We start from the raw sequence: 144,179 nt of genomic DNA on the forward strand, positions 1-144,179 counted from the left end.
GGACAACGTCCCACCAGTCCTTGTTTTGGATTCTCATCCACAGACGTCTGGTTTTGGCCGCGGGGAGGGGCATTTGTACTGCGTGATCAACAAGCAGCACGGCAAAACGGTTAATATGCTCTAAATTATGACCAGAGACGAATTAATATTACGTCTGCTGTTTAAAACAAATAAAGACCCATAGAGGAGAATATTTATGCGCGAAAAGCGAGAAACTCTGTATAACTCTGTATATATGTCAAAACATCAGATCCGATTTGAAACTTGTGACATATAAACGCGCACATCAACCCGATTACTTTATTTATCAGTCATGTAAATATCTTGTTCGGATTCTTGTGGATTCTTGTTTATCTTGTGGATAAACTTCGCTTGTCTGAAGTTTAAAATCATTGGTTACCCGTAAGCCAATCACATGACGTTTGGTTATGGCATGTGTTATGCGCATGCTCAGCCGCATCTAACTTCCACTGTAAACACATGTATGATGCGAAAACAAAACCATCGAGTGAAATACCGGAGTGAACATGGCTGTGAACGACTTTTGCAGATTATGTGAAGTAAATCTACGCATCCACAGTACAATCAGCGTCTATGTCACGGCTCTCAGCCCGCCCTCTGTTCGTTGATTGGCCGGCTGTTTTCAGGCCGGAGGAAAACGGAAAGCTATTGCGCTGTCTCAGACTGAGTACAGAAGCGAAATGAAATTGAGCGGTAGTAATAAGTCTGACGTAGTCAGGCTAGTCCGACATGCACCTCTCGAAAAATACACGTCGCTTGGTAGCGTTGCATTTCCCCCGACTCATTTCCTGGTTCTCCTTCTCCATAAACAACATGAAATCAAGGAGAGGGTTAACTCTTCATGCTACAGATTTCCCACAGTGGTCAGAACGAACAGGGGAGACACTTCGTTTCTCTCAATATGACTCTAGAGTCGCTACTCTCTCCAAAGCTAATCGCCGTCACTCTCTCACTTCTCCCTCGCTCTACCACACAGTCCCCACACACACACACACACACACTTGCTGGCTCGACGCACACACCAGCACACAAGTATAAACATCAGGCCACTTACATACGGCGAAAGCTCTGCGTGGAGCCTCCACAGGAACATAAAGCAGTGAAGAAATAGACAGAGACAACCAAACTAAGCGAAAGAAAAGAAAGGACCTAAAGACAGAGCGAAGGGAGCCAGTGGAGCAAAAGAAAGAACACAAAAGTAAGAAAATGAGTGTTGCTCAGGGAGAAGACGAAATAACAGAGATTGAAGAGGAAACTTTAGTGGTCAAAAGTAATGCCTCCTCGGTAGCTTGAACATACTTAGGCTTTAAGCTAACAGATGTTGCACAGGCTAATGCACTATGCAAAACATGTCGAATGGTGGTAAGCCGCACAAAAGGCAATACAACAAACCTTATATTCGCATCTTAAGAACCACCACAAGCCATGAGTGTATGATACTACCCCCCCAAAAAGCCTGTTTCTTAACTCTAATACACCAGAGCTAGCCAAACAAGAACTAGCGAGTGCTTTTGCTAGTGGCTCAAAGCACGACAAGAACTCAAAGAGACATACCGAAATCACCAATTCTATAACGTACTGTAACGAGGTTCATTGTTATGGGAAGAAGGAGGCGGGAACTGGCGAAAATTCAAATATTTTAATAAATAAACCAATACAAAAACGACAGTATAAGCCAGCAGCCCCTCGCGGACGACTGCTGACCACACAAAACAGGAACAAAACAATAAAACTCAGGCCTATTCATCTCTTGCTCTTCACTGTCGTCGCTCCTCCTTTATGCTCCTCCGTGAGAGATACGAGACCGGTGCGTCGCACACGTGTCACTCATCAGTAATCACGCCACCGGCCTCGTGCCGCTCTCTCACGCCACCGGCCTCGTGCCGCTCACCACACGTACTATTTGGCCAAAGATATGATGCCATCCACACAGTGGAAAAGAAAGGCTTCAACAAGCTTCTGAATGTACTAGACAAATGGTCCCAAATCCCATCCCGCACCTGTTTCTCACAGGTAGCTATCCCACAACTGTATGAACAGTGCAGAAAGGCGGTGCTGGCAGAGTTTGGAGTCGGAAAGACTGAATATGTTTCATCCACGACCGACCTGTGGTCCAGCCGCACTACAGAACCGTACATAAGTCTCACTGTGCACTATATTACACCCGAGTACGAGCTCGTCAGCAAATGCCTTCAGACTTCCTACTTCCCTGAGGACCACACAGGCCAAAACATCTCCAAGTACTGTACTTACAAATGTTGAGGTACTTTTACTTTAATTTAGTCTTTTCTTTTCATGACACTTTTGTACTTTTTACTTCACTACATTCATTTGACTGCTTTAGTTACTTTTCAAATTTAGATTTTTGCACACAAAACACAAAACAGTTTATAAAATACAATGTTTTATTATAAATTTAACTACAACTCTTGTTCTCTCCAGACTGGACTATTGTAATGCTCTCTTGACCTTCCAGCATCAACTGTCAAACCTCTGATCCAAACACTAATAATACTATATCTTTACAATCAACATCACTCTTGTGTTTATGAAGAGAATGAGTCAGTGTTTCAATATGATCATCATGTTTTAGGTGTAATATATGATCCTGTCAATCAAACTGAACAGACTGCATTCAGTCACTTCTGCTGTCTGGACGTGATGCTTTCCATTTGAGACACAGAAACTTTTACATTCTTACACAATTACTGTCACAACGGATGATTCTTGATTTGTGATCATGTATTAGTTATGATTTTCAAAAGATTTTCATATATATTTACACCATTGTGTATAAATGTAATGGTTATGATTCTTGATTTTTTATTTTATGATATTTTTATATTCTAAACTTTTTAATCTCCTATAAATAATCAGTTTGTCTGCGCTGCTTCACTAAAGCAGAAGTGAAAGTGTTCCAGTCCAGATCATGTAACCAATCAGAGAGTGAGACTGAAAACTCCATTTGCATTGTCAGGGTGGAGTGATTGTGATCCTCTCAGAATAGAGCAGCTCTGTCTCCAGAGACCATGTTCAAACCCCAAGAGCTTTATTTGACATTTACTGCTACATCAACCTTCTGAAAAGCACCTGCATCTTCATCTGTTAGTTGAATGATGTTGTCAGACACAAAGTGAACTTGTTGAGAAGCTTTATTGAATGTTGCAGCAAACACAGCAGATTGAAAGATCACACACACACACACACACACACACACACACACACACACACACACACACACACACTCTTTCAGTATTGAGTTGTAAATCACTACAGCTGCAGCACTAGACTCATGTGAATCCTGCCTGACACAGGACACTCAGATACGGCTCATCTTCAGGAGAGAAACATCAGCACTCAGAGCTCTTGTGGAACGAGACCTCATGAGGAGCTCCATCATGTGTTACTCTGCAGACGTACAGCTCTCCCGCTTCCCAGCGTGCTTTGCTGAGGGTCAGGACGCTACTGCGGCTGTAGCGGCCGTCCTGCTGGCTCTCTGCGCTGGTCAGAACCCCCTCGGTGACCTCTGACCCGTCCAGTGTCTAGTGATGTGCGGATCGATACTAAAATATCGATATCTCCGATACCAGCTTTGTATGTTCTAGAATCGATTATCTTATCAATATCGATATTTCAGTAATTTGGAGCAAATATGTAGTTTATTGGAAATAGAAATACAGCGGAAAGTAACCACAATTACCCTCGTTTATCTGAATAATGCCAACTTAGTCGGAACTACTTGTTCTTCCGCCTTCCGCCTGCCAAGTCATGAGCGTAATATGGCACTGTACAACTGCAGTGCTGCAGCACGCTAGCCACTCAGTCCGCTCGCACATGTTGTTCAGTCACGCTGTCAGTCCGGCGGATTGGATATGGCTGAACGCAAGCGAAGTTATGTGTGGAGCTACTTCACTTCCATAAACTCAAACGATGCGGTTTGTGACACGTGTAACAAAACAGTGAGGTACTGTGGTAATACCACAAACCTAATCAAACATCTACATATAAATCACAAGACAGAATATGATGACGTCATGACGAGGCGGTCAGAGGAGGAGGAAAGGAGAGGTACAGGTGCTGCTAGGGCGAGACAGACATCGCTTTCAGAGTCCTTTGGTGCAGCAGGCAGGCACTATCCAGGTACAGACTAGGGAGAAAATGAGGCGATGTGGCTGTATTTTGGGGGCTTGGGTTTTAGTGACAATGATAAAACAACGGCAGTTCCCTGAATTCTTAAAACAAATTTGTTTTAGAACTTTGGTTATACATACAGTTTCTATTTTATAAAAAAATGCTGTGACTCAAATTGAAATGGCTAGTACAATACATAATTAGAGAAGTACCATAATAACTTCATAATTGTCAGAACCCACATTTTGAAATTTCTATTTAACCATCAGTCAAAACAAATGAGACGAAGAATAATACAACTGAGTATTATTCTACTGATACAATATTATCTGTCTTCTTACCTATCAAATACTTTTCCTGGCAAACGTACTGTAAAGTCCAATGCAGCCTTGTCAATGTAATTTAAATGATCTACTCTGCAGATAACCTTACCTAACTAAATCTGGGCCGGCTGAATTGATGTGCGATTATCTCAGGGACACATTTTACTAAAATAAAGTAATGAAATAAGTAATGAAATAATTAAATGACCAAAATGTCTGCAATAGTTCAGCTTGGAGTAAAATGTGTCCCTGAGATAATTTAGTTAGGTATGGTTATCTGCAGAGTAGATCATTTAAATTACATTGACAAGGCTGCATTGGACTTTACAGTACGTTTGCCAGGAAAAGTATTTGATAGGTAAGAAGACAGATAATATTGTATCAGTAGAATAATTCTCAGTTGTATTATTCTCCGTCTCATTTGTTTTGACTGATGGTTAAATAGAAATTTCAAAATGTGGGTTCTGACAATTATGAAGTTATTATGGTACTTCTCTAATTATGTATTGTACTAGCCATTTCAATTTGAGTCACAGCATTTTTTTTATAAAATAGAAACTGTATGTAAAGTACCATTTCCTTTCTACTTTGTGGAAGCTATTTTAAAAGTTTGGTTTCATAGATCAAGTAAGATCAAGCATTCAATGCAGTTTATCATTTAATTTGCCCTTTGTATTCTATATTATTTGTAGATAATTCCCCAAGAGCAGCAGAACTCACAAGATGTCTGGGTGAGATGATAGTAAAAGACCTCCAGCCCCTGTCTATAGTGGAGGACCAAGGGTTCCAGGGATTTGTGAGAGCTCTTGATCCAAAGTACAAACTCCCAGGAAGAAAAAAGCTCACAGAGACTCATCTTGTAAACATGTATGATGAGTGTAAAGGCAAAGTAAAGTCATCTTTGCAAGATGTTAATAGTGTCGTACTTACCACTGATATGTGGACTTCAGTGTCCACAGAGGCATATTTGACTGTAACATGTCATGTCATTGAAAACTGGCAAATGAGGGAATTTGTATTGGAAACCCATGTGTTCCATGGGCAGCATACAGCTGATAATATCAGCTTAGAGCTTAGGCAGATCACAGAAGAATGGGGCATAACTGAGAAAGTGGTTGCAGTTGTGACAGATAATGCTGCAAATATGGTTGCAGCATTACACAAGGCAGGATGGAGGCATCATCCTTGTTTTGCACATACACTAAATCTAGTTGTAAAGGACAGTCTCAAAAATGTCCCAGAAATGGTGAAGGTCCTGGAAAAATGCAGTGCGATTGTCTCCTTTTTTCACCACAGCAGTAAGGCCACAGAGAAGCTCAGGGATATTCAGAAACAGCTGGGAATAGCAGAACACAAGCTAATTCAGTCAGTAGAGACCCGCTGGAACTCTGTCTTTTACATGCTAGAGAGGCTCTATGAGCAAAATGAAGCTGTAACCACAGCCCTCTGCCTTTTAGGAAAAAAGGCACTGTGTTTAAACGTGGGAGAATTATCCTTCATAAAGCAAGCAGTTGACACACTCCAACCATTTGAAGAAGTAACCCGGGACATTTCAGCTGCAAAACATGTTTCAGTGTCCAAAGTGATTCCACTCGTGTCACTCATTCACAGGTCAGTGGCAGCTTGTGAACGTCAGGGCAGTCCACTTGCCACACAGCTGGCACAGCAGTGTCAGCGCAGATTTAGGGGTATTGAGAGCATTCACTGTCTAGCTGCCAGTACCTTTCTAGATGTTAGGTTTAAACATCTTGGATTTCGAGACAAAGACAATGTTGAGGTAATGAAAAAACGCCTCTGCGCTGAAATGCAGGAAGTTTGTCAGACAGTAGAGTCAGCTTTCACTTTAACTCCAAGCTCAATGCCTACTGCTAGCTCTACCTCAGTGCCTTCTACCTCAGGGTCTAATCAGGGTCCTGCACCATCTGGTCCAGCTGCGACCAAAGGAGGGATATGGACCGATTTTGACAAACAGGTTTTGTCAAGCCAACATCATCGGTCAGCTTCCACTGATGTACTCATTGAAGTACGTCGGTACTCAGAGGAAAAACTGATCCCCCGAGATAAGGATCCACTACTTTGGTGGCAAGAGCATGAACAAACCTTCCCAGCCCTGAGCAAACTTGCAGTCAGATACCTGGGAATCGTTGCTTCTTCTGTACCTGCAGAGAGAATCTTTTCAAAGGCAGGCGAGGTTGTGAGCAAAAAAAGGAGCAGACTTAAAGGAAAAACTGTTAATATGTTGTTGTTCCTAAACAAAAACCTGTGAATGAGAGAAATTTTGAGGGAAGGTTAAAAATCTTCAAGGGGACCGGATTAACATGTCACTAAACCAAAAAGTGTGAATGTTTATTGTTTTATGTTAAGATGTTCAAGCAGGCGTTTTAAGATATACATGCTCAGATGCTGTCAATAAATATGTAAGTTGGCTCTTTTTTTTGTATGATAATTCTTCATAAATAAACAAGAAGAACCCATAATATGTCTCGTATTCAGTATGAAGTGACACTTTTGAGTACACTACTTGTTACTTTAATTTCCCAAACAGTAATTTTTGGGCAAAGTATCGGTATCGGATCGGTATCGCCTTCATTTTACTTGGTATCGGATCGGATAGGAAACCAGTGGTATCGCACATCACTACCAGTGTCCAGCTCACCAGCGCCCCCTGTGGAGAGTAAGAGCTGAGCAGGCAGAGCAGTGCGGCTGAGTCTCCAGAGATCTGCAGAGAAGAGGGCGGCAGCAGAGACACTGAGGGCTTCACTGTGGGACCAGCTGCAGGAGACAAACACAACACATTCACACACACACTTTGGTTACAGTTACAGTTATAAGTAAAGTTTGCCACAATATCTAATAATCATTATTATTAATAAATGTTGTTCTTGTTTAGGACAATAAAAGATGAACTAAATATGAACTCAGTGTAGAAATAAATGAAGGAAAAACAAACCTGTAATAAACTGATTAAACTCATAGTGAGACACAGTGTGGAAATACATTTAGAAAGGAATAATGCAATTCTTATAACAATCGTTATATATCATTGTTTTAGATTAAATGATTATACAACAATATCAGTAACACTTTATTTAAAGCCTTTATAGATATTGCATTATAAAAAGTATTTTTAATGCATTAATTATATATTGTTTTACACATTATAATGCATGTATGATCTCATCATTAATTGAAACCAAGGTTTTAACACATTATAATATTATCTATTCATTGTTACACCTCCAAAAAATTATAATACACTAAAACTCATGACAAACAATCAATTTTAGACGTAACAAGGAATTTGCAAATATTATAAAACATTTTAACTTTAGTTACAGTAATTTATGAAAACATATATGACATTATAACATACGCTATTGATACCTTTATAATGCATTATACATAAAGGCTTTAAGTAAAGTGTCGCCACAGTATCTTATAGTCATTATTATTAATAAATGTTGTTGTTTTTTTTTCACTATAAAAAAACACTTTCTGAAATTAAAATTTTATTTTAAAATTGAATTATAATTTTTTTATTAGGTGATTAAATAGACAGACTTACCGATCACCAGTTTAGTTCCTCCACCGAATGTGAGCCACAGTGATACAATCTAATGAAACGCTCGTACAAAAACCTCTATTCCACTCGAGTGAACACACACTCCAGCAGAGAGAGAGAAACAACACTTCAACACACTGATATTAGAAGATCCTCAGCTCTTCTCAACACTCACTCATTCAGATTTGACTAAATGCTTTCTGATATAACACTGTTGAAAGAAATATATTTGATGAGCTGTGACCTCTGAGGTGACCTTTGACCTCTTTGATCATGGATGATGTTGTGGAGTTTCTCATAATGATGCTTCTGTTCTTCATATGCAGATCAATCATCATGATTCACAGAAAAACCTGCAGCTTCAGACTTCAGTGAAAATCTCTTTAAATAATCTGAGTTTATTGAATATTAGAGCCAAAGTCAATAGAAAGTGTCAACAATGAAAATATAAAAGGTATTTTGCATGTTCTACACAGTCAAGCATGTTTTCATATTCAAGGTCTGTTCTAAAAGTATCTGGACTGGTTATGAATCTCCACACAAGATCATGAAACGTGAACAAGCTCTAATATGTCTCCATCTTTAACAGCCTGTTTCTTCTCCATTTGATGATTTCAGACACACATGAGGCTTCATGATAGATGGAGTGACACCATGAACTCTGATTAGAGATTCACAATCAGTCCTGATACTTTCTGAACAGACTCATGATTCATGATCTTACTTTAGTGATGGCGGTTCATCTAGTGGAAGTGTAGCAGTGATGATGGTCACATGACTGAATATGGACACAGAGATGGACGTTCATCTGCACATCCTCAGTGTCTCAGGAGTCACAATAAAAATACAAAATAAAGTCATGATTCTGTAACTCTAGTGTATATTAGTTTGTTATCAGCACAAGCTGTTGTAAATCCTGCCCACTTCTTTGCATTGTCAGCACATGCTTCAGTGCTCTGAGAGTGTTTATAGTGCTGTGAGTTTAACACTTCATGACTGAGAGCAGAACACAATCTTCATCATCACACAAGACTAAACTACAGCAATGAACACAATCAACATCTTCATCTGGACCATTGCACTGTTTATTCAAGGTTTGTGTAATACAGTTTTTATAATGATTATTAATTATCTTAAAATGTGAAATATATAATAATCATTTTTGTTTGTGTTTTCTTTCAGAGTGTAGAGGACAGTATACTGTAACTCAGAGTCCATCAATACCAGCAGTTCAACCAGGAGAAGAAGTCAGAATAAACTGTAAAACCAGCAGTGATGTGCATGGTGGTAATTGGTTACACTGGTACTCACAGAAACCTGGAGAAGCTCCTAAACTTCTCATATATTATGCAACAACCCGTTATACTGGAACTCCATCTAGATTCAGTGGCAGTGGATCTGGCAGTGATTTTACTCTGACCATCAGTGGAGTCCAGACTGAAGATACAGGAGATTATTACTGTCAGAGTTTTCACTATCCAAATAGTAAAGATGTGTTCACACAGTGATAAAGAGTCGTACAAAAACCTCTGTCAGTCAGACGTCACAGTGACTGCACTGATACAGCTGAGAGAAACTGCAGCTGCTGATGGAGGATCACAAACTACACAAAATCAAACCTTTCACAGACTTTATTCTTTTATTATGATGTACTAAGTTAACATATAATCTTATATCACTGACTAAACTGGACTAAAATGTGGAGAAAATGTCAGTCGATCTCTTTAATTGCACTTCCATACTTCACCACTAGAGGGTCACATGTCTTTTTCATAACTGAGTTCAGACAAGACCACTCTTTCAAGTTACTTGGGTTTATTAAAGTGTCAAATAACGAATAAAAACCATCTCATCCGAGGAAATGGACTCTTGGACATGGATTATCGTGATAATAACTACCTAAAATAATAAACACATTTGGAGAAACTGTATTTGAAGAGTAGGCTAGTGTCACTTTTATGAAAAGTGCGGGACTTATGACCTGCAGCCATAATAGCCAGCCACGAGGGGGCTCACTTTGACTGAATGTCATGTCATCACTCTCATCACGAAACTCTACAGTTTCTCCAAACGTGTTTATTATTTTAGGTAGTTATTATCGTTATATTATAGTTATTATTATGAGATGTTTTTTATTCATTATTTGACACTATAAACCATGCTATAAACACACACTCGAGCTTTTATTTTGGCACTTCCGGTTAAATATTTAGTTTCACCCGAAACATTTAGATTCAACATTTAGATTTAGATTTAACATTTAGATTTAGATTTAGCATTTAGGTGTAACATTTATTATTTAGATTTAACTATTTAAAATATCTGTAAGTTGACAAATATTGTTGTAAATGTGGTAAAAAGTGACCGTCAAAAATTCATACCAGTTTTTTAAACATTGTTTGAAGCTAAATGTGACAAAATGTTGCTGTTATTTTCAGCGTGAGCCGCTTTACAAACGGCGCCCCATACTAACGTTACCTATTTAATTTAGTATTGATTATTTTCTTTGGTTGGTTTTATTAATTTATATCTGAGTTCTGATTTCTGTTCTGGTTCTTTTGTTTTATGGTTACTCAGCTATGTTGCTCTTATTTTTGTTTTATTTTATAATGCATGTTATATCTTTTTTTAATATATATATAATGCATGCTATATTGTTTAATGTTGTTCTTCTGTAAAGCACTTTGGGCTGTTCTAAATGTGCTACATGAATAAAATTGAACTTGAAATATGTATCAGAGTAATGTTTCATTCTTTCTTACCGTAACTTACTGCGCTGTTTTTGTCTTTGTCACCACGAAATGCCATTTCATTTCTGAATGTGATATTTCCTGTTCAGTTTTGGGGGCATAAATAAATAGGCTACATTTGCTTGTAAACTGAAGGATGTAGTTTACTTTGAATGACATTTTGATTAAAAACCATATTTAATTGCAACCCTACATGCATGGTCTCTGTCTGAAAGGAGTCATTTAAAAATTCAAGCACAGTACAAGCATGATAAACTATAGCATAGAATCTTGCTGTACATAAAGCAAGATTGATTTTATATTGTTTCTATGTTGATTCAATGCTAAATAAGTGATTTAATTATGGTTGAAATAATATTGATTTTATGACCATATTGATTGATTTTTCATCGTTGAAATAACATTATTTCAGGGTGCAAACCTGATGAAAAATCAATGTTAAATTTCAACATTGATTCAACGATCTTTTGGTTAATGCATTAACATTGATTCAATGTAGATTCAATGTTGGTCTGCTATCTGGGAAGCGTGTTGGAAGCGTTTCCAGGCAAAATAGAATAGGAAAAGATGTTTGTATGTCATTTTGACATGAAAACATATTAATAAATGACATTTTGATGTTTGAAAGTTTAAGTTTTTACATAAATGCAGATATAAATGTAATAAAAATATATGATCGATTTTCAAATATTGCACCTGTCAATACAGAACGAAATATTCTTATTCTGTAGCCTATTTTGCCTATTATTAGAGCGCAAGTTGCTGCAGCCGCGAGGACAGTCACTGCTGCATGCGTAAAGGAGTGATTGATTGTGATTGATTGTTCGCGGCACTGCAAAAAAATACTTCACTACACAATTATCTCGGGCAGACTAAAGTTTTGGCAGACTAAAGAATAATGACAGACTGTTGATCTTTGAATAAAAATATGTTTGGTTCTGGTTTGAAATTCATTATCTTTTATTATAGGCTACGCAGTCTAATATCATAGAAGCCCCACATCCCATCACCCCAGACCCATAGACCCATAGACAAATGCTATTCTAATAATATTTTGCTTTTTTCTTGTTTTACAGCTATATTGCAACACTTTGACTCCACCAACACACACACATATACACACACACACAAATCAAACCAACGGCACTTTTAAGAGCCACTCTCTCTCTCACTTGTCTCTTTCGATCTCTCTCTCTTTCTCTCTTTCTTCATTTTGTGTATTGTTTTTATATTGTTTGTATTTGTATGTGATGTCCCTCAATTCTGACATGAGGGTCTTTGATGATCCCAATGATGCCAGGATCAGCATGGCAGCATTAATTAGTGATGCTTATCTCCATGAGGCCAGGGTAAGGCTTGTCATGATAAGCAAATAGTGCCTAAGTCTGAAAATACTAATTGCTATTGCTTTTATAGATGTGATGTAAATGGTTAGTAAGACCCTTTTATGCAACTACTGAATAATGCTCAATTATAAGTGCTGCTGATATAAGTGCTCTGCAATATAGGCTGCCATGGCCATGGAAACTGCCTTTCCTAAAAAAAAAACGAGGAAAAGCAGGAAGAGATCCCTCACTAATCCACTGGTCACAGGCAGGCGTGAGAAACGTCGGGAAACACACTGCCCTGAATCAGGTTTGTTCTTTACTAAAACATGATTGCTGTATCTAAGAATAAAGATAATTCATTAAATAGTGTTTTGGTGGTTACACGTATTATATGAGAGTCAGATACCACTTTGACAAAATGGTGTTGCAATGTTTGTGCAAAATGTTCTCACTAATATATAAGATAGTTAAAGAGCATGCGACTGATATTCCTTACTTGTGTTGTGTATTAATCATTTATATAGTTTCCCTGCCTCCAGTCCTTATGGAATATTTTCATTTGGAAATGAATTGGTTTCATGTTATATTGATCAAAGGGTTAAGCAAAATGACTGTCTCTGCAGTTGCTTCTCAATCCAGAAGAAGGGATCCTGTGCATGAGGAAGGCCTTCAGATAGAAGATCAAGAGTTGGCAAGTCTTGGTGAGAATACTGAGTGTTACAGTAGTACAGTAGTGTAGTTACACTACACTACAGTTTTTCCAATTTCCACCATTTATTTAATCATAATTAAGCATTATGTTTTGTCTATGCTTCCACTACAGACTCACAGTATAACTGATATATACTTGTGATCATAATCATGAGTATAGACCTTTTAAGGACAAGTGAATGTATATTTTAGTTTTTTAGAAACAAGACTCTAAGAGTTAAGGGACACCATAACTGCAGTCCAGGCTCCGGAGGGAACAGACAGAATGGTTTCTGCTTGGGAACAAAGGCAGCTTCTCACAGATGTGAGAATGAAAACTGCTAGGCCTATGCTTTTGGATGCAAAGCTCTCAGCCGAGAGAGTATTCATCCAAAATTGTCACAGATGCTGTGCTGTAGAAGCTGTGATTAGGTGCCTGGACTGTGTACCACTGGACATGGAGTTCCTCTGTGCTACCTTTGACATGGAGGCCCACAAGAGAAATGTCTTCCATGACAGAGAGGCTGTGTTCCATGGATTTCTTGAGCCCATTCCCCCTACAACTGCTGTGGTGGTCAATGAAAATGGCCAGCCTCAGTTTTGTGAACAAAGTATGTTAAAATTAGCATTATATGAAATTGTCTCATACTTATAGTGTAATTGTCCAAATGTTGTTGTAGATAGTGCACATGTTTATATTTAACAGTGTTTCTAAATGGCTTAGACATTTTTTCTAAAATGCTAATCTTATTCTAAGCTTATTCTAAAAACTCTAAAGTGCAAGTGTGAAATTTAATAGCTGAATAACAAAAGTATGATTGGTTTTGACAGTTCTGTCCAGCATATCTTTGACCAGCTAAGTCAATTGCGTCTTAATATTTTTCAAAATGTGCTTAAGCATTTACATGTTGTTTCAACATAATGACAATTACAGGTGGAATAGTGGTGTGGCCAGTTTGGATTAATTGTTGGGTTTTAAAGCACTATTTTGAAAATGAGGGACTGAGGAGAAGCTGTAAATACACACTTCATAACTTCTTTCTGTTTTGCAGTATGTCAACTGCCTGTTCCTGCACCAAGGTCAATTTGTGAATGCACTCATGACCTCACAATCACTCCAGGGAAGCATATTTCTGTGGTCACCATCAATGGTATGTTGTTCTGAAAGCCCTCCTTTTTGTGCAAGTATTATTGTACTAGAACTTTACCACTGTGTGCAACGCAAAGCTTTTTATCACCATGTCATTTTCAGGCAATGCCCAAATGCCATGTCAAATAGCTAATATATCATATATTTGTATCTCTGTATAGAAGGCAATCTGTTGCAATTTGATTACTGAAATTATTTTAGTCTTGACTACAGTACAGTATATTCACTTGTTCACAGGACGATACAATGTCTGCTTGCCTCGGAAATCCTGTCCATCATGCTCTGCAGAATGGACTCCCGAGGTGAAGGACCTGCTTGTTTATCGGTACTGGCCAGCTAGCACCAGCTGCCAGACCCTATACAAGTTTGATGTCTTCACCTCGTTTGAACACATGAAGGTGACTGCACCAGCCATGTCCAGGCAGGCCTTCCTGAAAATGTTGGAGCACAGATCTGTTCAAGCTGGAAGGGTAAATCTGCCTGAATATCATTGAAACATATAACAAACAAAATTATATTACTGTATACCTAATATTTAATTGTGGGCATTGCTTCAAAAAATTCTAACCAATCATTTCTTAATATGCAGACAGGTAGTATCTGTGCTGATACATTTCAGCGGAGCTTTTTTGAGTTTACCTTCTGTGAATACAAAGAAGAGGATATGTGCCAGGTCCATCATTTTGAGTGTCCAGCATGTTCTCCAGACATGTTGGCTGTCTGCTCTGATGGGAACCGAAAGCATTACCGCTTCAGCAAGTCAAAAGGGTAGGTATAGGTATTTTTCAGAAGTTTATTTTAGACTTGTCTAACACAAATAGTAGCCCTTCGGCTTGTCTTTGAGTGATCATAACTTACATTTGAACAAATAGTAAATGTAGTACTTGTGATTTTTTTTATTACTGACGCATGTTATCTTATCATGGACAGGACTGAGGAGCCACCCATATATGAGGGCTTGTTCCTGGCCAAGGACGAGGAAGTTGCTACCTTTGTTGATCTTGTCAGAGGCAACATGAGAAGTGTATGAACATTTGATTTTTTTTATTTTTTTTTTATAATAGTTGTTTATACAGATATTTTAGTTTTGTGTTTTTATGTATCTTAAAATGTGTTATAAACTGACTTTATAGACAAATGACAGTGCTGTCTGCGGTATTGCCAAGTTCACCGCTGGCAGAGAGATGTCCAAAAAGTCTGGTGCTCAGATAGATGAGGAGGGCATTCAAGTTGCAGTTTGCAGGTGTGTGTGTGTGCGTGTGTGTGATCCTGGAGTCTGATATTTGAGTTTTAATGGCAATCCAAGTCTTTCACACGTTTGCTTGCTTGCAGAGTGGTATTTATCTATCCTTTGTAGTAGCCAAGTATTATATTTATTATATATTTTGTTATAGGCACTCAGTTGACAGAGATGTGTGCTTAAGCCAGGCCTTACTGGGTCAATTGTTTCTTAACCACTAGATTTTCTTCTGATTTATCAGACATGGGTTTCTTTTACGAGGACTGAACCATTACCATGGAGAAATATTTGCTTACCCGATGTTTCTTCAAAGAGAGATGTCAAAGAAGGCAAATGTTACCTTCTTCTGTATGGCTGTTACATGCAGGTAATCCTCATTGTCATATTGCAAATCCAACTCCATGATTAAAATGTCTTGTTTCTGAACTTTACAGTGATGTTAGTCATTTTAGATTTCTATTAAAAATGGATCTTTGTTACACTCACATGATGCTGCTCCTGCTGTTTAGGTACTGGCCCTACCTTAACAAAGTAGCAGAGGGTTTACCAGAGCTTCTGCCATTGACAGAAATGAGGCCATTCCTGAGCGTCATGCATGCCAAAGCCCATACAGCAAAATGCGAGGTACATGCAATAACTTTAAGTCTGGTATGGCTGTAGCTATAGGGAAATATTGGGTCGGATAATAGAACATGCTGTGTGTTATCTTTCACTAACTGCTTTTCAGCTGCTTTTTCAAATTTGTAGGACAGGGATTTAGTTTTTCCCCGCCAAATAGAAAGCTTGTGTCATGAGATGTTTTAGAGATAATTGTATGCATTAATGTATATATAACATTCAAGCAATCTTCAATGCAAAGGATTAGTTTTACATTTGTGCATGTTATGCCTGATTGGATGATGTTATATCAAAACTTCTGAAGTACTGCTACATAACACTTCTCACTCTGTGTTGCAGGTGAGATGGGGTGGCAGAAGCCAGGATGGAGCAGGAAACACAGTGGGAGAGGAAGTGGAGCAGGTATGGTATTATTGTCAGTATTTTAACTATGGCTACAAAGAGTCTTAATAGAAACCATAACACCAAAAGGCACTTATTTGTCATCTAAGTAAAACGCCTGGTGTGAGGGATAAAGTACATCCTTTATGTATGAGTTAAAATAAAGAACAGGCAGTTCAGTTGTTTTTAGCAATTCAAAATGCATGCATGCATAAGGGGTCCCAAATTCCTAGGATAATACAGTACACATGTTTTCTGTTAAACCACAGGTTTAAGATCTATGGTGTGTAGGTAATATTTTTATGTAATGGAGACCAAAATTTAATTGTATTATTTTCTTTATAGGTGAACAGCTTTCTCTCCAGGGCAGCACTTGTCACAAAATACATGACAAAGGCTGGTTGGTGTTACACTTACATTACACGCTCTGGTAGCCTAAATAAATAATAATAAATACTTAATAGTGTTTTTACAGGGAATTAAAAAAACAAAGTTTCTCTGTTCTGTTCTTATGAAAGTTATCATTGTATTACTTCAAGGTAATTACCAGTTCAACTAACTTTTAGTGATAGGGTTTAGGCATGTCTGTTGGGTTTCTCTTATTGCCTTTTGAATGTGAAATCTTACTTTTTGGCTTGTGGGTGCCTTATTGTTTTCATCAGGAAGAGTGAACATGCTAACGCGCCAGGCCATGGGTTGGAACAGAAGAAAGAGGGACAACCTTCATCAAGTGTTAGCCCACAGATATGTCAAAGTAAGGGTAAATTATAATTGAGATCCTAAGCACTGCCCCTTTCCCTCAATGCACCAACTACTCTGAAACTATTTGTTGATTAATTGATAATCATGTTACGGAAAAAAATATGCAACTATTTTGATAATCATGTTTTATTTAAGTAACTGAGGGGAGGGTAGTGCTTAGGATTGGTCAGTTATCTTCTAAAATTGTAACCTCACTGTTGTACAGACATTTTTCTCCTATTTACAAGTCTGCTTGCTAGTATACACAGATATTTAATGTGTTATTTAATGTTACACCTGTCCTGATGAATGTCTTGTACCGAAAGCTCAAGTAAAATTGGTGGTGTTTGCATTGTGGTGGTGCATAGAGCTTTTTTCTGACATTTTGTTATTTTTTCTATTTAAAAGATCACAGAGAGGGCAAAGGTGGAAGCTGCCAGCCTTAGCAACATCAAGAAGGAGCACAACCTTGATCAGGAGACAATACAGCAGTGGGTGTGTGATGTTAGACAATGGGCGGTCACAGGTAAAACATGTAAAGTACACTATGTATGTGTGTATATACACACCCACACACACACATCTGTTAATGACTGTACCTTTATACAAATAATAAAAGGTGGCTATATTTTGAAAATGTCACTAATTGTGTCTCTTGTCAATTGTTTTGTTTCACCTATTTAGAGAGAGTCTACACTCCAGGTTGTACTGAAGAGCTAAGGGCTGACATTGAGAACATCACTGTAACCCTTTTGCGCAAGAAGCAAGATCTGTATCGTCGGCATGGTTTGTTGTCAAATCAAGTTATTTAAACGAATAACACTTTTAAAAAACAATAATAATCTGGGATTATGACAGTTTTCTTTTCATTTCGATTTGCAGATAGCAACCAGGCAAGACAAAGAAAGAGAAAGAAAATGACAGAGTTGAAGAAGAAGCTTCGCGAAAAGGTCTTGCAATACAACACCGTAGTGGAAGGAGATCCGATTGACGAGGAGTTGGCTTGCAGTCTGACAGAGGGATACATCCTACCATGGGAGAGACATGAAGATGGTATGATATGTATGAATTGCTAGTTTAGCTTGTTGTTCTTTTAGTTGATTTCCATAGTATAAGCCTATGGCATCACTCTACATTGGCTTTACAAAATTTATTCCATTTTCCACATTTCCATATTTACCATTGTCCTTTTTGTTACTTGTCATGCAACAACACAGGAATGGGATGATACATTGAAATAAAAAATATCATGAATACCAAAATATGGAAATATTAATCACAGAGCATAAACATTGAATGGTGAGATCAACACCATGTTATTCTGCTGTAGTAATCACAAATAAAATGCTTGACCATCACAATTTCACAAGCTCTCAATTTGAATGGAGAATTATATAATTCAAATTATATTATTATGACTTTTATTCATATTTTGAAATTGTTTATATTCTACAGAACCAATGCTGTCGCAAAAAATATTTCTCAGAAATAACATAATTCTGTTATACTTATATAATATAATAATAAACATTCCTTGTCCACTATTCCGTTACTTTCCCCAACCAAAGGCAACACCTTCAGGTTGAAGAGATCTATCTTCGACCAGGTAATGCTGCTGAAACGCTTGGAGGAGGAGCAGAGCATCCTGGTAAAGGAGATGTCTCAGCACATCAAGTACCTTCTGAAGCAAGTGCAAGAAGTGGAGTCACTCAGAGGACAGACTTTGGAGCGCATCAAAACCAGCAGTATGTACAAGATCTTTAGATTTTAGTATCATGTATTTATTTATTTATAATATAGATAGATCCATCCATCCATCCATCCGCCCATCCATCCATCCGCCCATCCGCCCATCCATCCATCCGCCCATCCATCCATCCATCCGCCCATCCATCCATCCGCCCATCCATCCATCCATCCATCCGCCCATCCATCCATCCGCCCATCCATCCATCCATCCATCCGCCCATCCATCCATCCGCCCATCCATCCATCCGCCCATCCATCCGTCCGCCCATCCATCCATCCGCCCATCCATCCGCCCATCCATCCATCCGCCCATCCATCCATCCATCCGCCCATCCATCCATCCATCCATCCGCCCATCCATCCATCCGCCCATCCATCCATCCATCCATCCGCCCATCCATCCATCCATCCGCCCATCCATCCATCCGCCCATCCATCCATCCGCCCATCCATCCATCCATCCATCCATCCGCCCATCCATCCATCCGCCCAACCATCCATCCATCCGCCCATCCATCCATCCATCCATCCATCCGCCCATCCATCCGTCCATCCATCCATCCATCCATCCATCCGCCCATCCATCCATCCGCCCATCCATCCATCCATCCGCCCATCCATCCATCCATCCGCCCATCCATCCATCCGCCCATCCATCCATCCATCCGCCCATCCATCCATCCATCCATCCATCCATCCATTCGTCCATCCGCCCATCCATCCATCCGCCCATCCATCCATCCATCCGCCCATCCATCCGCCCATCCATCCATCCATCCATCCATCCATCCATCCATCCATCCGCCCATCCATCCATCCGCCCATCCATCCATCCATCCATCCATCCGCCCATCCATCCATCCGCCCATCCATCCATCCATCCGCCCATCCGCCCGCCCGCCCGCACTGAGCTGACCAGCTATTTGGCACCAGTGTGCACAATGTAAAAGTTGTAAATATAATGACTACAATGTAATGTTGAAGTTGCAAATTCAGCATTGTAAAATGCAAAAATAGTTACAAATGTCATGTTTTGTTTGATGTGTCATCTTTCTCTTTCTATTTTTTTTCCCACAATTCCTCTACAGGTTTCGGTGACCTGACAGAGGATGCTACACATGGGCTCAACAGTGTCCTCAATCGGAGGGGTCACTCACTTAGAAGTCAACACAAACAGGCTGTTAATGCATACAGCAGTATAGCCACTATGGAATGTGATTTCCTTTCCATACAGGAGGACATTGAGGAGTGGGATGACAATGGCTTCACCAGCCCCGAGTCTGAGGAAGAAGACACCTAAAGACCACTGCCAAACAACACAGAGGAACTGGAGATTTGTACAAAAAATCTTGTCTTGCCTTTGTTTTAAATAGCTGTACCAAAGTATCTACAGGAAAGTTTTTGTAGATTCTGTATGTATTTTTATTTAAAAAAATAGAAAAACATTGATTTATTTATCTCTTCTAACATTTGAGCTTGCTGATTTCAGACCAAAACTGCTTATTGCTGCTTTAAATAATTAATTGTCATCATCTTTGCATGGAAAAATCTAATGAAGATTCAATGGCAGTCTGTGTAATTTTAACAAGTATAATTCGAATGTACTTTGGTATTTCCATAATATAAGTGGATTTATATTTGTATGCAATATGCATATACTACCCATATTATTTTGTAGTTATTTGTAGTTATAGCATACTGAATACAGTCAAATAGCATTGAAACCATAAATGTTATTCTTTTATGTTTTCCATATGACATCATCTAAATGTACATACAGACAGACAGACAAATCCAAAGAATTTTCACTTACATCCTGTAAAACTGTATAAAGAAATGTCTTTGTAACTTGTGATGCATACATATGCACCACTGGTAACCACAGAGCAAGCAAAGCGTGCTCTGTGGGGGCCCCGCTGGGCATTACTGGTTGTAGCACCACCCCAGCAGAATACGTCCCTGGATTGAAGGTCCAGTGGCGCCGCAAACCTGCTCCATCTCTACCATCTCAGATAGGGGTGCCCCAAATTTAGTGAATCAGGCAGACTCCTGGCCTTCTTTCTTTTATTTTGTTTTTATTTTATATGCAAAGCACTTTGAAATGCAATAGTGTGAATATTGAAACTCCTTTATATGTAAAGCGTTTTAAATAACTAAATTTTTCTTGCTCTCATTTTGTGATTTTGTGCCACTGTAATAAACCCATTTGATGGAATTGTCTGTTGTGTGAACTTAATATGCTGCAGCAGGAAATGTTCAGTTTGCATTAGCAGTGACTTGATACAGACTTTTTTCACAGCTACACTGCATGATAAAGCTGTTGTTCTCTTGTACTTATATGGCACTTCTACTCCACTACATCTCAAAGGGAAATATTGTACTTTTTACTTCACTACATTTATCTGACAGCTTTAGTTACTTTACAAAGGTGGAGTTTTGCACACAAACAATATGAAGAGTATAAATTAGGTACTCAACAGTTTATACAAGAACAGTTAGTACATTAGTTGATCGACAGAACTTTAATTGCCAGCTATTTAGATAATTTTGGTTCCAGCTTCACAAATGTGAAGATTTTCATCTAGATTATTTTAATAGATATTTAAAAAAAAAAAAAATAGGTTTAGACTGACAAAACAAGCAGTGTGAAGGTGTTACTTTTGGGCTATGGGCTCTCGATAAATTTTTTTTTTTAAAAAATCAACAAATTCATCCATAATGAAATAATCATCTCATGCAGTCAGAGACAAAACTGTTCACCCACAACCAACTACAACAGTAAAATCCTGCTTTTACATTAACACATGAGGAATAATAATATCATGACAATAATATTACAATGTTTTTCTTTCTGCTTTGAATACTTTTACTTTCAATACTTTACATTTTCCTGATTATACTTTCATAATTTTACTTAAGTAACATTATCAGTGGTTATTTTGACTTTGACTTTTACGTGTAACAGAGTATTTGTCCAGCAAATTATTAGTACTTTTACTTAAGTAAATGATCTGAAAACGTCATCCACCACTGACATCATTTGAAAGTACTATTTGGACACCTAATAGGCCCTATGCACAGCTGCACTACTTCCTGAACTTCAGCCAGCTCCTTTGTTTCCTGTCTGCCATTATTGGACAAACTGATTACTCCAGGTGTGTCTGATTATTGTTGTTGGTCAGACACACCTGGATTAATCAGTTTGTCCAATAATGGCAGACAGGAAACAAAGGAGCTGGCTGAAGTTCAGGAAGTAGTGCAGCTGTGCATAGGGCCTATTGCATCTTTTAGATTAATGCTGATGCGCATAAGTTTATGACTCTAGCCAAAACACTCAAATAGTCTGTTTTTTGCTTGGCTGTGGTACATACATATGTGCAGTATTGTTACTAAATTTCAAAAAAATATATAAAAGTTGAGGTCGGGGCCTCAAAGTCCTCACTGAAACTATGCCTGAGCCAAGGCTGTGTCCATGAAAAGTTAAAATTTAAACTTTGTTGTAGGACTAAACCAAATATATGGTTGGAAAGGGCTCGACCTGGAGGGTAACATATGTCAGTCTGAAGGTTGTAAATGGCTCCTGCTTTGAAATATTGACCTCTGAACCTTGACCTTGGTGCATGTTTGAAAGCTTGTCATTCAGGAACAGAAAGGGCTACAGACATGAAACCAACTGTTATAAATAGCTATTGACTTCAGCTATATGACTATACCCATATGGGTAGAGCCACCAAGAGGTTTTGCTGTCAAAAATGGTCAAACTTGATTTTCACCTATTTAACAGTAAGGTATTTAAAATTGTATTACACAAATGTGATTCCCATCCCCTTTAACCCATCAGTGTATTCTTGCATCATTATTTACAAATCCCAATTTCAATATATTGAGACATATATTTTTACACTACAATTCCCTCTAGCCGCGCCATGCCACTTCATACTAATTAGTATCATATTTGTAGTTTTTTCTGTTTGCAAACGTTAGGCTGTGAATAGGGTTGTAAAAACATGTATGCACTGAATATATTAAATATCTAGTATAGCCGAACTAGTACTTACACTGTATCTAGGTGTTGTGTGATATGCAAAAGTAAAGATTTTGGTTTATTTTGGATATTTTCCGAGCTGGAAAACAAAACAAATCAGCGTCACAGTAGTTCTTCCGGTTTGCAAAATAGGGTTTTCATAGAAACACATATCATGATAATATCTTAATGTTTAACTGCAGCCGAAGCATATATTACACTGAATTTATGTGGTTTACTTTAAAAAAGCAAACCGGTGATTAAGGCGATTTTAGCAAGCAGGCCCATATACACGCGTTTCGGGATTATGTTCACACTCGGCTGGAGTTACATAACGTACCTCCCTAATTACACATCGGAAGTGTAATTTAGGAGCTTTAGGCATTTGTATATTGTTTAATTAGAATTTCAAAATGTTTGTTCGGTCGCTATGACTTAAATAAAATTGTTCCTGTGTGCTTAGTAATGTTATCAGTACTTTACACAATACTGCATTTTGTTAGTAAGGATTGAAGTGCTATGTAAATTACGTGGTCAATGATATGAACAGTGTGTGGTCAATGATATATGGACAGACCTGAAAAACACCCATAATAAATTAAAACATTTACAGTGCGTACTCACGTTGTTTGTAATAGGCTTAACTTACTAATATAAGGCTACAAATTACTCCTAAATGTGTAAATATGTGTAAGTATATAATTTCTCTTTTCCTTGTTGTTATACAGGTATACATTACCTTTATCAAAGTCTCAATAGGCTATTAACTTTGCTAATGTCCATATGTTAACTCTCCTTATGTGATTTATGTCCATATTAAATTCTGATTGTGGATTTACTGATTATCAAATAAAGTTTAACTGGAAGTTTTCAACCATCCCCTTGATAAAAACAGTCCATAACAAACTAGCTATGTCACAGATTGCCAAACTTCATAATAAAAGACAAATCTGAAAATGTCACATAGTACACCTCATTTATTTTGTTAGGTATAGTTCATGACAGTGAAGTGAATAACAGAAATGGCAAATGAACAACAAATGTAGTACCAAAAGCAGCACTTTATTTAAGATGATCTCAATTCCCTTATTTGAAGTGTGTGTGTGTGTGTGTGTGTGTAGTCCCATTTGTGAAATGCACATTTTCATTCCCATCAAAAAATAAAATAGTTATTTTACATTGTCAACACACAATCAGCTTCTAGATGAGTAACTGCTACATAGGGTTAGTCCAAAACTAACAAACTATGTCCCCAAATAAAGCACTCCAACTGTGTGTGTCATCAGTGGACTGAACATTTTGGTAGTTGTGAAAGGATCAGTTGTTGCCCATAGTTTAGCTTGTCTGAGTCAAAATACAATCAACTGTAACTTTTCCATGGTCTGTTGGCAACAAAACAATCCATATAGGGGTCCTTCAAGTTTAAGAAATGTTAAGTCTGTTGACTGTTGCACTTTATTGAATCCATACAGATAAAAGAGGCTGCAACAAGCTTGAATAAAAACCATGAAGAATATTAAAGTTCAAATTACATTACAAACTGTTTAGCTGATGTAACATGACAATGTTATGGAACAATACAAGTGGACAACAAAAAAATATGTAAAGAAAATACACTTAACAAGAACAAGGAAAAAATGCATGTTTGCAATGTATGTTGCATATTTGCAGGCTAGCTGCATGGGAATCAGGCTGGCTGCCAGGATGGAGGCCAGGTCTTTCCACTGAGAAAAACATAAATGAATAGAGGGAAGTTGAAGGAGAATTAGTTAGTATAATACACATTGAATTGATTGTCATGAATGTAACATTTACTGTTTTACAATACTTTGCAGAGTAGTGCAGAGCATCAAGAATCTGTTGTTCCAGAGTGGGGACGAGGTGAGCAGCTTAAAAGGTCAAAATGTTGTGGAAAAATAAAATAAATCCTCTGACTCACAAATAAATGTATCCATTCGCAGTGTACTAATCGTCAAACCCTGAAACCCTGATGTTTCCTCTGACTATACCATCAACATCTCCAATCACTGCATTCCTCTTCTAGAGACTTGCAGCAGAAACTCAAAAGTGAATAATAAATACTCAAGCATGCACATCATAATCTAAGTTAAGTCATTAAAAGTACTTTATAAATCCCCTTGGGAAAATTCAGATGGGTAATTTTGTGTAGCCTGACCTAAGTCAAAAGACAACAGCCCATGTACGTTGACCTGAAAAATGCTTGGAATAAAGACTAGCTAGTAGCTATATGCTGAATTATTGGAAAAATGTTATGTAAATAATGCATCCCTACTTTGTGGCCCTTCCATAGTTACATTTAAATAGTGAATTTCACTTTTGGTTTCATATGGCTGTGCTGTGGATACACTCACAATTGTAAACAGCATACAAAAACTGTTTGCATGATAATTTTTCTTTAATAATCTCTACCCAAGACAATGGCTTGTCAACAATCCCAACAAATGAAAACAGTACATTACACTACATTTATTCATTTAGCTGACGCTTTTATCCAAAGCGACTTACAATTGCTGTTTATGTCAAATGTCACACGCCTCTGGAGCAACTAGGGGTTAAGTGTCTTGCTCAGGGATGTACAGAGTACACTCTCTGCCAGTACAGAGAGATCCAGGCACAGAGAGATCCAAGAGCCCAATAATAAAATGCATGTAATCGTACATAACCAAAAGCTATTTAACATACCACACTGTGCAGGGCTGCCAGTCATAAAGATGTTCTGTCCTCCCCTGTGGCAGGAAGACAAAGACATTGTATTACTGTATGTTATTTAAATATTGTACTTTAATAACAAGGAGTGAAAATATATTAATTGTTGACATAGTTTATATACTGCATATTTAGAATAATAGTCATCAAATAAGATCCATGACTGACACTTCAAGCTAAAGGTATTTACAGGATGCCTACATATACAGCTCAATGTTGTGACTTAGACAACAGCATTTTGTCAAGGTAACATTAAGTAACTGCAAAACAAGTTATCAAACAGTTTTAGAATGTCATCCAGTGTTTTCTTTTGTATTTTGGTTTTTAGGGTGGAGGGGGGTGGGTCATGTTATCACTGTGAAGCTGCTTTCATACAATCTGTATTGTTAAAAAGCGCTATATAAAAAGGTGACTTTTCTTGACGTGGGTGTCTTTAGGGGTAATAATTGTTTTTTTTTGGGATAAATAATAAAAGCGATAAAACCATTGTTTTTATAATCACATATTTGTTGCTGCATTTTAAGTGAAATTGAACTTGGTTAAGGTTTTGAAATGAAACCAATAGCATTATTTAACTAATTGAGAGGAAACACTGTTATCCAGTTAGTCATTGTCCTACCTTTCTGTTCCTTGTCTTTATTATTTCACGGACTGGGAACATTTCAAGCCGATTGTGAGGGCAATCTGTAATTGTAAGGAATATATTATTTGCACCAATGTCCACAATATGTGTAGTATTTTTTGTGCAGGAATCAATTCACAATGCACACATTTATGCATTTTTTCCACTGTTTGTCATTAGCACATTTAGCTCCTCCTAGTGAGATTTGAGAACCACAGGAGTATCAAAGGCTGCATGGTACTATTCAAAATCTTTGTTTCTTTGCCATCCCTTCTTTATTTTGTGTCTCCTAATGGACTGTTTACATTTTACATCGCTTGCCACAGAGCAGATATATTTTACACTGGTATTCTTTACACTGGGACTTTAACTTTGCAGCTCTCTAATTACAGGGATGTGTAGACAACCATCAATTCAATTACTATTTATAGAAAAAATAATAAAATAATATAGCATCTAGGCATACAGTATAATTGCAATCCTGAATCAGATCCATAATAAATCTATACTTTTTAGAGGGTTTACAAAAATCACAATAACTTCATGGCGATTATGCGGGGGTAAAATGTCTGTACAATACATGCCGTGCATAGACTAAAACACACCTTTAATTTTTTGTGGTCTTTTACGTGGACCCTGCAGTGGTGGCTGCACAGCTGGGACCTGGTGTGCTGGTTCCTGGAAGGGTGGAGCCAGGTGTGGTGGTTCTCGGATGGATGGAGCCAGGTGTGGTGGTTCTCGGATGGATGGAGCCATGTGTGGTGGTGTGTGGCTGGAAAGAGCCAGGTGTGTTGGTTCCTGGATGGATGGAGCCAGGTGTGCTGGTTCCTGGATGGATGGAGCCAGGTGTGCTGGTTCCTGGATGGATGGAGCCAGGTGTGCTGGTTCTCGGATGGATGGAGCCAGGTGTGCTGGTTCCTGGATGGATGGAGCCAGGTGTGCTGGTTCTCGGATGGATGGAGCCAGGTGTGCTGGTTCCTGGATGGATGGAGCCAGGTGTGCTGGTTCTCGGATGGATGGAGCCAGGTGTGCTGGTTCCTGGATGGATGGAGCCAGGTGTGCTGGTTCCTGGATGGATGGAGCCAGGTGTGCTGGTTCTCGGATGGATGAAGCTAGGTGTGGTGGTGTGTGGCTGGAAAGACCCAGGTGTGCTGGTTCCTGGATGGATGGAGCCAGGTGTGCTGGTTCCTGGATGGATGGAGCCAGGTGTGCTGGTTCTCGGATGGATGGAGCTAGGTGTGGTGGTGTGTGGCTGGAAAGACCCAGGTGTGCTGGTTCCTGGATGGATGGAGCCAGGTGTGCTGGTTCCTGGATGGATGGAGCCAGGTGTGCTGGTTCCTGGATGGATGGAGCCAGGTGTGCTGGTTCCTGGATGGATGGAGACAGGTGTGCTGGTTCCTGGATGGATGGAGCCAGGTGTGCTGGTTCTCGGATGGATGGAGCCAGGTGTGCTGGTTCCTGGATGGATGGAGCCAGGTGTGCTGGTTCCTGGATGGATGGAGACAGGTGTGCTGGTTCCTGGATGGATGGAGACAGGTGTGCTGGTTCCTGGATGGATGGAGACAGGTGTGCTGGTTCTCGGATGGATGGAGCCAGGTGTGGTGGTGTGTGGCTGGAAAGACCCAGGTGTGCTGGTTTGTAGATGGATGGAGCAGGGTGCGGTGATGTGTGGTAGGAAGGAGACGGCTGTGGTGACGTGCAGACGGATGTAGTCTGGGTTGCTGGTGTGCCAATGGATGGAGCCTGGTTTTGTGATGCTGTGGCTGGTGTTTCCTGTTGTGGTGACTGGATATGGGTGGTAGGGGTTAAGTCACACGTCACCAAATGTAGGACAAAGTTCTCCTCTTCTTGAGGTAGTTGGTCTGGGTTGAGTCTTGTCCAACCTATAAATGGACATGGAGAACACACAAATATATTATATATAATATGCAAACGCCGGTGCTGACCGGTAGGATGCTACTGCCAGTGATGCATGCACTCGTCGGGAGAGTGGCATTAAGCAAAGTTGAATCTTCTGTAAAAACACTGAATACTGCTCTTATTAATACATGTGCAGAAAAAACATTAGTTCAAAAATCGGGGTTGACTTGCTTTATTTTTTAGTTCAGCCAGTAATGTTGGGAAACGTTATATGTTTTGTAAAAAAAAAACATACTCCACCCTGCTCTTATCAATATGCTATTAGTTAAATAGCATTAGATAGCTATTACCGATGTTGGGAGAAACTGTTTATTATTTTTTAAATATGCACATTGCTTCTCTGTATAGCATCACCTGGTCGGAGAGGCAGCAATGTGTAAAGTTTGGCTGATTGTTGACTCCTAATGTTAATTATTGTTGTTCCAGTAAAGTGGATTCATTTCTAAAATAAGCGGACTAAACAGGTTATCTGTCACTTTTTAGAAAGGGGCAGGGCGCGGGATAGTAAAAGTAATATAGTAACATGACGAGTAATGTAACTAGTAACTTTTAATTCCCTATAATAAGTAAAGTAATATTATAACTTTTACAGGAGGAGTAACAATTCCCTGAGTAACTTGCCCAACACCGGTTGTGGTCTCAGTGACTTTCATGCCGTTAGGTACTTTTTTGCACATCCAATCTCTATTCGCAGTGGCACAAGTAGTAGATTTACTTTGACTATGTTTTAAAAAAATACATTAACATTAACACAAGTTAGTCTTAAAGGGCAAAATTAGTAGGATTGTCTCTTGTAAACACATGATTCAAAGTTGGCCCATGCAGAGAGAGCGGCGATTGAGCGAGCTCCAAAAGAGAGTGAGCAGTGTTAGCAAGAACAAAGCAGTGAATCAGAGAAATAAAAGGTCTTCTGATTGTTTCATTTCGGTTACATTCTAACCCCCAATTTCCACCAGATGCGTAACGGCTGCGGAACGGCTCCGCTGCGTGACAGCTCCGTGTTCCGTCGTCCGTCAATACCCACCAGGTCCGTATTTGTTGCGGAACGGCTGCGGTCATGACTGACAGCTGAAGTCACAAGGACCCACGAGATCTCGCAAATTCACGTATGATCGCGCGATATAAGTGCTGAATTGCTGCGGAGCTCTCCGGCATCCGGCAAAAATAGAAGCTCTGCGTATCTGCTCCGGAGGGCTGCGGATCGCCGGAGTCGGAACGCAGCTGTACCGCATTCAGTGGAAATACACTCATTGACTTTAATGGAAACCTATTGACTCCGCCGCCGTGCCGGAGCCGTAACGCAGCCGGTGGAAATTGGGGGTAAAGCACAAATAAACATGACCCCACCTCCACAGAACGCTGTTGGAAAGAGCGACTTTGGCGGATTTTGTGTGAATACAGCCAAAGCCACCGTCAGCCTTTAATATATGTCTGCTATAAGTGTGTGTGTAGCTCAGACACACAGACCTGTATGATGGAGAGAGAACACAGAGGAAAGAGATGGAGACAGCAATGTAACCTGATTGCTACGTTACTATAGAGTCAGAGTCCTGGGCCCGTATTCTTAAAGATTCTAAGAATCCTCTCAGAAAACTCCTAATTTAGCTTAAAAACTTTTACATAGGAGTCTTAGCTTAAGAGTGATTCTGAGAGCAACTCTTGAGCAAGGAAAAAACAAAAGCTTTTATCTTAGTGAGGAGGCGGGGCTGACCCCGTTGCTATGTGTGACAAAATCTTTTGAAGACTGTGATTGGTTGGTTGTCCACAAAGGAAAACTATTTTTAAGTATTCACCTTATTCCGCCCCGCCCACTTTTACTTCTGTCCAGTACTTCCGTTGTAAACCAACTTCCGGTTTAGCGGACCCTCATTCAATTTCGAGGAGAACTGCAGAGAAGTCTCACTGATAAAATGTCACATAAGATAAGCTAATTTGTGCCAAATGTGCTATGTACGTGTGTACGTGTGTACCAACAGCACAGCAATGCACTGTTTCTCGGGGTAATTTTTAAACGACTTTTAGGTGTTTATATGACCCGTCTGCCTGTCTGATCGCAGCCCGGCCGATGTGTAGTGTTTAGCCTACATTAGCCACAAACATCTAATGTTGTAATGGTCTCACTACAGGACACATACACATGCTTGTTTCAAACATACCTTGTTTGAAAGCTATGGTCCTCTAGAATTCAGTCGCTGGATTTATTTTACAGCCATTACTTGTGTTAGAGATCAAACCATAAGAAATTGCAGCTAGCAGTTAGCTAAGCTAACGTTACCCTCTTGTTCATCTAGTTGAGGCTCTACTTTCTTTCTACACCAGTTTGTTTTTTTCTCATCTGTTGGCTATACACTGCAAATGTATCTGGTGATTAAGCAAACAAACTGTGGTGTAATAATGTTTCAAACTTTACATGTAGTAGTGTTTGTGCACATCTTCATAACTAAGTAATAGCTATTAGAAAGACAGCTATTAAATAATTTGATTGTGGCATTGTTTTAAAAGCTTCAAGTGAAATGTACTTTAGTACATTGCAGCAGTTGTTAATAACCATAGTCCAATGCATTTGGCTATAATATTATAGTCTATCTATCTACTAGACAGATAACAGATTGGACCAGGGCAAACAAAGCGCTAAGTAGCTAAACCAGGAAGTGAGATTACGCGGATGGCGCCACCCAGTGCTACTTCCGGAATAAGGTGAATAGGGTCTATTCTAAGCCTTCACATTGAAATTACATGCGTAATCTGGCGCTATAGCATTTATGTGCTGTAACGGAGATGTTAGCGTGTCTTTAATAAGATCGGTCACTAAACATGATCTCTGCATTATCTAATCTATAGCGTCTTATAGGCTAACTCACTGTCCATTGTCTGCAACACATTTCTTCTCCCTCTTCATCTTTCTGCCACTTTCGGCTGTAAACGCCCACATTTCTAAGAATTTTCCTAAAAAATTTTCACTAGGAGCTACTCTTTGCATTAAGATTTTTTATGAATACGGGCCCTGGCTTTTATTTTATGAGAAACCACAGGAAGTCCTGTTTCCCATTTGTGCTAGCTTCCCAGCTGAGTGTTTACAGCTACAGCTAGGCTACAGCCAGATCAGAATTTCTAGTCTTTGCTGTTTGGAAATGTACAGGACAACACCAACAATTGTACAACGGATAGTGAATACATGCATGCGTATGCATTTCAAGGTTAAATAAATGCAATCTCACCTTCAACCATCAATTTATAGATGGCATCCACATTATCAAGGCATTTCTTAGCGGATGTGCTAAGGTGGGCATGCATTGGCAGCATTAGTTTTGTTTTAGTATGGCACGTCCCTGTCACCACCTTAGCAGGATGGGCAATTAGCAGCAGGGGCTTCATGCCAAGGGCATACAACTTCTCAAGCTGGAACAGAGAGGTAGAGAGATCAATTAGATACACAAAACTGTAGTTTACAGCTGAATTTTACAGTTTACACTGGGGCGGCAGTGGCTCAGTGGTTCAGGTAGGTTGTCTACAAATCGGAAGATTGGTGGTTCAATCCCCGGTTTCACTGAATCAAGTGTCGAGGTGTCCATGAGCAAGACACCTAACCCCAGCTGCTCCCGATGAGCTGGATGGCGCCTTGCATGGCTGACACCGCCGTCGGTGCATGAATGTGTGAAGTTACATCAAAGCTAGAAAACATCTACAAACAATGATTATTACATAATTTTTGGATAGATAAATGTGAGGATTTGTATGAGTTTCAACTCCCTAGATATAATAGTAGGAAAAAACAGTAAACATGAATTATATTCTTATTAATAGTGTGGATGTGAGGCAATTTATTAAACTAGTCAATTTATTTGCTTATGTCAAAATAATAAAACACTTTTGGTGAATGAGATGATCGGAAAAATACATACCAGAATGGCAGCATCATCAAGAACGTGGGACTTATTTTTATTTTTTTTCATAGATGCCAACCACTCCTTCTGCTGACTTTTAAATTTTTCCAGCTTTTTTTGGAGTCTTACGTTTTGGGGTTGTGGATGGTTGCAAAATGAACAAATTTTAAGTCCACAATATATTTTTTCCCCGCAGTTTGGGCAGGTCTTTTTTTGTGACCCTCCAGCCATTTCTGAACAGAAATAGATGGAAGTGAGAGAGATAGATAGATTGAAAGAGTGATTAAAAGAGAGACAATAACAGAAAGAGAGAGATCGAAAGAGACAAGTGAGAAAGAGAGAGAGAGTGGCTCTTAAAAGTGCTGTTGGTTTGATTTGTGTGCGTGTGTGTATATGTGTGTGTTGGTGGAGTCAAAGTGTTGCAATATAGCTGTAAAACAAGAAAAAAGCAAAATATTATTAGAATAGCATTTGTAGTAAATGAGCATTTCTTAATTGTTAGGACAGAGTAATTGTACTTATTAATTGAATATGTATCAATCACAACCACTACGTACAATACAAATCAATCCTGTACAAATATCAGATTTGTACCACTTTCACTTGACACAAGTACCAACACAAATCTATTTTTATTTAGGCCTACAAATAATGGAAAAGGTGGTCTTCTTCTGTCCTGTTGCATAAAACGCTTCTCATAATATCCACTGCTCTCTCTTCTCAATGTCACAAATAACTAAAGTAACAATTATGATGATTTCAGTGTCTTCTAAAATGGCAAAGTCTTACAAAAGTATGGCACCAAAGTGTTACAGGATAATTATGTTAATGACAAGTTAATTATGCATAAATTATATCAGGTATGAACGGTCATTGACATTGAGTCGCACTGAGCAGTCAAATCCTCTGGAAAGACTCCAGGTCCACTTTTTTATTGTAGTCCATCCCTGATTGCGGTAATTCTCCTTAGTTACACTTCTGACATTTACTTTGCACTTTGAATAAAACTTTAACCACTGCAACAACACGTTGTTAATTGTTGTCCTCACAACACATGGACAAATACATGAGTTTAAACTGATTTTTGTTGTGGAAGTGCCACATTCCTACTGTGCCGGGGTCGGGACAGCTGTCATTTGGCTGGCTAGCTAACGTAACTACTTCGGCGGGTAGCCGTGTAAATGATAATGCAACACTAACAAATTCAACCTAAACTCCAGGGATGATTAAATCCAGCTACAACTAAAGAAATAACAGCAAAGGTTTTGCGTGCTTTTTGAGATACTTACTGTAGTCATGTGGCGGGAGAAATGAGTGGTAAAAGCGCAGTGATTATGGGTAAGAAGCGTGCGTAACGTGACGTATCGTTGCCGTGGTAACGACTGAAAGTCTTCTGATTCATAATAATAATTATTAATAATATTCGCTGCTATGACAGAAATAATACATTTGAAAAGAATAAAATATCGTAAATGGTTTAATAAAGTAAAGGGAACAATCTATTTAACACAGCCTCGGGCCATTCTTTAAAACTACTCCATCTACAAATGGATAGTTATAGCACAAACAATTTACTGTTATTTAGACAACAAAAATCGGAACTAATACACTACAATAAATTATAAAAGGAGGACGTTTCGTAAACTAGAAAACAACATTTACCGCTGCCCACTGTGTGACGTTGTTGAACCAGGGAATCCGTGTGTCCACCACGACAAATGAGCCTCATTGACTTTGTATGGGTGTTGTTTTCGTGGTGCCGACACGTAATTGTAACACATTATGTGCATATCGGGGTTAAGGGGTCGTGTTCATTTCACCTAATTCTGTGAGATCAGGTTGAAAAGAAATCAGGTGTATCAATCTGTGCATTAATTCTGTCTTAATTGCCTTCACATTATAAATACCTACTGTCTTACTGTAATTCATGTTAATCAAACAAAACTGCAAAGCTTATTCTATATTACATTCATACTGATCAGTTGTTACATTTACATTTCTGTACCCAATATAATTGCTACATTTATAATGAATACAATTACAAAATGGACTACCTGTTTTCTTATTGTTCCCATATAAATGAACTCACAATACATCTACGTACTCTACTTTTTATCTCACAACGAAGATTTCGACATACAATGCACACGAGAAACAACTGTAGACGTGACAAGTGGACTGGACTTCACCTACAGACCACCTCAAGAGACTCAGATGAACATCGCTGACATATCCAAAATGCCAAGTCGCCAATCAGTAAGTGAATAATATAAAGTTGTGATATAGTAATGTAGAAATAAAAAAATAAAGTTTATTAAATGATCCATTTAACTAATATATTATAAAGCTGTAGCCTTGATACAATAAATGTATTATAGTATGATTTTATTATTATTATTATTATGTAATGTTTATATACTAAAACTTTCAAACCCAGTTTCACAGACAGGGCTTATATTAAACCAGGATTATGCCTTAGTTTTGACATCAAATAGGACATTAAAATAGGTCAGTGCCATTGTTTTGTCTCAAGATGCACAGCAGTACGTTTTTAAAAAGGCACAATTATAAAAGCTACTTGAAACTCCTATTTGAACTAAAGCCTAATCCTGGCTTAGTTTTAACCCTATCTTTTAAACCAAACCATAATATTTAACCATCATAACTGTACTGCTTTAAATTGAAATAAAAATTGTAACAAATGTTTACATACATTTTACAGAATCTGCAAAATGTTTGTAAAGAGGCATAAAAAAACTACATGGTTTTAACTTACAGTAGCCTATGCCATGAATAAAGTATTTCACAAACGTTACTCCACAAAAAACAGTCTTTATTAAAATAATTGTATGTGTGTGTGTGTGTATATATATATATCAAAAACCATAACAGCTGTGGTTTATCCAAGTAAACACACATATATATAAACCACAGCTGTTATGGTTTCTGATAGTTGTGAATTACTTGTTTATCCTGAGGATTATTCTTCAGTAACACCTTATAGTTTTAAAATGTGGCACTCAAACACTACACAAACACACTGGTTATAGGTTGTTTGTGTTAAATACATTATTAACTATTTACTCTACTTTACAGGTTTTGAAACTCAACGCAACAATTTCGAGCCTCAACAAAACAAGCACCATGATGACCATCCGGGAGACAGAGAGCGAGGTCAAGTCCTGCAGGATAGCAGACCAAACAGGAATGATTCAGATAGATATGGTAAAAATTGGTACAACTTACGAATTTACAAACCTGTCAACCAGAACATTTAGTGGTAAAACGTACTTGACAACCACAAGAAACACAAAAATTACACAACAAAGCACAACAGTTTTATTGCCCACCACATCAGACACAGAAGATGTTGATACACAAACGAACACAATTACACAAACAATAGAGGGCAGCACAATTTCCATGAAAAAACTGTGTCCCAAGTGTCACAGCACACAATCAGACTTCAACACAAAGTTAAGTTTTCACAGGTACACCACCTGTAAGATACTAAGGAAACAGGAGAGTTACATTTCAAAATGTAATGGCACATTGATTTTCAAGCTTGAAGAGAATGAGATGTCATTGACAATCGCAAATTCTGTGCTGACTAGATTCATTAGAAAACAAAGCACACAATTCCTAGATGCACAGGACATTGAAGAATTTCTTTTAACATGTGGGCCTGTGACTGTGACATACACAGATGACAATCATGTCATAGAAATGAATAAATCAATCAACATAATTGAAGTCGCCTCAACACATGACATAGATGACGAACTTTGCACCGTCACAGATTTAGTGTCATTCTCTCCAACCTCAGAACCAAAAGTCCCAGGTGATAAAAGAAATTCTTCTCCTACACAACACTTGGAAGTAGAACCAAAACAAACAAAACCCCCCAAAGATCAGTAGACATGTCACCATGGTTAGGTGAACAATCCCTTTAAGGCACAATAAAGGGCATACACATTAAAGACATAACATACACAAACATACATTAATACATAGTCATGGTATTTTATTTTATTTCATTGTACAACCTGAATATTATTATTATTAATAGTTAAACTGTTTTGATTATACTCTGATACATTTATTGTAACTAACATGTGTTCTATAATTGTATGTTTTATAATTCAGTCTATGTTAATGTACAAACGTTTTTGTTCTATCACTTTAATTCTTACACTTTGATTTATCGTTTTATTATAACTTCTGTTCACTTAATATTTGATGACTTTTTTATTTCCAATTTTACCCTGGTAATGAATCTTTTTTTTCTTTCTTTCTTTTTTTTTTTTTTACACAATTGTTTAAACTAACACTTTGCTTTTCCATTTATTTGGATAACTTGATAATTAATGTGTTCCTTAATGTTATTTAATGTTCATAAATGATCTGGTTCTGAAGAACAAAAAAAAAAAAAAATTCAACAGCAATATTCAATGTCACAATATTTTCTTTAAACTCCTTCACAAACATGTTGTCCAAACACAATTTGTTTTACTTTCAACTGTTTACTACATTTTCTAAAAATAAATAAAAAACAAATCTCACGTTTAAGTAATGCCAAATATTTTAATAACCATTTTGCATTACAGTTAAAATGTGTATGTCAATGTTACTTTAAAAATGAAAAACAATAAACATCCTGACAAGTAGGGGGCAAAGTGCAACATACAACGTAAAAGACCACCATATCATTCAGAAAAATTAACCCAGGGACTGCGGCGCCCAATAACATGACGAAAAAACAAGAAATATTCACCTACGATACACCACACACGGACACAGATAGGCTACAGGTATTTATTCTTAACTAGTGACGATTTATGAACGATCCGTTTATTGCGACTGCACGTGACAAATGAACGAAAAACTCTGAAGGTAAAGTCATTTATGTTCCCTAGTATCTTTGGCAGAATTATAATGATGTTTTAATTCGGAATATGATCAGCATTGCGTAGGTAGATGTGTTGGGGGAATTTGGATGTTAAAAGTTTAATACACTTAAATAAACGAAATAACTCGAATAAAGATACGTTCGGTTCGTCAATAAAATTATACGAACTTCCCATCACTACAACACCGATAATACATTAAATACAATGATCTTCACCACTTACACAACAAATTAGCAAACAAATAGTTACAACGTTGTACAGCACGAAACCTGGTCTGAGCAAAATCCGCAGACGCATGTATCCACTGGGATCCCAAACAGTACAGTTCTTAACCCTTTCGCACGTACGATCACACCGGTGTGATCAGTCTAGGCTGGTCCCTAGAGCATACGATCACACCGGTGTGATCAGTCTAGGCTGGTCCCTGGAGCGTACGATCACACCGGTGTGATCAGTCTAGGCTGGTCCCTGGAGCGTACGATCACACCGGTGTGAACAGTCTAGGCTGGTCCCTGGAGCGTACGATCACACCGGTGTGATCAGTCTAGGCTGGTCCCTGGAGCGTATGATCACAGCGGTGTGATCAGTCTAGGCTGGTCCCTGGAGCGTACGATCACACCGGTGTGAACAGTCTAGGCTGGTCCCTGGAGCGTACGATCACACCGGTGTCATCAGTCTAGGCTGGTCCCTGGAGCGTATGATCACACCGGTGTGATCAGTCTAGGCTGGTCCCTGGAGCGTACGATCACACCGGTGTCATCAGTCTAGGCTGGTCCCTGGAGCGTACGATCACACCGGTGTCATCAGTCTAGGCTGGTCCCTGGAGCGTATGATCACACCGGTGTCATCAGTCTAGGCTGGTCCCTGGAGCGTACGATCACAGCGGTGTCATCAGTCTAGGCTGGTCCCTGGAGCGTACGATCACACCGGTGTGATCAGTCTAGGCTGGTCCCTGGAGCGTACGATCACACCGGTGTGATTAGAACGGTCAGTGCATCACATGATCAACTGCTAAATTCAAATGTACTTTAGCTCGTTGGCTGGTGCTGAGCCAGAGACAGGCGCGCTCAGAGCTGTCATATATCACAACTTTTCAGTGTTTTCAACCACATAATGTTTATTTTAGGTTTCAGACATATAAGTACTAAAAAAAACAATACATTTAAACTTTGTAAATTACACACTGATGTCAAAGGAAGAGGCAATAATAATCCTTTCCATTATAATTAGTTTTATTCATATCAGATACACATTGTGTAAGTAACTTTAAAGTTTACTCTATTCTTCTCCCAGTTCACCTGCCACTTACTTTTATGTATTTCGGGAGAAGTGGATGAATTCACGTGTTGTAAATACGAACTCGGTTACTAACGTAACCTCGGTTCTCTCTAGAAGAGGGAACGAGTACTGCGTAAGTATCTTACGCTAGGGGAAAATCCCTTTTCCGCGAGATATTGAAGGCAAACAATTATCCTTAACCCTCTGGGGACCAAAAACGCGCCCGCGCGTTTTGCTCGTTTTTTTTTTTAGCAATGAAAAATAAACACAAAATGCTCTGTTAATTTTGATCTTTCATTTTCGTGTAATACATCAATCGATCCTGTTCAGTTTCTATTTTTTTTCTGTATACTCACAATACAAATAAAGTGTTTTGCTTTTTGACAAATAAAGAAAAACTAACATGATGCTATTTCTGCCTTCTCTCTGTCAGTAAACTCCCATTTGAAACGCGTTCGAAAATTATCTATAACTCCGCGAAAATTCAGTCAAACAGGCAAACAGACCCACGGGCATAAAGCTTGAGATCGCAGCTTTTAAATGAAGTAATTTATATAAAAAACAAATATTATCAGCTTCTGTAATCTGTATAAAAAGAGAGCGACTCCAGTCGAGCTCATTAGGAGCCATTCAAAAGTAATTTGACCACGCCCCGGAGAGCGCGTGCTATTCAAACGCAAATTCTGAGAACCATTTCAGTCTGTGAAACGCCCCCACATCAGCTGTAAACAAAGAGGCATAATATAGCCTACCTTATGGAGAAAATTTTCCGTGCTGATATGAGGAGCAGATCCCGCTGAGGAGTGAGGTAGGCTAAGTTATCCTTTCTCAAGTGTTAATGTGGAATAACGTTATGGAATAACGTTGTAGGCTTATGTAAACAAAAAGATGAATCGCGTTTCTATAATATGAATCGCGCGTCTATTTGTAAAGAGTGTTTAGCCTAAATATGAATCGCGCGTCTGTGTGTGAAAGAATAAACTGCTTTTACAGTTACAGTTACTGCGTTACAGTCAGGCGAAGTATGAAAGACAACATTTTGTTGACTAGATTTGGGTACAGTTTTTACTGTAGAATATACTGTCACATCAAATAAGCTTTTCTGAATATATATAAAATACTATTTTGTCAAAAATAAAGTCATAGACTAAGATGTTCCAATGTTGGCTATATTCAAACTAATGAATAGGCCTACATATGATAAAATGTAGGCCTATAATCTTTTTTTTTTTTTTTTACAAAGAAAGAGTACTTTTTTGCAGAAATATTGCTGAAATTGTAATTATTGTTGTAATTGTAACCTTTTTAATAAAATAGCAAAACATATTTACAAGATAGATGTAAGCAAAATCTTAAATGGTCAATATAAGTCTTCTTCAAAATATATATTTTGTCTTTGCATTGTGGCTCAGTCAGTGTCACACCTGAATGAATGGCTAATTATGCAGAGTCATTATGCAGAGTGACTAAGGTGTAAACTACTCCTCCCCCTCGCATATTGGCTTTCCAAGCAAAACCTGTTTTACACCATTTAAATCAATGTATTTTTTTTTTGTGAACGATAAAGCAAGACTATTTTCACATAATTTTGAAGCTAGAACTGAAAGGGACAACATCCATTAGTCAAAAGTCTTGTGGGCACATATTTTGTATGAGTTTTGTGGTCTTATTTCAGCAACTTTCATTTTTATTTTTTTAAATAACCACGCATAAACATTATTCTCTTAAAAATACAAACATCTACATACATGTTGCTCGCATATTATGGTAGGCCTGTTTGTGCTATATAGAGTGAATTTACACCTTTGCCATTAACATGTTTATAAATAACTGAAAAAAGCACAAATGTCAGAGCATGTCAGAACATCTCAAGGGCCCCAAAAACAGCTTGGTCCCCAGAGGGTTAATTTGTATTATTGTAAAACGCGTTGCGGCAACATACAGACATAGGCAAGACAGCTCGCGTGCCTATTGGCTGTTCTGCGGCAACTGCAGCAGCCTATCGAGCGAGGCCTAGCGTGACGTCAGACCCAATGAGGGTGCTTCGCGCCCACTGCGTCACGTCCCGCCGAAACGGGCGTGGCTTAGGCCTATAAATACAGCTCGCAGGCAGCTGATATCTGGTTTTTCATCGCCGAAGCGAACCAGAGCGTGTGCATGCACGGCAAGATACGCAGTACTCGTTCCCTCTTCTAGAGAGAACCGAGGTTACGTTAGTAACCGAGTACGTTCTCTTACGAGAGGTCTCTCGTACTGCGTAAGTATCTTACGCTAGGGGACCCAATGTAAAACGCCGTGCGTGCTGGGATCTGACACCAAAGACCCAAGGGCGAAAGACCGGGGTTCATATAGTGCACAATCACCAAGGGAACTCACAGGGAGTCCGGGAAGAGGGAGGGGCGGAACCGCGCTCTTCCACATATAGCAGCGTCCCTCAGACGCAAATTACATAATACAGACAGGGCGGAGTACGGCCTGAACTGATGGAAAATTGTGGGTCTTATTCATTTGGCCATAAGCATTTTATGGTCGATCAGCGAACAGTGCTCAGCGAGCAGTGCTCAGCGGACACAGTATTCTGAACCGATAGCATCAGAACAGACAGTACTGGTTTATTTAGACCGACAACAGCCTGGCCTGTAAGGCGGGAACCTCTAGGTTATAAAACCTTATAAATGTAGACGGGGAGGCCCAGCCTGCCGTCATACATATATCTTGCAAGGCAATCCCACTTGACCAGGCCCACGATGAAGCCATGCTTCTCGTGGAGTACGCTCTGACTCCCAACGGGCACTGCATGCCCTTGGAAGTGTACGCCAGCGCAATGGCGTCAACTATCCATCTGGATAGGCTCTGTTTCGTCGCGGCTAGTCCCTTGGAACGTCCGCTGAACGAAACAAAGAGCTGCTCCGTCTGTCTGAAGACAGATGAGCGAGACACATAAGCTCTTAATGCCCTGACTGGGCAAAGGAAGCTCGCGTCTCTTTCCTTGTCAGAGACCGGTAGGGCTGACAGGGAAATGACCTGCGCCCTAAACGGTGTGTTGAGGGATTTTGGAACATAACCGTGCCTAGGTTTGAGTATAACTCTTGAGTCATTAGGCCCAAACTCCATGCACGTCGCGCTTACTGAGAGCGCGTGTAAGTCCCTTATGCGCTTCACTGAAGCGAGAGCCAGAAGAAACACTGTCTTGAAAGACAAGTGTTTAAGATCAATCATCTGTAAAGGCTCGAATGGGTCACCTTTCATGGCTTCCAGTACCGTAGAAAGGTCCCATACCAGGACTGAGGGAGGTCTGGGAGGATTCAGTCTCTTAGCTCCTCTAAGGAAGCGGATGACTAAATCGTTCCTTCCTATTAACTGACCAAGCGTTGTTTTTGAGAACACTGCTATGGCCGCCACATAAACTTTGAGCGTGGAAGGGGACCTGCCCTTGTCAAACAGCTCTTGTAGGAAGGAGAGAACCTCCGTCACCCCACAGTCTGGGGCTGTGCACCAGCTGGAGAACACTGACCATTTCGAGGAATAGAAACGTTGCGTAGACGGAGCTCTAGCCTGCGTGATCGTGTTTAACACTCCGCTTGGGAGGTCAGCGGGTACCCGTTGATGGCCCAAACATGAAGGGACCACAGCTCTGGGCGCGGATGCCAAATCGAGCCCTTGGCCTGAGAGAGGAGGTCCCTCCTCACTGGCACTGGGGCAGTGCTTGCTAGCTGCATCAGAACTGGGAACCAGGGTTGGTTTTTCCAGAACGGCGCTACGAGTAGCACTGAGCATCCTTCTTCCCTGATCCGTTCTATCACCTGAGGCAGGAGAGAGACGGGAGGAAAGGCATAGAGCGGGCGGCGGGGCCATACATGAGCCAGCGCGTCCCTGCTCTTGAAGAAAAATTCCAGACAGTGAGCGTTTTCTTGAGACGCAAACAGGTCTACTTCCGCTCTGCCGAATTTCTTCCACAGCAGCTGGACTGTCTGTGGGTATAGAGACCACTCGGCTGTCGGAACATTGTTCCTGGACAGTCTGTCCGGTCCTACGTTTAAGAGCCCTGGCACATGCGCTGCTCTCAGCGAGAGCGGGTTGCGCTGAGCCCACACCAGGAGGCGTTTTGTCAGCCTGTGCAGGTTTCGGGACCTGAGGCCGCCCTGGCGATTTATGTAGGACACCACAGACATGTTGTCCGAGCGGACCAGGACGTGGTGTCCTCGTATTTGGGGACAAAAACGCGTCAGCGCGTTGTCTACTGCCAGCATTTCGAGGCAGTTTATGTGTAGAAGCTTCTCCCGTTCTGACCATTGGCCGAAGAACGGTCTGCCCTCAAGCAGCGCTCCCCATCCCGAGGTGGATGCGTCCGTAGACACTACCTTCACACTCGAGGAAGTCCCCAGGCTTACACCTGATTGGTACCAGTCGTTTGCTTTCCAAGGTTTCAGAGCTGCGATGCATTTCTGATTGACCTTGAGACGAAGCAGACCGGAAGCCCACGCTCGGTGCGGCACTCGCGCTTTTTAGCCAGAACTGTAGCGGGCGCATGCGAAGCAAGCCCAGCTGAAGTACTGATGATGCTGAGGCCATGAGACCTAGCATCCTCTGAAATTTCTTGAGCGGGACAGATGCGCCGCAGCGGAAAGAGCTCGCTGCGCGCTGAACGTCTAGTACGCGCTGTGGTGACAGTCGCGCTATCATAGACAGCGAGTCCAGTTCTGTGCCCAGAAAAGATATTATCTGCCTGGGGGACAGAGAACTCTTCGCCCAATTGACTCTGAGACCCAGATTCTCGAGGTGATCGAGTAAAATGGTCCTGTGCTCTATGAGCACCGAGTGAGATTGAGCTAGAATCAGCCAATCGTCCAAGTAGTTCAATACTCAAGGGCGTCGGCGAGACTGTAGCGAATAGCCTCTTTCTATAATGTCTAGCACCCACTTCGAAACCCTGGGTAGCCTTGCCCATGCATCTGCACGAATGGCTAGGGGTTGAATGCGAAGCGCGCTCTGGTCGCTCAGCGACAGAGGGGCTTTGGTGTGCTGCAACATAAGCGTCGCGCTTATGACATTTGAGGCAGGGGGCGCGCTGATAACAGCAGGCAGATTGCCCGCGCTTGACTCCTCTGCGGTGGTCAACCGAGAGGGGGAGGGCTGGGCGAGTCCCGTAAGACCTGTCATGTCTATGTGTGAATGTGGGCGCGGGATAGCGGGCACATTTACAACACTGAGAGCATTGTCCGCCTGAGCAGAGCGAATGCACGTTGGTTTCGTTTTTACAGAAACCTTGAGACATGCAGAACATAGTGTTTGTGGGCACTGGGCAGTGGGCACATTTACCACGTTTAATGCGCAATCGATCTGGGTCGATTTCATGTGCGCGAGCCCTGTGTGACGGGCTGTGTTTGTGTGTAGGAATGAGCACTGGGCAGTGGCCATTTTGTCTACACTCATAACACCATCGGCCGTGGCCGGGACACCAGAAAATACACTCTATGGGATTTTTCTGGGTAGCCGTAAAAGCGGCGTTTGTGTGCAGGCAAGCGGGCTGTGTTGCCGACTTGTTTACTGCAGAATACACTGGAACAGTCGCATTTACTGGAACTGAACGAGCGAGAAGTTGCCATAGAAACAGAGAGCGTCAACATGCTGGCGTTTGTTTGCAGGCGTGCGTGTATTACAACAGGCTCGTCCACTGCAATATTGACATTTCCGTTCGCCTGAACTTCAGAGGGGAATGAGAAATGTGTGAGAAATGGAGATCGGTCCAGCCGCAGCTGGACTAGGAACACTCTTTTCTCCTTTCGCCAGTGACGCACGGAAACCATAGAAACGGTGTTTGGGTGCAGGCGAGCGGGTTGTACAACGCGCTCGTTGGCTACAAAATACACATCTGCAGTCGCCTTTTCAGGGAACTGACAGAGCGAGCATTGACGGCATAATTTTATCTGCCAGGTAGACCTGGGATTCGAACACGGGTCTCTCGCGCGAAAGCCTGAGAATCTGCCACTGGGCCACAGGGGAAGACACATAGGCACTCAGTTAGTGCGAGTATTATCAGAGAGCGTCAACATGCTGGCGTTTGTTTGCAGGCGTGCGTGTATTACAACAGGCTCGCTCACTGCAATATTGACATTTCCAGTCGCCTGAACTTCAGAGGGGAATGAGAAATGTGTGAGGAATGGAGGTCGGCCCGGCCGCAGCGGGACATAAAACACTCTTTTCTCCTTTCGCCAGTGACGCACGGGAACCATAGAAACGGTGTTTGGGTGCAGGCGAGCGGGTTGTACAACGCGCTCGTTGGCTGCAAAATGCACATCTGCAGTCGCCTTCAGGGAACTGACAGAGCGAAGCATTGGCGGCATAATTTATGGTTTATTCCTTCCTGCCGTCGAGCCGTTTACTCACTGAAATAACTATATCTGTCCCGAGAGCATCGGTTCCCGAGCTGACATTAATGACGACTGAGATCTTACAGTGTGACATGGCTTACAGCGAGGATCATGTTCGTAGCAACAATCGTAAAGGACTATTATAAATGGCACAGTGTGCGCCCGGCTTTAGTCTTGAGTTGTTGAGTTGTTGTATTATGTGGGGAACTGGTATGCATGTAAGAGGGAGAGAAAGTTGTTTTTGTACATGCAATGCTAGCAAAGAGACATGTGAGTTACCTGAATGTGATCTCTTGATTTACGTGACTATACAACAATGTCCACTAACTCTCATTAGAGTATTAGTAGACTGTATAGTATTAGTATAGTAAGTATTAGTTGTGATTGACGATCAGTTAAACTTCACAGAGCACATTTCTAGAACGGCCCGGTCCTGCAGATCTGCCTTATACAACATTAGGAGGATCAGGCCCTTCCTATCAGAGCTACACAACTCTTGTTCTCTCCAGACTGGACTATTGTAATGCTCTCTTGGCCTTCCAGCATCAACTGTCAAACCTCTGATCCAAACACTAATAACACTATATCATTACAATCAACATCACTCTTGTGTTTATGAAGAGAATGAGTCAGTGTTTCAATATGATCATCATGTTTTAGGTGTAATATATGATCCTGTCAATCAAACTGAACAGACTGCATTCAGTCACTTCTGCTGTCTGGACGTGATGCTTTCCATCTGAGCCTCAGAAACTTTTACATTCTTGATTTGTGATCATGATATCATATACAGTATATTTACACCATCACCTATAAATGTAATGATCATGTAACTATTAGTGTCAGAACGGCTGATTCTTGATCTTGATCTTTTTTATGATATTTTTATATAATAAAGTTTTTAATCTCCTATAAATATAATCATCAGTTTAACTAAAGCAGAAGTGAAAGTGTTCCAGTCCAGATCATGTAACCAATCAAAGAGTGAGACTGAAAACCCCATTTGCATTGTCAGGGTGGAGTGATTGTGATCCTCTCAGAATAGAGCAGCTCTGTCTCCAGAGACCATGTTCAAACCCCAAGAGCTTTATTTGACATTTACTGCTACATCAACCTTCTGAAAAGCACCTGCATCTTCATCTGTTAGTTGAATGATGTTGTCAGACACAAAGTGAACTTGTTGAGAAGCTTTATTGAATGTTGCAGCAAACACAGCAGATTGAAAGATCACACACACACACACACACACACACACACACACACACACACACACACACACACACACACACACACACACACACACACACACACACTCTTTCAGTATTGAGTTGTAAATCACTACAGCTGCAGCACTAGACTCATGTGAATCCTGCCTGACACAGGACACTCAGATACGGCTCATCTTCAGGAGAGAAACATCAGCACTCAGAGCTCTTGTGGAACGAGACCTCATGAGGAGCTCCATCATGTGTTACTCTGCAGACGTACAGCTTTCCCGCTTCCCAGCGTGCTTTGCTGTTATACAACTGTAGCAAGTTGTTCCAAACTTGTCTTTGTTCTGCTGTACTAGTCAATGGCTGGCAAGATCTGCTTGGTTACAAAAATATATAAAATATATATAAAATATCTATCTTTGTGTACAGCAGAACAAAGAAATGTATACAGGTTTGGAACAACTTGAGGTTGACTACATGAAGACAGAATTTTCATTTTTGGGTGAACAATCCCTTTAAGAGGCTGTTGTGTCGACCCTGATTTATTGCACTATTGAGGTGTTCAGTTTTATTTAGATTTTAGAAAATAAACATGACTTCTCATTTTACAAATTTACTTCTTATTTTCACCTGCATCTCTCAGGTGTCAAGGACTAGTGCATCTTTGAGCCTTAATTTAGTACAATAGTGGAGCGGCTAAGTGATATTATCATTCAGTTTATGATACAAGCGTGAAAATTGGCATGAGCAGTCTCCATGGGTCACTTGACAAGAAAATTGTCCGAGCCACTTGAAATTTCAAGATTTTTAATTTTTCAAGATGGCCGAAAAATTGCATTAGCAGTCTCTGATGGTCACTAGACAATAAGCCACCTACAGCTACTTGAAATGTCAAGATGGCCACCACCTTAGTGGAGCAATTAGGCTCATGGCAATTTTCATGCTTGCAATTTCAAGTAGCTGTAGGTGGCTTATTGTCAAGTGACCCACACCCAAAGAGACTGCTCATGCCAATTTGCATGCTTGTATCACCAAATAAACCACTATATCACTTAACTGCTCCACTAAGGTGTCAGCCATCTTGAAAAATGGCCACCATCTTGAAATTTCAAGTGGCTCGGACAATTTTCTTGTCGAGTGACCCATGGAGACTGCTCATGCCAATTTTCACGCTTGTATCATAAACTGAACGATTCTGCCAAACATAAGCACTTAGCCACTCCACTACAAGTAAAATACTAAAGTACTGTTAAAATCACTTTTACTCAAGTCGTATTGGTATTGGTAACTTGTTGTAATAGAGTAATTTATGCTGCAAGGTATCTGACTTTTTACTCAAGTATGGTTTTCAGGTACTCTTTCCACCTCTGAGTTTTACTAATGCCATTTTCCAGATGAGATTGCATTAAGTGATGCTGAAGACAGTGGGAGCGAATCTGATGACAGCAACACAGATCTCACCGCATCAGAGTTTGGAACTGTGGAGCCTATGGCTATTGACTCTACAACCACAGAGCAAGATCATGACATGGGAGACTTTGGTATGTTAACTCAATTCATAGTCACTGCTGATAAAATGTATTTTGAGTCCCTGCTCATGAGGTAGTACTTTTTCAAAGTTCAGGAACTTTCAGGGGTGGGACTTGTGCGCTGCACAAGCTGATTGGTTGTGTTCACGCCGTATTTTGGTTGAATGACTCCACGCAGCATTTTATTTATTTTTAACCTCCCTTTTTAAAAAATCTATTGCGGTTCGTGTCGTGGCTTCATGAAGTAAGAGTTGTCTGTCTGCAAATATGGAATTTAATAAAAAAAACTGGTGGACTGGCGACGAGTTTCAGGCTTTATTAAGGGTATTTGTGGAAGAGGAAACTTTCTGCGCGTTCGTCCCAGCCATCTCACGGTCAATGTCCGCAATAGCTGATTACATACAAATGTTATATCTAACGTTAGCATTACGAGCTTACTGAACACGCTTTATCAGTGCTCGTCTCTTTTCTGCCACAACTTTTATTATTAAGTCATTATGTTTACACATTGTCATCTATTGCAAGGCACTCCAAACCATGTTACAAATTTACTATAACAGGATTGAAATAGCGCTTTGAGGTTAGTAACAAACAACTATTTACAAGACTGTCACTATTTATGATTGATAGACGGGGTTCAGGCTTTTTTTTAAGCGTATTTGCGAAAGAGGACATTTTTGCGCGTTCGTCCCAGGCATCTCACAATAACTGATAACATACGTTGTCTAATTTTATACGCATACGAGCTTTCTGAACACGCTTTAGTATCAGTGCTCGTCTATTTTATTTTGTTAATTACCTCGTTAGTAAACCAATACATAACTGCAGCACAGTTTGAATCTCCTCCATACTTATTATAAATGTGGCGCTCAAAACTGATTACTGTCCGTCGCAGACTGGGAGGAGCAGTTGCGCGCAGTTTACCTTCCCGGTACTTTAGACCGCGGTGTAAACGCAGAAAGCAACCGGTCTGGGGCAAAAAAAGTTCCTGGGAAAAAAGTTCCTGGGACAAATTGTTCCGGGTAATTTCTGTGGAAACGCGGCTTTACAGAAGGTATACTTAACTAAGAACGTTTCGGGAAACTCGTATTATCCATAAGGTACAGTTTAAGGTGTAACTTAATAACGACGCAGCGTTAAGAAGGTTTCGGGAAACTCAGCCCAGTTCACTCGCCCGTGATTATCTATTTTCTACTATATTTACTTCTTATTTATTAAATCCAGATGAAACATTGATTAAAATTAAGATACAATTAATAAAAAAACGAAATTCACTTTAAAGAAAGGCTTTGTGCTTTCTGTTTGAGGTCTCTGTGAAATTTTTAAAGTCGTTTTAAGAGCAGTCATGTCCGTAATGGAGAACTGTCACGCCCGTAACATTGTTTTTTTTGTTTTTTTTTACATAAATGCGAACACGAAAAATAAAATAAAAATAATATTTTATGTTCTGTGGAGGCTGATCTTTATTCATCCGGTGGCTATATATCTTTTGGTTTGCACAGTGTAATTTATAGAAGAATTACTAAAACATATTTTGCCACCTAAAAGTTAAAGATTTTTTTGTGTCACGTCACGTCACGTGTATTTCCCTCATATTAAATATAAAATTTAATGTGTAGACTGATATTTTTCTAATGTCTTGACTCCTTTATTTTTCTAATGTCTTGACTCCAAAATATTGGTATTAAATGCATTTTCTGAGAATTTATATTTCAAGTTTTGACTGCAAATGTTACGTCTATAACACTGGAATCGCCCAATTTTAACGAATTTATCCTCAACTAGTTTTTGTGGTGTAGGTCTACGTATTTTATTATGTTAACTTAAATAATACTAATAGTAATTTAAAGATGTGGTAGCCCTACATCTTACACATCGTGGAAACAAAATAAGAATGGAACTAAAATATGGTAGTATCGCGCTACAGCGCACATTCTATCAGCAGCAGTTCTGGCGCCTCAGTCGCAATACTGTAAAACTCGACGTTCACATCACATGTTAATGCAGTGGTAGAGTTACACTCACAGGACACTGTGCACTTATTCGCAATCACAAAAGTTCATTATTTGCTCGTGCTTTAAAGCTTTGCCGGGTAAACATTTCATTGGCATTCTGTTCTGACATGATGCATTTTTTCTAAGCGCGAACTGAAGTGCGAACTTTTATATACATGAAAACAGCAACATTTCAAAGTACTGTAGCTTGTTTGGTGATATTTTTTTTTCCATTTAGCTCCATGTTGATCTCGCGTTATCAGCCCCCCTTCGATATCAGATGGGTCTGACCCAACAAAAATCCAGTTTGGCGCTGTTTGACAAAATTCACATTGTAATATCTCTATGGATCACACATAAGGAAATGCAGCAAAACTGTGAGGACAGTGAAACAATCATAACATTTAACGTAGCTATGTGATATATGGGTATCCAACACCTCTTATTGGGTTCCCACACACATCCCACACTTTTTCCAAAAATTGTTAACAACCACATGAGCAACATACTTACTTAGAATTGCATTGACTTTGAACTTATCCAGGACTCTCTTCCCATCTGGCACCTTTCCGTGTTTCCCAAATGCAGACCTGCAAACTCCTCAGACTAAAAAAGGTGACAGACTAACTTTTTTTTCTATACATGCCATGGGATTAATCAATGCATGCTGATGAATGATGTATAATAATAATTAATCTGCATACCCTAGTTTTGCACTGATGTAACAAGACTGACAGTGACACAATAAGACCTCATGTTAGCATCTTTTTACTCTTAAAAAATATTAAAAAACATGTATGTTCTTTAATGTTTGATTATAATTTTACTGTCTTCACATAGGGATGGGATTTGATAAGATTTTATCAATAATAATGCCACTGACGATTCTGATTAGGGACCGTTCGGTATTTATGGAAGGGGCCACCGGAGGAAAATAGGGGAGGGTCATGTCTTTTTATTCTTTGTTGAGGGGAGGGTCATTCAACTTTTTTTAGTCTAGGGGAAGGGTCACCCAACTTTTATATACATGAAAACAGCAACATTTCAAAGTGGCTTGTTTGGTGATATTTTGCAAAAGATGCTTTCCAACAGGTTTTATCGTAGTTTTTCATCCAATACAAATCAATGGAGTTGTTCTCGACTGAAAGGGAACTCACCAATAGTGAGTTTCATCTGAGGGATGGAACATCTGTAAATGATTATTCTGACTAAACCCAACTGACCTATACTTTTTTATACTATTTTCATATTTTTATATTTTTATTCTTATAATTTGTATTACTATATTTCTTGTTGTATTTGTATTTGTATATGTGCACTGGAAGCTTCAGTACCAAGAAAAATTCCTTGTGTGTGCAAGCACACTTGGCAATAAAGCTCTTTCTGATTCTAATTCTGATAATAGCAGAGATTTTTGCTGACAAAGGGCGCGACCCTGTTTCATCTGTTCACCTAAATAGGTCACCGTTGCTTTCCCAATCTCACATTTAGCAAGATTAAGTGTTAGGGATGCCTTATCTAGATGCTTAAACACAGTTTCTAATAACGATTCATGCTCAGACCAACTTTGTGAATAGACTATCAAATCGACCAACATAAGGATTGAGTTAGGAACATCAACAAGTACTAAATTGACCAAATCTTTGAAATGTAGCAGTGGCATTTCGCAAACCAAACGCCATAACGTTATATTGAAAAAAGCAATCTGGTATTACGAAAAGCCAGAGATGGGGGACTCGAGTCATATGACTTGACTCGAGTCAGACTTAAGTCGCAAATTTTAGGACTTGAGACTTGCTTGACAAATATTAATAAAAGACTTGACTTGACTTTGACTTGATATTCATGACTTGAGACTTGACTCGGACTTGAGGTAAATGACTCGAAATAACTTGTCTTTTTAAAAAGAAATATCTGTATTTGAACGCACCGCAATAATCACGTGACGCAGCAGGAACGCGCGCTGTGTGAACAAAAGCCGTAATAATGCAGTGTCGTAGTGATGACGCTGAAGCGCGGGATCGTTCGCCAGCTGTGAAACGGTACGTAATGCGCAAGTTTATGATCGAATCAGAGAAAGAAAAAAATTAAATAATGCACAAGCATGGCAAGCGAGAGAGATCGCAGCTCATAAGCAAACTTAAGACGCTGCTAAGACATTACATGTCTTTAGGGGTTGTGTGTGAACGCAATCTCTGATTCCGGGAAATCACTGGCACTGCCAGACTGGCCGTGTGAATGAACCTAAATCAAACGAAACCGGGTCAAATCTTGGTCACTTTATCCGAGTATTTTCTGGAATCTCTGTGTGAAAGGGGCTTTGGTCACACACCCTGACAAAGGCTCATTAGCCACAACGCATAGTTGTGCAAGTACTTGTCACCTGATTTTAAAATATTAAAGCCATGATGAAATAAAGGCTTTCTATATATTTTTAATAATATTAGAGTGCCTTGGATTAATGATTTTTTTAATGATCTGAATAATCCCTTACATACAAAAGCACAGAGAAAAAATATTTTCTTGAAAATGAAAATCGGGTTAAAATATGTTAAAATATGCCATATTCCAGTTTTTCTTACCTGCATGCATCCCTTTGTACTGTCTAGTTATATGCTACCAATATAGTCTGCTATCCCAGGGTTGACTTGAATGTTAAAAGAAATATAAAAAAAATGTAACTGTAATTTAATAATAATTAATAATGCATTGGTACAGTCTACCGTTCTCTGGGATTTGTTTTCATGATATCGAATGTAAAGAGTTTTATCTCTAAAAACTGTGTAGCTTATAACACTAGTATATAGGGCATAGAGTAAGTAAAAAGAAATCGCTAGTTAATACCACTAAAAGATTGTAAAAAGACACCGACACACAAAGAAAAAAAACATACAGACTTTCGAACCGAACCATGCATACACAAATACACAAAACAAAAATTCAAACTTGCAAGCACAACCATGCACACATGCAAACAAACAATACACTCTTCACTCATACACACGCACACACATTCACTCACAAATATTAATGAATCAATCACACTCTCTCTCTCTCTCTCTCTCTCTCTCTCTCTCTCTCTCTCTCTCTCTCTCTCACACACACACACACACACAGTCAAACACAACCATGGACATGCAAACAATACACTTTTCACACATACACATGCACACACATTCATTCACAAATATTAATAAATCACTCACTCACACAGATTAATAATGTACAATAGTCAATCCACCTGATTGACAGGTGTACGTTTTGTGTCAATTCAATTATTACTGTTTTTTTCTTGTTATTCTTTTGTTAAAAAGGAAAGATCTAACTTGTTGGGATGTGTTCATGTTCCATAAAGGGGATGCCAGTTTGAAGAATGCCATTTGGTGGCATAGGAACCATTATACTTGAATTGTGAATTGTTTAATACCTTTTAATGGTCTTATGCAATGTTTGAGGCATATTTATTTTTCATGCTTTAATGTTGGCCTAATTTCAGTTACATTTACATTTTAGGCTATGTAGTTTGAAATTGTATTTATTTTTCTTTTTTTTTTTTATCGTAGTAACCACTCAGCTGTATGTGGAAATGCATATTTAAAAAAAAATGTTGCAAATAAAACCATAGTCCACAGCTTATGTAGTTTTAACTTATTTTAATATATAAATTCAGTGAAATCATCAAACGTTTGTATGACTTGCCAGTGACTTGTGACCCAAGTTACGACTTGACTTGACTTGCTTGACATAAAGCAGTGACTTGACTTGACTTGACTTGCTTTTCACAAAATTGACTTGGACTTGCTTGAGACTTGAAGGTTAAGACTTGAGACTTGCTTGTGACTTGCACATGTGTGACTTACTCCCACCTCTCGTGAAATATTTGTATCCTTTAAGTAGGTCAAGTTTACTGGCTGTCTGATTCTGATTTCTGCACTAAGAGACACGGGTAACTCCAGGGAGTAACACTAGGACTGGCCAATCCTTTCTCCAACAAGTACTGAGTCTCCTGTTTCATTACAGCTCTTTTAACAGCATTAATCCTATAAGGGTGCTGTTTAATTGGCTGAGCATTACTTACTTGAATATAATGTTGAAGCACTTGTAAAATCTGTCTCACTCTTTTTCTCTAGGATCTCATATAGTCCAGAAAATCGTGCAGATAATGCAGATCCAAGAATGGGAAGTAAGTCCAATACTTGATCACCAACTGCAAAAGATCTATCCACAGCACGTTTGTCATAACGCACTTTTATTCCCCCCCTGAACTTTAGAGAAAGTTTTCTGCAGTCGTTCAAGGAACTTACTTGCATAATCTAGCACATTTGTTTCTTCATCATTCTCAATGCCTAACATCCTCTCTTTCAGAGCTTTCAGAGGCCGTCTCACCGTATGCCCGAAGACTAACTTTGATGGATTAAGCTTGAGAGATTCCTGCACAGTTTCTTGAATTTAAAATAAAAGCAATGAACCCCTTCATCCCACTCGTTTCCTGTCTTAATGCAATATTTCCAAAACATTGCTTTTAGGGTCTGGTGGAACCTTTCTAACATTCCCTGACTTAGGGGATGATAAGCGCTAGATATACGGTGTGTAATATTTAGCGACTTGAAAACTTGAGAGCACAATTTAGATAGAAAAATGGTGCCCTGATCAGTTTGTATAACTCAGAAGTATTCAATTAAAGTTCCAAGAAGTCCGGTCTCTACTTTAGAGGTCCGGACAATACTTTTTTGGAACAGTTATACATTTCCATCGAGGCAGCCGTGGTACTTTGTAAAAGAAAAAAGACCTAAACACTCAAAATGGTCATCAAAGATGAGAATCTTGTGCCCAGACGGCCAAAACAGCACTGAAAAAAAATAAATCTGAGTGGATGTAAATGTTAAGTAATTAAAATGTGTGATATCAACAATAAAATGTTAAGTTTGTATCTTTAAATTAATATATCTAGTTTTGAATTAATCTGCATTTGTTCAAAACACAAGACAATGTGCATTTTTTTCCTTTTACAAAATTAATCAAATAATCCCAGCCAAGCTTTTTAGGTACACACGCACAACAAACAATACCTTGTTTTATTTACTCAGTAAAAAAAAAAAAAAAAAAAAAAAGTCCCCTTCCTGTTTCATTGGTCTGGAAATTCATTCCAAATGAAGACGAAGACGAACACGCGGACTGAACTTAAGGTAAGAATAAAGTTAGCAAATTAACAGTTAATGTTACTTGGGTTGGTATATTCTTTACAGTTTCCGAATTGTTATACAAAAACGAGGCTTTAAATGTAATTTGAAGATTGTTGTACATGGATTTTCTAATAGGCCTACCATGTGGTTACGCTGGTAGGTTGCTTTACGTGTAACGGTAGGCCTAACGTTAATTGAAACTTTGCAAGTGGCGATAAAATAGTTTGTTTGCTAGTGTAATTTGAAGCTTACATTATAATGCAGCAATAAAATAAGGCATGTAAGTTAGTGTAAGCACATGGATTTTCAGAACATCCATGAATAATGTAGGGTAACGTCTTTATATATATATATATATATATATATATATTTTTTTTTTTTTATCTGGGTCTTATTTTATTCTTTAAAAAATATGTTTTTGTGTTTAAGTGACTGATGGGAACAACAATCTTTTAAATCGGTCCATTAGGCTATGCAAGACCGCTGCAGTCTGCAGAGGCGAAACAGTTAACTGTAGGCCTAAGTTACGTTAATGGGCAATTGCGTAGCTTTAATTTACATCCACAAAACCTGCTTATTTGCCACTGACATGCTCAGATTATTATTCAAAGTGTCTGACAACATTATGAAAAGGATCCCTACAGAAGTCAACCTGTTTGTTAAAGAGTAAGATCCTTTTTATTTAACCAGAATGCATACTCCATTTACCACTGAATTATGCGATCTGAAGAGCTGAAAGAGCGCCCAGAGTGTGCTCTGTCTGTTCTCTTCGTGGTTTGCATTAGGAGTAGGACGGTAGTTTTTACGGTCTATGGGTAGAGCGCTCATTAGAGGTTTACTATGGAATTATTCTTGTGCCAATAATAATGAATGTAACTTTTCAAGAAACTAATGAAAATCTAAATTTAAACTGAATAAAATATCTTTGAAACTGAAAAAGAATAAATCACAGGCAAATTTTTTGACTTCGTTTTTAATACACTGCATGGTTTGCTAACTATTTCAATCGCTGATCTGAACTTACAAATGCGCTTCCAGAGTTTTCATTTACGCTTCTGAAGTTTTATTTATGCTTCTGGAGTTTCGCTTCACTTCTGAAGTTTTCGTTTACGCTTCTGGAGTTTCGCTTACGCTCCCAGAGTTTTCGTTCGCCGTTCTGACACATTTCTCTCGTGGGGGCGGGGCTAGTGGCAGTGTGTTCTCATTGGCTACTGAGGTTTTGATAGACAGCTTCTTCACCTGGAAGTGAAGACGTCAGTGCTGTGTTTATGTGTGGATGTGAGCGTCTGTAAGCGCAGCTTTCTATTTCATTTTAGTGATATTAAGTTATGTTTTTTTTTTTTTTTTGATCTGTATTAACCTGCTGCTACTAGTTAGTCGACAGAAGCTTTTAGGAGCACAAGAGATCTATTCAGTCTATTCAGGTGTAATTGTAGGCCTACATTAAAGTACTGTATATAATACTTAAAATATTGTAGTGTCCAATGTTTTCTGAGAATATTTGTTTATTCCTGATGATTATTTTGCATGTTAGGCTCTGATTAGGTTCAGCTGTTACAATTTAAAGAGAATACTAGCAAACGTGTGTGATATATTCAGCCGTCAAGAAAGTTTCACTTTAACCAGGTAATCAAGGTTGGCAACCATGGCCATCACACTACTCATTGCTAGTGTAGCAGGAAGGGTTATGACCCCTCCTACTTGTTATGGTTTGGCCAATGGCCTGGCATCCGGTGCGTATAAGAGCATGGGTTACCGGTTCCTTAGTGTGCGTCACTATCTGGGGCCGTGACGTCACCCAGGCGCCCTGCTGCTTTTTGTTGGAGTGCAGTGTCAGGTGTTGCTCGTAAAAAGATCATTGAAGCTGCTTATTCACTGTCAGTGCTGTTTGCCAGTCTGTGTGCTTTCTGGAGAGTTTAGTATGGACATTTGAGACAGGTAAGGGAGGCATTTGTATGCGACTGTGTCTTGTAAATGAAGTTTTGCTTTGGCTGAGCGGGTAATCTGACTAATCTCTGTTTAACGTAGCGTAAGACCTATCTGCGCTTTCTGTCAACGAGTTTGTCGGAGACATTTGACTCCATCTACCGCATAGTTCGGGGATAGTAATCCCGGGACAGCATGTTTTGTGAGTATACTGCTCGAGCGTGAAGCCAAGGGAGAGGGAATCGCGGCGTAACACCTTTTTGTTTTGTTTTTAGGCACGCGATAAGGGCAGTAGCGGCGTCCTGCATGAGAATTATCTGCCCGTTGCTTCATGACATAAACTGCTGTTTGCTCAGCTCCTCATCGGCTGCTGTTCTGTTTTATCTGTTTTGTGTTTTGTTTTGTGTTCCGACTCGAGTGAACCGACTCGAGTGAACTGACTCGAGTAAACTGACACCACGGTCTCGAGTGCCTCGTCTGGAGTGAACTGTCTCGAGTGAACTGTCTCGAGTGAATCGTCTTGAGTGAACTGTTTTCAGTAAATTCTGTTCTCAGTGAATTTGTATGTTTATTTTGGTTTGATTATTGTATTAGTGAATTATCATTTTGTTCTTTTTTGCATATCACTGTTTGATGTCTTTTTCTTTTGTTTGTTGGCAGGGCCTGGGCACCCGGGGGCAGACGAGTGACCATTTAGGTGGTGACGTCCTCACTGTGTGTCGTGGTCTTCTCTGACATGAGTCGTTGAGTGTGTATTAGTGTGTGTGCACTGTGTATAGAGTAATTTCCATAAGGGTGATATCTCGAGACTGCCCCTGCGGGTAAGCCCAGGTTCCTCTGCTGCCAACGATAGAAGTAAACAACTGAGATGAGTGTGATTGCTGGTCAATGCCTCTTTTAACTATGAATGTTGCTTAAATAAAATACTTTTGTACGATTACTAATGTCTCTGACTCAATGGTGATTGGGACCTGTGCGTGCCTTAGCTTAGAGGTTATATTAAATTCTTGGGGTGAAATTCCCCAGGTGGCGTAGTCGGAAATTACAGCAATTTGAGTTGAACCACGCCCGCTCTGCCACACTAGCATGATATACATTTACACCATCAAATTTAATGATCACTTAAATAAGAGGAATTTAAACAATATGAAAATTACAGTCGTGGCCTGCTGTCAGATACAGACCTCAAAGGGCATTTCATTACAAATAATGTTCATCACACAAAGAATGTTCTTGTTGCCATTTTTTTTAAATGTATAATTGTATTTAGTTATTTCATTTAATTAACACTATCTTCTAACATTTAAAATTGTAAATATATTTTAACAATCATCAACTGTTTCAATTGTGACTTATACAACCAGTTAAATGAATGTAATTGAAAATATGAATTCAAATAAATGTTCATTCTTTATTGTCACTAAAGCATATACACAAGTATCAGAGTGAAGGTCTTGGATGCAATTATGTTGTGACAGGAAAGACCAGAATTCACAAAACATTAACTGCATACTATACATGTAATGCACAGTATTCTCATGATATACATTACTATACAAAATGCACAATTACAAATACAGAATACATTTTAAAAATTCATATACATTTTAAATGTTGCAATGATTCTTTGAGCAGTTCCTCAAGTAACAAAGCAGTGACTGGACACAAGCAGTACAAGGATAGTCCACCCAAAACATGAGGATTCTCTCATCATTTACTCCTTCATGCCATCCCAGATGTACATTTATGACTTTCTTATTCACATAAACATAGACAAAGATTTTTAAGGAAATAATCCATCTCTGTGAGTCCATAATACAAGTGGATTGTAACCCATGTACGTAAGACAGTTGGTTGGAAGTGATTTTTAATAGTTAAAACAGTTTACATTATTAGTATTTCTTTTATCTAGCCTATTGTTTGACTTCAGAAGGCATTGATTCATCCACTGAGGTCGCATGGATTACCGTCACGCTCACTGTGTGTGGTTTTTATAGGACTCGCAGAGATGGATTACTTTCCTTATAATCTTAATTTGTGTTTATCTGTAGAAAGAAAGTTAAATGCATCTGGGACAGCATGAGGGTAAAATAAGTGAGAATTTTATTTTTGGGTGAACTATCCCCTTAACATTCATATGCTGTTGGTATGCTAATCCAAGATCAGCATAGACTAATACATTTGTAATAAGGATCCACTGGAGGCAAGTTGAGAGATGAGAACCCATGTGCAGTTTATTATAACTAAAACAAAACATGAAACAAAAACATGGCGTGGCATGAAAACAAAAACCAAAGCATAAACATGAACTTTGCACAACAGCAGACTACAGGAAACAATACTTGACAAAGACACATGGCAAACATGAGGGCTTAAATACACATTCTAATGACAAAACAAGGGACACCTGTGAACAATGATCAGACAATTAACCTATGACAAGACATGGCAGGATCACATGACAAACAGGGAATCACATGACAGACATGGAAACAAGACATGACACAGAAACATGACCAGAACAAACCCAAAACGTGACAACATTCTTATTATGAAAGTGCAACGTCTTGTGTACTTGTGAACTGTGTTTGTTTTAATCTAGAGGAAATTGAAATATTTGCTAGTTTATATTAAAATAAAATAAATCAGGTGTCTGAAGATCAAGATCCCAGTCATTCAAAGCTGATGTGTCTGAACAAAGTAAGATTATTGTCTGACAGGGACAGTGGATCTCTGGTACTATCACTCCATCCTCTGTGTCAGCATCACAATTTAGTTTATGGAAAAGTTGCTCCACTCCCTGGAAAGTGAGTGAGGAAATGTATTTTAATCTAACAATACAAACTGCTTTGAACTCCCACATACAGTAACAAGTTGCAGACTTAAAATATTTATTCCAAACAAATTATATAAATGTTTTAAGGGATTTTACAGTACTAAATATTTACCTCGGAGTCATGCAGCATTTCTCATATGTAATACTGTTGTGTAACCAGTAGATGGCTGTATAGCCCTATATATAAACATATATCCATGGCTGTGTATTCCCCAGTTGCTGGATGTTTTCAGTCATAATAACTTGCATGTATTAAGTTTTTAATTTGGACATATATTTATTATTAAAGACTATTAAAGATTAAAAAATTTTCTCAGAAATGTTCATTTGAAGTGCAATTTTTTGCATTATTATTATTAGTCAAATATGGACACAGAAAAGGCATTTTGTTACTCATACTAGCTACATATAATAGTTTTATCAGTCATCTTTATCACAAAGTAATCAGAATAAATATTGCGACCAGGGCGATACTTCAAAATAATTGAGTGTTTACATATTATGAACAGAGGCGTGGTCTGTGGTCAAGTCGTGTCTCTCCTCTTTCAAAAACTCTGCATCGCAAATTAATCAGCAATTGAGAAATTAAGGTTTAAATAGCTTTATCGGCATGGTAAAAAAAAAAGGCTTTACATTGCCAAAGTTGAATCGGGCAGTGATTGACAGCGCTCTGGTCCAATGGCATCGGTCATTGACTGATACAGTACTTTTTGTAGTGTAGGCTACAGTACAGATACTGTACAGTACTCTAGCCCAATGTTGTTTGGGGTGGCTGGGGGGAAATATGATAATCGAAGACTGTAACCGAATGTAGATAAACACTGTAATGATTGGGCTAACAGTTAAATAAAGACAACACAGCTGTATAATGTTATGGGCTCTCACTGAGCTCTAAAATACCTCTCCACCAGCCAGTACTGTATAATAAATAGTATTAATAAAAAAATTAAATAAAAAACAGACTTACCACGAGTAGGCTAACGTTATCCAGTATCCTGATAGCGACGATGGCTAATGATAATGATATCATTCGTCTGTACTATTCCTTCTATAAGAAATCATCTCAACAATATAGTGTAGCAGCAAATAAATACAGATATAAACTTAATATCAAGCTGCGATTACAGACGCTCACATCCACACATAAACACACCACTGACGTCTTCACTCCCAGGTGAAGAAGCTGTCAATCAAAAACTCAGTAGCCAATGAGAACACACTAGCCCCGCCCCCACGAGAGATATGTGTCAGAACGGCGAACGAAAACTCTGGGAGCGCATTTGTAAGTTCAGATCAGCAATTGAAATATGAGAAATAGTTAGCAAAACATGCAGTGTATTAAAAACGAAGTCAAAAAATGTACCTGCGATTTATTCTTTTTCAGTTTCAAAGATATTTTATTCAGTTTCAATTTATATTTTCATTAGTTTCTTGAAAAGCTACGTTCATTATTATTGGCACAAAATTAATTCCATAGTTTACAGCTGTCAATCATCTTACGTGACCATAGTCCTGCCTTCATGACGCGGTTCCCTGTACACTTTCTCATCTGAGCTCCGAGGGAAAACAAACACAAAGAAACATTTCATATGAAACTGAAGACAATTAGCTGTCTGATCGGCAGATCAACTACCTGCAGTGTTTGTGGAGAGAAGAAAATGTGAAACTATTTTTAATTATAGTTATAGTTAAATGATTTGCTATGATTTGGGTTTCTTGCATTGGTCAGTTACTAACCATAACACTGTGTCCTTACCAGGTGATTCTCCTGACAAGTAGGCTACATTGGATAAAGGTATATAACTTTCAATATATTATATTTCACGAGTTCACATGTTAATGAAATCTGATGTAATATTATAATGCGTATTTGGCTTGCTGTCCGGGGGGAGGGCTCCGAGCTCGGAATTCGGCCCGACCCCAGAGTACTCCCCCCTATGAATGTATAGACCATGGTATCTATGAGTAGACCCAGCCGAAGTGAGGTGATGGGGTGGTGGTGGGATGCTGAGAAATTAGTCATGAGACAGGAGGTAAGGGAAGGCTTTATTTATACTGGCTTCTTCTTGTGCTGATTGGATGATTACCTGAACATGCTCCTCCCGAACTTTGTTACATAAAACTTCATTTAAATGATATAATAAATGTAGTGAGGAAACTGGGGGTAAAGTTATAATAACTCAGTTAGCTCATGGGCCAGACAAAAAGTTGTTTTCATTTCAAATGGCAAAGTTCCAGTTGTCCTGTTTGTTTTTTTGTTTGTTTTTTTGCATTTCACAGAACAAATTTATAGTCCTGTAAAAAACGTGACTTATTAACGTGTATGCACCATATGTTGCTGGCTGCTCAAAGTCTGCCATTGCATTAGTTCCCATTGCCATGGTAATCTATTTTTGTCTTTCCAGACATGAGGCCACCTAAATGTCATTCTTAGTGTATTACTAGGGTTATTTTTTCTAGTTGGTAATCTGTTTCTCTTTCCCTGTGTCTCTAATTCTTTTCTTTCAGTATCTCATGATGTCTCTCCATCTCTCTTGATCTCTTTCTCAGATCGAGGAGGAATTCCGGAGGATCACACTGAAGCCACTACAGTCCACATTCTTTGGGAAGTTGGACGAATACACGCCTAAATTGTTGAGACTCTACAGGAGGACGGGAGGAGCTGTTGGGAAGAAACTTGATGAGACACTTGAAATCATGAATAAGGCATGTACTTTTAAAATTGTAGCAGTTACTTTAATGTTGTAGCATTCCGATATCTGTACTTCGGAACACAAATTAAGATATTTTTGATCAAATCTGACAAGTTTCTGACCCTCCATAGTTTTTTAAGGTTTTTTAATAACTTTTAAGGTCCAGAAAGGCGGTCAAAACATCGTTAAAATAGTCCATGTGACTCCAGTGGCTCAACCTTAATGCCATGAAGCGGCGAGAATACTTTTTCTGCACACAAAAATAATGACATTATTCAACAATTGAATCTCTTCCATGTCAGTCTCCTATGCTGTTCACGTAGTAAACACAGCGTTGCCTTTCCGTGTTCTACTTCAAAACACCGGCTCAGTATTGGCCTCTGGTTGGCCAGCTCCTGCGTCAGCATCACATGCATGCATCATTGTGCTTACGTGAACAGCGTCGGCCAGTAGTAAGCCGGTGTTGAAGTGCAACTCTGTGTTTACTACATAAACAGTGTAGGAGACTGACACAGTAGAGACGAAATTGTTAAATAAAGTCGTTCTTTTTGTGTTTTTTTGCACACAAAACAAAATACTCGTCGCTTCATCACATTAATTGTGTTATCAGCATGCTCACGTTTTTTTTGTTTTTTTTTAAACATATTTCAGATGTGACAATGAACTTGTCCAAGCACCTGTCCCGAAGAGAGCCAAGGCTAACCAGCAGGCCTACCATCCATCCTGCTTATACAGGAGACACTGCCCAGAGGAGGGTGAAAACACAAGATACATGGAGGACAAAGACATTTCCATGTCCTGCACCTGTGACTGAATACAACAAACACATGGGGGGCGTTGATCTGTCTGATCAGCTGATACACAACACTGTGCTACACAACACAGCACAAAACCATGAAGTGGTACAGAAAGATTTTTCTACACTTCTTGGACATTGCTTCCACCAACTCTTTCATTGTGCACAAAGAGCTACATGGTAACTTGTCCCATAAAGAGTTTATGGAGCAACTTATAACAGAGCTCTGTGGTGTGTCACAGAAAACGACAATGATTTTTAAATCAATGTGGGAAACCGTTGTGCTGCTTAATATATATTTTTATAACCTGTGATAGATTTTTCATGATTCTTTGAATAAAATTATTATTTTTTTATAAAAAAACAAAAGTTTGGTCTTTTTTTCTTTCTTTTTTGGAAAGGATGTATGAAGTGATATTAATAACTTTAAGTCTTTCCATTGTTCGGAAAGATTTCTATTTTGAATAAATGCTGTTCTTTTTTACTTGTTATTCATCAGTGAATCATTCTTAGTTCATCATTCTTTGTTCAGGCTGCCTCACAGCACCTTGATGGCCCATTAGCCATGGGGGGAGTGTCTTTAGTCACACCCCTGGTGTGAATCACATTAATATTCATGGTCCACGCATACAGCAGTGCTGACACAAAAACTGACATGCAAAATTAAAATAGTTATATTGTTGTTTGTGAAAGAGTGGTCAGAATGATTTTCACATCATTTTGTAGAAAAAAATTCTAGCCTACAAGAATAGTAATAGTAACTATTCACTATATGTTAAATGGCCTTATTGCGGTGACAAAACTTTTTCCAAAACGTACTAACCATGCATAATATTTTTTTTTCTATGAAATACAAACATGTACATCCATTTTGCTCACATATTATTGTAGCAGAGTTTGTGCTGAATACAGCAAAATTACATGTTGGCCAATGGTGTGTTGTACGTAGCTGAAATAAACACAAATGTCAGGGCATGTCAAAACATCTCAAGGGCCCCAAAAACACCTCAGGCCCCAGAGAGTTAATCAATACAAGTTTTATTGAATTAAAACATATACCACAACCAAAAAATTATAATAAAAAACAGAAGTCTAGGAATAAGGGAAAACAAAGAAATGACAAAATCTTGAGGCATGTGTAAGACATGTGTAAGAAAACATAAGAAAGAGCCACTCCTGAGGAGAGCTTCCCCAGAGAGTGCCTGCCCCAAACAAGGCATAGCACTCTTATATACTCTAACTAATTAGCAATTAGCATGAGGAAAGCCAATCAGGAACTCCCACGACCTGCACCAATAGAATCAGGAGACTCAGGGTCGTCACACATCCAAACAAGATTTAATGTTAGATCTGTCATTTATGTGATCAAAAGGCTACTAAACCATAGACAAATAAAATCTAAAAATTATCTTCATTTATGTAAATCTTTATGTTAATTAGGAAAATAAGCATTTATGTGTGTAATGTAAAGTGTTGACAAAAGCTTAGGCCAAATGGATGACATTATAGCACACATTCAACACACACACGGCTATCTGATGTGTTTTCATCTGGAAGATGTATTTTTAAGAGTTTCATCTGCCATACTGTACGTCTGTCAAATGTCCCCTGTCAAATATTAAACACACATTTAGGAAACGTCTATGTTGCATTTGGTTATGAGTGAATCTGCACTTGAAACAAATGTTTGATGTTTGTACACAGTTAAAGCAATGCTGTCAAGAAAACTATGTTTAACAAATCTTGAGAAGTGTGTGTGCTTATTGAAGCACGACTGGTAGCTATATGAAAATTCAACGTTTTACAGCAACTTAATATAATTAATATATCAATATTTAATATGAATGTCTTCAAATCAATAGTTTCCTTGTCAGTTGTTAAATAAAAGCAATGTAAATATTAATAATGACTGAATCAATAATATGTATGATTCTGTCAATAGACTCTTCAGAAATGTGTGTATAATAGCTTGGCATTTCTCAACATGAGGAAGTTGTTTGATAATGTGTTTGTGACTGATCTACAGTCTTCAGGATAATGATTTAAATAGAGAGAGTCACTTTGCATTGTCAGCACATGCTTCAGTGCTCTGAGAGTGTTTATAGTGCTGTGAGTTTAACACTTCATGACTGAGAGCAGAACACAATCTTCATCATCACACAAGACTAAACTACAGCAATGAACACAATCAACATCTTCATCTGGACCATTGCACTGTTTATTCAAGGTAAGATGTAAAAACTGACTCTGGTTTTGGTGTTTTTGTAAAAGTATATGATTATAATAGTTTTAAACACTAATAGTTTATCTTTTCTCTTCTTCAGAATCCAGAGGAGTGACTCTGACTCAACCTGAAGTTAAAACTGTCCAACAGAGTCAAACAGCAACAATAGAGTGTAATATAGATGTAGGAATATACAGCAATGACTTATACTGGTATCAGCAGAAACCTGGAGAAGCTCCTAAACTCCTGATTTATTATATAAACAGCCGTTATACTGGAACTCCATCTAGATTCAGTGGCAGTGGAACAGCAAGTACTGGACGAGATTTTACTCTGACCATCAGTGGAGTCCAGACTGAAGATACAGGAGATTATTACTGTCAGAGTTATCACAGCAGTGGTAATGTGTTCACACAGTGATAAAGAGTCGTACAAAAACCTCTGTCAGTCAGACGTCACAGTGACTGCACTGATACAGCTGAGAGAAACTGCAGCTGCTGATGGAGGATCACAAACTACACAATATCAATGTTTAGTTCAAAGTTTCTAAAGACTTTAAAAATATACATTTATCGATAGTAATTTATTTGATATGAAATAAGAGTTAGTGCTGATATTCCTAAACCACAAAACCATTCTTCTGCTCTTTCCTAAACATCCGTGTTTCACGATGCAGGTGAAAATGTGATATTTTGAGTCAAAGGCTTGTTCATATTTTGTTAAAGGTAATTAAAAAATAATTTCCATTTGTTGGCATGACTAGATTCAGATGTTTAATATAATTTATGTTGGATGTCCATCTTAGAGATAATCACCATATTTATAATGAAACCATCATATTTAAACATATGATATTAATCATGAAATATTAGGGGTGTGACGGGACAGCTTTTCACCTCAACAGGAAATATCACGTTTTAATGTCATGTTTTAATATCTCGAGATCTCGTCACACCCCTAATATTTATTGTTACAGCATTAATGGGATCTCCTTTAAGGCCATTGCCTTAAAATGGACATTAATATTGCTAACATTGCTAATATTGTATTAGCTGGCTACATATTGCCTACTTCGTATAAAACAAAAACTTTAAATTCCTCCAACAACACAATGATAAAAACAATACATACCAAATAGCAATACAATATGTAGCCTACATCTGTAATAATTTTTTTTTTTTATTATTATCGGCTATTCTCCAAGTGATAGTCATAGAAATGTAATAATGTTTCAAGTTTCGTTTTGTGTAATAAAGCATTAGATATACATTTTCTGATAGGCGGAGGGTGAACAAAGACACACTTCCCATTTAAAAAACAAGTTTCAAGTTACTTTTCACCGTGACTCTCTGCTCAATATCTGCTCTTTGCCAGCGCACTACACTCAATCGCTCACGGCCCAAGCGATCGCGGCTCCACTCTTATTTAGTTTCATATTTATGTTTAAATATTATTATAGGCTATTGTTATTTTATTTCATTTATGTTGATTATGAATAGTGTACAGCATTAGTAGGAGCTACATCATAGGATGCGCAAAATATATCGGGAGACATGAAGTGGGTCAGACATGATTTTGACCACTTCATTAAGTTTTGTTTAGAAAGCCTTTCTTTAAAGTGAATTTCGTTTTGTATAAATTGTATCTTAATTTTAATAAAATTTAATAAATAAGAAGCAAATATAGCAGTCAGTATAATCATGACATGGAGGCGCTGGCGCGGTCATTGCACTGCACATGAACTGGAGCGCATCTCATCATATAAATTAACCGAAACTCAGTGTATGCCTTACAGATATGATAAATATATCTAAAAAAAAGAGCTTGAAATGTCTTTAAAAGAAACAATTCAAAACGAAAAGAAATAGGCTACTCTCTGATCATGTAATCCATTATGTGCATTTCTCTCTATAGCCGCGTTCAGAGATGGCGGTCAACTTCATCTTTGCAGCCGACACTGTCAGAAAACACTTTATTAATAAAAATCAATGCATGCGTGTCAACGGATTTACAAATGCACATATTGCTTGTTTCACACACACATATTAAGTTGAAATAACATTATTAATAATAATAAATCTTTAAGAATATTTGATTGAATGCTGAATGTTGTGCTTGTTCAATTTAATAATTGTGATCATTCAATTAATTGAATATTAAATATTAAGTGGCCAAAGTTTGCTCAAGTATTAATATTATTTATATATAATAGGCTATATAGCACCCACTCAGCACCTGCGTTAAAAATTATCTGGCGCCGCGGTTAATATATAAAAAAATGGTCGGGTTTAAATCTAAGCTCTAAGATGGACCACATCGTGAAGCATCTACCTAGGCCTACCCAAATCATTATAATGAGCAATAAAAACGGACCCACAACAGCCACTGTAAGCAGGCTTAAAACAGTTGCTCACACGCATTAAAGCCTTATTATACCAGCTGTCATTTCTGTAAAAAGTAGCATATACCACCTTCTATTCAATCAGTTGTCAGCTACCGGGTAGTCTTCCAAAATTTAAAAGACACACACCAAAAGACCAATACAAAAGAAACGAAACAGAGAGAAAATAATACGGTCGGACCTAACGACACTGTTGCCCGTGCACGCAGACCAATGCCCTATTGAAGTAAGTTTGCTGGGAAATCCTATGTATTTCACAGACATGAATGTAAACAGAGGCTAAAATCATTCTATATAGCCTACCCATATGATAAAGGAAAAAGGGGGATACATGTGCCCAATGAAGAAATAAAAAATATGACACGATCAAGTCCAAGCACTTTCTAACAACGTTAGAAAAACAGAACCCTTAAGGCAGTTCGCCATTCAGATCGACAATCTACTACATATGTCTTTCCATTTGCTTCATTAGATGGGCAGAACTTTGAAGAAAAGGGAGGGGCTGATAATAATATTATACAAAACGCCGCTTTTTACGCCATCTTTGTCAGACAGAAGCGCCGCAAATTACGGCGCATTATGGATGGCCTACGGCGTCAGAAACGGCGTTGTTGACTGGATAAAAAAAAAACGGCGATAATGACGGCGATTTTGCTTTGCAAACGCCGTACTTTGCGGCGTTTGTACCACAGAACGCCGCACTTTGCGGCGTCTTTTCGTCTTAAACGCCGTAAACACCGGCGTTTTGAGAATGAAAGGCGTTTCGTTAGTGGCGAAATTTGAACCTTTTGGCGTTCCATACATGCTCGAGTTCTTTTCTACACGCGCGCGCAGATTTGAACACACGCTCGAGTTCTTTTCTACACGCGCGCGCAGATTTGAACACACGCTCGAGTTCTTTTCTACACGTGCGCGCAGATTTGAACACACGCTCGAGTTCTTTTCTACACGCGCGCAGCTGAAATCTTAACACTTTAAGGGGCGGGGCTCAGACCTTCCTGTTAACAAATGCTATTGGCTGCTGGCCAAATCCTGTATTGATTGGCTGCATCTCTTCAAATCTCTCGTGATTGGCTGACAGACATAAAGCGGGAAGATTGGGAATCGGATGATGGCAGACAGTAAAGAGGTAAGTTAACGTTATGGGTTATATCAAAATTCATATTTAATTTCTTTCTTGTAGCTGTAAGATGTTTTGTGCGTTTATATCTATAAATCTGTCTTTGATAATAACTTAAAATAGGTAGAAATACAGAACGCAGTAAGGCGTTTAGTGAACCTGTTGAGAGATACCCTGAATGCAGGCCCATCTAACGTTAATGTTGAAGGGAGCGTTAGTGTTTCACAAAATGGTAAGTGTAAACAGCTATAATGTTAGATGTCAGATAGTTAAACAGCTTAGTGGTCATTCACTACACAAAAACCTCCATATGAATTCATAATGTAGATGAAATGCAGGCTCAGAGAGGAAGCCAGTCAGGTCCTGGGACTCTTGGGGCTGGGAAAGCACAGCGGGTGCAGCAGAATATGGCCAGGTTAGGAAATTAAAGGGTTAGTTCTGTTTTTCTCTAAAAGATCTCTTCTTAATTCATGTCTTGTGCATTTTCCACAGAGCATTTCCTGGGCTTTTTAAATCAAAAGTGGCTGGAAAACTGGCCAGAAAAAGAGGGCGAAAGTCAACTCCAGTGCAGTTCTTCCTTCTGGATAAAAACCGGGATCGAACACCAAAAGCAAATGAAGATGCTATCCTCCTTCAGGCAGGATTGGGCCGAAGAACTATAAGTGTGCCTGAAGAAGCTGACCACTCAGAGGTAGGCTAAGTTAAAGGGATATTCCACACAAAAATGAGTTTCTAAGTCTAACCATCTTGCCAACCCATCCACTTTCTTGCTTCACAACTGATAGGTGTAAGAAAAATATTTTAAACTATTAATATTTTAAATGTGCAAGAAGTGTTGGTCCTCTGTGCTGTTGTGTCGCGTCTCACGAGTTTCACGCCATGCACTTCACCCAGTAACGTGCGGTGAAATCTTGTCATGGGTAGGCTGTGACCTTATCAATGTGGCATATATGTTCATATATTAATTCAGTTAATGTAGCAACCCAAGTTCATATCAGGCATCATCACATCGCTGCCTGCATACAGCAAAGTCAGTCATATGTGAGGCTAATGCACAATCAAGTCTAATAATCAAATTAATGGACACATCTATCTTATGACTTATACAACAAACAAATGTTTTGTGCGGGACACAGTAAGAGAGGGAGGCGGCGCGATTTTATGCAATTCTGACTTTATATCTCGCAATTCTGAGAAATAATGACAGAATTGCGAGATGTAAACTCGCAATTATCTTTTAAAATGTTTTATTCTGTGGCGGAAACAAGCTTCCATACCTCCTGGCTTCTTCCTCCCATCCATCCTCCCTGACGCGTACCGTTACGGTAGGGCCGGCCCAGCTATCGGTAGGCGCCAGCGGTGCCGCGGTAGCCTACCTGAGAAAACGTTTTGGAAAAGACGGGCTATGGACCCAACCAACTCTATAGGAGGGGAGGGGAGAACTCCCTCACATGGTACAACCCATGCAGAGGCTGCGCGCTGCGGTGTCAGAATGCAGAACGTGTGTAGCCTAATGTAACTAACGTGACAAATGTGAAAAAAAAATTAAAAATCCTCGACCGGCCCAAAAGTGAAGCGGCCCACCGGGAATTCTCCCGATTCTCCCGATTACCCACCCTGGGCCTGCTGACAGCCAACGCTAGGCGCCACTAGATGCTAAGTATCGGGAAGCGCGGATTGAGTGAGAGCGAGTGGATCACGTGACATGAAGCAAGCTCGGTCTCTGCCTCAATGTTGATAATTCAAGACAGCATGAGAACTGACTGCGCATGCGCAAATCTACGTAAACTACGTTCTATGGACCAAAGAGGCACTGCTAACTTCTGCCTCAATGGCCATGGCCTTGAATTTCCTGCATGAAACAATGGTTTTAGGAGCAAACAATGGCAAAATGAGTATATTATATGTGTATTCCTGAACATTTTTGTTACAAAAATTTATATTTGGAATAAAATAAATGCAATTAATAATGTGGTGAATTAATAAAGCTCTTGGAATTAATAAATGTAATGTCAACATTTCCTTTGGTGAGGCACTGCCTACCCTGCCTACCCTGACCGCACGTCCCTGACTTCACCGATTGCACTTAACTAATTAATTAATGCCATCGGCTACTCTGCGGGAGCTAAAATATCCAGAATCAAGGATTTTCGTGTGTGCAGTGCTCACTTCAGCGAAGACGATTACATCCCCAACCAAGGAGGAAAAAGAAGTGGGTGCAGACATGCCTTGGTAAACACAAGATCAAATCAAATGTTATTGATTGCAACACAAAACCTCAATTGTGTGTGTGTTCAATCAAATAGTTTTCTCAGCAAATTGTACCTATATCCCTATATACTGTTTTTATATTAGACCTCTTTTCACGTGATTTCCACTGGAGTCTAAACATCAGCTTGTTTACCGTACAGTTTAGACATCATGGGATCATAAAGTTAGTAAATAGAGCTTACCCGTGGTACTGGTACAGCAAAACTCTTTAAAATCAGTTTTTTTCTTTTTCCTCCTTGGTTGGGGAATCGTCTTCGCTGAAGTGAGCACTGCACACACGAACATATTTTAGCTCCCGCAGAGTAGCCGATGGCAACCAGCCAAAGCTGTCTCATAGCTATATCCGAAACAGGAAAACGATGGAATCTGAACGGTGATCCCGGCACATTCTTGTGGTCACAACCTGGGAATTTACAAGTTCGCACCATTGTTAATTTTCTACTTTTTACGTCATTGTCATTCGATTGTGTAAACACTAGAGTTGAGCCGGATACTCGGCTGAAACGAGTATCCGGTACGGATAAAGCACTTTTGTCGAGTACGAGTATTATACGAGTAATACGAGTCAATATCTGTGCTCGGATTTAAAAAAAAAGAAAGTTATGTTGAGATTAGGGCTGGGCGATATATCGATATAAAGAATATATATAGTTCAATATATCGATATAGTTCAAATTTGCACTGTGATCCTTGCTCCAAGCCAGCTGACCCGGAGCTCTCTGCACTGCTCCCCGCGCCCCCGCCCCTCCTTTTCCACTTTGCGTGCGTGTTTAGAGCATGTTATGTTATAACATGAAATAAAGTCTTTCACCTCAGAAAAACGGACTTTCTTGTCCTGTCAGCCGTTATCCTGTACTCGTAGCGCACACTCATTGCACGCGCAAATGCGGCGGCGCGCGCTGTATCGCCTCACTGTATATAAAGTGCAAAAGAAACTACGAGCATGCAACGCCGTTACGTTGTAAATTACACGAAATAAAAGTAATGCAGGTATGATTTTCATTCTATTCACCAGGAGCAGTTTCCATGTTTCATTAACAGTTATTGTTAGTATTGTGTATTCACCATGGTAACTGTCGTTTCCATATTAACCCCAAAATGCCACTATTTTTCTTTGTGTTATTTTTTTCTATGTTTAAATGTCTGTAGTGGCTCATACCAACATTGTATTAACAAAAACTAGTTTGGGACTGCTATTTAATACCTTTAGCATATGCCTAATGTTTATTAGTACTAGTCTTTACTATTAGTCATATTCTTACAATTTATGTTAAGTAAAGGGGGACAGTACTTGTGTGTGTGTTAACAAATTTTGGAAAAAATAAAACATGAAAAAAAATATATATATTGGGATATATATATCGTATATCGAAATTCAGCCTAAATATATCGGGATATGACTTTTGGTCCATATCACCCAGCCCTAGATGAAAACTCTTGTTCATTACATTTTACTTCATAATTGCAACCGCATATGTTGTATTCATTGTTGCAAAACTTGTTCTGTAGTTCGTTTGTTATCGTGATCAAACCCATTGATCTGCAGCTCAATGCTGATGCTGTCATGTAAATAGTTTTCTAATCAGCAATAAATATAACAATTTCTGATCAACCCATATCAATTGCATGCTTAAAATAACATACCGGTTAAAGCCCCGCCCATTTCAAGACAACCCGAACCACTTCCGGGTTAAATCCCGCCCACTTCCGGGTTAGGCCCCGCCCAGTCCGAGTACAGATACAGATACAGATAATTCATATGGTTAACAGATACAGATACAGATAATGCTGTACTCGCTCATCCCTAGTAAACACTATAGAACAGCTGATCGGAACATGCGCACTGTTGACGTTGACAGCAGCGCGGATTGATAGAAATGGAAAGAAAATAGTGCCGATTAAAACTGAGGTATGAATTTTGTCTGGAGTGTTTTTTGTGATGTAAATTAATCAAGTTTTGAAACGCATATAATTTTTTCACGTAAAAACGCACAGTTTTGAGGCCCCGGAAACTAACCGAGACTACTTTCTTGAAAAACTTCCAGCGGCCAGAACTCTGACCAGGGAGGTGACCACAGAGTGGGTCAGTGTGTATGCACTATAGTGCTGGTAAGGATTGCATACAACTTCATGTCTTAAATGGGCGAACTATCCCTTTAATGTTAACTAAGGAAGTTAACTAATGCTAATTAATGAACCTTATTGTAAAGTGTTACCAAAGACACCTTTCAACAATTCTTAAAAAATCGAAATTTGAACATTGATTGTACTTTTTGAACTATTAAAATAAATAATATAACAGATAATCCACTCTCGCGTTTAGGAGTCGGGACATGACGGAATTGTCACTTGCACAATCGGGTCAGCATTGCATCGTAACTAAAATTGATCATTTTCACTTCTTTTTAAGTCTTATCAGTTTAAACATTTAAGCTGAGAGAGTTTACGGCTTCGGGAGGGGCGGATGTGCACGTGCGCGCGTCATTCACAACACAAGACAAAATTAGAGCGTTCTTTCAAAACAGAACATGGCAAAATAATCGTTTTTACTCGATTGTACTATTTTGGTGATCATTGGGAGCCAAAATCGAAATTGAAATTCAATTAATTGCACAGCCCTAGTATGAATTACCGTCATGTTAGTTTTGCATGGTTTTTGAAGCATCAACTTTGAGGGACCCATCCACTTGCATTATATGAACTCACAGATGGATTATTTTTCTAAAAATCTTTGTGTTCATCTGAAGAAAGAAAGTTTATACATCTGGAAAGACATGAGGGTGAGTAAATGGTTAGATAATTGTCATTTTTGGGTGAACTATCTTTTTAAAATGGGTGTTTTCAACTCTAGCCCTTGTGATCATTCCTGATTCTCAATGTGTATACTGCGTCCTGAATAGTATGTGAAAAAAGAATAAATGTGTGCCAATGCATAGTACGTTGAAAAGAGTATGCCAAAAGTCTCTGGATAGTCTATTATTTCTGGTAGATTTACAAAGTGTGGATCCATTGCACATCATAATGGCTAATATTGCCCACAACCCATTGCGGTTTGGAGGAGGATTCGGTTCAGAACTACAAATACATACGTGTTAAAACTGCAAACATGGTGGATGTGTGCAACCAGCGATTAAGTAGAAAGGTTTAAATAGAGTGAAATGAAATGTGGAGGATGCTAACTGTGACAAGATGATTGACAGGCCAGTTTATGGTTTAACGACACAATTGTATAACCAGGGATGCACATAAGTGGTGCGCAGGTGCGCATGCGCTACCCAATTAAACAATGCGTACCAGATGAATTGCCGCAACCCTCATTTGCGTACCTTAAGATTTGGGGATAGATAGGTGCGCAATCTGTGGTGTTGGATAGGCCTCAGAACTAGAGATGTGCGGATGGGCTATTTCATCCGCAACCGCATCGCAAAACTCATCATCCGTCCGCCATCCATCCGCACCAACGTTTTTGACCAATTTTCAAAACCGCACCCGCCCGCCATCCGCTGATTGGGCAATGCAAGGCGCTGCTGATGACAGCCGCGAGACTAGAAAACTCTCTTACCTCAGAATATCAGCAGTGAACTCAGTCTCCGATCGGCGCACATGGACAAAAATAAATAAATTATTTAAATAAATAAATAGCCTAAATTAAACGAACTTTGGCAAACCTGACCGTACAATATTTTCATTGTAGCCTAATAGAAAACGCATTTTGGCACATCATTTAGGATTTTTCGTTGGTGCGCCATCAGCTAGCCTATGCCTACAAAAGACAGATGAAATTTAATATAATTGATCCATGTCGGTATACACAGCCTAATATTTTACACTTAGGCTATAATTAAAAAATAGCCTAAACAATCAAGATAGCCTATTTACTTTTTTTATTTATTAAAACCAGGAAATTGGTTAATGAAACATGGATTAAAATTAAGATACAATTAATACAAAACGAAATTCGCTTTAAAGAAAGGCTTTGTGCTTTCTGTTTGAGGTCTCTGTGAAAGTTTGAAAGTCTTTTAGTGCCGCGGCGCTTTCAGAGTGGTCGCGTCCGTAATGGAGAACTGTCACTCACGTAAGATTGTTTTTTCCTCATAAATGACAAAATACAAAAAAAAAAAAAAAGACAAACCATCAATAAAAAAATAAAAAAAAATAAAAAGGATGGATTTATAGCGTTTTGGGGGGGAAAATGGATGGATGACCTTCTATTGCCTTTGTTTTTAATTCTCCTTTTTTGAGTTTGTCACGTAAAGTTACCTCCTTCGCCAGCGTTGCCATCTCTGATAATAACAAGCAGTCTGCATAGACTCGACCAGGCCATATTAGCCTACTGCCTGATAAAAAATGTGACTATTTTAAAGTGTGCTCGATTATTTTTTATTTTATTTTTAAATTTGGATGTAGGTATAGTGAGATAACAATATTTAACAATATATTATGCATCCCACTAATTTGTTCCTCCCGTGAGGTGGGTTAAGGAAAAAATGCATTTGAAAATGTGAGGACCAAGCAACAACCCCAGGTTCTCCCCTGAGAACAAGACCAAAAATGTTATGTGCACCCCTGTGTATAACAATAGTATGTCCCAAAGCTTGTCCACTCTTCTGCTACACGTTCAAATGTATGCATTGCTACATTGAACTCTTGTGTTATTCAATTTTTTACAGATTTCAGCACTTTTCTGTGAAGTGTTCCCCAAGTTGGCAGCATTAGATGGGGCTTGGATGCTGTACAAAGCAGCTGGTAAGAAATGGATAATCGCACTTAAATTTGTTTCTATGTGTAGCAAGTGGCTCAATTATAGTGACTACGCCACCCCGGATTAACAGGGAAAACCAACCCAAATCACACAAGTACGTTTCACCTAGAAAGGCGAGAGGCATGGGCTTCCATACAAAAGTCTTTTATTAAAGCTAAAACAGTTGGCCAACAATTGTTTAAAACCAGAAGTAAACAAGCGTCATTGGTCGAATGGAACAAAACCAAAAAAATACAAATAAGAATTCACAATAAATTGTACTGGGGCTGAGGCTTCCTATAGGCTAGTGTGACAGCAGCAGTTCTACTATAGAAACCACGCCAATCCGAATCACACCCACCAAATTCACAGCAAATGACACAAAAGTAGTGACCCAGCAATTAGGGGTGGGCGGTATGACCAAAATTCTGTGTATGGTATGACTCATTTTATTTCACGGTAACGATATATTTCACGATATAGTTATTATTTATATATGTAGTTATTCTCGAAAAATCGACAAAAAGGGTTTTGTGTAATAAATAAACCCAAATACTTTTACTACATTCGCAAAACATTGACTTGGTCTTATACACTAAAGAGTTTGTTTTCAGTATTCTGTAAGTGATGTAGATGTTTATCTTAACTAAACAGGGGGATCCGGTCAACGATCAATGACAGTGGTGGCACCTGATGCAGAGGGCTACAATGGTCTATACATTATAAAGGCATCTGGAGGAAAGGCATGCCTTTACATAATGCTAATTCAACATAGATTAGACACTTCCCCATTACCAATGCCAGCCAAAGAATTTGAGAGGATGCCTAAAGCTAAGTGCATCACCTGTCAGGTATATGTACCTGTACAGCTGCTAGCTCTTCACATTGACACATGTGGGCTAAATAGTCCCTCTGAATGTAAGGTAAGATATACTAAAAACGTACTTCCTGTTTCATGATTCAAATTTTCTCTGCAGTATTTATTATACTTTATTTTACAGATCATCTCTGATGATGAGTCCAGTTTGGAGTCTATCATTGATGATGCAGATGATTTTGACAACCAGAATGTAAGCTCTATAATGTGCCTCTTAAAGCTGTGTTTTTCAACCTTTACAAATGCCATTGTAACCTATATCACAAGTTTAAACTAAGTATAGACCAGTCACAGAAGATTAAGTACGACTCTCTGGAGGGAAAAAAATTATAATACACTACTGCAACAAAAGGGGAATAACCACTCAAAACATCAATGGTAAGTATTAACCATAAGAAAAGTATTTATATTTTTTCATATCTTTTTAGAATTTCTTTTCTTAGTAACTCTTGAAGTGAAATATTAGAATGGAAAAACAAAACACAATATAAACAACAGTATGTCTAATTCAATTGAAATGTCAAATAAAAAGAATAAAATGTCTCAATTCAGAAAATCAGCGTTTCAGAAAAAAAAAACTGTATCTCAGTTCAGATAATCAGTATCTCAGTTCAGATTAAAGGAAGAGAAAATAAAAAAAATGACTTAGTCCATGAAAAATCAGTTTCTCAATCCAGCGAGTCCGAAAAACGAGAGAAAAAAAATAAAATAATAAGTTGCTCAGTCCAGTAGAATAAAGGTGATTAAAGAAGAAATGGTTCGTCCTACCAATATGTATTCCTCACGCTTGAAACTATGGCTACGTTCACACTGCAGGCTGAAACGACCCAATTCCGATTTTTTTGCCCCTATGCGACCTGTATCTGATCTTTTCATGACAGTCTGAACGACACAGATCCGATCTTTTCAAATGCGACCCAGGCCACTTGGGTATGTGGTCCCAAATCCGATACATATCCGATCTTTTCAAATGCGACTTCAGTCTGAACGGCCAGGTCGCATTTATCCGACCCGCACGTCATTGATACGCGAAAAACGTCATAATCCTGCGTTGAAGTAGTCGTCGGTTTGAAAACGGACTGCATATTCGTCGAGCTGAGGTAAATCTGCCGAACGGGTCGACCTCGACGAGCCCGTTAATAAAAAATAAAAAAAATAAAAATAAAAAAAAAGCCCACGGCCATTATATATATGGGTCATTCCACGAAACCGGTACGATTTGGACTTAAACATTTTTAGATTTTTTACCTATATATATTACTTTTCTGAACACACCACAACATTAATGACAAATTCAACTCCCAGAAAAACATATTTTCCCACCTCAGGCATCAAATCCCTATTTATTATTGGTTACTATTTTAAGGTAAGGGCACTATTAATCTTCAACCCCGTTATGGACACTATGGGAGCTCTCTGAATATGATTATAAAATGTATTTGTAATGAAAACAACATTTTCCTCTTATTCAGATGTCCCTCACACTAATTCAATAATTGCAAATATAAAAGTTACATTAAATCTCTCTTTTGCTATACTAAAGCCTGAAATGGTCACTTTTTGTGACCGCAACCTCATCATTTTTTACCAAAGTTGTGGTTTAACTTCAGAATTTGAACTAAAATCAGTATTCTTATTATTGCTCTGAACATTTCAGACTGAGTTCAACAAACATTAAATTACTTTTTCATAAACTTAAAAAAATAAATAATAAAAACTTAAGTGTAACAGGGTTGAGACTAGGGTAACGGGGTTGAAGATGGTAACGGGGTTGAAGAGACAAATACAGTTTAACTTATAAATAGTTGTTTTTTACTCAAATTCACTGTAAGATTTTCTATAAACACTGCATTTCAATATGTTACCAAGAAAGACAACAAATATAAATTACAATTGAACTGTGTTTTATTAACCCGACTGCAGGAAAAACAACAATAACGACAACAATAACGGCTACATTAGAACATTATAAACTGACAAATCAGACTGATCTGGTTCTCAACTCAATCCGGTTACAACAGTTACAGCTCACCGGTGAAATGTATTAAATCATTCATGAGTTTTACATTGAGTGTGAGAGAGAGAGTGTGTGTGTGTGTGTGTGTGTGTGTGTGTGTGTGTGTGTGTGTGTGTGTGTGAGTATGAAAACAACAATAACAGTATACATTAGAACATTATAATCTGACTGAATAGGTCCTCAAAATAAATCATATAACTAGTGTGTGTGTGTGTGTGTGTGAAAACAACAATAACAGTATACATTAGAACATTATAATCTGACTGAATAGGTCCTCAAAATAAATCATATAACTAGTGTGTGTGTGTGTGTAAAACAACAATAACAGTGTACATTAGAACATTATAATCTGACTGAATAGGTCCTCAAAATAAATCATATAACTTGTGCGTGTGTGTGTGTGTGTGTGTGTGTGTGTGTGTGTGTGTGTGTGTGTGTGTGTGTGTGTGAGAGTGAGTGAGTGAGTGAGTGAGTGAGTGAGTGAGTGAGTGAGTGAGTGAGTGAGTGAGTGAGTGCATGTACACGTGGCATTCAAAGTCTGGCCCACACCTCTTTCAAGATCTCCACATGGCGCTTTGTCACAGGCTTTGGTGGTGGAATGATTTCAAGGACGTCATCAAACAGATACCAGAGAATATCATCCCGAGCCGGCCAGAAGAATCGGTTTGGCCCAACACGATGCATACATTTCACTTGGACATGTGTTTCATCTGTGCTAAGGATGATGCCTGGATACAGCTCTTGATCATATCTGAGCATGCACCACTGCCCAAGCAGCTCTGGACTTCCCCACTGGATTTCCTTTTCTGCCCGTGTCTGTGGATTCCCTTCACTGGCTGGCTGCGGCACAGGCACAGCAGTTGGTATCTCCTGGCCAAAACTGAAACACCTGGTGTTGAAGCACTTGCAGTTAAACTGCTTGCGTGTTGTGCACATGCAGCTGACGTCACGGTGTATCAGTTCTCCTGGAGCCAGAGTAATCACCTGGTGGATTCTCATGGTTCCCGGGACTGCTGGTATTTGCTTTGGCATTTTTTCCATTGCCCTCTCAACATCCTCATTCTTTACAAAGAACAGTTTCACTGTTGTGTTTGTCTCTGTCAAGGCCTTGAACAGCTCGTGTGCATTCGGGATATCACGCCCCTTTGCCACCATCATGTCAGCTGTTCTTTTTAAGGCTCCCCCTACACCATCCGGGGCTCCTTTGCCATGACTAGCCTCAAAAAAATTCCAAGAGCCAGCCTTGAATCCTCTTCTGTTTAATTCTGTGCTAAAAAGGAAGAAGTTTCCTCGTTGTTTGTACTGAGTACAGGGGCCATCGCTAAAAAAGTGCAGCACAGACACTTGTGTATGTGTGGCCTGGAGGTAATCCAGCACTGGATTGAGGTGTTGCCATATTGCTGGAGGGCCTTTATGTCTGCAGGGGGAGATGGTGCTGAAGCACACAGGCTCTGGTTTTCCACCAACATACAACACCCCTGTATGCAGAGTGGCCTGCTGGTGTGAAGCCCCAAAGTGGACTGCTTGGACCTGGGAGCTGTATTTGCAGCTGTAATTTTCAGAAAAGTCAATATGTATCAAGGCCTCTTCCCCTGACATGTTCCTCTTCAGCTCGCGGGAGAAGGCATACTGCTGCTTAATGTTAAAGTGATGCTGTTTGAACCGCTGTATGTAGGTGTGGAACAGCTCAGTGAGGTTCTCCTGTGTGCCTTCCACAGATTTTTTGATGGTGACCTTGACAGTTGACCTCTCTTCTCCCTCTTTCTTTTTATCCATCTCTTTATCTTCTGTTACCCACTGGGTGAAAGATACTTTGGTCATACTGCTATATGTACTAGAAATAGGGACACTCTTGTCCTTGCAGTGTACACACTCTCCATACATACAGCTCTTGTTGGATGAGTTGCAGCACACCTTCTCGACCAAGTTTTCAAGATTGTTAGTCTCAATAAGTTTCAGCTGATTGAGCTTCTCAGCCATAAAGCTCAGATTTTCATGCAACTTACACATGCATGTGTCTCGTTCTGAGATTGTTGGATTAACAACCCAAAATGGTCTAAGGTGGCAAAACAGTGAATATGAGATCTTTTCATCAGAGTTCTCTGATAAAAATCTTCTGTGATGATTTTTTAGTGTGTCCACCAGGAACCTCTTCTGCATCTTGACTTTGTTCCTTGTGAGTGTTTGTTTGGTCCCTGTTGTGATCCTACTGACATCATCTCTTACATAGAACATCTTCACTCTGTTCTTGAATTCATCAGTGTACCTGTTGGTCTTCTTCCTTTCAAAGTTAAGACTCTCCTTATGCTGCCAGCGCTTCCTCGAAAAGCCAAGGGAATCCTCAGCATATCTCTGTAACCTGTATTTTTTGACAATTCTCCCTGTTGTCACTTTTGCAATTAGCTGTCTATCCCTTTCTTTGTTGGTCTGCTGATATTTGTTACTGATGTCTTTAATTAGTGATTGGTGATACAGCAACGTCTTCCTGATTCTGGGGTTTACAGGGCAATTTGCTGTTAGCTCATTCACCTTTGACCGTGGTGAATCAGAATGCTTCTTTAAACGTTGGCACCTTTTTTTGTATTTTTCTTTCTGTTTTCTTTCTTTTTCCAGGATTTCCTGAAGTTCTTCTATTTTCTTCTTCAGCCTGTTTCTTTCTTTTCTTATTTTTTTCTTCCCATCAACATGTTGCCTACAAACACAATCAATATATTGGTCAATAATGATGAGAAATGGATATGATAGGATAATTGAGGAAATAACACAGGGAAAAGGATGAAAGAAATCAGGGCTCTGTTGAAGGGTAAAAAGTCTTGACAAATCTTTATCTGCCAAAACAGCAAGCAGCCATAAATCTGATGTTTTTTTCAGTCTATCACATGCAAACTAAATTAACTACACTTTTTTCTAAAGTGTTCAAATTTTCTAACACTTTCTAACTCTCAGCCTAGTCATTTTCTTAAACTCTTAACTGCTCACTGTTGCTCTACCTTGAAGATCCTTGCTGTGGATACTGCTCTGGGGGATGATCTGGGCTTTGTGGAGGAGTAGTTACGTTTCTCAGTGCTTCTCTCTTCTCCTTGCTTCTTTTGTAAGCTGCTCTCCACTTTCTACGCTTCAGCTGCTGTTGTCTTCCACTTAGCTCATTTATACCTTTCTTTTTTCCTATCTCTACATTTTTTCTCCATCTCTGGCGTTCATTTTGCAGGTATTTCTCCCTTTTTTCAGGATCAGCTTTTAGGCGTGCACGATACTGCCTCTGCCTTTCTGCCGCTGTTGTCGGTGCCATCACAGACTCATAGATGTCTGTAGATGTTTAAATTGATATCATTAAATAAAAAATTCTTTCAGAGCAATTTACTTAACACTGAGGTGTGAAAATCTAGGCAGTAATATATTAATTCATTTAAATTACTGGATAATGTCAGAACCAAAGAGTTAAAAACACAACCCCATCACAATCTCACAACCCCGTTATGATCAAATAAGTAACGGGGTTGAGTGTGACGGGGTTGTGATTTTTTGCTCAAAATGGCCACTGCTCTAGATGTAGTGAATGACAGGAGAGCACATGGCATGCATGATTTTAAGAAATTGTGTATATTGTTGAAATAACAAAGATAATTTTCACAAGTAATAGTTTTCTATCTTTATTTGATGTAACAAGGTTGAGTCGTTAAGCTTGACAACAACAATATCACAATATAAATAAGTTATAATTATAAAAGATGGTGGTAACTTGCCTGTGTCTGCATGCAATGTTGGTCAGAAGACTTCAATGATGTCACTTCCTGTTATTGATGCCACATAAGGATCAGTTCATTATTTTTATGGGGGGAGAATGATGTGCGTAACGGGGTTGAGGGGTTACTGGGGGACGGTCCTAAATAATGTGATTTTAATGAATAATCATGAACTTACTTAGAAAAAAATCATTAACAGCAAATAAGCACAGATAGATATTTATGGGAAAGGCAAAATGTATGGACTTTTATTTTATTTTATTGTTCATATTCCAAGTACACTTTCATAGAAGGCCACGAGGGACATGACAAAATAGGTGGTGTCAACTGAAAAAAACAAGATAATTTCTAATATAAAGATAAAATGTATGTCATGTTTTCAAACTTTATTAAGGAGACATTTCAATTGATACAAAAAACTTTTAAAAATAGATTTTGGTGACCCAATAGATAAAATACACTTGAAAAGGTCAGAGGGACTCAAATCGTACCGGTTTCGTGGAATGACTCACATACGTTATGGTAACTTATTTGTGCTGGATCTGATATTAGATAGGTCAGCGGCTGCTGTCTGGCTCTTGTGTAACGGTCGCTGCGCGCGCTCGTGTGTGTGTGTGTGAGAGAGAGAATCACAGTTAAAGTTTAGCTACTTCCGCAAACAATAAGTGACGTCGTTGACCGTTGAGTACTCTTCTGCGCATGCGGGTCACTTCTGGGTCATTTCACGTTCACACAGGAGATCACAAAAGGTCGCATTTAATTGGAAATGTGAACGGCCTTGCAAAAAAATCGAATTTTTTCAAAAAATCGGAATTGAGCATTAAGCCCTGCAGTGTGAACGTAGCCTATGTCACCAGGTACGATTCAGATGGGATTGGCTCGCCAGTCCTCGCAATGCGCACACAGCAAAAGGCAAGGACAATTCCTCGACGTCAACCTCAACTACCGAAGCTCAGGATCGGCAGCAGATGAAACATTCACTCACATAGGCCCAAAAAGAAAGAAAGAAAAAAAAAAACAAAAAAAACCCGGCCTTGAAGACAAAGCCAAAAAATAACAATCATTAAATCACATTTTCCAAATATTCAGTCAACATTTCTCATTTCAATTTCTAATAAACTATTTTAAACTCAAACATGTCTGTCTGATCAATTTCATTCTCCTCGTACACAGAGAACGTGACATGCTAATCAACTCACGTGCGGTTGACACATATTGAAATATATGTACATGGTTAGCAAGCTAGCACCTCGTGGTAATGAACTCGGTAATAAGAAAAAAAAAAAAAACTAACTAACTTCACACAAATATACACGTTTTCCTTCAACATTAAACACCATTTACACATTCACATCACTTTACAGCTGTACACAGCTCATTTAAACAGCAATTGCATCATTTCACGTCATTCAAATTACCATTGTATATACGTGCACATTAGTCAGATATTCATATTACTCGTTTCACATTCAAAAACAACATCTTATAAATAAAATGTTACTCACCAAGGAGAATATAATCCAAAAAGAAAAGAAAAAATGTAGGTGATTATCCTAAACACCCATCGATTTGGCCTTGTTACTTCAGTAAATCGCCACTGCTTAAGTCTTCCTTCCGATCAAGAACATTACAGAAATTCTGTTCAATATAATCAAAGTTTGTTTTTCTCTCTTATCAGCTTTAATATAGCTAATGCTCTCGCATGGCTTCCCTCACATCGCGTCTCACATCTCTCTTTTCGACGAGCTTCTAGGGGCGGGGCTCAACTTTCACTTCATCCAATTAGCGATCTCTTTAGGTTACTCTGACTAGTTTCAACTTGAAATTATTTTAAAATTTCTTTCTTTCTCTTTATTAATACTATATTGAATAATATAGAAAATTATTTTTCTACATATAATAATATTTGTTGTTGTTTTATTTTAAACCAACATTCTATTTTAACCCTTTGTGACCTGGGTTACACCATTGTAGGTTATTGTTCTTGAAAATAAATTAACATTGTGTGTATTTATGACAAATGTTAGAATTGGAAGGTGGTGTTTAATTCAAAAGGTTCCTTTGTCTTCCCATTCTTTTATGATCTCTTTCAAAATAAAGGCATCCTCAAATGAGCCTCCATCAGCCTCCACGTCTGTGGTGAGTGTCAAGGTAAGAAAAGATTTGCACTATTTAACCATATTTTGGGAACATTTTTGTTTTCACAAGTAACTACTTTTGTAATGACCCCATCCAAAATAAAGGCATCCTCAAATGAGCCTCCATCAGCCTCCACGTCTGTGGTGGGTGTCAAGGTAAGAAAAGATTTGCACTATTTAACCATATTTTGGGAAAATTTTTAGTTACTCTTTAATGTTACACCAAAGTAACTTCAAGGAGATCGACTTAGTATTGATTTACATTTACATTTACGCATTTGGCAGACACTTTTATCCAAAGCGACTTACATTGCATTTCAATGTACACATTTACATTCTTATCAGTTCTTGTTTTCCCTTGAAATCGAACCCATTACCTTGGCGTTGCAAGCGTCATTGCTCTACTGTTTGAGCTACAGGAAGGCTCATGGAATTTCATGAAGGAATTTCATGACTTTTATATAAACGTACTTGTTTCCTATGTACGAATTTTAGGTGTGTGTGTGTTCGTTCCTTTATTGCAATTGTCTTTATCCTTTCATAGGTTGCTTGTCCAGTTTGCTTGGATTGGTACCCAAAAGACTATGTGGAACTACATGCAAGCAGTTGTGGTGAAAGGTTTGTGACCAATTTTAATATAAATCTAAATATATTTGGAACAACTGCTATCAGAGCATTTGTGTTGTCTCTGCAGCCTTTTGGGAGAATTTGAAAAAGAACTTGACTGGCAGGAAAAACTAGGCAGCGAAAAGACAAGGGAGGAGAAACCGTGTAGAAGGTAAAATGCAAGATATCCATTGGCATCTGACTGACCTGTGAGATTTTCTTTATTGCATTTGGCAAATTTGTACCTTTTCTGTTTGGTCTTGTAGCTTATCCGACATAATCACACAGCTTGCTGAAAGGGTGGACAGCACATCAGCATTTAATATCAGTGTAACGAGAGGAGAACTGTTCGAGAGGGGCATGGTCCAGTGGAAGCGTCAAAAAAAATCTTCTCCAAAGAATACTCTTTGCATTAATTTCCTAGGAGAGTATGGGATGGACAATGGAGCTCTCCGGAAAGAATTTCTAACTGGTATGTGCTAGTTTGCCTCAATGTAGCAAACTACTCAATTTTGTAATTCTATTTGCTGACTTTCCATTTGAACAGAAATGATGAAAGGAATTGAGGCTCAGCTCTTTGAGGGAGGAATACCCCAAATACTCCATTACTGACTATCAAAAAGATCACTTCAAGTAGGTAGCAGTAAGTAAATAAATGGAATACCGCTACAATGTCTCAATGTCATGCATTTTCAATTTCTATACAAATGCTAAATATTTAAAGGTAAAATGAGAGTTAAAAATATGTAATTTTACATCTGACATGCTTTTAAAATGCATTTTTTAGTAAAACACACATCAATACATTACTTACAGTATGTTGCCTCAATATGCTTAACTTCTTTTTTACTGCAGGACTTGTGGAGAGATCTTTGCAGTCAGTGTAGCACAAGGGGGCCCCCCACCAATTTTTTTGAAAAAATGGTGCTATGACTACATCTGCACAGGAGCAATAGACAAGGATGAAATGTCCAAAGACAATGTCACCGATCCAGAGCTCATAGAGCTTATTGAAAAGGTTTTTAAAAACTAGATCAAATACATTAAGATACACATCTGAACACCAACATTCATATACGTTCCAGTCAGAATAATGAATCTAGGACTTGTTGCTGCTATAACATCTTTTCTGGCTATATTTTTTACTTGCTTTTTTGTAGCTGCATGGATATACTTATATTTAGATGTGAGCATTAGTGAGTTAAGACACTGATGTAGGGTGATGGACTCTGGCTGGTGGTCTGCATTAAGATGTGTTCTCTGTAATTAATAGAATAGACAAACATGTTAATTAAAAGGGGGTGTCCCTAAACATTTGGCTTTAGTCCTCACAGCAATAGTAACTCTAGGACATTTGTCTCCTTTCAGGTTGATGCTGCAGACACAGATGCTATGATAGACCTGTCTGACAGAATTTTAACAAGCGGGTATACTGGGGCCATTGGCCCAGAGCGGAAGAAGGACATAATTAAGTTGGCTGAGAAAGCCAACTTACTGATATTGTACTTAAACTTATTAGTGGTGCTTTTTCAAAGCACCACTAGTGTTATTGTCAGTCATACTTATTATTATGTTGGCTTGAGAAAGCCAATATATTGAAATCCTATTTAAACTTATTAAGTTGGCTTGAGAGAGCCAACATATTGAAATCCTATTTAAACTTATTATTAAGTTGGCTTGAGAAAGCCAACATATTGAAATCCTATTTAAACTTATTATTATTCTTCTGTGAAAAACTGTTGACTCAAACTCGTCCTAGAGCTTTAACTCTACATACTCCAAACTTGGCTCAGACACTCAAACTGATCTGAAGTTATATGCTATATCTTTTCAGACTGATCGGACTTACGGTTTTCCTACAAATGACGATCAAAACTCGGAAAAACTCCCATTGACTTAACATTGGGCATTCTAAAAAAATTCAAACTCACCAACCGACAAAAATTTAAATCTAAATCCCTTGAAGACTAATTCAAACTGCCATTCTATATATATTAGCCAATGAAACTCATTTAAACTAATAAACTCTAATCTCATACACTCATACATAAACTAATTAACTTAAATTTAATAACTAATTAACTAATAAACTCATGAATTCATAGACTTATGAACTCTTAAACTCATAAATTAATAAACTCTGAACTCTAAACTCATTTAAACTTATAAACTCTAAACTCAAAAACGTGTACACTTATAAACTCATCAATTTATACACTTATAAACTCTAAACTCATAAACTCTGAGTGTGTGTGTGTGTGTGTGTGTGTGTGTGTGTGTCTGAGTGTCTGAGTGAGTGTGTGAGCGAGGTAGTCTGTTTGAGTGTGTGTGTGTGTGTGTGTGTGTGTGTGTGTGTGTGTGTGTGTGTGTGTGTATCTATCTATCTACCGCTCTGAATACCATAGCAACCACCCAGAACACCCTGGCAACCACCCAGAACACCCTAGCAACCACCCAAAAGACCCTAGCAACCACCCAAAATATCCTAGCAACCACCCAGAACACCCTAGCAACCACCTAGCAACCACCCAAAACACCCTAGCAACCACCCAAAAGACCCTAGCAACCACCCAAAATACCCTAGCAACACCATAGCAACCACACAAAACATCCTAGTAACCACCCATAACACCCTAGCAACCGCCTAGCAACCACCCAGAACACCCTAGCAACCACCCAAAACACCCTAGCAACCACCCAAAATACCCTAGCAACACCATAGCAACCACCCAAAATATCCTAGCAACCACCCAGAACACCCTAGCAACCACCTAGCAACCACCCAGAACACCCTAGCAACCACCCAAAAGACCCTAGCAACCACCCAAAAGACCCTAGCAACCGCCTAGCAACCACCCAGAATACCCTAGCAACCACCCAAAACACCCTAGCAACCACCCAGAACACCCTAGCAACCGCCTAGCAACCACCCAGAATACCCTAGCAACCACCCAAAACACCATAGCAACCGCCTAGCAACCACCCAAAAGACCCTAGCAACCGCCTAGCAACCACCCAAAAGACCCTAGCAACCACCCAAAACACCCTAGCAACCGCCTAGCAACCACCCAAAAGACCCTAGCAACCACCCAGAACACCCTAGCAACCGCCTAGCAACCACCCAAAAGACCCTAGCAACCACCCAAAAGACCCTAGCAACCACCCAGAATACCCTAGCAAACACCCAAAACACCCTAGCAACCACCCAGAACACCCTAGCAACCGCCTAGCAACCACCCAAAAGACCCTAGCAACCACCTAGCAACCACCCAAAAGACCCTAGCAACCACCCAAAACACCCTAGCAACCACCCAGAACACCCTAGCAACCGCCTAGCAACCACCCAAAAGACCCTAGCAACCACCCAGGACACCCTAGCAACCACCTAGCAACCACCCAGAAGACCCTAGCAACCACCCAAAAGACCCTAGCAACCACCCAAAATATCCTAGCAACCGCCTAGAAACCACCCAGAATACCCTAGCAACCACCCAAAAAACCCTAGCAACCACCCAGAACACCCTAGCAACCACCCAAAAGACCCTAGCAACCACCTAGCAACCACCCAAAAGACCCTGGCAACCACCCAGGACACCCTAGCAACCACCTAGCAACCACCCAGAACACCCTAGCAACCTCCCAAAATACCCTAGGAACACCATAGCAACCACCCATAAAATCCTAGCAACCGCCTAGCAAAAAACGTTCTGGTCCAAACTTTCTCAAGCCAACTTAAAGTTTGTCTCGACGAACTTTCGCATCTAGTTATTATTAATATTATTATTATTATTCTTCTGTGAAAAACTATTGACTCAAACTCGCCCTAGAGCTTTAACTCTACATACTCCAAACTCGGCTCAGACACTCAAACTGATCTGAAGTTTTATGCTATATCTTTTCAGACTGATCGGACTTACGGTTTTCCTACAAATGACGATCAAAACTCGGAAAAAGTCCCATTGACTTAACATTGGGCATTCTAAAAAAATTCAAACTCACCAACCGACAAAAATTCAAATCTAAATCCCTTGAAAACTAAATCAAACTGCCATTCTATATATATTAGCCAATGAAACTCATTTAAACTAATAAACTCTAATTTCATACACTTATAAACTAATTAACTTAAATTGAATAACTAATTAACTAATAAACTCATGAATTCATAGACTTATGAACTCTTAAACTCATAAATTAATAAACTCTGAACTCTAAACTCATTTAAACTTATAAACTCTAAACTCAAAAACTTGTACACTTATAAACTCTAAACTCATAAACTCTGAGTGTGTGTGTGTGTGTGTGTGTGTGTGTCTGAGTGAGTGTGTGAGCGAGGTAGTCTGTTTGAGTGTGTGTGTGTGTGTGTGTGTGTGTATCTATCTATCTAACTTATCTATCTATCTCTCTGTCATAAACTTCAAACTACTTTAAACTTTAAACCAATTTAAACTTCTTAAGTTTAAAGCTCCCAGCTCCCAAGCAACTCCATAGCAACCAAACTTGAGTATCCTAGCAACCGTTTTGCAAGACCTATATCTCTGTATCAGAACATCGTATAGAGATGAGGTTTGGCTCTTTTGACTCATGCTAGCAAACAGCACTTTCAACATGCTACACATGCTAGCAGTGAATAGCTACATGCTAATAGCGATTAGTTAAGTAAGAACTCTATAAAAACTCCATAGTAACCATCTGTGACAACTACCAACCACCTAGTAACACTACATCAACCGCTCTGAATACCATAGCAACCACCCAGAACACCCTAGCAACCACCTAGCAACCACCCAGAACACCCTAGCAACCACCCAAAAGACCCTAGCAACCACCCAAAATATCCTAGCAACCACCCAGAACACCCTAGCAACCACCCAAAATACCCAAAATACAAAAATTCTAATCTAAATCCCTTGAAGACTAAACCAAACTGCCATTCTATATATATTAGCCAATGAGACTCATTTAAATGAATAAACTCTAATCTCATATACTTATAAACTAATTAACTTAAATTTAATAACTAATTAACTAATAAACTCACGAATTCATAGACTTATGAACTCTTAAACTCAAAAAATAATAAACTCTGAACTCTTAAACTCATTTAAACTTATAAACTCTAAACTCAAAAGCTCGTACACTTATAAACTCATCAATTTATACACTTAAAAACTCTAAACTCATAAACTCTGAGTGTGTGTGTGTGTCTGAGTGAGTGTGTGTGTCTGAGTGAGTGTGTGAGCGAGGTAGTCTGAGTGAGTGTGTGTATGTATCTAACTTATTTATCTATCTATCATAAACTTCAAACTACTTTAAAGTTCTTAAGTTTAATGTTTCCAGCTCCCAAGCAACTCCATAGCAACCAAACTTGAGTATCCTAGCAACCGTTTTGCAAGACCTATATCTCTGTATCAGAACATCGTATAGAGATGAGGTTTGGCTCTTTTGACTCATGCTAGCAAACAGCACTTCCGTGTGTGTGTGTGTGTGTGTGTGTGTGTGTGTGTGTGTGTGTGTGTGTGTGTGTGTGTGTGTGTGTGTTCATGTTTTTCTATCCCGGTGGGGACTTCAACCTGAATGCACACAGACTCATGGGGACTCGTGTCACAGTGGGGACCTAAACTGAGGTCCCCATGGGTAAACAAGCTTATAAATCATACAGAATTAGTTTTTTTGGGAAATGTAAAAATGCAGAAAGTTTTCTGTGATGGGTAGGTTTAGGGGTAGGGTTAGTGTAAGGAGATAGAATATACAGTTTGTACAGTATAAAAACCATAACGTCTATGGAGAGCCCCCCAAAAAGATAGTAAACCAGACGTGTGTGTGTGTGTGGTGTGTGTATGGATCAAGAAAGACAAAAATCAAGTAATTATGCTTCACAAATTCTTTTATTTAGTCAATGACCATTTGGATCGCACTTAGTCTGGAACCTCACTCTTAAGCAAGTCAAACCGGAGTAAAAAACTCCAGAATTACTCACTCTTAAGATCACTGGAACACACAAGCCTTTCCACCACGTCAAGGTGGCGATCCTTGGAAAGGACATTCACTCTCCATCCATTCCTTATCTAACAAACAAACAAACAAATAGTCTATATGTAACACATTCACACACACATGCACACAAGAAGTAGACAATGTGAACCGTTGTGTGGTATATATTTATTTGTTTTAGCATTATTTTTTCTTAAAATCATGATCTTATCTTAAAGGAGTGTTAAATGTGTGACTCAGATTTTGATATATTTGATGTATCTATTCAAAAACACAATACACAGGATCATGATAGCTGTAATATGTCTGTAGAACTCCTGCTCTGATGTTTGAGTGTGCGCCACTTATGAAGATAGGATCTAGAAGAGTATTTTTTTCTGTCGTCCCGGTGCTGATTAGCTGTGTGTATCCTTTATCTTCAAACAAATTGAGAATAGGTTTGTTGCAATGAGAAAGCTGATCTTCATTGAAGTCGCCACAGACGATAAGAGGCCTGAAATCGATTATCTCCAGAGATGTCAAGAGTGCGTTCAGATGTGCCAAAAACTCTGCCAAATTATAACTTGGTGGTCTGTAGATCACTGCAAGAAGTGCTTGTTTGGGGGCTTCTATCTTCAAAACCAAATATTCCAAGTCAGTAACATTCTGTATGTACATCAGAGGACAAACTTTAAAGCTGTTCTTCACATAAATGGCCACTCCACCACCATTCTTGTTTGCCAAATGTGCATAGTTTGTGTAGGATGCATGCCTGTTGCGTTTGTACATGGTGTATCCATCCAGATGTAGATGTGCAGGAACAGCGGAGCCTGACAGGTGTGTTTCAGTGAGGCACAAAACATCAGCCAAGAGAAGCTCATGGTGGCATTTTAAATCATCCATGTGACACTCCAGCCCCTCTGTGTTATGATGAATGATTTTAAGAGCTGAATTCAGGTTGGAATCCTGTACAATATTTAGGATGGGCTGGATACTGTGAAAATCTGCTTTTGGCATGTTCTCCAAGGAGGCACTTATTTTTGGATCACAGAAGATTTTCTTTTCTTCAAAGTCAGTAATGTGCAGTCCACTGAGGGATGTCGTTCTGCTGAGTGCAACGTATGCCATGCCTGATTCAAATATGTGCTTCAGAGATACAACAGCGCGATCAGTCGTCATTCCTTGCACTTTATGGATAGTGCATGCAAAAGCAAGCTTCATGGGAAATTGTCTTCGAATTGTTCCTTTTCTTTTCAGTGGTTCCTCTGACCTCTCAATATAGACAATGCTGTCATCTCCATCAGGTGCTTTGTTGCGATGTTTTTGTCCAGCAGTCACATTATCTAAATGAAGACCAATTAATTGCACATATCCATCTCGGGTATGGGTTGTTGTTGCCACCTTGGCAAAAGTGCCATTAACCAATCCATCGTCCACATCAATATTTCTGGTTAGCATCACTCGTGCACCAATAGCAATCTGTAGCGTGTCAATAAGGTCACGATTGTCTCCTTTAAATGGTGCCGCTTGCCTTTTCATTTCTCCTGTTCTGGGATCTTTTTTGTAATCATGTGCATTTATGGTAATGACATTTGAAAAGCGGGAGGAAATTGCTTCACTGTTGTGATTGTCTACCTCTTTATTGGTTGCATAGATGTGCAGTGCATCAGCTGGACACTCTTCAGGGGAGGATCTTATGACAGTTTCTAACATGCACCTGTCTGCATCCGTCAGCTTCTCGTGCTTCTTTTTTACTCTCAGTCTGTTGAGCAGCTCAGCATATGCAAGATCATCTCTCTGTCTCATGATCTGTGTCATAGTTATCATTTGAAAATGATCTGTCCAGAAGTCCAGCACATGGTCCTCATACACACAGAGTGGTTTTGCTCTTCCCACAGGTGGTAATTGATAATAATCTCCCACAGCTAATACAGATAAGCCACCAAAAGGTTTCTTGTTTCCCTTAATCTGTTGCAGTCTCCAGTTCACATAGGCAAACAACTGTTTTGACACCATTGATATTTCATCGATAATTAAAATGTGTGTATTAGAAAGGTCTGCCCTGATTTCATCCAAGCTGTTTCCCAGGCCTTGGTATGGAGGCTTCAAGTTTCTTGGGAGTTTCAGAAGACAGTGCAGTGTTTTACCTGAGATGTTAAATGCTGCAGTTCCTGTGAATGCTGCTAAAAGAACGGTTGGCTTGGAAATGTCAGTATGCTCTTGTATGCATGGAAGCCTGCGCAAAATCTTGGTTGCTTCTGCATAAATAGATTTGATAACGTGTGATTTACCAACTCCTGCTCCACCATTCAAGAAATACAGAAATTGTTGTGGGTTTTCACCAGAGACACATCTTTTGCACCAGTCTCGGACTGCATAAAATATGGAAGCTTGTGTTTGATTCAAGCTCTGGTACATTTTGCGAATCTGTGCATGATTTTGTTGGGTAGCTTCCACGAGTGGCATAGCTGTGTTACTGACAGAGGTAGATGCTGTGTATTCAGGAATATCCTCCTGCTCGTTCACATCATTAGGATCAGTGGGTTCACGTTCCGATATGCTCTCCAAACGGATCAGTTCATTTGCTGGAGCCAATGTAGTCCATGCATCTTCAACTGGACCATTCTGTTCAAAATCCTCAATTGCCTGTTCAATAGCCTCATTATGTTTTTCATATTTCTCACGGTTTTCGTTTACAATATTGTACACACGCTGCAGTTCATCAGTTCCTGGCAGTTTTACAGAAGCAAATGCATAAAATGATTCATATGTCTGAAATCTTGTGGACTTCAGTTGCTCATCTGAGCGATATGGCAAGTATAGCTTTAGAAAAGTTCCATAGAATTTTTCTGGGGTTTTCTGCTGTGAAAAACGAGCAAATCTGATGACAGCAGGTTTTCCTCTTGTTCTTTTCTGTATGTGTCCCAAGTTTTTTTGAAGTGGCAAGACATTTTTACCTTTTGTTTTTCCTGCATAAACAATGCGATATTCACTTGCAAATTCAGCCATGCACATGTTCTCAAATTCAGGTCTATTTGGTCTGGCCTTGTACTTTTCTGGCAATCCTGTCATCCACACGTTCTCTATGTCATCATCCATGCTCTCCAAGCACCTCATTGGTAAACTCATCTTTACAGCATTGTCATCAGTAGGTATGAATATGACAGCACGTGATGATGATTTTAATTTCAGACTGCATGTGCGAGCGACTGCCTCCTGAGCACTGACTTCTCTGTTCTTTGCATAGGCATTCATGATCTGCTTCATGCACTCACGTTCAGACAGGTCATCATGGCTTGAGTCTTTTATCACTTTTTTAAGATAATCACTCATCTCATGCTCAGCTTTTGAAATGTACGAGACAATATACATGATACAGCTGTAGGGGTTCAGAATGAACTGTATGTCCATGTTTGCATCCCAGGCTCTTAACAGCATTGGATTATAGCCATTCACCCAGCAGTCCTGTGGTCGTCTCTCCATGAATATTGAACTTGATGTAGAAATAGTATCAATATGTTTCTCATACTCTTCATAAGTCATGTTTACTTTATGAAGTAGCTGTGTAATGCTATCAAAACTCTGAGTCGAGTCATTCAGTAGATCCCACACATTCTGTAGCTGTTCTTTTGCGAAACTGGCATAATTTCTTTCCTCTGATTCATTCCCTTCATCAGACTGATCTGCAGGAGGAGGTCTGGGGCGTGATATCATTGTTCTGTTAATGGGTGGTTTAGGAAATCCAAACCGGCAGTGCTTCTTGTTCTTTCTACAGGATTTTGAGTGGTTACGACTGTGCATCTGTACTTCACTTACAATTTTATGTAGTTCTGGGTCTTTGTCTGGGTCTGGTAATTTGCACGATATGTATTTATCAATGAAATCACACACATCCTGATCTTGATCTTTTTCAAACTCTGGAGCATCTTTCACCCAAAATAAGCAGTGAATGTGTGGAGAGCCACGCAGCTGGAACTCTACTCTGTAAAAAAAGTCAATTACCTCACCGATAGGTCGAGCAGGGGAATTTATCAAATCTCTCATCAAGGCTTCAACACGTTTTTCAAACATTCTCATCGCTGTCACAGCGTTACTTCTGAGGATTTCACATTTTTCGGACCAGTCTAATTCAGCAAAGTTCACGGTTTCACCTTGTTGTGCTTTAATAGCAGTAATCACATCAGGCCATCTCATCTCAGCAGCACTAAACGTACAGAAAAATGTAGGAGTGCCCAGCTGTCTCAGCATAGCAAACAGATCACGGAGAGATTTCTCCCAGTATGCTGGAGTCCCTCTTAATGGTTGCATGAATCGTGTAGCTTCCTTATTTATTACAAGCTTTTCTAACTCCTGTTTGTCCTGCAGCATTGAACAGTTTATTCTGCGTCCATCACGGGTCATGGGTTTTGCTTTCCTCAGCTGGATAGACATACTAGATGTGGCCATGTTCATTTCAGTCACGAACTGCGCAAAGAAGATATAGTTGGTGTCCTTCGCACAACGATTGTCAATAGAGAATAGTCTAGAGTTAAAGTATCTGCTGGGGGAAACATGTTTTTCTCTACCAGGCTCATCAAAGGTGTTCTTGCCATCAGGAAACTGCACTGGAAACGCCATAGACTCAAGTTTAGGAATTTTGAAAGTGTTTACAGGAGTGTTTCTCTCTGCTGGGGCAATGCAAAATATTCCATCATTATAAGACAACAGCTGCTGGCCGAGATCTGGGGGCTGAAGACATGTATCCAAGGCAAGGCCTCTCGATTGCTCTTCTGCAGTAGTGTCATCATTTGCATCGTGTTCATTCTCATTGCTCTGTTCTTCAGTGTTCTCACTTTGTCTACTGTTCTCAATATCCATTTCCTCATCGGGAGCATTGATGTCATTTGCACACTCTTCATGCTCATTAAACATTTCTTCTTCAGAAGCATTGATGTCATTTGCACACTCTTCATGCTCATTAAACATTTCTTCTTCAGAAGCATTGATGTCATTTGCACACTCTTCATGCTCATTAAACATTTCTTCTTCAGAAGCATTGATATCATTTGCACACTCTTCATGCTCATTAAACATTTCTTCTTCAGAGAGTTCTGCATTAATGACGATATCTTTATATTCTGAATGGATATCTTTTAGCTTTCTTAAAGCAGACAAAACCTTTTGCATGTTCAAAGTCTGAAACTGATAGTGACCTTGGTAACACAGACGTCTTTTGAGTTTCACTGTAAGCAGTTGTGATTCACTTCTTGGTCTGGGTAAAGAATTCACTGTTGTTTCTACTTCAGATGCAACAGAAATCACGGCGCCTTTAATAGCTCTTTGCTGGCCTTTCGGTAGTGTAACAATCTTAGCAAAAGGAATGTACTTTGCAATAACGTGTCTTTCAAGAACATTCAAATCGCAGAGTTCTGAAGGAATGGGAGCGAACTGAAGTTTATTAGCTAAAGCAATGTCTGGAATCAGACCTCTCATTAGTGTATTATGGCAGCAGTGACAGATCCACTCTGTTTTCCTGTTCTCCAAGGCACATTGATCTGAGCAGTCAGAGCAGACGTGAACATAGTTTCCAGTCAAGCAAACTGAAGCAACTGTCGGATTCTTCTGATAGCGCTCACGATCACATGACTTGACTTGATTTGAGAAGAGTGCTCTGGCACAGCATGTGCAGACATAAGTTGGCCCCTGTTTTATAACATCTCTGAAAACATTTAAGGCTCTTAACACAGTCGGATCTTGTACTGCGTCAGGCTGGTTATTTTGTAACGTGTCTCTCTGCTGGCGCATCAGATTCATGTTTTTGTATTTGAGCCGTATGTCTTGTGCACAGCGTACTGTGTGAAGTACCTTGAGTGCAGATATTTTGTTTTTAGATTTGAATAAATTGTATTCTTTCTGACGAGCCCTAAAATGTGCATCACAGTGATAACGTTGTTTAAAGATGTTTTTCCTTTGTTCATAGAAGTTAGGATCATTTTTGCATCGGTTTGCATAATGGTCTATTTGCCTTTGCCTAAAAATAGGATCCTTTAAATATCTATCAACAATATATTGCATATGCTGTTCCTTGTACTTAGGATTATTCCTATAATTTCTTATTATATAGGTCTTTTGTCTCTCCCTGAATTTTTCATCATTCCTGTAGTTTCTAATTATATAGCTCTTTTGTCTCTCCCTGAATTTTTCATCATTCCTGTAGTTTCTAATTATATAGCTCTTTTGTCTCTCCCTGAATTGTTCATCGTTCCTGTAGTTTCTAATTGTATAGTTATTTTGTCTCTCTCTGAACTGTGCGTCATTCCTGTAGTTTCTAATTATATAGCTCTTTTGTCTCTCCCTGAATTGTTCATCATTCCTGTAGTTTCTAATTATATAGCTCTTTTGTCTCTCCCTGAATTTTTCATCATTCCTGTAGTTTCTAATTATATAGTTCTTTTGTCTCTCCCTGAATGTTTCATCATTCCTGTAGTTTCTAATTATATAGTTCTTTTGTCTCTCCCTGAACTGTTTGTCATTCTTGTAATTGCTGGTTACAGTACTCTTTTTTCTCTCTCTGTATTCATTAATATGTTTATAATTGTTTTTCATGGCTTGTTTGTGGTGTTCTCTGTAAATTGCATTATTACAATATTTGTTTTTCATGGCTTGTTTATTAATTTCCTTATATGTTTTATAATTATGGATTTTGCGTTTAGTCTGTTTTTTGATGGAACTCATTTCTTTGTGCCATTTTGAACTGTAAGCCTTTCGCCTTTGAGTCTTGCTCAGTTTTTTCAATTGCTTATTTAAGTCAGTTGATTTTGAACATTGTTGATTTGGAGCTGACAATGCTATCGGCATAGATGCACTCGGTGAAAGCATATCAGGAAATGTTTTACTGAATGACACATTTTTATATCTGTCGCTATCCTGAGAGACGGAAGTTATAACTTTGATTTTATACTGATTAGTCAAGTGGACTTGTTCATCAGTTGATGCGTCACTGTTAACGGTAGTCTCAGATAGTTGTTGAAATGGATCTTGGACTTGAACATACAGTTGTGAGACATCAGTAGACCTGCATTGTTCTTTATTTGACAGAGCTTCGTTCTCAAAAGAGGTGGAAGGTTGCACATCTTGGACTTGAACATCCAGTTGTGAGACATCAGCAGACCTGCATTGTTCTTTGTTTGACAGAGCTTCGTTTTCAAAAGAGGTGGATGGTTGCACATCTTGGACTTGAACATCCAGTTGTGAGACATCAGCAGACCTGCATTGTTCTTTGTTTGACAGAGCTTCGTTCTCAAAAGAGACAGATGGTTGTACATCACGTTCAAGCTCACAGCAGTTCGGGGAGACTTCAGGACGTACACTTCTTTCAGTTATTCGGTTAATGAACGATACAGGCAGCAGATCAAACTGTTGCTGGTCTCTCAAATCAAAACACCCTTGAAACAATAGCAGCAACCTCTCAATCATGTCCTCTAAACGGAAGAAGGTCAACATCACGGCTGTACCAGTGCTTTCATCTTCAGGCATTCCATATGCTGATCTGCAGTGAGAGTCAAAATAACCAAACCTCCCTGAGCGATCTCTGAATACGGCGATACACGAGCATCCACACATCAGCAACGCGTCACTCACATCAGCTCTGAGACATTGCAGAGTATTCTCTAGGTTTTCATACTCGCCTAGGACAGGTGAATCTTTTAGGAATCCAACTCTCTGAGGATGTTTCAGGATGTTGTAGCAGGCAGAGTTGGTCTTAACTGTGCTTGGCAGCTCATCAAAGTTAAAAAAATTTGCCACAAATTGTCCTTTGCTCCGCAGTGTTTTTTTGACACTAGTGTAAAGGGCATCACCTTTCTGTAAAATGCGGTCTAAATCGAAACCTAGTAGCTCATTACGTTCATTATGGACAGCTAGGAACATTAAGGCATTGCATGTACACTGACGACTTCTGGAGTAAATCTTGTACCTAGAATCGCTTTGACAGTGAGATGCTGTAACAGACAGAACATACATGTTTTCACCAACCATACCTGCTCCAGAAGTACTGCTATTGGTGCCACATGAAGCTTTTAGGTTTCTGCGCTGTTTCTGAGATTCACTCCTCTTTCCTCTTCTTGGCATGGTGATGTTTGAGCACTGGCAATCAAGCAAATATGTTTGAGTAATGGGTACAAATATTGATATTTACTGTTACTTGAGAAAACGAACACAAAAGATAATGCCTTTTATGCAATCAGATATACAGAAATATATATATTAGTAACAGTATACAACAGTCGATATATAACAACAGTTAATTAATTGATTTGAAGTTAGGTTAATCAAAAAAGTGTGTACTTTAAAAGAGTTGATATTCCACTTTTTCCTGAATCTGCAGTTGATTTTTTCTCACCTGGGTTCAAGTTTTTCACAGTCCCAGCTTTTTACAGTCAAGTCAAGCGTTTTTTAGTCAAGTTGTCAGAGTTTTCATAGGTTTTGGTTTTCAAAGTGTTTTTGGTTTTCAAAGCGTTTTGGGGGGAAAACTTGTTGTGGTTCTGGCTTTTAATTTTTAAAGATGCGTTAGCAAGCTTGCATGTGCAGTTTGGGTTTATGCGTTTTGGTTTTTGCATTTTTGAGATTGCGTTTGGGGTGCGAGCAAGCGAAGCAGCAAGCAATGCAGCAGCGTTTTGGGGTAGCAGCCAGTCAATTTTTGTTTTGAAGAGAAAGAACAGAATGGGCGAGAGGTAGAGGTTTAAGCGAGATAAAAGTTTGAGTGAAAAAAGGACATAAAGGTATAGGATAGGACAGGACATTAAACGACACACACGCACACGCACACACACACACACACACACACACAGAGAAAAAAACAAGTTAATTACATTCTTTACAGAAAACCTTAATACAAAATGCACTTAATTAAAACTTCACTTAACAGTTAATTGGGCAAATATAATAATAATAGTAAAACAAAAATTATTTCTAAAATGATTACTTACTGTATAGAGGTGGGACAATGTAATAAATAAATACAGAATGCAGTAATCAATATATTTTCAACACATTTTTGGGGCTTATGATAATACGCCATCACATTTAAAAACAGTTCTTACATACTGTTGATGGGAATAGAGATGTCCAATCTACTGCAGGGAGAGAGAAAAAGAGACACATCTCACACAAATCAAGCTGTTCATTTTAAGCTACAAAACCTTGTTTTTACTCAGCATATTTACATGTCCAACAAACAAATATATTTACCTTTACTCTAATTTCTACCAATGGCTAAATGTGTAAAATATCACAATGTTATATACTGTATACAGTAAAGACTAAAACAGCAATGTCTATGTGGACCCTACAGGACATGTAGAATTGTGTATTAATCAATATAAAGACATAACTAATGATTAATATGTTGTGTGTGTTACTTGCATAGACAGCCAAAGCAGCCTCAACCCTATGGAAAAATGAAAATAAACAGCTTGTGATAGAGAATAGAAATGGCTGTTCATGCGTTTGTTACGTCTCGGCTAGATTAATGCAATTCATTATTTTGCTGTGTATCCAAGTCTCAAATTGCTTGTCTTCAGCTAGTCTGAAACGCTGCGGCCAAACTTCTTCATAAGTGTCGTAAATTTGAACAAATTTCTATCCTATTCTCAGAGAATAGACTTTAAAGGACCATGAATTTAGGGCCACGACTCTGGAACAGCCTGCCTCTAAGCGATTAGAACGGCCCCTTCTCTGTCCGCTTTCAAGTCTCTGTTTTTGGTTTTTCTGTTTTATGGTTACTCTTATTTTTTTCTAATCTGAATTTTATTGGTGTTATATTTATTTACCACAAAGGTTCCTAGATGGCAATAAAGGTGAATGTAATATAAACATTACAATTTATGTCTATGATGTTAATGTCTGCAATCCATTCTGCTGTTACACAATTTAATACAATGCTGTTATACAAAAGGTCGTTTTTTCCATGATAAATGCAAATACTGAGAATCTGTCAAGCTGTCACTCAAATACTAGTGGATTACCTTGAAATGAAGGTGCTGATGGCAGTTGGCAGTGGCTACGAGGCAGTGGAGGAGATACGAAACCTAATGGGTAAATGAAATGAGTAATCTTGATTCCAAAAATGTTATTCAAATCTTAAGTGTTAAGTGCTTAATAAAAGAGGTTATTACATGTTGTGAAATATGCTGATGTAGATTGCTATTCCATTGTCTATTGTAAATGCAAATACTGAGAATGTGACAGTCAGTTAAAAAGATTACTTACCGCAATGGATGCATGCAATGAACTGGCAAGATTTTTACAAACGTGTTCACATAAAAGAAAAAGGGAGAAAAATAAGAAATCACATATGATTAACTATTATACAAGTAAAATATTGCACATGCCTGCATGGATGGACATGTACAGAATAACTGTAAAGTCTTAAAAATATCATTGACTAATCTGAATCACATGAATAAGTACATTTGACAGGATTCTCTGAACTGCGGTGCAAAGAAACATGGTGGCGCCCATCTCACGTTATAGATCAAGATATGTTTTTCTTTTTTATATACAAGTTTTTAAAAGACCAAACACACTCACTTACACATTTTTTGAGAATCGGAAGATCAGATAGTTGATGACAAGGTAAGCAAGTTTGTGAATATTTTGAAGAAAAAAAGAAAATAAAAGCGACACATCTGTCATACAGTGGCTGCGGTGTGTCACGTGACAAATATGACGCGTCGCCATGGAAACATTAAGGGGGAACGATCTAAAATAGAATATTACAATTAAGCGTGAAAAAGGGTTGATATATGCATAATAAATGACGCTGGCTTATCTTTTTATTAAGCGAGTTATCAGTGTGTATTGATCATTGATGGTATAAAGTTATGCCTAACCCTTAACAATTTCACATGTCCCCTCAGTCATTTCATCCTGCAGCCGGGCCTGAAACCGTTAGCACAATCTCCTCACGAGACACGTTATTATTGTAATGCTTAATGGAAATTATTGTTCATGTTTCAGCTATTATAAACATTCATAATCAAATAAGTTTAACTGCATTCAACTCGTTGACCAACACACATTTTAATTACCTCAGACAGATTTTCTTACTCACCCGACGCAAAACAGCAGGCATAGAAAAATCCAGAATGATTAGTTATGCAGCATTCCACAGTCTAATTGGCCAGCCGTTATATTCGTTTGAATACTAAAAACTAATACCCTTATAATCAAGTTTAATTAGTAAAAATACATTCAAAAGTCATTACCATTTAAAAAACATTTATTACAATAAATAAAAATAACAAGTTAAAAATATTTATCACAACGCGCCCGCCCACACAGACTGCGCAGGAGATGCGCGCACCCAGAGTCCGTTAAAAGCTGCGCACAGCCACAAACAAATGTGGGCTCGTCCGTGATAAAAACGGAAATGTTTAATTAATACATTGGGCATCAACTAGACAAGTTAGAAGTCAGCATAAAGGGTAAAAGGAAATCCGTGTAGATCGGTTTAAAACCCTAATTAATTTAAAACAATTGCAGGCAAAATAGATTTAATAGGGATTTATTTTAAATAAAATTCATTACAAGTTAAAAAAAATTCATTTGAATAAATAAGAATTAATCCAGTTAAAAATATTCATTACAATAAAATTAATTAAAAGTTAAAAATATTAATCAAAAGCGTGCTCACAAAAGCTGTGCAAGGCCTTTTTGTTTTAAATAAAATTAATTTCAAGTTAAAAATATCCATTACAAGTTAACAATATTTAATACAATAAATAAAAATAACTACAGGATCAAATATTTATCAAAACGCGCACACACAGACAGCGCAGGAAATGCTAATAATATCATAAAATCACAAAGAATATCATATCACAAATAATATAAATAAAATTCCTTATCTGTTAAAGATATTAACACGCACACGCGAACGCGCGCGCGCGCACACACACACACACAAAGGGTGCGCGCAGCAGGAGTCCCGCTTAAAAGACGTGCACAGCCAGTCTTCTTCAGTGCGCAGCAGTTCTCCAACGCTTCCCAGAGTCGGCGCTATTGTTCCCCTGCTGGAGTTAAAGGTGAGACAGAAGATATAACATGTATTGATGTATCTGAAACACTGTGTATTTAGAAATGTTAATTTACAAAGAAATTAATAAATACAAATAATAAAAAAGTCAGAAAAAAGCCCTTTCCATTAGCTGACAGGAAATTTCATTTTCTGAGGTAAAACTTTACCTCATTAGAAATTGTATCAATGACTTTTAATATATAAATCAACTACATGAATAAATAAATAAATTCCTGTGAAATATTAAGTAAAAAAAGAGAGAAGTCCTGTCCTGAGGTAATTTTTTACCTCACAAGAAATGTATTGACACGATTAATTTATGAATTGGAAGTTGATTAACATTTCTTGTGATGTAAATATTAATTGGAAAAGGGCCCGTCTATAGGGTTATGGCTAAGGTTGAGTTTATTTTCTGAGGTAAAACTTTACTTCATTAGAAATTTTATCATTGACTTTCAATAAATAAATCTAAACTAAACTATAAATAAAACAACATGAATAAATAAATAAATTCCTGTGAAATATTAAAAAAAAAAAACAGGTCATGTATCATGATATTTTCATGTGTTAGAAAGTCATTGAAAACATTATGAAAGTTATAACCTTACCCTTTTTTTTTGTATTATTCTTAGGATGGCAACCCCCTACAGTCAGCAAGCACCGCTAAAAGTCAAATGTGTGGGTAGCCGCAGGAGCCAAAAGGCTTTAAATTTCACCTCCAACAACAACATAATTGATGTTGGAGAATACAAGGTGACCACACTGTCCGCCCTAACTGATGGACAGACATGGTACACCTCAATAAAAAATGGAAGTGACCCGGAGTTTGAAGAGGGTGGATCATACATAATCAAAAATTACACCCTCTCTAAACAATATGGCCGGCAGTGTATTTTCTTAAACCGGTCAAGCAGAAAATTTAAAACCTCCCCACTGGCCATAACCGAGGAGGCAGAGAGAGCTGCAAAAGAGGTCCTCTGTCCTCCTTCCCCATTTGTAACCGGGGAAGAACAGGAAGTCTTCTCAAGCACTGGATACCTGAGTCTGCAGGGAACCATTGAGAAAGTGAGTGAATTTAAAAGCACAATTGAATATCTAGTACATTATCCTGGTTTACTTAACCTAGGTAAATGTAAGCTATTATAATTGTGTTTCTCAATCAAAGTCCTATAGTACCCTAACACTTTTATTTGAGATACACATTTAGGTGAATTAACCTTGATTGGGAATACATAGAAAATATTCAGTGTTGGGGATACCTGGACCAGGACTGAGAAACACTCATCTGTGACACTGGGCTGTTATTTTCCAGGTGCAAGTGGCCAGGATGACTCGGGCCCAGTATCCCCTCCTGGACCTTTCTTTGAGATCTGGAATAAAACTTCTGGAGGTGACTTTATGGAGAGAAGAGGCGTTGATGGACCTGTACGTCGGGGATAAGGTGGAGGTCAGCCACCTAAGGGCAAACATTCGGCCCAATGGAGGAGGCAAATTTGACTCCTCCAACTATACGACTGTCAAGGTAAACAAATATAAATTTCAAAGGTTATCAAAGACAATTAAACAGCCATTAATAAAAAATAAAAACAAATAATTAAACTGCAAGCATTAAAATATTGTGAATCGTAATCAATACATTTTTACTGTTTATAATAATCTAACTGTAACACTAACCTTAACCCTAAGTGTGGATGTTTTTTATTTATTTTTCACCAGATCGTAGAGCGCGAGATCCTTGAAGCAGTGCTGACAATTATTGGCGTGTCCGAGGATAATGATATGCTCATCCTGTTGGACAGTGAACTTGAAGACTATGCTGTACCAAGCCATTTTTACCATGGCAATATAAATGACTTGGTACAGCAGCTGCCAATTACATTAAAAGTTCAGCACATTCATCACCGTGTGCTGAAACTTGAGGCTGTGGATACAACTGAGGCCGCAAAATCCCTGGATACAGCAGAGGATGCAGAATCCCTTGACCTTATCGAGGCCGCAGAATCCCTGGACCTTATTGAGGCCACAGAAGCCGCAGAATCCCTAGAAGTTGAAAACACTGAGGCTTAAAATGTGTTTTTGACTTTTATTTTGGTTTTGTTTTCTTAAGTTCTGATTGTTTTATATTTCTAAATGTTCCTAAGTACTTTACATATTATTAAAGACTGTTTGTTCGAATATCTTGTTGTGTGTTTCTTTGCATTCACCCCATTACATTACAGGGTTGTTTGTTTTTATGGGGTTTTAGAATGGGGGTTTTCAATTTGAATAACATTGCGTAAATTCTGAAAAACGTAAAATGCATGAGCTGTTCTCTGATTGTTTCAGGAAAAGATTCGAAGCATCAGGAATGTTGAAAACAGTGCCATCTTGTGGCAGGTCAAAAACCCAAACGTTTACAGCTTGTTGTTTTATCAACCAAGCACAAATAAAAAGCCTGACAATGCTAAATGTTTTTTGATAATATAATACATTTATATAATAATAATAATAATAATAATGAAGTGTTTCAATAAATTAATGAATAAAATGTTTCTGGCTATTAATAAAGTCATTATGCACTCCAAGTGAGCATTGCAAAGATTAATTTTGATCCTGAATTCATCAGCTCTATTGTGTCTTGTTACTCTAACCTCTTAATTAAATAAGGGCAATCATAACCTATTGCAGTTAATTTTGCAATGTACCGTTGCCGGTCGGCAGGCGTCAATGACTCGCAATATGGCATTTTTGTCATTCAAATACACACGATGTTCGCAGTGTTTTCCCCCACGCCGACTCCACCCTCGCCACACCAGACCACGCCCCCAACTATGACTAGATGCCGACTGTATGTATTGTTGTGGCTGCGGTGTGTCATGTGACAATCATGACGCGTCGCCATGGAAAGTTAAAATATTTTGAACTTACGCGTGAAAGGGTTGATTTAAAAATATATATATTCTAAGTAAACAACAATAGCCCAAGTTTAGTAAAACATTTTTTATTGAGACTATAAAAAAATAATTCTGCATCCATTTTTAGGTGTGCCAGCTGCCACTGTGGGTGGCACCGGCACACCCGTGGCTACGCCCCTGACTATAACTGATAAAACATCATTATTGCTCTGGATTTTATTATAATGAATAACGTCGATTAAAAGAATATTAAACGGGTTTTTTTTTTTTATGCGAGGGGGAAAATGTCATTCTTGTATGACAAGAACCATTTCGGAATCAGTTAATTGCTTTTTACGCATTAGAAAAACAAGAGTTATTTTAGTAGCATGAAAAATCTAAAGGATTATAAATTAATATCTTACTTACATCGTATCTGACACTTTTTCTCGAGAGAATTGGCAGAATCCAGTTAGTGAGTGTCTGTCTGTCTGTCTGACTGACTGACTGAGGTGGTGAGCACATGACGTGAACGCGGCAAAAACTCACGCGAAGTCACGAACCCGCAGTTTGTTTCTTCATCGTTAACTAATCTGATTGGTTATTGCATTACGAGCTCAACAGAGACTTGTGTGATTGGTGGTAATGCTCAACGCTGAAAAAGTATCAAAAGTAATCTTGCATGTGAGCATATTAACCTGTAATGCCGCAACACCTTCATTTAGTTTCACATTTCACTTCAAAAGTGATAGTCGTTATCCATCGACGGCCTATATCACGTAAACTGATCCTTTCAGCACTATTATGTATTACACCACAAAATAACATGCTCAACATTTTCGGGTACATTACAACGGTCACATTTATCAGAAATGCATTTTGTCTTTAAATACAAAGTTGACTTTATAGGGGGGGATTTTTTTAACCCTTGAAGTTTAAGAGCAGGGCAATTGTGTCTCATAATGTAGCAATTTAATTTCCTTATTTCCTTCACCTGGTTACTGTGACAACGCGCGTCCATCACCACATTAGCTGTTCTTACAATATAATTTATTTTTATAATTACGAGTTGTTGATATAAAAGTTATGATGAAGATTTTAGCATTAAATCATTGAGGCTGTAATCTATCAAACTGAAAAAAACATTATTTCCGATTATTGCTCTGGATTTTGTTATAATGAATAACGTCGATTAAAAGAATATTAAACGTTTTTTTATGTGAGGGGGAAAATGTCATTCTTGTACGATAAAAACCATTTAGGAATCAGTTAATTGCTTTTTACGCATTAGAAAAACAAGACAGTTATTTTAATAGCATGAAAAATCAAAAGGCAACCCTAGCAACCACCCAAAACACCCTAGCAACCACCCAAAAGACCCTAGCAACCGCCTAGCAACCACCCAAAAGACCCTAGCAACCACCCAAAACACCCTAGCAACCACCCAGAACACCCTAGCAACCGCCTAGCAACCACCCAAAACACCCTAGCAACCACCCAGAACACCCTAGCAACTGCCTAATAACCACCCAAAAGACCCTAGCAACCACCCAAAAGACCCTAGCAACCGCCTAGCAACCACCCAGAATACCCTAGCAACCACCCAAAACACCATAGCAACCACCCATAACATCCTAGCAACCTCCTAGCAAAAAACTTTCTGGTCCAAACTTTCTCAAGCCAACTTAAAGTTTGTCTCGACGAACTTTCGCATCTAGTTAAGTTGGCTTGAGAGAGCCAACATATTGAAATCCTATTTAAACTTATTATTAATATTATTATGTTGGCTTGAGAAAGCCAATATATTGAAATCCTATTTAAACTTATTATTATGTTGGCTTGAGAAAGCCAATATATTGAAATCCTATTTAAACTTATTATTAAGTTGGCTTGAGAAAGCCAACATATTGAAATCCTATTTAAACTTATTATTAATATTATTAAGTTGGCTTGAGAGAGCCAACATATTGAAATCCTATTTAAACTTATTATTAAGTTGGCTTGAGAAAGCCAACATATTGAAATCCTATTTAAACTTATTATTATTAATATTATTATTATTCTTCTGTGGAAACTGTTGACTCAAACTCGCCCTAGAGCTTTAACTCTACATACTCCAAACTCGGCTCAGACACTCAAACTGATCTGAAGTTAGTTGCTATATCTTTTCAGACTGATCGGACTTACGGTTTTCCTACAAATGACGATCAAAACTCGGAAAAACTCCCATTGACTTAACATTGGGCATTCTAAAAAAATTCAAACTCACCAACCGACAAAAATTCAAATCTAAATCCCTTGAAAACTAAATCAAACTGCCATTCTATATATATTAGCCAATGAAACTCATTTAAACTAATAAACTCTAATCTCAGACACTTATAAACTAATTAACTTAAATTTAATAACTAATTAACTAATAAACTCATGAATTCATAGACTTATGAACTCTTAAACTCATAAATTAATAAACTCTGAACTCTAAACTCATTTAAACTTATAAACTCTAAACTCAAAAACTTGTACACTTATAAACTCATCAATTTATACACTTATAAACTCTAAACTCATAAACTCTGAGTGTGTGTGTGTGTGTGTGTGTGTGTGTGTGTGTATCTATCTATCTACCGCTCTGAATACCATAGCAACCACCCAGAACACCCTAGCAACCAACTAGCAACCACCCAGAACACCCTAGCAACCACCCAAAAGACCCTAGCAACCACCCAAAATATCCTAGCAACCACCCAAAACACCCTAGCAACCACCCAAAACACCCTAGCAACCGCCTAGCAACCACCCAAAAGACCCTAGCAACCACCCAAAACACCCTAGCAACCACCCAAAATACCCTAGCAACACCATAGCAACCACACAAAACATCCTAGTAACCACCCATAACACCCTAGCAACCGCCTAGCAACCACCCAGAACACCCTAGCAACCACCCAAAACACCCTAGCAACCACCCAAAATATCTTAGCAACCGCCTAGCAACCACCCATAATACCCTAGCAACCACCCAAAACACCCTAGCAACCACCCAGAACACCCTAGCAACCGCCTAGCAACCACACAAAAGACCCTAGCAACCACCTAGCAACCACCCAAAAGACCCTAGCAACCACCCAAAATACCCTAGCAACCGCCTAGCAACCACCCAAAACACCCTAGCAACCACCCAAAAGACCCTAGCAACCACCCAATATATCCTAGCAACCACCCAAAACACCCTAGCAACCACCCAAAACACCCTAGCAACCGCCTAGCAACCACCCAAAAGACCCTAGCAACCACCCAAAAGACACTAGCAACCACCCAAAACACCCTAGCAACCACCCAAAACATCCTAGTAACCACCTATTACACCCTAGCAACAACCCAAAATACCCTCGCAACCGCCTAGCAACCACCCAAAAGACCCTAGCAACCATCCAAAAGACCCTAGCAACCGCCTAGCAACCACCCAGAATACCCTAGCAACCACCCAAAACACCCTAGCAACCACCCAGGACACCCTAGCAACCGCCTAGCAACCACCCAAAAGACCCTAGCAACCACCCAGAACACCCTAGCAACCACCCAAAATATCCTAGCAACCGCCTAGCAACCACCCAGAATACCTTAGCAACCACCCAAAACACCCTAGCAACCACCCAGAACACCCTAGCAACCGCCTAGCAACCACCCAAAAGACCCTAGCAACCACCCAGAATACCATAGCAACCACCCAAAAGACCCTAGCAACCGCCTAGCAACCACCCAGAATACCCTAGCAACCACCCAAATCACCCTAGCAACCACCCAGAACACCCTAGCAACCGCCTAGCAACCACCCAAAAGACCCTAGCAACCACCCAAAAGACCCTAGCAACCACCTAGCAACCACCCAGAATACCCTAGCAACCACCCAAAACACCCTAGCAACCACCCAGAACACCCTAGCAACCACCCAGAATACCCTAGCAACCACCCAAAAGACCCTAGCAACCACCCAAAAGACCCTAGCAACCGCCTAGCAACCACCCAGAATATCCTAGCAACCACCCAAAACACCCTAGCAACCACCCAAAAGACCCTAGCAACCACCCAGGACACCCTAGCAACCACCTAGCAACCACCCAGAACACCCTAGCAATTGCCCAAAACACCCTAGAAACACCATAGCGACCACCCATAACATCCTAGCAACCGCCTATCAAAAAACTTTACGGTCCAAACTTTCTCAAGCCAACTTAAAGTTTGTCTCGACGAACTTTCGCATCTAGTTATTATTAATATTATTATTATTATTCTTCTGTGAAAAACTATTGACTCAAACTCGCCCTAGAGCTTTAACTCTACATACTCCAAACTCGGCTCAGACACTCAAACTGATCTGAAGTTTTATGCTATATCTTTTCAGACTGATCGGACTTACGGTTTTCCTACAAATGACGATCAAAACTCGGAAAAAGTCCCATTGACTTAACATTGGGCATTCTAAAAAAATTCAAACTCACCAACCGACAAAAATTCAAATCTAAATCCCTTGAAAACTAAATCAAACTGCCATTCTATATATATTAGCCAATGAAACTCATTTAAACTAATAAACTCTAATTTCATACACTTATAAACTAATTAACTTAAATTGAATAACTAATTAACTAATAAACTCATGAATTCATAGACTTATGAACTCTTAAACTCATAAATTAATAAACTCTGAACTCTAAACTCATTTAAACTTATAAACTCTAAACTCAAAAACTTGTACACTTATAAACTCATCAATTTATACACTTATAAACTCTAAACTCATAAACTCTGAGTGTGTGTGTGTGTGTGTGTGTGTGTGTGTGTGTGTGTGTGTGTGTATCTATCTATCTACCGCTCTGAATACCATAGCAACCACCCAGAACACCCTAGCAACCACCCAGAACACCCTAGCAACCACCCAAAAGACCCTAGCAACCACCCAAAATATCCTAGCAACCACCCAAAAGACCCTAGCAACCACCCAAAACACCCTAGCAACCGCCTAGCAACCACCCAAAAGACCATAGCAACCACCCAAAACACCCTAGCAACCACCCAAAACACCCTAGCAACCGCCTAGCAACCACCCAAAAGACCCTAGCAACCACCCAAAATACCCTAGCAACACCATAGCAACCACACAAAACATCCTAGTAACCACCCAAAACACCCTAGCAACCGCCTAGCAACCACCCAAAAGACCCTAGCAACCACCCAAAACACCCTAGCAACCGCCTAGCAACCACCCAAAAGACCATAGCAACCACCCAAAACACCCCAGCAACCACCCAAAACACCCTAGCAACTTTCTAGCAACCACCCAAAAGACCCTAGCAACCACCCAAAATACCCTAGCAACACCATAGCAACCACACAAAACATCCTAGTAACCACCCAAAACACCCTAGCAACCGCCTAGCAACCACCCAAAAGACCCTAGCAACCACCCAAAATACCCTAGCAACACCATAGCAACCACACAAAACATCCTAGTAACCACCCATAACACCCTAGCAACCGCCTAGCAACCACCCAGAACACCCTAGCAACCACCCGAAACACCCTAGCAACCACCCAAAATATCCTAGCAACCGCCTAGCAACCACCCAGAATACCCTAGCAACCACCCAAAACACCCTAGCAACCACCCAAAACACCCTAGCAACCGCCTAGCAACCACCCAAAAGACCCTAGCAACCGCCTAGCAAAAAACGTTCTGGTCCAAACTTTCTCAAGCCAACTTAAAGTTTGTCTCGACGAACTTTCGCATCTAGTTATTATTATTATTCTTCTGTGAATAACTGTTGACTCAAACTCGCCCTAGAGCTTTAACTCTACATACTCCAAACTCGGCTCAGACACTCAAACTGATCTGAAGTTAGTTGCTTTATCTTTTCAGACTGATCGGACTTACGGTTTTCCTACAAATGACGATCAAAACTCGGAAAAACTCCCATTGACTTAACATTGGGCATTCTAAAAAAATTCAAACTCACCAACCGACAAAAATTCAAATCTAAATCCCTTGAAAACTAAACCAAACTGCCATTCTATATATATTAGCCAATGAAACTCATTTAAACTAAAAAACTCTAATCTCATACACTTATAAACTAATTAACTTAAATTTAATAACTAATTAACTAATAAACTCATGAATTCATAGACTTATGAACTCTTAAACTCATAAATTAATAAACTCTGAACTCTAAACTCATTTAAACTTATAAACTCTAAACTCAAAAACTTGTACACTTATAAACTCATCAATTTATACACTTATAAACTCTAAACTCATAAACTCTGAGTGTGTGTGTGTGTGTGTGTATCTATCTATCTACCGCTCTGAATACCATAGCAACCACCCAGAACACCCTAGCAACCACCTAGCAACCACCCAGAACACCCTAGCAACCACCCAAAAGACCCTAGCAACCACCCAAAATATCCTAGCAACCGCCTAGCAACCACCCATAATACCCTAGCAACCACCCAAAACACCCTAGCAACCGCCTAGCAACCACCCAAAAGACCCTAGCAACCACCCAAAATACCCTAGCAACCGCCTAGCAACCACCCAAAAGACCCTAGCAACCACCCAAAATAGCCTAGCAACCACCCAAAATACCCTAGCAACCACCCAAAATACCCTAGCAACCGCCTAGCAACCACCCAGAATACCCTAGCAACCACCCAGAACAACCTAGCAACCGCCTAGCAACCACCCAAAAGACCCTAGCAACCGCCTAGCAACCACCCAGAATATCCTAGCAACCACCCAAAACACCCTAGCAACCACCCAGAACACCCTAGCAACCGCCTAGCAACCACCCAAAAGACCCTAGCAACCGCCTAGCAACCACCCAGAATACCCTAGCAACCACCCAAAACACACTAGCAACCACCCAGAACACCATAGCAACCGCCTAGCAACCACCCAGAATACCCTAGCAACCACCCAAAACACCCTAGCAACCACCCAGAACACCCTAGCAACCGCCTAGCAACCACCCAAAACACCCTAGCAACCACCAAAAAGACCCTAGCAACCGCCTAGCAACCACCCAGAATACCCTAGCAACCACCCAAAACACCCTAGCAACCACCAAAAAGACCCTAGCAACTGCCTAGCAACCACCCAAAAGACCCTAGCAACCACCCAAAACACCCTAGCAACCACCTAGCAACCACCCAAAAGACCCTAGCAACCACCCAAAAGACCCTAGCAACCACCCAAAACACCCTAGCAACCGCCCAGCAACCACCCAGAACACCCTAGCAACCACCCAAAACACCCTAACAACCACCCAAAATACCCTAGAAACCACCCAAAACACCCTAGCAACCACCCAAAACACCCTAGCAACCACCCAGAACACCCTAGCAACCGCCTAGCAAAAAACTTTCCGGTCCAAACTTTCTCAAGCCAACTTAAAGTTTGTCTCGACGAACTTTCGCATCTAGTTATTATTATTATTCTTCTGTGAAAAACTGTTGACTCAAACTCCTCCTAGAGCTTTAACTCTACATACTCCAAACTCGGCTCAGACCTTCAAACTGTTCTGAAGTTAGTTGCTTTCCCTTTTCAGACTGATCAGACTTACGGTTTTCCTACAAATGACGATCAAAACTCGGAAAAACTCCCATTGACTTAACATTGGGCATTCTAAAAAAATTCAAACTGACCAACCGACAAAAATTTAAATCTAAATCCCTTGAAGACTAATTCAAACTGCCATTCTATATATATTAGCCAATGAAACTCATTTAAACTAATAAACTCTAATCTCATACACTTATAAACTAATTAACTTAAATTTAATAACTAATTAACTAATAAACTCATGAATTCATAGACTTATGAACTCTTAAACTCATAAATTAATAAACTCTGAACTCTAAACTCATTTAAACTTATAAACTCTAAACTCAAAAACTTGTACACTTATAAACTCATCAATTTATACACTTATAAACTCTAAACTCATAAACTCTGAGTGTGTGTGTGCGTGTGTGTGTCTGAGTGTCTGAGTGTGTGTGTGTGTGTGTGTGTGTGTGTGTGTGTATCCATCTCTCTGTCATAAACTTCAAACTACTTTAAACTTTAAACCAATTTAAACTTCTTAAGTTTAAAGCTCCCAGCTCCCAAGCAACTCCATAGCAACCAAACTTGAGTATCCTAGCAACCGTTTTGCAAGACCTGTATCTCTGTATCAGAACATTGTATAGAGATGAGGTTTGGCTCTTTTGACTCATGCTAGCAAACAGCACTTTCAACATGCTACACATGCTAGCAGTGAATAGCTACATGCTAATAGCGATTAGTTAAGTAAGAACTCTATAAAAACTCCATAGTAACCATCTGTGACAACTACCAACCACCTAGTAACACCATATCAACCGCTCTGAATACCATAGCAACCACCCAGAACACCCTAGCAACCACCCAGAACACCCTAGCAACCACCCAAAATATCCTAGCAACCGCCTAGCAACCACCCAGAATACCCTAGCAACCACCCAAAACACCCTAGCAACCACCCAGAACACCCTAGCAACCGCCTAGCAACCACCCAAAAGACCCTAGCAACCACCCAGAATACCATAGCAACCACCCAAAAGACCCTAGCAACCGCCTAGCAACCACCAAAAATAGCCTAGCAACCACCAAAAATAGCCTAGCAACCACCCAAAATACCCTAGCAACCGCCTAGCAACCACCCAAAAGACCCTAGCAACCACCCAAAATATCCTAGCAACCGCCTAGCAACCACCAAGAATACCCTAGCAACCACCCAAAACACCCTAGCAACCATCCAGAACACCCTAGCAACCGCCTAGCAACCACCCAAAAGACCCTAGCAACCATCCAGAATACCATAGCAACCACCCAAAATACCCTAGCAATCGCCTAGTAACCACCCAAAAGACCCTAGCAACCACCCAGAACACCCTAGCAACCACCCAGAACACCCTAGCAACCGCCTAGCAACCACCCAAAAGACCCTAGCAACCACCCAAAAGACCCTAGCAACCACCTAGAACACCCTAGAAACCGCCTAGCAACCACCCAAAAGACCCTAGCAACCGCCTAGCAACCACCCAAAAGACCCTAGCAACCACCCAGGACACCCTAGCAACCACCTAGCAACCACCCAGAGCACCCTAGCAACCTCCCAAAATACCCTAGCAACACCATAGCAACATCCTAGCAACCGCCTAGCAAAAAACGTTCTGGTCCAAACTTTCGAAAGCCAACTTAAAGTTTGTCTTGACGAACTTTCGCATCTAGTTATTATTATTCTTCTGAGCGGAAAAAAATCTGAGACTAACTCCTCCTAGAGCTTTAACGCTACATACTCCAAACTCGGCTCAGACACTCAAACTGATCTGACTCGAGTTGCTTTATCTTTTCAGACTGATCGGACTTACGGTTTTCCTAAAAATGACGATCAAAACTCGAAAAAACTCATTCAAAAACTCCATTGACTTACATTGGGGAGTTCTAAAAAATTCAAACCGACAAAAATTCAAATCTAAATCCCTTGAAAACTAAACCAAACTGCCATTCTATATATATTAGCCAATGAAACTCATTTAAACTAATAAACTCTAATCTCATACACTTATAAACTAATTAACTTAAATTTAATAACTAATTAACTAATAAACTCATGAATTCATAGACTTATGAACTCTTAAACTCATAAATTAATAAACTCTGAACTCTAAACTCATTCAAACTTATAAACTCTAAACTCAAAAACTTGTACACTTATAAACTCATAAATTTATACACTTATAAACTCTAAACTCATAAACTCTGAGTGTGTGTGTGTCTGAGTGAGTGTGTGAGGGAGGTAGTCTGTTTGAGTGTGTGTGTGTGTGTGTGTGTGTGTGTGTGTGTGTATCTATCTATCTACCGCTCTGAATACCATAGCAACCACCCAGAACACCCTAGCAACCACCCAGAACACCCTAGCAACCACCCAAAATATCCTAGCAACCACCCAAAAGACCCTAGCAACCACCCAAAACACCCTAGCAACCGCCTAGCAACCACCCAAAAGACCATAGCAACCACCCAAAACACCCTAGCAACCACCCAAAACACCCTAGCAACCGCCTAGCAACCACCCAAAAGACCCTAGCAACCACCCAAAATACCCTAGCAACACCATAGCAACCACACAAAACATCCTAGTAACCACCCAAAACACCCTAGCAACCGCCTAGCAACCACCCAAAAGACCCTAGCAACCACCCAAAATACCCTAGCAACACCATAGCAACCACACAAAACATCCTAGTAACCACCCATAACACCATAGCAACCGCCTAGCAACCACCCAGAACACCCTAGCAACCACCCAAAACACCCTAGCAACCACCCAAAATATCCTAGCAACCGCCTAGCAACCACCCAGAATACCCTAGCAACCACCCAAAACACCCTAGCAACCACCCAGAACACCCTAGCAACCGCCTAGCAACCACCCAAAAGACCCTAGCAACCACCCAAAATATCCTAGCAACCACCCAAAACACCCTAGCAACCACCCAAAACACCCTAGCAACCGCCTAGCAACCACCCAAAAGACCCTAGCAACCACCCAAAACACCCTAGCAACCACCCAGAACACCCTAGCAACCGCCTAGCAACCACCCAAAAGACCCTAGCAACCGCCTAGCAACCACCCAAAAGACCCTAGCAACCACCCAGGACACCCTAGCAACCACCCAGGACACCCTAGCAACCACCTAGCAACCACCCAGAACACCCTAGCAACCTCCCAAAATACCCTAGCAACACCATAGCAACATCCTAGCAACCGCCTAGCAAAAAACTTTCTGCTCCAAACTTTCTCAAGCCAACATAAAGTTTGTCTCGACGAACTTTCGCATCTAGTTATTATTATTCTTCTGAGCGGAAAAAAATCTGAGACTAACTCCTCCTAGAGCTTTAACGCTACATACTCCAAACTCGGCTCAGACACTCAAACTGATCTGACTCGAGTTGCTTTATCTTTTCAGACTGATCGGACTTACGGTTTTCCTAAAAATGACGATCAAAACTCGAAAAAACTCATTCAAAAACTCCATTGACTTACATTGGGGAGTTCTAAAAAATTCAAACCGACAAAAATTCAAATCTAAATCCCTTGAAAACTAAACCAAACTGCCATTCTATATATATTAGCCAATGAAACTCATTTAAACTAATAAACTCTAATCTCATACACTTATAAACTAATTAACTTAAATTTAATAACTAATTAACTAATAAACTCATGAATTCATAGACTTATGAACTCTTAAACTCATAAATTAATAAACTCTGAACTCTAAACTCATTCAAACTTATAAACTCTAAACTCAAAAACTTGTACACTTATAAACTCATAAATTTATACACTTATAAACTCTAAACTCATAAACTCTGAGTGTGTGTGTGTCTGAGTGAGTGTGTGAGGGAGGTAGTCTGTTTGAGTGTGTGTGTGTGTGTGTGTGTGTGTGTGTGTGTGTGTGTATCTATCTATCTACCGCTCTGAATACCATAGCAACCACCCAGAACACCCTAGCAACCACCCAGAACACCCTAGCAACCACCCAAAATATCCTAGCAACCACCCAAAAGACCCTAGCAACCACCCAAAACACCCTAGCAACCGCCTAGCAACCACCCAAAAGACCATAGCAACCACCCAAAACACCCTAGCAACCACCCAAAACACCCTAGCAACCGCCTAGCAACCACCCAAAAGACCCTAGCAACCACCCAAAATACCCTAGCAACACCATAGCAACCACACAAAACATCCTAGTAACCACCCAAAACACCCTAGCAACCGCCTAGCAACCACCCAAAAGACCCTAGCAACCACCCAAAATACCCTAGCAACACCATAGCAACCACACAAAACATCCTAGTAACCACCCATAACACCCTAGCAACCGCCTAGCAACCACCCAGAACACCCTAGCAACCACCCAAAACACCCTAGCAACCACCCAAAATATCCTAGCAACCGCCTAGCAACCACCCAGAATACCCTAGCAACCACCCAAAACACCCTAGCAACCACCCAGAACACCCTAGCAACCGCCTAGCAACCACCCAAAAGACCCTAGCAACCACCCAAAATATCCTAGCAACCACCCAAAACACCCTAGCAACCACCCAAAACACCCTAGCAACCGCCTAGCAACCACCCAAAAGACCCTAGCAACCACCCAAAACACCCTAGCAACCACCCAGAACACCCTAGCAACCGCCTAGCAACCACCCAAAAGACCCTAGCAACCGCCTAGCAACCACCCAAAAGACCCTAGCAACCACCCAGGACACCCTAGCAACCACCCAGGACACCCTAGCAACCACCTAGCAACCACCCAGAACACCCTAGCAACCTCCCAAAATACCCTAGCAACACCATAGCAACATCCTAGCAACCGCCTAGCAAAAAACGTTCTGCTCCAAACTTTCTCAAGCCAACATAAAGTTTGTCTCGACGAACTTTCGCATCTAGTTATTATTATTATTCTTCTGTGAATAACTGTTGACTCAAACTCGCCCTAGAGCTTTAACTCTACATACTCCAAACTCGGCTCAGACACTCAAACTGATCTGAAGTTAGTTGCTTTATCTTTTCAGACTGATCAGACTTACGGTTTTCCTACAAATGACGATCAAAACTCGGAAAAACTCCCATTGACTTAACATTGGGCATTCTAAAAAAATTCAAACTCACCAACCGACAAAAATTCAAATCTAAATCCCTTGAAAACTAAATCAAACTGCCATTCTATATATATTAGCCAATGAAACTCATTTAAACTAATAAACTCTAATCTCATACACTTATAAACTAATTAACTTAAATTGAATAACTAATTAACTAATAAACTCATGAATTCATATACTTATGAACTCTTAAACTCATAAATTAATAAACTCTGAACTCTAAACTCATTTAAACTTATAAACTCTAAACTCAAAAACTTGTACACTTATAAACTCATCAATTTATACACTTATAAACTCTAAACTCATAAACTCTGAGTGTGTGTGTGTGTGTGTGTGTGTGTGTGTGTGTGTGTGTGTATCTATCTATCTACCACTCTGAATACCATAGCAACCACCCAGAACACCCTAGCAACCACCTAGCAACCACCCAGAACACCCTAGCAACCACCCAAAAGACCCTAGCAACCACCCAAAATATCCTAACAACCACCCAAAAGACCCTAGCAACCACCCAAAACACCCTAGCAACCGCCTAGCAACCACCCAAAAGACCCTAGCAACCACCCAAAAGACCCTAGCAACACCATAGCAACCACACAAAACATCCTAGTAACCACCCATAACACCCTAGCAACCGCCTAGCAACCACCCAGAACACCCTAGCAACCACCCAACACACCCTAGCAACCACCCAAAATATCCTAGCAACCGCCTAGCAACCACCCAGAACACCCTAGCAACCAACCAAAACACCCTAGCAACCGCCTAGCAACCACCCAAAAGACCCTAGCAACCACCCAAAATAGCCTAGCAACCACCCAAAATACCCTAGCAACCACCCAGAATACCATAGCAACCACCCAAAAGACCCTAGCAACCACCCAAAATACCCTAGCAACCACCCAGAACACCCTAGCAACCACCCAAAAGACCCTAGCAACCACCCAAAATATCCTAGCAACCACCCAAAAGACCCTAGCAACCACCCAAAACACCCTAGCAACCGCCTAGCAACCACCCAAAAGACCCTAGCAACCACCCAAAAGACCCTAGCAACCACCCAAAAGACCCTAGCAACACCATAGCAACCACACAAAACATCCTAGTAACCAACCATAACACCCTAGCAACCGCCTAGCAACCACCCAGAACACCCTAGCAACCACCCAAAACACCCTAGCAACCACCCAAAATATCCTAGCAACCGCCTAGCAACCACCCAGAACACCCTAGCAACCACCCAAAACACCCTAGCAACCACCCAGAACACCCTAGCAACCGCCTAGCAACCACCCAGAACACCCTAGCAACCACCCAGAACACCCTAGCAACCACCCAAAAGACCCTAGCAACCACCTAGCAACCACCCAAAAGACCCTAGCAACCACCCAAAATACCCTAGCAACACCATAGCAACCACACAAAACATCCTAGTAACCACCCATAACACCCTAGCAACCGCCTAGCAACCACCCAGAACACCTTGGCAACCACCCAAAACACCCTAGCAACCACCCAAAATACCCTAGCAACACCATAGCAACCACACAAAACATCCTAGTAACCACCCATAACACCCTAGCAACCACCTAGCAACCACCCAAAAGACCCTAGCAACCACCCAGGACACCCTAGCAACCACCTAGCAACCACCCAGAACACCCTAGCAACTACCCAAAAGACCCTAGCAACCACCCAAAATATCCTAGCAACCACCCAAAACACCCTAGCAACCGCCTAGCAACCACCCAAAATACCCTAGCAACACCATAGCAACCACCCATAACATCCTAGAAACCGCCTAGCAAAAAAATTTCCGGTCCAAACTTTCTCAAGCCAACTTAAAGTTTGTCTCGACGAACTTTCGCATCTAGTTAAGTTGGCTTGAGAAAGCCAACATATTGAAATCCTATTTAAACTTATTAAGTTGGCTTGAGAAAGCCAACATATTGAAATCCTATTTAAACTTATTATTATTCTTCTGTGGAAACTATTGACTCAAACTCGCCCTAGAGCTTTAACTCTACATACTCCAAACTCGGCTCAGACACTCAAACTGATCTGAAGTTTTATGCTATATCTTTTCAGACTGATCGGACTTACGGTTTTCCTACAAATGACGATCAAAACTCGGAAAAAGTCCCATTGACTTAACATTGGGCATTCTAAAAAAATTCAAACTCACCAACCGACAAAAATTCAAATCTAAATCCCTTGAAAACTAAATCAAACTGCCATTCTATATATATTAGCCAATGAAACTCATTTAAACTCTAATTTCATACACTTATAAACTAATTAACTTAAATTTAATAATTAATTAACTAATAAACTCATGAATTCATAGACTTATGAACTCTTAAACTCATAAATTAATAAACTCTGAACTCTAAACTCATTTAAACTTATAAACTCTAAACTCAAAAACTTGTACACTTATAAACTCATCAATTTATACACTTATAAACTCTAAACTCAAACTCTGAGTGTGTGTGTGTGTGTGTGTGTGTGTATCTATCTATCTACTGCTCTGAATACCATAGCAACCACCCAGAACACCCTAGCAACCACCTAGCAACCACCCAGAACACCCTAGCAACCACCAAAAATATCCTAGCAACCACCCAAAAGACCCTAGCAACCACCCAAAACACCCTAGCAACCGCCTAGCAACCACCTTAAAAGACCATAGCAACCACCCAAAACACCCTAGCGACCACCCAAAACACCCTAGCAACCGCCTTGCAACCACCCAAAAGACCCTAGCAACCACCCAAAATACCCTAGCAACACCATAGCAACCACACAAAACATCCTAGTAACCACCCAAAACACCCTAGCAACCGCCTAGCAACCACCCAAAAGACCCTAGCAACCACCCAAAATACCCTAGCAACACCATAGCAACCACACAAAACATCCTAGTAACCACCCATAACACCCTAGCAACCGCCTAGCAACCACCCAGAACACCCTAGAAACCACCCAAAACACCCTAGCAACCGCCTAGCAACCACCCAGAATACCCTAGCAACCACCCAAAACACCCTAGCAACCACCCAAAACACCCTAGCAACCGCCTAGCAACCACCCAAAAGACCCTAGCAACCACCCAGAATACCATAGCAACCACCCAAAATACCCTAGCAACCGCCTAGCAACCACCCAGAATACCATAGCAACCACCCAAAATACCCTAGCAACCGCCTAGCAACCACCCAAAAGACCCTAGCAACCACCCAAAATAGCCTAGCAACCACCCAAAATACCCTAGCAACCGCCTAGCAACCACCCAGAATACCCTAGCAACCACCCAAAACACCCTAGCAACCACCCAAAATATCCTAGCAACCGCCTAGCAACCACCCAGAATACCCTAGCAACCACCCAAAACACCCTAGCAACCACCCAGAACACCCTAGCAACCGCCTAGCAACCACCCAAAATACCCTAGCAACCACCCAGAATACCATAGCAACCACCCAAAAGACCCTAGCAACCGCCTAGCAACCACCCAAAAGACCCTAGCAACCACCCAAAATAGCCTAGCAACCACCCAAAATACCCTAGCAACCACCCAAAATACCCTAGCAACCGCCTAGCAACCACCCAAAAGACCCTAGCAACCACCCAAAATACCCTAGCAACCGCCTAGCAACCACCCAAAAGACCCTAGCAACCACCCTAAATATCCTAGCAACCGCATAGCAACCACCCAAAACACCCTAGCAACCACCCAAAATACCCTAGCAACCACCCAAAAGACCCTAGCAACCACCTAGAACACCCTAGCAACCTCCCAAAATATCCTAGCAACACCATAGCAACCACCCATAACATCCTAGCAACCGCCTAGCAAAAAACGTTCTGGTCCAAACTTTCTCAAGCCAACTTTTAAAGTTTGTCTCGACGAACTTTCGCATCTAGTTATTATTATTCTTCTTACTAAAACTGTTGACTCAAACTCGCCCTAGAGCTTTAACTCTACATACTTCAAACTCGGCTCAGACACTCAAACTGATCTGCAGCTATATGCTATATCTTTTCAGACTGATCGGACTTACGGTTTTCCTACAAATGACGATCAAAACTCGGAAAAACTCCCATTGACTTAACATTGGGCATTCTAAAAAAATTCAAACTCACCAACCGACAAAAATTTAAATCTAAATCCCTTGAAAACGAATTCAAACTGCCATTCTATATATATTAGCCAATGAAACTCATTTAAACTAAAAAACTCTAATCTCATACACTTATAAACTAATTAACTTAAATGTAATAACTAATTAACTAATAAACTCATGAATTCATAGACTTATGAACTCTTAAACTCATAAATTAATAAACTCTTAACTCTAAACTCATTTAAACTTATAAACTCTAAACTCAAAAACTTGTACACTTATAAACTCATCAATTTATACACTTATAAACTCTAAACTCATAAACTCTGAGTGTGTGTGTGTGTGTGTGTGTGTATCTATCTATCTACCGCTCTGAATACCATAGCAACCACCCAGAACACCCTAGCAACCACCTAGCAACCACCCAGAACACCCTAGCAACCACCCAAAAGACCCTAGCAACCACCCAAAATATCCTAGCAACCACCCAGAACACCCTAGCAACCACCTAGCAACCACCCAAAACACCCTAGCAACCACCCAAAATACCCTAGCAACACCATAGCAACCACACAAAACATCCTAGTAACCACCCATAACACCCTAGCAACCACCTAGCAACCACCCAGAACACCCTAGCAACCACCCAAAAGACCCTAGCAACCACCCAAAATATCCTAGCAACCACCCAGAACACCCTAGCAACCACCTAGCAACCACCCAAAACACCCTAGCAACCACCCAAAAGACCCTAGCAACCACCCAAAATACCCTAGCAACACCATAGCAACCACACAAAACATCCTAGTAACCACCCATAACACCCTAGCAACCGCCTAGCAACCACCCAGAACACCCTAGCAACCACCCAAAACACCCTAGCAACCACCCAAAATACCCTAGCAACACCATAGCAACCACACAAAACATCCTAGTAACCACCCATAACACCCTAGCAACCGCCTAGCAACCACCCAGAACACCCTAGCAACCACCCAAAAGACCCTAGCAACCACCCAAAAGACCCTAGCAACCGCCTAGCAACCACCCAGAATACCCTAGCAACCACCCAAAACACCCTAGCAACCACCCAGAACACCCTAGCAACCGCCTAGCAACCACCCAGAATACCCTAGCAACCACCCAAAACACCCTAGCAACCACCCAGAACACCATAGCAACCGCCTAGCAACCACCCAAAAGACCCTAGCAACCGCCCAGAATACCCTAGCAACAACCCAAAACACCCTAGCAACCACCCAAAAGACCCTAGCAACCGCCTAGCAACCACCCAAAAGACCCTAGCAACCACCCAAAACACCCTAGCAACCGCCTAGCAACCACCCAAAAGACCCTAGCAACCACCCAGAACACCCTAGCAACCGCCTAGCAACCACCCAAAAGACCCTAGCAACCACCCAAAAGACCCTAGCAACCACCCAAAATATCCTAGCAACCACCCAGAATACCCTAGCAACCACCCAAAACACCCTAGCAACCACCCAGAACACCCTAGCAACCGCCTAGTAACCACCCAAAAGACCCTAGCAACCACCTAGCAACCACCCAAAAGACCCTAGCAACCACCCAAAACACCCTAGCAACCACCCAGAACACCCTAGCAACCGCCTAGCAACCACCCAAAAGACCCTAGCAACCACCCAGGACACCCTAGCAACCACCCAAAAGACCCTAGCAACCACCCAAAATATCCTAGCAACCGCCTAGCAACCACCCAGAATACCCTAGCAACCACCCAAAAAACCCTAGCAACCACCCAGAACACCCTAGCAACCACCCAAAAGACCCTAGCAACCACCTAGCAACCACCCAAAAGACCCTAGCAACCACCCAGGACACCCTAGCAACCACCCAAAAGATCCTAGCAACCACCCAAAATATCCTAGCAACCGCCTAGCAACCACCCAGAATACCCTAGCAACCACCCAAAAAACCCTAGCAACCACCCAGAACACCCTAGCAACCACCCAAAAGACCCTAGCAACCACCTAGCAACCACCCAAAAGACCCTAGCAACCACCCAGGACACCCTAGCAACCACCTAGCAACCACCCAGAACACCCTAGCAACCTCCCAAAATACCCTAGGAACACCATAGCAACCACCCATAAAATCCTAGCAACCGCCTAGCAAAAAACGTTCTGGTCCAAACTTTCTCAAGCCAACTTAAAGTTTGTCTCGACGAACTTTCGCATCTAGTTATTATTATTATTCTTCTGTACAAAACTATTGACTCAAACTCGCCCTAGAGCTTTAACTCTACATACTCCAAACTCGGCTCAGACACTCAAACTGATCTGAAGTTTTATGCTATATCTTTTCAGACTGATCGGACTTACGGTTTTCCTACAAATGACGATCAAAACTCGGAAAAACTCCCATTGACTTAACATTGGGCATTCTAAAAAAATTCAAACTCACCAACCGACAAAAATTCAAATCTAAATCCCTTGAAAACTAAATCAAACTGCCATTCTATATATATTAGCCAATGAAACTCATTTAAACTAATAAACTCTAATTTCATACACTTATAAACTAATTAACTTAAATTGATTAACTAATTAACTAATAAACTCATGAATTCATAGACTTATGAACTCTTAAACTCATAAATTAATAAACTCTGAACTCTAAACTCATTTAAACTTATAAACTCTAAACTCAAAAAACTTGTACACTTATAAACTCATCAATTTATACACTTATAAACTCTAAACTCATAAACTCTGAGTGTGTGTGTGTGTGTGTATCTATCTATCTACCACTCTGAATACCATAGCAACCACCCAGAACACCCTAGCAACCACCTAGCAACCACCCAAAAGACCCTAGCAACCACCCAGAACACCCTAGCAACCGCCTAGCAACCACCCAAAAGACCCTAGCAACCACCCAAAAGACCCTAGCAACCACCCAGAATACCCTAGCAACCACCCAAAAGACCCTAGCAACCACCCAAAAGACCCTAGCAACCGCCTAGCAACCACCCAGAATACCCTAGCAACCACCCAAAACACCCTAGCAACCACCCAGAACACCCTAGCAACCGCCTAGCAACCACCCAGAATACCCTAGCAACCACCCAAAACACCCTAGCAACCACCCAGAACACCATAGCAACCGCCTAGCAACCACCCAAAAGACCCTAGCAACCGCCTAGCAACCACCCAGAATACCCTAGCAACCACCCAAAACACCCTAGCAACCACCCAAAACACCCTAGCAACCGCCTAGCAACCACCCAAAAGACCCTAGCAACCACCCAGAACACCCTAGCAACCGCCTAGCAACCACCCAAAAGACCCTAGCAACCACCCAAAAGACCCTAGCAACCACCCAGAATACCCTAGCAACCACCCAGAATACCCTAGCAACCACCCAAAACACCCTAGCAACCACCCAAAAGACCCTAGCAACCACCCAGAATACCCTAGCAACCACCCAGAACACCCTAGCAACCGCCTAGCAACCACCCAAAAGACCCTAGCAACCACCCAAAACACCCTAGCAACCACCCAGAACACCCTAGCAACCGCCTAGCAACCACCCAAAAGACCCTAGCAACCACCTAGCAACCACCCAAAAGACCCTAGCAACCACCCAAAAGACCCTAGCAACCACCCAAAACACCCTAGCAACCACCCATAACACCCTAGCAACTGCCTAGCAACCACCCAGAACACCCTAGCAACCACCCAAAAGACCCTAGCAACCACCTAGCAACCACCCAAAAGACCCTAGCAACCACCCAGAACACCCTAGCAACCGCCTAGCAACCACCCAAAAGACCCTAGCAACCACCCAAAAGACCCTAGCAACCACCCAGAATACCCTAGCAACCACCCAAAAGACCCTAGCAACCACCCAAAAGACCCTAGCAACCGCCTAGCAACCACCCAGAATACCCTAGCAACCACCCAAAACACCCTAGCAACCACCCAGAACACCCTAGCAACCGCCTAGCAACCACCCAGAATACCCTAGCAACCACCCAAAACACCCTAGCAACCACCCAGAACACCATAGCAACCGCCTAGCAACCACCCAAAAGACCCTAGCAACCGCCTAGCAACCACCCAGAATACCCTAGCAACCACCCAAAACACCCTAGCAACCACCCAAAACACCCTAGCAACCGCCTAGCAACCACCCAAAAGACCCTAGCAACCACCCAGAACACCCTAGCAACCGCCTAGCAACCACCCAAAAGACCCTAGCAACCACCCAAAAGACCCTAGCAACCACCCAGAATACCCTAGCAACCACCCAAAACACCCTAGCAACCACCCAGAACACCCTAGCAACCGCCTAGCAACCACCCAAAAGACCCTAGCAACCACCCAAAAGACCCTAGCAACCACCCAAAACACCCTAGCAACCACCCATAACACCCTAGCAACTGCCTAGCAACCACCCAGAACACCCTAGCAACCACCCAAAAGACCCTAGCAACCACCTAGCAACCACCCAGAAGACCCTAGCAATCACCCAAAAGACCCTAGCAACCACCCAGGACACCCTAGCAACCACCTAGCAACCACCCAGAACACCCTAGCAACCTCCCAAAATACCCTAGCAACACCATAGCAACATCCTATCAACCGCCTAGCAAAAAACGTTCTGCTCCAAACTTTCTCAAGCCAACATAAAGTTTGTCTCGACGAACTTTCGCATCTAGTTATTCTTATTATTCCACACAAAGTTTGGCGCGTAATGCGCCCCGCACCGTTTGTCACAGACCCCTGAGTGAGGTGTCAAATCGAGCGGCTCATTGAGGAGAGGTGTGCTATATCTTTTCTAAGCGATCGGGTGTACGATGTTCGCACAGCGAACGAAAAAGCGGCCAAAAAAGTCCCATTGACTTAACATGGGGAGTTCTAAAAACATTTGAATCCCAACTGCCGTTTTCACACACACCACTCCAAAGGGCCTGACACCCCTGCGTTTCTCTCCCTCTCTCTCTCCCTCAGAGGATTTATATTATCAAGCAGCCAATAAGTAATGGCCTAAAATCTTCATAGCCACACCCTAGCAACCAGTTACAGCACCCTAGCAACCACTCTGAGCTCCCTAGCAACCACCCTAAACCAATAAATATTATAAAAACATTTTTTTTACATTTTTTAAAGCAATATCACACTCGTAGCCTTGCGATATTGCTCCATGCTTGTGCCTATTCGGCCATAGGCACGAGGCCGCAGGCCGAGTGCCGTACTGAAGGAACTCGTTATTAAAGATTTTAAGAACTCTATAAAAACTCCATAGTAACCATATTTGACAACTACCAACCACCTAGTAACACCATAGCAACTACCAAAAATACCTTAGCAACCACCCTGAACACCCTAGCAACGTCTAGAAATGCTCTATTATCCACCAAAAAACTCTAGCAACCACCCAGAACACCCTAGCAACTGCCTAGCAACCACCCAGAACACCTAGCAACTGCCTAGTAACCACCCAGAACGCCTAGCAACCACCCAGAACACCCTAGCAACTGCCTAGCAACGCCCTAGCATCCACCCAGAATACCATAGCAACTGCCTAGCAACACCATAGCAACCACCTAGCAACCACCAAGAATACCCTAGCAACTGCCTAGCAACCACCCAGAACACCTTAGCAACTGCCTAGCAACACCATAGCAACCACCCAGAAAACCTTAGCAACCACCACCTGGCAACAGCATCTTGCTAAAAACATGCTAGCAACATACTAATCATGCTAGTATCATGCTAGCAACATGCTAATCAAGCTAGCATCATGCTAGCATCATGCTAATCAAGCTAACAAAATGCTAGCAACATGCTAATCATGTTAGCATCTAACTAAAAACATGCTAGCAAAATGCTAATCATGCTAGCATCATGCTACCAATATGCTAATTAAGCTATCACAATGCTATTCAAGCTAGCATCATGGTAATAACATGTTAATCAAGCTAGCATAATGCTAGCAACATGCTAATCAAGCTAGCATCATGCTAGCAACATGCTAATCAAGCTAGCATCATGCTAGCAACATGCTAATCATGTTAGCATCTAGCTAAAAACATGCTAGCAACATGCTAATCATGCTAACATCAAGCTACCAACATGCTAATCAAGCTAGCATTATGCTAACATAATGCTAATCATGCTAGCATCATGCTACCAATATGCTAATTAAGCTATCACAATGCTATTCAAGCTAGCATCATGGTAATAACATGTTAATCAAGCTAGCATAATACTAGCAACATGCTAATCAAGCTAGCATCATGCTAACAACATGCTAATCAAGCTAGCATAATGCTAGCAACATGCTAATCATGTTAGCATCTAGCTAAAAACATGCTAGCAAACATGCTAATCATGCTAACATCAAGCTACCAACATGCTAATCAAGCTAGCATCATGCTAACATAATGCTAATCATGCTAGCATCATGCTACCAATATGCTAATTAAGCTAGCACAATGATATTCAAGCTAGCATAATGCTAACAACATGTTAATCAAGCTAGCATAATGCTAGCAACATGCTAATCATGTTAGCATCTAACTAAAAACATGCTAGCAAAATGCTAATCATGCTAGCATCATGCTACCAACATGCTAATCATGTTAACAACATGCTAATCATGCTAGCATCATTTTAACAACATGTTAATCATAGTAAATCATGCTGGAATGTGGTAAATTGTAGTAAATCATCTTAGAAACATGGTAAATCGTGGTAAATAATGCTAAAACGTGGTATATCATGGTATCACAACATGTTAATTGTGTTAGCATCTGCCCAGTGGCGAGTTTTGCCACTGCAAGCACCACTTCACATTTTCTTCAGGAAATGTACATTCTAGTTATTAAGTTGGCTTGAGAGAGCCAACATATTGAAATCCTATTTAAACTTATTAAGTTGGCTTGAGAGAGCCAACATATTGAAATCCTATTTAAACTTATTAAGTTGGCTTGAGAAAGCCAACATATTGAAATCCTATTTAAACTTATTATTATTATTCTTACTAAAACTGTTGACTCAAACTCGCCCTAGAGCTTTAACTCTACATACTCCAAACTCGGCTCAGACACTCAAACTGATCTGAAGTTATATGCTATATCTTTTCAGACTGATCGGACTTACGGTTTTCCTACAAATGACGATCAAAACTCGGAAAAACTCCCATTGACTTAACATTGGGCATTCTAAAAAAAATTCAAACTCACCAACCGACAAAAATTTAAATCTAAATCCCTTGAAGACTAATTCAAACTGCCATTCTATATATATTAGCCAATGAAACTCATTTAAACTAATAAACTCTAATCTCATACACTTATAAACTAATTAAGTTAAATTTAATAACTAATTAACTAATAAACTCATGAATTCATAGACTTATGAACTCTTAAACTCATAAATTAATAAACTCTGAACTCTAAACTCATTTAAACTTATAAACTCTAAACTCAAAAACTTGTACACTTATAAACTCATCAATTTATACACTTATAACTCATAAACTCTGAGTGTGTGTGTGTGTGCGCGTGTGTGTGTGTGTGTGTGTGTGTGTCTGAGTGTCTGAGTGAGTGTGTGAGCGAGGTAGTCTGTTTGAGTGTGTGTGTGTGTGTGTGTGTGTGTATCTATCTATCTAACTTATTTATCTATCTATCTCTCTGTCATAAACTTCAAACTACTTTAAACTTTAAACCAATTTAAACTTCTTAAGTTTAAAGCTTCCAGCTCCCAAGCAACTCCATAGCAACCAAACTTGAGTATCCTAGCAACCGTTTTGCAAGACCTATATCTCTGTATCAGAACATCGTATAGAGATGAGGTTTGGCTCTTTTGACTCATACTAGCAAACAGCACTTTCAACATGCTACACATGCTAGCAGTGAATAGCTACATGCTAATAGCGATTAGTTAAGTAAGAACTCTATAAAAACTCCATAGTAACCATCTGTGACAACTACCAACCACCTAGTAACACCATATCAACCGCTCTGAATACCATAGCAACCACCCAGAACACCCTAGCAACCACCCAAAATACCCTAGCAACCGCCTAAAAGATCCTAGCAACCACCCAAAATATCCTAGCAACCACCCTAAACACCCTAGCAACCACCTAGCAACCACCCAAAAGACCCTAGCAAACCACCCAAAACACCCTAGCAACCACCTAGCAACCACCCAGAACACCCTAGCAACCACCCAAAATACCCTAGCAACCGCCTAAAAGATCCTAGCAACCACCCAAAATATCCTAGCAACCACCCTAAACACCCTAGCAACCACCTAGCAACCACCCAAAAGACCCTAGCAAACCACCCAAAATACCCTAGCAACCACCTAGCAACCACCCAGAACACCCTAGCAACCACCCAAAAGACCCTAGCAACCAACCAAAATATCCTAGCAACCACCCAGAACACCCTAGCAACCACCTAGCAACCACCCAACTACACCCTACCAACCGCCTAGCAACCACCCAAAAGACCCTAGCAACCACCCAAAATACCCTAGCAACACCATAGCAACCACACAAAACATCCTAGTAACCACCCAGAACACCCTAGCAACTGCCTAGCAACCACCCAGAACACCCTAGCAACCACCCAAAATACCCTAGCAACCACCCAAAATACCCTAGCAACACCATAGCAACCACACAAAACATCCTAGTAACCACCCAGAACACCCTAGCAACCACCCAAAAGACCCTGGCAACCACCCAAAATATCCTAGCAACCACCCAGAACACCCTAGCAACCACCTAGCAACCACCCAAAATACCCTAGCAACCACCCAAAATACCCTAGCAACACCATAGCAACCACACAAAACATCCTAGTAACCACCCATTACACCCTAGCAACCGCCTAGCAACCACCCAGAACACCCTAGCAACCACCCGAAACACCCTAGCAACCACCCAAAATACCCTAGCAACACCATAGCAACCACACAAAACATCCTAGTAACCACCCATTACACCCTAGCAACCGCCTAACAACCACCCAGAACACCCTAGCAACCACCCAAAAGACCCTAGCAACCACCCAAAATATCCTAGCAACCGCCTAGCAACCACCCAGAATACCCTAGCAACCACCCAAAACACCCTAGCAACCACCCAGAACACCCTAGCAACCGCCTAGCAACCACCCAGAATACCCTAGCAACCACCCAAAACACCCTAGCAACCACCCAGAACACCCTAGCAACCGCCTAGCAACCACCCAAAAGACCCTAGCAACCACCCAGAATACCATAGCAACCACCCAAAATACCCTAGCAACCGCCTAGTAACCACCCAGAACACCCTAGCAACCACCCAAAAGACCCTAGCAACCACCCAAAATATCCTAGCAACCACCCAAAAGACCCTAGCAACCACCCAAAACACCCTAGCAACCGCCTAGCAACCACCCAAAAGACCCTAGCAACCACCCAAAACACCCTAGCAACCACCCAAAACACCCTAGCAACACCATAGCAACCACACAAAACATCCTAGTATCCACCCATAACACCCTAGCAACCAACGAACTTTCGCATCTAGTTAAGTTGGCTTGAGAGAGCCAACATATTGAAATCCTATTTAAACTTATTATTAATATTATTAAGTTGGCTTGAGAAAGCCAACATATTGAAATCCTATTTAAACTTATTATTATTATTAAGTTGGCTTGAGAAAGCCAACATATTGAAATCCTATTTAAACTTATTATTATTATTATTCTTCTGTACAAAACTATTGACTCAAACTCGCCCTAGAGCTTTAACTCTACATACTCCAAACTCGGCTCAGACACTCAAACTGATCTGAAGTTTTATGCTATATCTTTTCAGACTGATCGGACTTACGGTTTTCCTACAAATGACGATCAAAACTCGGAAAAACTCCCATTGACTTAACATTGGGCATTCTAAAAAAATTCAAACTCACCAACCGACAAAAATTCAAATCTAAATCCCTTGAAAACTAAATCAAACTGCCATTCTATATATATTAGCCAATGAAACTCATTTAAACTAATAAACTCTAATTTCATACACTTATAAACTAATTAACTTAAATTTAATAACTAATTAACTAATAAACTCATGAATTCATAGACTTATGAACTCTTAAACTCATAAATTAATAAACTCTGAACTCTAAACTCATTTAAACTTATAAACTCTAAACTCAAAAACGTGTACACTTATAAACTCATCAATTTATACACTTATAAACTCTAAACTCATAAACTCTGAGTGTGTGTGTGTGTGTGTGTGTGTGTGTGTGTGTGTGTGTCTGAGTGAGTGAGTGTGTGTGTGTGTGTGTGTGTGTGTGTGTGTGTGTGTCTGAGTGAGTGTGTGTGTGTGTGTGTGTGTGTGTGTGTGTGTGTGTGTGTGTGTGTGTGTGTGTGTGTGTGTGTGTGTGTGTGTGTGTGTGAGTGTGTCTGAGTGTGTGTGTGTGTGTGTGTGTGTGTGTGTGTGTGTGTGTGTGTCTGAGTGAGTGTGTGTGTCTGAGTGAGTGTGTGTGTGTGTGTGTGTGTGTGTGTGTGTGTGTATCTATCTATCTACCGCTCTGAATACCATAGCAACCACCCAGAACACCCTAGCAACCACCTAGCAACCACCCAAAAGACCCTAGCCACCACCCAAAATATCCTAGCAACCACCCAAAAGACCCTAGCAACCACCCAAAACACCCTAGCAACCGCCTAGCAACCACCCAAAAGACCCTAGCAACCACCCAAAACACCCTAGCAACCACCCAAAATACCCTAGCAACACCATAGCAACCACACAAAACATCCTAGTAACCACCCATAACACCCTAGCAACCGCCTAGCAACCACCCAGAACTACCTAGCAACCACCCAAAACACCCTAGCAACCACCCATAATACCCTAGCAACCACCCAAAACACCCTAGCAACCACCCAGAACACCCTAGCAACCGCCTAGCAACCACCCAAAAGACCCTAGCAACCACCCAAAATACCCTAGCAACCGCCTAGCAACCACCCAAAAGACCCTAGCAACCACCCAAAAGACCCTAGCAACCACCCAAAATACCCTAGCAACCGCCTAGCAACCACCCAAAAGACCCTAGCAACCACCCAAAATACCCTAGCAACACCATAGCAACCACACAAAACATCCTAGTAACCACCCATAACACCCTAGCAACCGCCTAGCAACCACCCAGAACACCCTAGCAACCACCCAAAAGACCCTAGCAACCACCCAGAATACCCTAGCAACCACCCAAAAGACCCTAGCAACCACCCAAAAGACCCTAGCAACCGCCTAGCAACCACCCAGAATACCCTAGCAACCACCCAAAATACCCTAGCAACACCATAGCAACCACACAAAACATCCTAGTAACCACCCATAATACCCTAGCAACCGCCTAGCAACCACCCACAACACCCTAGCAACCACCCAAAACACCCTAGCAACCACCCAAAATATCCTAGCAACCGCCTAGCAACCACCCAGAATACCCTAGCAACCACCCAAAACACCCTAGCAACCACCCAGAACACCCTAGCAACCGCCTAGCAACCACCCAAAAGACCCTAGCAACCACCCAGAATACCATACCAACCACCCAAAATACCCTAGCAACCGCCTAGCAAGCACCCAAAAGACCCTAGCAACCACCCAAAATACCCTAGCAACACCATAGCAACCACACAAAACATCCTAGTAACCACCCAGAACAACCTAGCAACCGCCTAGCAACCACCCAAAACACCCTAGCAACCGCCTAGCAACCAACCAAAAGACCCTAGCAACCACCCAAAAGACCCTAGCAACCGCCTAGCAACCACCCAGAATACCCTAGCAACCACCCAAAACACCCTAGCAACCACCCAGAACACCCTAGCAACCGCCTAGCAACCACCCAAAAGACCCTAGCAACCACCCAGGACACCCTAGCAACCACCCAAAATACCCCAGAAACCACCCAAAACACCCTAGCAACCGCCTAGCAACCACCCAAAAGACCCTAGCAACCACCCAGAATACCCTAGTAACCACCCAAAATACCCTAGCAACCGCCTAGCAACCACCCAAAACACCCTAGCAACCACCCAGAACACCCTAGCAACCACCCAAAAGACCCTAGCAACCACCTAAAAGACCCTAGCAACCACCCAAAAGACCCTAGCAACCGCCTAGCAACCACCCAAAACACCCTAGCAACCACCCAAAATACCCTAGCAACCGCCCAAAAGACCCTAGCAACCACCCAAAACACCCTAGCAACCACCCAGAACACCCTAGCAACCTCCCAAAATACCCTAGCAACACCATAGCAACACCATAGCAACATCCTAGCAACCGCCTAGAAAAAAACTTTCTGGTCCAAACTTTCTCAAGCCAACATAAAGTTTGTCTCGACGAACTTTCGCATCTAGTTAAGTTGGCTTGAGAGAGCCAACATATTGAAACTCGGAAAAACTCCCATTGACTTAACATTGGGCATTCTAAAAAAATTCAAACTCACTAACCGACAAAAATTCAAATCTAAATCCCTTGAAAACTAAATCAAACTGCCATTCTATATATATTAGCCAATGAAACTCATTTAAACTAATAAACTCTAATCTCATACACTTATAAACTAATTAACTTAAATTTAATAACTAATGAATGAATAAACTCATGAATTCATAGACTTATGAACTCTTAAACTCATAAATTAATAAACTCTGAACTCTAAACTCATTTAAACTTATAAACTCTAAACTCAAAAACTTGTACACTTATAAACTCATCAATTTATACACTTATAAACTCTAAACTAATAAACTCTGAGTGTGTGTGTGTGTGTGTGTGTGTGTGTGTGTGTGTGTGTGTGTGTGTGTGTGTGTGTGTGTGTATCTATCTACCGCTCTGAATACCATAGCAACCACCCAGAACACCCTAGCAACCACCCAGAACACCCTAGCAACCACCCAAAACACCCTAGCAACCACCCAAAATATCCTAGCAACCTCCCAAAAGACCCTAGCAACCACCCAAAACACCCTAGCAACCGCCTAGCAACCACCCAAAAGACCCTAGCAACCACCCAAAATACCCCAGCAACCACCCAAAATTCCCTAGCAACACCATAGCAACAACACAAAACATCCTAGTAACCACCCATAACACCCTAGCAACCGCCTAGCAACCACCCAGAACACCCTAGCAACCACCCAAAACACCCTAGCAACCACCCAAAATATCCTAGCAACCGCCTAGCAACCACCCATAACACCCTAGCAACCACCCAAAACACCCTAGCAACCACCCAGAACACCCTAGCAACCGCCTAGCAACCACCCAAAAGACCCTAGCAACCACCCAAAATACCCTAGCAACCGCCTAGCAACCACCCAAAAGAACCTAGCAACCACCCAAAATAGCCTAGCAACCACCCAAAATACCCTAGCAACCGCCTAGCAACCACCCAAAAGACCCTAGCAACCACCCTAAATATCCTAGCAACCGCATAGCAACCACCCAGAATACCCTAGCAACCACCCAAAACACCCTAGCAACCACCCAGAACACCCTAGCAACCTCCTAGCAACCACCCAAAAGACCCTAGCAACCACCCAAAATATCCTAGCAACCGCCTAGCAACCACCCAGAATACCCTAGCAACCACCCAAAATACCCTAGCAACCACCCAAAAGACCCTAGCAACCACCCAGAACACCCTAGCAACCTCCCAAAATATCCTAGCAACACCATAGCAACCACCCATAACATCCTAGCAACCGCCTAGCAAAAAACGTTCTGGTCCAAACTTTCTCAAGCCAACTTAAAGTTTGTCTCGACGAACTTTCGCATCTAGTTATTATTATTATTCTTCTTACTAAAACTGTTGACTCAAACTCGCCCTAGAGCTTTAACTCTACATACTTCAAACTCGGCTCAGACACTCAAACTGATCTGCAGCTATATGCTATATCTTTTCAGACTGATCGGACTTACGGTTTTCCTACAAATGACGATCAAAACTCGGAAAAACTCCCATTGACTTAACATTGGGCATTCTAAAAAAATTCAAACTCACCAACCGACAAAAATTCAAATCTAAATCCCTTGAAAACTAAATCAAACTGCCATTCTATATATATTAGCCAATGAAACTCATTTAAACTAATAAACTCTAATCTCATACACTTATAAACTAATTAACTTAAATTTAATAACTAATTAACTAATAAACTCATGAATTCATATACTTATGAACTCTTAAACTCATAAATTAATAAACTCTGAACTCTAAACTCATTTAAACTTATAAACTCTAAACTCAAAAACGTGTACACTTATAAACTCATCAATTTATACACTTATAAACTCTAAACTCATAAACTCTGAGTGTGTGTGTGTGTGTGTGTGTGTGTGTGTATCTATCTATCTACCGCTCTGAATACCATAGCAACCACCCAGAACACCCTAGCAACCACCTAGCAACCACCCAGAACACCCTAGCAACCACCCAAAAGACCCTAGCAACCACCCAAAATATCCTAGCAACCACCCAGAACACCCTAGCAACCACCTAGCAACCACCCAAAACACCCTAGCAACCACCCAAAAGACCCTAGCAACCACCCAAAATACCCTAGCAACACCATAGCAACCACACAAAACATCCTAGCAACCACCCAAAACACCCTAGCAACCACCCAAAACACCCTAGCAACCACCCAAAATACCCTAGCAACACCATAGCAACCACACAAAACATCCTAGTAACCACCCATAACACCCTAGCAACCGCCTAGCAACAACCCAGAACACCCTAGCAACCACCCAAAAGACCCTAGCAACCGCCTAGCAACCACCCAGAATACCCTAGCAACAACCCAAAACACCCTAGCAACCACCCAGAACACCCTAGCAACCGCCTAGCAACCACCCAAAAGACCCTAGCAACCGCCTAGCAACCACCCAGAATACCCTAGCAACCACCCAAAACACCCTAGCAACCACCCAGAACACCCTAGCAACCGCCTAGCAACCACCCATAAGACCCTAGCAACCACCCAAAAGACCCTAGCAACCGCCTAGCAACCACCCAGAATACCCTAGCAACCACACAAAACATCCTAGTAACCACCCAAAACAACCTAGCAACCGCCTAGCAACCACCCAGAACACCCTAGCAACCACCCAAAAAACCCTAGCAACCACCTAGCAACCACCCAAAACACCCTAGCAACCGCCTAGCAACCACCCAAAAGACCCTAGCAACCACCCAAAAGACCCTAGCAACACCATAGCAACCACACAAAACATCCTAGCAACCACCCAGAACACCCTAGCAACCGCCTAGCAACCACCCAAAAGACCCTAGCAACCACCAAAAAGACCCTAGCAACCGCCTAGCAACCACCCAGAATACCCTAGCAACCACCCAAAACACCCTAGCAACCACCCAGAACACCCTAGCAACCGCCCAGAATACCCTAGCAACCACCCAAAACACCTTAGCAACCACCCAAAAGACCCTAGCAACCGCCTAGCAACCACCCAAAATACCCTAGCAACCGCCTAGCAACCACCCAAAAGACCCTAGCAACCACCCTAAATATCCTAGCAACCGCAAAGCAACCACCCAGAATACCCTAGCAACCACCCTAAATATCCTAGCAACCGCCTAGCAACCACCCAGAATACCCTAGCAACCACCCAAAACACCCTAGCAACCGCCTAGCAACCACCCAAAAGACCCTAGCAACTGCCTAGCAACCACCCAAAACACCCTAGCAACCACCCAGGACACCCTAGCAACCACCTAGCAACCACCCAGAACACCCTGGCAACCTCCCAAAATACCCTAGCAACACCATAGCAACACCATAGCAACATCCTAGCAACCGCCTAGCAAAAAACGTTCTGGTCCAAACTTTCTCAAGCCAACTTAAAGTTTGTCTCGACGAACTTTCGCATCTAGTTAAGTTGGCTTGAGAAAGCCAACATATTGAAATCCTATTTAAACTTATTATTATTATTATTCTTCTTACTAAAACTGTTGACTCAAACTCGCCCTAGAGCTTTAACTCTACATACTCCAAACTCGGCTCAGACACTCAAACTGATCTGCAGCTATATGCTATATCTTTTCAGACTGATCGGACTTACGGTTTTCCTACAAATGACGATCAAAACTCGGAAAAACTCCCATTGACTTAACATTGGGCATTCTAAAAAAATTCAAACTCACCAACCGACAAAAATTTAAATCTAAATCCCTTGAAAACTAATTCAAACTGCCATTCTATATATATTAGCCAATGAAACTCATTTAAACTAAAAAACTCTAATCTCATACACTTATAAACTAATTAACTTAAATTTAATAACTAATTAACTAATAAACTCATGAATTCATAGACTTATGAACTCTTAAACTCATAAATTAATAAACTCTGAACTCATTTAAACTTATAAACTCTAAACTCAAAAACTTGTACACTTATAAACTCATCAATTTATACACTTATAAACTCTAAACTCATAAACTCTGAGTGTGTGTGTGTGTGTGTGTGTGTGTGTGTGTGTGTATCTATCTATCTACCGCTCTGAATACCATAGCAACCACCCAGAACACCCTAGCAACCACCCAGAACACCCTAGCAACCACCCAAAAGACCCTAGCAACCACCCAAAATATCCTAGCAACCACCCAGAACACCATAGCAACCACCCAAAACACCCTAGCAACCACCCAAAATACCCTAGCAACACCATAGCAACCACACAAAACATCCTAGTAACCACCCATAACACCCTAGCAACTGCCTAGCAACCAGCCAGAATCCCTAGCAACCACCCAAAAGACCCTAGCAACCACCCAAAAGACCCTAGCAACCACCCAGAACACCCTAGCAACCGCCTAGCAACCACCCAGAATACCCTAGCAACCACCCAAAACACCCTAGCAACCACCCAGAACACCATAGCAACCGCCTAGCAACCACCCAAAAGACCCTAGCAACCGCCTAGCAACCACCCAGAATACCCTAGCAACCACCCAAAACACCCTAGCAACCACCCAAAAGACCCTAGCAACCGCCTAGCAACCACCCAAAACACCCTAGCAACCACCCAAAACACCCTAGCAACCGCCTAGCAACCACCCAAAAGACCCTAGCAACCACCCAGAACACCCTAGCAACCGCCTAGCAACCACCCAAAAGACCCTAGCAACCACCCAAAATACCCTAGCAACCACCCAGAACACCCTAGCAACCGCCTAGCAACCACCCAAAAGACCCTAGCAACCACCTAGCAACCACCCAAAAGACCCTAGCAACCACCCAAAACACCCTAGCAACCACCCAGAACACCCTAGCAACCGCCTAGCAACCACCCAAAAGACCCTAGCAACCACCCAGGACACCCTAGCAACCATCTAGCAACCACCCAGAACACCCTAGCAACCACCCAAAAGACCCTAGCAACCACCCAAAATATCCTAGCAACCGCCTAGCAACCACCCAGAATACCCTAGCAACCACCCAAAAAACCCTAGCAACCACCCAGAACACCCTAGCAACCGCCTAGCAACCACCTAAAAGACCCTAGCAACCACCTAGCAACCACCCAAAAGACCCTAGCAACCACCCAGGACACCCTAGCAACCACCTAGCAACCACCCAGAACACCCTAGCAACCTCCCAAAATACCCTAGGAACACCATAGCAACCACCCATAAAATCCTAGCAACCGCCTAGCAAAAAACGTTCTGCTCCAAACTTTCTCAAGCCAACTTAAAGTTTGTCTCGACGAACTTTCGCATCTAGTTATTATTATTATTCTTCTTACTAAAACTGTTGACTCAAACTCGCCCTAGATCTTTAACTCTACATACTCCAAACTCGGCTCAGACACTCAAACTGATCTGCAGCTATATGCTATATCTTTTCAGACTGATCGGACTTACGGTTTTCCTACAAATGACGATCAAAACTCGGAAAAACTCCCATTGACTTAACATTGGGCATTCTAAAAAAATTCAAACTCACCAACCGACAAAAATTCAAATCTAAATCCCTTGAAAACTAAACCAAACTGCCATTCTATATATATTAGCCAATGAAACTCATTTAAACTAAAAAAACTCTAATCTCATACACTTATAAACTAATTAACTTAAATTTAATAACTAATTAACTAATAAACTCATGAATTCATAGACTTATGAACTCTTAAACTCATAAATTAATCAACTCTGAACTCTAAACTCATTTAAACTTATAAACTCTAAACTCAAAAACTTGTACACTTATAAACTCATCAATTTATACACTTATAAACTCTAAACTCATAAACTCTGAGTGTGTGTGTGTGTGTGTGTGTGTGTGTGTCTGAGTGAGTGTGTGAGCGAGGTAGTCTGTTTGAGTGTGTGTGTGTGTGTGTGTGTGTGTGTGTATCTATCTATCTACCGCTCTGAATACCATAGCAACCACCCAGAACACCCTAGCAACCACCTAGCAACCACCCAGAACACCCTAGCAACCACCCAAAAGACCCTAGCAACCACCCAAAATATCCTAGCAACCACCCAGAACACCCTAGCAACCACCTAGCAACCACCCAAAACACCCTAGCAACCACCCAAAAGACCCTAGCAACCACCCAAAATACCCTAGCAACACCATAGCAACCACACAAAACATCCTAGTAACCACCCATAACACCCTAGCAACCGCCTAGCAACCACCCAGAACACCCTAGCAACCACCCAAAACACCCTAGCAACCACCCAAAAGACCCTAGCAACACCATAGCAACCACACAAAACATCCTAGTAACCACCCATAACACCCTAGCAACCGCCTAGCAACCACCCAGAACACCCTAGCAACCACCCAAAAGACCCTAGCAACCACCCAAAAGACCCTAGCAACCACCTAGCAACCACCCAGAATACCCTAGCAACCACCCAAAACACCCTAGCAACCACCCAGAATACCCTAGCAACCACCCAAAACACCCTAGCAACCACCCAGAACACCATAGCAACCGCCTAGCAACCACCCAAAAGACCCTAGCAACCACCCAGAATACCCTAGCAACCACCCAAAACACCCTAGCAACCACCCAAAAGACCCTAGCAACCACCCAGAATACCCTAGCAACCACCCAAAACACCCTAGCAACCACCAAAAACACCCTAGCAACCGCCTAGCAACCACCCAAAAGACCCTAGCAACCACCCAAAACACCCTAGCAACACCATAGCAACCACACAAAACATCCTAGTAACCACCCATAACACCCTAGCAACCGCCTAGCAACCACCCAGAACACCCTAGCAACCACCCAAAACACCCTAGCAACCACCCAAAATACCCTAGCAACCACCCAAAATACCCTAGCAATACCATAGCAACCACCCAAAACACCCTAGCAACCACCCAAAATACCCTAGCAACACCATAGCAACCACACAAAACATCCTAGTAACCACTCATAACACCCTAGCAACCGCCTAGCAACCACCCAGAACACCCTAGCAACCACCCAAAACACCCTAGCAACCGCCTAGCAACCACCCAAAAGACCCTAGCAACCACCTAGCAACCACCCAAAACACCCTAGCAACCGCCTAGCAACCACCCAAAAGACCCTAGCAACCACCCAGAACACCCTAGCAACCGCCTAGCAACCACCCAGAACACCCTAGCAACCACCCAAAACACCCTAGCAACTGCTTAGCAACCACCCAAAAGACCCTAGCAACCACCCAAAATATCCTAGCAACCACCCAAAACACCCTAGCAACCGCCTAGCAACCACCCAAAATACCCTAGCAACACCATAGCAACCACCCATAACATCCTAGAAACCGCCTAGCAAAAATTTTTCCGGTCCAAACTTTCTCAAGCCAACTTAAAGTTTGTCTCGACGAACTTTCGCATCTAGTTAAGTTGGCTTGAGAAAGCCAACATATTGAAATCCTATTTAAACTTATTATTATTATTATGTTGGCTTGAGAAAGCCAACATATTGAAATCCTATTTAAACTTATTAAGTTGGCTTGAGAAAGCCAACATATTGAAATCCTATTTAAACTTATTATTATTATTATTATTCTTCTTACTAAAACTGTTGACTCAAACTCGCCCTAGAGCTTTAACTCTACATACTTCAAACTCGGCTCAGACACTCAAACTGATCTGCAGCTATATGCTATATCTTTTCAGACTGATCGGACTTACGGTTTTCCTACAAATGACGATCAAAACTCGGAAAAACTCCCATTGACTTAACATTGGGCATTCTAAAAAAATTCAAACTCACCAACCGACATAAATTCAAATCTAAATCCCTTGAAAACTAAAACAAACTGCCATTCTATATATATTAGCCAATGAAACTCATTTAAACTAATAAACACTAATCTCATACACTTATAAACTAATTAACTTAAATTTAATAACTAATTAACTAATAAACTCATGAATTCATATACTTATGAACTCTTAAACTCATAAATTAATAAACTCTGAACTCTAAACTCATTTAAACTTATAAACTCTAAACTCAAAAACTTGTACACTTATAAACTCATCAATTTATACACTTAAAAACTCTAAACTCATAAACTCTGAGTGTGTGTGTGTGTGTGTGTGTGTGTATCTATCTATCTACCGCTCTGAATACCATAGCAACCACCCAGAACACCCTAGCAACCACCTAGCAACCACCCAGAACACCCTAGCAACCACCCAAAAGACCCTAGCAACCACCCAAAATATCCTAGCAACCACCCAAAAGACCCTAGCAACCACCCAAAACACCCTAGCAACCGCCTAGCAACCACCCAAAAGACCCTAGCAACCACCCAAAAGACCCTAGCAACCACCCAAAATATCCTAGCAACCACCCAGAACACCCTAGCAACCACCTAGCAACCACCCAAAACACCCTAGCAACCACCCAAAAGACCCTAGCAACCACCCAAAATACCCTAGCAACACCATAGCAACCACACAAAACATCCTAGTAACCACCCATAACACCCTAGCAACCGCCTAGCAACCACCCAAAACACCCTAGCAACCACCCAAAACACCCTAGCAACCACCCAAAATACCCTAGCAACACCATAGCAACCACACAAAACATCCTAGTAACCACCCATAACACCCTAGCAACCGCCTAGCAACAACCCAGAACACCCTAGCAACCACCCAAAAGACCCTAGCAACCACCCAAAAGACCCTAGCAACCGCCTAGCAACCACCCAGAATACCCTAGCAACCACCCAAAACACCCTAGCAACCACCCAGAACACCCTAGCAACCGCCTAGCAACCACCCAAAAGACCCTAGCAACCAGCCAAAATACCCTAGCAACCACCTAGCAACCACCCAAAAGACCCTAGCAACCACCCAAAAGACCCTAGCAACCACACAGAACACCCTAGCAACCACCTAGCAACAACCCAAAAGACCCTAGCAACCACCCAAAAGACCCTAGCAGCCACCCAAAAGACCCTAGCAACCGCCTAGCATCCACCCAGAATACCCTAGCAACCACCCAAAACACCCTAGCAACCACCCAAAAGACCCTAGCAACCGCCTAGCAACCACCCAAAAGACCCTAGCAACCACC

General features: G+C 40.3%; 4 protein-coding genes, 2 long non-coding RNA genes and 1 gene segment (V, D, J or C); 5 read left to right on the plus strand and 2 right to left on the minus strand.

Moving 5' to 3' along the window:
• Positions 1-3,371: 3,371 nt before the first annotated feature.
• Positions 3,372-8,375, minus strand: LOC309489999 (immunoglobulin lambda constant 7-like). The segment is given in 3 exons: positions 8,282-8,375; positions 7,132-7,247; positions 3,372-3,563 (listed from the first exon to the last, which is right to left on the minus strand).
• Positions 8,376-14,365: 5,990 nt separating this feature from the next.
• Positions 14,366-20,165, plus strand: LOC309489947 (uncharacterized protein). Its single transcript, XM_082158906.1, has 14 exons — positions 14,366-14,425; positions 14,545-14,723; positions 14,886-14,979; positions 15,089-15,198; positions 15,437-15,562; positions 15,705-15,819; positions 16,153-16,215; positions 16,540-16,594; positions 16,857-16,948; positions 17,344-17,461; positions 17,620-17,721; positions 17,818-17,988; positions 18,504-18,680; positions 19,773-20,165. The coding sequence occupies exons 1-14, from the start codon at positions 14,369-14,371 to the stop codon at positions 19,982-19,984; spliced, it is 1,671 nt and encodes a 556-aa protein (XP_082015032.1). The 5' UTR covers positions 14,366-14,368; the 3' UTR covers positions 19,985-20,165.
• Positions 20,166-54,299: 34,134 nt separating this feature from the next.
• On the plus strand, positions 54,300-61,846 carry LOC309490029. The gene is made up of 3 exons (XR_014202581.1): positions 54,300-54,343; positions 60,862-60,897; positions 61,653-61,846. It is a non-coding gene; the product is annotated as an uncharacterized lncRNA (long non-coding RNA).
• LOC309491006 lies at positions 56,011-57,206 on the plus strand. Its single transcript, XR_014202908.1, has 2 exons — positions 56,011-56,278; positions 56,369-57,206. It is a non-coding gene; the product is annotated as an uncharacterized lncRNA (long non-coding RNA).
• Positions 61,847-68,549: 6,703 nt separating the features above from the next.
• LOC309490498 (uncharacterized protein) lies at positions 68,550-86,118 on the plus strand. The gene is made up of 13 exons (XM_082159711.1): positions 68,550-68,568; positions 68,664-68,751; positions 68,829-69,027; positions 75,278-75,353; positions 76,003-76,271; positions 76,350-76,418; positions 84,229-84,279; positions 84,668-84,741; positions 84,818-84,901; positions 84,996-85,201; positions 85,277-85,362; positions 85,585-85,747; positions 86,098-86,118. Exons 2-11 carry the CDS (start codon positions 68,669-68,671, stop codon positions 85,339-85,341), a joined length of 1,176 nt encoding a protein of 391 aa, XP_082015837.1. The 5' UTR covers positions 68,550-68,568; positions 68,664-68,668; the 3' UTR covers positions 85,342-85,362; positions 85,585-85,747; positions 86,098-86,118.
• Positions 86,119-90,984: 4,866 nt separating this feature from the next.
• Positions 90,985-101,421, minus strand: LOC309490773 (uncharacterized protein; the record flags this gene model as incomplete). The annotated part of the gene is made up of 4 exons (XM_082160041.1): positions 90,985-98,826; positions 100,707-100,769; positions 100,951-100,972; positions 101,276-101,421. 4 exons carry the CDS (start codon positions 101,419-101,421, stop codon positions 90,985-90,987), a joined length of 8,073 nt encoding a protein of 2,690 aa, XP_082016167.1.
• A 1,236-nt stretch (positions 101,422-102,657) lies between these two features.
• Positions 102,658-104,935, plus strand: LOC309490775 (uncharacterized protein). The gene is made up of 4 exons (XM_082160043.1): positions 102,658-102,767; positions 103,393-103,825; positions 104,073-104,282; positions 104,477-104,935. Exons 2-4 carry the CDS (start codon positions 103,394-103,396, stop codon positions 104,825-104,827), a joined length of 993 nt encoding a protein of 330 aa, XP_082016169.1. The 5' UTR covers positions 102,658-102,767; position 103,393; the 3' UTR covers positions 104,828-104,935.
• The last annotated feature ends 39,244 nt before the right edge of the window (positions 104,936-144,179 follow it).

Source organism: Leuciscus leuciscus, assembly GCF_965113295.1.
Source record: "Leuciscus leuciscus genome assembly, chromosome: 25".
NCBI lineage: Eukaryota > Metazoa > Chordata > Actinopteri > Cypriniformes > Leuciscidae > Leuciscus > Leuciscus leuciscus.

Coding starts and splice junctions, on each gene's coding strand:
- LOC309489947 (XM_082158906.1), top strand. CDS start 14,369: ATGTCCAGGCAGGCCTTCCTGAAAATGTTGGAGCACAGATCTGTTCAA. Junction 14,426..14,544: donor GATCTGTTCAAGCTGGAAGG/GTAAATCTGCCT, acceptor CTTAATATGCAG/ACAGGTAGTATCTGTGCTGA. Junction 17,722..17,817: donor AGATCTGTATCGTCGGCATG/GTTTGTTGTCAA, acceptor TTCGATTTGCAG/ATAGCAACCAGGCAAGACAA.
- LOC309490775 (XM_082160043.1), top strand. CDS start 103,394: ATGGCAACCCCCTACAGTCAGCAAGCACCGCTAAAAGTCAAATGTGTG. Junction 103,826..104,072: donor TGCAGGGAACCATTGAGAAA/GTGAGTGAATTT, acceptor GTTATTTTCCAG/GTGCAAGTGGCCAGGATGAC. Junction 104,283..104,476: donor CCAACTATACGACTGTCAAG/GTAAACAAATAT, acceptor ATTTTTCACCAG/ATCGTAGAGCGCGAGATCCT.
- LOC309490498 (XM_082159711.1), top strand. CDS start 68,669: ATGCAGGCTCAGAGAGGAAGCCAGTCAGGTCCTGGGACTCTTGGGGCT. Junction 76,419..84,228: donor ATGATTTTGACAACCAGAAT/GTAAGCTCTATA, acceptor TCCAAAATAAAG/GCATCCTCAAATGAGCCTCC. Junction 84,280..84,667: donor CGTCTGTGGTGGGTGTCAAG/GTAAGAAAAGAT, acceptor ATCCTTTCATAG/GTTGCTTGTCCAGTTTGCTT.